Genomic DNA, 125,037 nt, shown 5'->3' with positions numbered 1-125,037 from the left:
AATGGCACTTTTGCCAGTGATTTTCATGCCTAACAAAGCTTCATGAAACAAAGTCTGGAACCTCATTTTGCCTCCAGTTTTACACTGAAGTTAATAAAATTGTCCTGTTAGAGAAAATCCAACAAATGTCTTTACAAATGTCCCTCTTCAGTATACAAACCCAGTGTCAGCACCCCCCTGTGGTATAACAACATTATTGTAAAGGACCACAAGTAGGCTGGATTATACTTGGGTAAATCTAGCCGCAGTTTCGAGATTCCAACGAATACACAAGGACCTTGAAATTAATTTCTTTCACCAAAAGATTTATTAGGAGGGTTTCACAGAGTGGTTCAAGTCAGTACATGTGAACTTGTGGCATGAGATGCAGCACTTATTCACCAAGTTATGGTCAAAAGAAAACATGACGGTGCAGAGAGGCTTGGTAAAATGCTACAGCTTTCGTCTGACCCTTCATTACAAGGCTGTAGTGACAAGTAAAAGAGTGCTGTTTGATTATGTTTGTTGCAGTATTGAGCACTAATCTGAGCTCTGATGCCTTTAGTCTTCATGCACCTTCAGTGTAGTTGAAAAGCTCACACAGACCTAGAAATGTAACTCCAGTGATCAGAAACAAATGCACTATTCAGCTGGTTTGAGGCCATGTATCACACACGGCAACACCCATTAGAGTGGAAGGAGAGATGTCACAGATAGGAAAAACCCCAATTTAAGGACAGAAGTGTTGGGGAAAAAATAAAGTCCCATGGACATCATGATGTATATCTCACACCATAGTCCATCCCCACATTAATGCATGGTATTAACACACTCCACAGAAAGACGTCAATGACTTTTCCATCAAAATATTGTTCTTGACAATGTGTCCTAACCCTAACCCTTTATGGATACCACTTTCTTTTTGCTCAACGCAGCAGTGTGTATTATCACACCACATTGCGAACAGTTATTGGGAGCCCTAAATTCATAGCTGACATTGATTGGATGAATTTCCAGAAATATGAATACATATGCACCTAACAGTAATTCATGGCACTCAGAGAATGCAAGTTCAATTGATACAAATATTCTAACAAGGAGTTGAATGGAAAATAAAATGAAGTTGTGTATCCAATATGGATATCACCTGAATGATCCCAGAGCATTTTTACCATTATATGTTTTCCACACAGTTAATTTAAAGCTAATGAGTCTTAATTGGGGCTTCTGAAGTTATGGTGATGCATTTTGACATGCTCAAGCCTGACAGTTTATAGGGAGATTAAGGGAGGGACTTTGCTATGTTGAACATGATCTGATTGAGATGATCTTTTTAGTGTTTCCATGGAATCCCTATCAAGTGAGGAGAATTACACAGTGAAAAATACATGCATTTTTCATTTCTAGTCCACATACAGTACTTTCAACATTCTTTAGAGTCAAATGCCTTTTGTTTGTCTTTTGTCACTTTGTGTGAGACTGGATTTTCTCTCCTAATACGGCTTCTTCAGCTCTCTTGTGTTTCTGGACAGTGACCTGCAGCTGCCAGTACTTGAGGTACACCCACATGAGGCTTCCATTCTTCCTCTTGTCCATGTTTAGCAGGTCCGCACAGTGCTTATCTCTCTTGAAAATATCCTTCAGATCAGACTCTAGATCCAGTTCTGCCCCGACAGGGTTTTTGACGACCTTAAGCAGCATGTTCTTCTCCATCTCCAGCCGCTGCTCTCGAGGTTGGATGAGGGAACAGTACGCATTCTGGCGCTCTACCAGCTGACCCTCTAGCTCCTTCAGAGTGGCAGTGGCACGATTGTACCAGTTATTCTCTCTTTCCAGGGCGTGGTGCAGCACAGCCCCTGCTGCGCCGGACTTCACCAGCCTTTGCTTCTCTTCCTCCAAGGCTACCCGCTCCTGGAATGGGAGATGACAGTTTGGTTTATGCAGGAGAGGCTACAGGTTAGAGGGGAAACATGCACAATAACACAAGATTTTACCTGCTGTAACTGTTTCCGCTCTTCCATCAGCTGCTGGCTCTGTGAGATCAGGGCCTGCTTGTAGCCTTTGACCCTCTGTCTCTCCTTCTCCAGCTCCAGCTCCAGTGTAGCAGCTGCCCTGCGCCTCTCTGTCAGTGTCTCCCGGTACTTTACCTCCATCTCGCTTTTGATTGTGGAGACATCCTTGTCATACTGGGCTTTGACCTTCTGGATCTCCCTCTGAGACTCCTTGGTCCAGATCCAACCTGAAGGCACAGTGGTATATCAAACAGAGGATGGAGAAGATCTTTATCTCATGAAGCCCGAACAGCTCCAGTAATGTACCTGCTTCCTTTCTCTCAAATTTAAAAGGATTAGAAAGCACCTTGAAACAAAAGTGTACATGCATTTAAGAAGGATTCAGAAGACATTGAAGACTAATAAAAATTCACTCTTTTCTATTTTAAAGAAAAGTGTAGGTGAATACATTATTAGATAGATATTACCAAAACATCTTTACAAACAATGAAATCTTAGATTTTTTATCCATATTTAGCTTACCTTATAGATGTACATCTCACAAAATACTCAATTTGCGTTGCACGTAATTTTCAATGACACACAAATGTTCCCCTGTGTCTGTTACCTCATCCACAAACACACCTAGACACATCACCTTGTGTAACTTACGAAATGCAGCCAATCCCAGCATGGGGACCAGCAGGGCGTAGTTCCATTGGTTCCCATCGCCGCCCCCCGCCCCTCTTCCTCTCGGGTCCGGTTGGATGTTCCATCTGGGGGGGTCATTCAAGTTGTTCATGGGGGCTGCTGTCACATACGTAAGGGCCAGGTAAATGTTAAAATGTAGCAACACAAACCGATAGTGCTCCTGAAGTTCAGTGTCTTTTGATTTGCACTTCTACCAATGACACTGCAGTAAACACAGGCATTTATTATTGAGTGACAGCAGCTATAGTTAAAGGTAAACGTCAAGAAAGTGTCCTAGTCGTAAACAAAACAACATGAGTATGAAGCTTTTGAGAAGCCTCTTATTTATGTGTCTTGATATTGAAGCTCATTGTAAGGGACTAGCTATATTTACCGCTTGACTCACCACTTAGCTAAAAACACACACGTTTGGACAGAAAGTGTGGCATTTAGAAATTGTGTTGCAAATTAGCGGTAGATGTGAAAGTTCGTTACAAAAACACTGCGACAGGCAGCGGCACAAACATCAGTCTGGCATGAACTTGCGAGTCTGACAGCCCAGCTAACAACAAACAAGGCTAGCTAGCTATAGAGCTAACATGCTAGCTAACGACTTGGCTTGCTGGCTCATGCTCGCTAGAGTATTTCATACAAACATAACACGGAGTATAATAGCTTTGTAAGTGCGACTACAAGTCGGCGTGTAAATATATGGTACTGTGTCTCACCTTGAATGAAAAGTCTAGGTCACTTATACATTAGTTCCTGCACACCCAGGTTACACAATTTTGCTGTAGCAGGTCAACCATATCGACGGAGGGTAAATCATGGAAGAACACTCATATGAAAGTCCTGAGATATGTACAAATAGAAATGTGTTTGTATTTATTTGGAATTTTTATAATCCTGAAAGTGGTTTTATGCTGTTAAAGACTTTATAATAAAGGTTTTTCACGGGATAACCATTAGGTTTATCAGAAGTGGTACCCCATTTTTGGAAAGTGGTTTGGCCCAGTGCAACAGAATATGTGAACCTCCGCCGAGCTGCTGAGTAGGTTCCTCTACTGACAACATGGCGAGTGTCCGTGCCGCGTCCCGTCTCCTCTCCAAGAGGGTACTATCTAAAACAAACGCAGTGAGTAGTAACAATGGAATATTAAATCTGTTTCACACAGATATGTGCTCTATTTATGTTTGCATATTGTCTTTCTAGCGCTGAAAGGAAGAATGTCGCTGCTGTTTCAGCTTTCGTAACCAGCAGAGTCTGCCTTGCGTAAGCTGCGTTATGTAGCTGAGGGTGTTTCAATGTGACTCCATGAAGAAAAGCTATCTTGCGAGTCCAAAATGTTATATTTACTGCAATATCTTTATTTGTTTCACGTTATACGTAGAGAGTTGTGTTTTCAGTAAACTGTCAACATTATTGAGGTATTCCAACGTGTTTATCATAGTTTCCTTAGTTGTCCTTGTGGCAAACAGTTTTAGCTTCTGAGTGATAGCTAGCTAAGCTGAATGGTGAAGGATACAATGCAAATGTATTTAAAGGCAATTTTAGACCAAAGTAAACCTACAGTGATTTAATAGGTTATTAAAAACGATCATCAACTACAAGGTGCTTCATAAAACTTGAACAGTTTTAAATGATAACCGATATTAATGCTTTATTATGGATTGTTATTGGAATAGTTAATAGCTATATGTATACAGCCTCTTACAAAATGTGAGTAAACGGATCACAGTCACTAGCAGAGGTTATTTTCTGTAAACAGCTACCAGTATGGTGAGTCTTGCCTATTTGGGCGCTGCCTTTGTTTGATTTCTCCATTGATGTATATTATTGTCTCCTGCCAGGTCCCTGCTGCTGCAGTTCAGGGTTCCAGGAACTTTCATTTCTCCATCTATGGGAAGAAGAAGAATGCCACCGTATCAGATGATGTGAGTTGCATTTGCTCTTTTGTATAGATCAGTGTTGATTATATTTGTTATTAGTATAGTTGCTTGACGGGATGCAGTACTGTAAATGGGTAGAAATGTCAAGCTGGTTTTGCAAATTCAAAGCACTCCCTGACTATACTGAGAGATTCATTTTCCACTACTGTGCAAGCTGCTATTTATTGATAATTTTACGGTAACTTTTCTTGTTCATTGGTTTCAGATCTCTACTCAGTACCCAGTTGTGGATCATGAGTTTGATGCTGTGGTGGTAGGAGCTGGAGGAGCAGGACTCAGGGCAGCTTTTGGCCTGTCGGAGGCTGGATTCAACACTGCTTGCATCACCAAGCTCTTCCCCACCAGATCTCACACTGTTGCTGCACAGGTATAACAACATGCTTCTAAATTTATATAAATATATTCGTCACTTGTGCCATCTCTTTTTAATTGTATTTAATTGTTGAATATTAACCTGGTTTACAGGGTGGGATCAATGCAGCTCTGGGGAACATGGAGGAGGATGACTGGAGGTGGCATTTCTACGACACAGTGAAGGGATCTGATTGGCTCGGAGACCAGGACGCTATCCATTACATGACAGAGCAGGCTCCTGCAGCCGTAGTGGAGGTAAGGTCTCACCCACATTCAATGGTCACTTTATATAAATTGTTCTGTAATGTGAATATGTATTACATACATCTGTATGTACTATTTAAGCCTCAGACAATGCTTCACTGAAGTTCAAATAGGTGAATTTAAAATGTACTTGACTAGTTTTAAAGGAGACTGCATTCCTCACCTTTTTTTATGTTTAGCAAATGATTTGCTTTGAGTGACATTCTTTAAATGGAAAAAAAGCTCTTTGAAAAGTACTTGAAAGTCTTTGAATGATTTTTTTTAATGTCAGTATGAACCCTGTGGAGTTTTTTTGGTTTTGTTAGGGAGATTTGGCAGGTGGTTAGATCTTATTTTGTGTGACTTTCTTTACTGCATGAATTTTCATTTTTGCATCACACCATCAGAATGTCTCTTCCCTCATACTACATATATGACACAACCTCAGATCCTGACCTCATGTTGCTGAATCTTTTTCCCAGCTGGAGAACTTTGGTATGCCGTTCAGCCGCACTGATGATGGTAAGATCTACCAGAGGGCCTTCGGAGGTCAGAGTCTCAAGTATGGAAAAGGAGGCCAGGCCCACCGCTGCTGCTGTGTAGCAGACAGGACAGGACACTCGCTACTGCATACGCTTTATGGAAGGGTAAGTCGACACACCTTTTCCCTATCTTTATGTTACTCAGTCCTTACTGAAAGAAAGTGGAGCCCCATTTAACCTAATTTGATGCATCTGTCTTCTGTTAAGTCACTTCGTTATGACACCAGCTACTTTGTTGAGTACTTTGCCCTGGATCTGTTGATGGAAAATGGAGAGTGTAAAGGAGTGATTGCTCTCTGCATGGAGGACGGATCTATTCATCGCTTCAGAGCCCAGAACACTGTCATCGCTACCGGGTAGGCTACTCACTCACTTTGTCTTCATTTATAGTTTCATCTTTTTAACAACCATGTTGTTCATGACAATTTATAAATGTGCTTTATCTTTCCTTCCAGGGGTTATGGAAGGACCTATTTCAGCTGCACATCTGCCCACACTAGTACCGGAGATGGAAATGCAATGGTGACCAGAGCAGGTCTGCCCTGCCAGGATTTGGAGTTTGTACAGTTTCATCCCACTGGTGAGAGAAAGTACAATATTAACTTATTAAACTGAAATCATGAAATAATAAGATGTAAAAGCAGAATCTTATTTTGAAAGATAGTCGCTCAAAAGCTCCACAGTAGCTGCATTCATACTTCAAAGACATGTCTAGATTTCATACAGGTATTTCTTTAGGGAAAGGTATTCTATCACTGACAGTTCAAAGTGCATTATTTTATTGTCTAGCTGCAAATGTGTGATAAGACAGTGTCATAAATAGTGTTCACTGTTAATGTGTCTAGTGGTTAATGCCATTTCATATTTCTGTCTGACTGTTTGCCCACTCATTCAGATCTATACACCTGCAGTCTTAGATTTTATGAATTTGGCTGGTGAACGAGTGTTTTTATTTATTTTTTTTACATGGAGCTCCAATAATAGACCTCACTCACATAAAGACAAGTGGTCATCTTTATTTTCGTTCCTGCTGGACATTCGACACCAGAGTTGAGGCGCACACATTTGACAAGCTGTTTAAGTCTCTAGTTACATAAATGCATTTGTATATATTTAAACATGTCTCAAGGGTAACTTTCTTATTTTTTCAACCTCATTCTTATTTTCCCATGTTTTAGTGTCTCTGTGACTAAATGGACAACCATTTTTTACGTTGGTCCAGTATTGAGCGAGACTGCCAGAGCAAGCAGCTCTGAAACATGTAAACCTTCTGGGCAATTTTGCACCATCAAAGTGCTTGTTTTTGCCACTGACAGGCTCATTGTTTTTTTTAAGTGTCTATCATGGAAAAGATCCCGACAGAGAAAAAACTTTGTTAGAGTTTAAAAAAAAAAAAAATCCTTTTTTCGTTTAACAAGAAACAAACGCTGTATCGCTTTTGCTTAAGCAACCAGACTGCATTTGTAGAAACGTCAATTTTTTAATCCTAAAACACACTTCATTCAAACCAGATAAACAAAATAAATTAAAACTTTCTTGGTTTTTCTCTCCGCTGTTCCAAGGACCAACTCTTGTTTGGTCAAAATAATCCACAACTGAACATGATGGATTTGAAAATGTCAAGAGAGGAGCAAGAGAAAGGGCAAACATCAGAGAGGGCATAGGGAAAACAGTATGTAGAGACAGAATATGTTTTTTCACATCTAATATAAAAGAACAGGAGCGGTAGGTTCAAAAGGATGAGAAAAAAAATGCTGTCATCATGTCAATTGTTTCATATTAGAAGGAACTTAATCACTAAAGTTAGTTTTCCTTGAATGAATATGTGCACCTGTGCACAATTTGAGGGTAAAACCAAAATCCTGGTAGGATTTCAGGAGTAATTACAGTGTAAATGCCACAGTAAACAGACTTATCACTTGTCAGTCAAAAAAGCACACCATTATAGTTTTTATTGATGCAGTATTGTGTCATGACATCAAATCTTTGGGGGTTTTATATTTACAAAGATTACCTTATGCTTCATTTGTCACTTGCTTTGATATATTTTACTGTATAACTTTTCTTGTACTCACTTATTTATTTAGCCTGAACAAAACTATAGATGTGTAATGTAAGTTACCACTATTGTGCAATTAAAAACCAGAATTAAGCTCAAAGTTGGCTCACTTCAATGCATCAATTTGGCATCAGCATTTGCATTATTTGTATTTATAAACAATAAGTGATTTGTTTTTCTTATACTCGAGTTAGAAAAGTTTTTCTCATTTATTGTGTGAATTGTTACAGGGATCTACGGAGCTGGATGTCTGATCACAGAGGGTTGCCGTGGTGAGGGAGGCATCTTGATCAACAGCGAGGGAGAGCGCTTTATGGAGCGCTACGCACCCAATGCCAAAGACCTGGCCTCCAGAGACGTGGTGTCCCGTTCCATGACCATAGAAATCAGAGAGGGCAGGTATGAACGGAATTTGTGTGTTGCAGCCGTGCATGCAAAAGTCACTTGTTTGTTTTCAGGGTTTCGGTCTTGAAACAACACAGTAAGCTGCTGCTGTTCTTATTTCAATGCCTTTCTTTATTGCTTCAGGGGTGTTGGACCAGAGAAGGATCACGTGTACCTGCAGCTTCACCACCTGCCTCCCCAGCAGCTGGCCACAAGGCTGCCTGGTATCTCTGAGACGGCTATGATCTTTGCTGGAGTCGACGTCACTAAAGAGCCTATTCCTGTCCTGCCCACCGTTCACTACAACATGGGTGGAGTGCCCACAAACTTCAAGGGACAGGTAGGTCACGTGTGCACAGCTGTCTGAATCGGCACATGGCCCCTCCTCATCCTCTTTTAAGTGCTTCACTGTGAGCATTCTCCCAACAAAGTGACACACCTTTTAATATTTTCCCGTCAGGTCATCACTCACACCGATGGAGCTGACAAGGTGGTTCCTGGACTGTATGCCTGTGGTGAGGCGGCATGTGCCAGTGTCCACGGTGCTAACCGGCTGGGCGCTAACTCTCTGCTGGACCTGGTGGTGTTTGGCAGAGCCTGCGCCCTCACCATCGCAGAGGAGCACAAACCTGGTGAGGACCTCTGTTCATGGGTTGGTGTAAAAAGTAGAGTTTCTTTTTTGCTATTTTAAATTTGAGCATTATGATGCAAAAACTCTGTGTTAGAAAAAAAAGATCAGGTGGTAAATGTGAATTCTCTTCTGTTTTGATATCAATTACACCTCTACTTTATCAATATTATGCTCTACAGGCAGGATAATATCTTGTTTTCTGACTCCGGTGTTTTGTTTTTCTCTTCAGGAGAGAAATTGTCCCCTCTGCAGGCCAGTGCAGGAGAGGAGTCTGTGGCCAACCTGGACAAACTGAGGTTTGCCAATGGAAGCCTGAGAACCTCTGAGATCAGGCTCAACATGCAGAAGGTACACACAAACAAGAATTATTTACAACTTTGTTTGACAAAAGTGTAGATAGAGGCAATCAAACATCACGGAAGCATGTATTTTGACTCTGTACATTAGATGCTTTGCAGTAATAAGCAGTCCTTTACTACGATTTTAAGTGTGTTTCCTTCATTAAGGCCTTCAGAACCTTCTATATAAAAACATAACCGATCTGTTTCTTCCTGAATTTCCTTACAGACCATGCAGGCCCATGCTGCTGTGTTCCGTACCGGCTCTGTTCTTAAGGAGGGATGTGACAAGATGGATGCCATTTACGGGACTCTGGAAGACATCAAGACCTTCGACAGAGGTACTCCACCACTTTGTCCAAAAAGAGAGGGTATAGTATTTTAGCACAAGTGGTACAATGATTCTCCTCTTCTCTTCTGCAGGTATTGTGTGGAACACAGACCTGGTGGAAACGTTGGAGCTGCAGAATCTGATGCTGAACGCCGTCCAGACCATCCACTCTGCTGAGCAGAGAAAGGAGAGCAGGGGTGCACATGCCAGAGAGGACTTTAAGGTCTGTTTTAACATACTGTGATCTGTGTACATGTGCTTATATATCCATTGTCCTTGCAGTGTTTATGCCACTTCTTCTCCATTTTTGTCGCTGCCAATGTTCTTCTTTTCTTTTGCCATTCTCTGCTTACCCTAGATTAGCTTAAATCAATCCGCTACTGGTTGAATTTCACTTTTTTTCCCATCTATTGAGTTATATTCTCTCTTGTTCTCTGATTTTATATTTATTTTTGTGTCTGTGAATAATTGCCTAAATAAGTCTCTCCTCTGACATTGTTTTTCTTGACCATATTCCAGGACCGTGTGGATGAGTACGACTACTCAAAGCCCCTGCAGGGTCAGAAAAAGACCCCCTACGATGAGCACTGGAGGAAACACACTCTGTCCTTCGTCGACCCTAAGACTGGAAAGGTACAATGCCCTTCAGTTTTGCTTACAGCAGCATATTAGGCAGCCCTGGTAACCATTATCAACTTTAAAGGCCAGCCGAGTCAGTAATGTATTGTTTATCTTTGTTTTCTGTCTAATCACAGGTGACTCTAGAGTACCGCCCGGTTATTGACCACTCTCTGGATGAGCAGGACTGTGCCCACGTCCCTCCTGCCATCCGCTCCTATTAAGAAGATCTCCTCTTCCACCCTGGAGGAATCCCCCTTTCCCTTTCCCTCTCCTCTTACCTCCAGTTCAGTCATTTATTTACTATTTATGGATATACTTTTCCCATAATAGGGATGGCATTTTGGGACAAAATATGTTTATGGTTGAACATGTGTATCCATTTAGAGTAGTTAAATACAAAACTGTCTTGTCTTCAAACTTCCCCCCCTCGTGTCACCTTACTCTTCCTCTCCTTCATGTGTGTTTTGCCTTTATTTAATCTGTTTGCAGCAGATCGATTTCAACATTGTTCTTGTGACCTTCACTCTGTGTGAGGTGGTCTTGTGTGTGCGTGTGTGTGTGTATATATGTGTATATATATACATATATATATATACATATATATATATATATATATATATATATATATATATATATATATATATATATATATATATATATATATATATATATATATATATACACACACACACACACCCATACACATACACTCAAGACAAGTGGAAAACTCCAGTCTCCAGCTGGACAAAAATAGAGAAAAGTTAACAAGTGTTTGATCACTAAGCTTGGCCTTCATGACGACGACGCACTCTCATTTCTTTGTCTTGCTTTGAATTAAATGCTTCTTCTCTCCTTTGGCTTTTTGAAGTCAGGCAATTGTGGAGACGACTGTAACTTGGGATGCACATGTCGCCATCAAGCCACAGAGGGAAGTTTTAAGTATGTAAATATTGCATAAATGTACAATAAACATGGCTAGCTATACTGTATGTACTTGTTGAAGTATGCGGTAGTTTCTGACTCACTATGGCCTTCAGTCTTGGATAGTATTTAGCTCCTGTGATACTTAATGCACATGGTCCAAATCATATCGTGCATCATCACCTAGCTTATGTTCGGTTATCATCTGATAGACGTATTTGAGTATAAGCTATCTGTAGTTCTTCACTCTAAATATTAACCAAACAAAGCAGATGGATGCATGTTTGTATTTAACCACATTACAGTTTCTCAACTGTTGTTACAGTGGCTTCAATCTTTATACAGTTTGGTGTTGCTGTTTGTTGCTTTCTCTGAACACTGAGGATATATGTCAGTAAAGCTCAGCAAAGTACACAGTTGTATGAGTTATTGTGCTTTTCAGGTTGCTGATGGTTTTTCCGGAAGTTATGAATTATTCCGAGCACTGACATCAGTGCCAGCTCTAAGTTCTTCAAGCGATAATAGTAGTTTCCATTAAAGAAAGAAGAAGAGCTGTGTGTGACGTAGATGTGATAGAAGTACCCATTGTCTGGAACTTCCCACATTTTTTGCCACTGCACAAATGACTTTGAAGGATGTAACCGGTGTTTTCATGTATTGAACAAATTCACATGCTGTGTTTCTTGTAATGAATCGTTAAAAGGGTGACTTAATTTATTTGCTTGTTTTCAAGAAAGTTTGAGTTAATTTTCTTCCGGTTTTACCATTTGTACTTATTTTCATATGTTGAATAAAGTGTAGACTATGCATAGAAACAAAAGCTCTTGGTTTGTCCTGGTCTAATGGGCAGGTTTTGGACACCTGCGTAGTGCAATGCAGTGCAGTAAAAGAGTTCTTTGTGAAATCATGTAAGTCACTATGTTGAGTTTTGTCCAGACCATTTTAGAGATGCATATACAATCTGGGGTCCTTTTTTGAGCCGTGATGACTTGCAGCTTTTATTGTGTCAAGTGCCTGTTTATGTCCACGAGGGGGCAGCAGAAGCACATTGTTGAAACAAGTTCTGCAGCAGGTTTATTAACAGTGTGTGTCCGCTTTCACTTGTACTGCCTGTTAGCAATCTTACCACAGCAAGGTAACAGTTTAATATGATTTTGCTGGAGGGAAGAAATGTGAGTGGCACAGTTATTATGTAACATTCCTGGTGTAAACAGTGACGCTGCTTTACTGGAAAGGTTGTAGGGAAATCAGTAATTCCTAAACAAACATTGATGTAAACTAAATCCTGTTTCCAATCCTGACCAGCCAACCAAACCCAGAAAGCTCAGAGCTGAAAGGAGTAGAGGTGTTTGGCATCCTGCCTATTGGCACAAACGAAAGGACGGTTATGATGAAAGAAGGGAAAAACAAACCTGGGTTTCCCTGTGTTGAATCAGCTGAACCTGTATTGAATAGATTCTAAAGCCTGATCCGAGAGAAATTATATGAAACTGTTGATCCCATTTGGAAAATCTTGCATTACAACACCACAGAGTAAGATACTCTCTTGATAAGAATTAAGCAAATGTATGAGTAAGAGTTGGCACACACCATTAAAGTCACTGCAATGTCACATTGAGGTTTAACACAACAAATGCAGGAACAGATAGTACACGTGCGCTTACACACACACACACACACACACACACACACACACACACACGTTGGAATAGCATTATTCACAAAGAAATAATACAAAACCGATGCACATTCAAAAACATTTGGATTAATCTAAGGTCCAGCCTCTCGCTTTGCAGATAGCCAATCACACTTTAAGATGATGGGTAGGCACTTGGGGTGGCCAATAAGATGTAAGGAGTGGCCAGCACACCTTAGGCCCCCTTCTGCACGTGTACCTCCAGATAAGAACGTGCTGGGAAAGATTGTATACGGTTGTTTGCTTCTTGAACATGGTCGGACGTAATGCATTTTGCAACAGTAATTATCTCATCTATTACTTTAATTGCTGTCCTTTCTACTTGAACACATTATTGTGTCATTACCATAGTGTTGATCCTGAGGTTTGACATGAGTAGTATAACCCCCACAGGAGGGAAAAAGCACTTTAAAGGAAGCTACAAGCTTCTTGACCAAATGCTGATGGCCAGTGTGTAACCACAGCCCTTCTTTACAAAGCAGTTCACACACAAATAAACAGGGCCTCGTGCATGCTTGGTAAGCCTGTGCTGGATCATTTAAGGTTTAATAGCAGATACTGGCTGTTAATGGCCTCCAGGGCAGATGACCTGGTCCTGCAGAGAATTATTAATCATAAATAAGTGCACTTTCACGAAAGCACTGAGTCAGAGTGAGAAGAGAACCATGTCCGTTTATAGCTAATTTGTTAAGCTTGTCCCTATGGGCTATAAAATAATAATAATAATATAATTATAAAGCTACATGAAATCAAAAGGAAAGCCCAGTTGCATTGCTTCATTATATCTACAAATCAGTCCAGAACCAACATTTTAAGGAGAATGTTAAACATGTATGAACAGTCAACAGGCCAAATACTCACGTGTGGTCTCAAAATGAAAAGTCTCATCATGGTTAGGATGTTGGACAGTGGTAAATCGGAGAAAAAAAGTAATTATGTCATTGAAATGTCAGAAGAATTCTTTGTAAATCTTTGTAAAGGGAAATCCTAGAGGAGGTATGCCAGCAACGGAGAAAATAATAAGACGAGGGGGAATAAAGTAAGATGTGGGGAAGGAGAAGAAAAAGGGAAGATGTAAGAGAGAGGGGAGGAAAAGACAGGGTGGGTAAGAAAGGAGTTAGAGCTTGACAACTGGAAGATAGGTGGTACGGTAAGGGAGTGAGACTATGGACATCTGACAGAGGAGGGAGGGAGCAGGATGGTGGAAAGGGCGAGAAGAAATGTGAAGGGAGTGGGAGGGAAAGTAAAAGGAGGAGTGAGGGTGCGGCTGAGAGAGCAGGAAAGATGGAAACAAATATTTCCCGTAACAGCCTTGGAACGCTGACAGAAAGGACTTAGGCCCACACATTTTTGACAGTGCTGTTACACCTGCACACCCGTTCTTTACTCCAAAGCCCGAGTGCTAGTATTGAAGTCATGTTGGTTCTTTCTCATTCTCATCTGACACAATGTGGGAAAACAATTCTGTTTTGACACTAAAATCCCTGAAGCAGTTAACATGTCTACACTTTAAATGTGAAACAAAAGGGACCAGGGTCATTTTGAAACTTTAATACCACATACTGTATTTTCTCCATTAGTGGCCTTGGCATTTATTTACAGTAACTACAGTTGATACTTGGCCTTTATTTGATGTGGGCCTATATTAAAGACAAGCACTGATCTCTTATTCCCTCTGTTTGAGGGAGTATACATGTCCTGTTGGTTATATTTTACTACAAAGCCTCATTATTTTGTGATTTTTCTCGTCTGCAGAATCCCTTAATTTCTTAACAAGGTTTTTATTTTGAAACATTTGCAGGACGTGTTGTGAAAAATTCAATGACTTAGTGGCTCCATTATGGTATTCAAAATGTAGCTACTAGCATCATTAATCATAAGTGGCCACTTTGAACTTATACTCCCAACAAATTCGGGCAGCATATGACCAGAGTAACAGCTAACTGTATACTTTTTATACATCCATGACTGAAGCTACTGTTAGCTTGTTATCTCAGTTAGCCATGCAGCTACCTGGACTACCAGGAGATTGTTGCTGTTTACACCACTAGCATGGGAGCTTTGTAATGCTGGGAGGAAGAGGTTTTAGCTGGTTACCAAGCTAACTTCAGTAGATATATCTTCACTTCAATACATAGTGTCTTCATATTCTGTCAACAGTTTAACTTAATTTTTGAATGTTTTAAATTAATGCATTTATTAATTATTACATATTGCACCTTCAACACACATACACACACAGTGACTGACATAGGATAATACAACTTTAGATGAGTAATCAAGAACAAAGTGCCTAGTTAAATAGAAAATAGATGAGACAGCACAAGCATTTTTTGTCTCAATTTTATTTGCCTTTATTAATAGAGACATTTGGTATATAGTAAAATCAGCTTCAGTTAACAAAAGAGCATACAGACATTACATAGCAAACAACACCCAGGCCACATAACACACCACAGCTTTCAAAATACATGAGCCAGAGTCACTGATTGAGGAACCCAGCTGTGTAGCCATACCCCCTCCACTGTTGCTAAGTTTCTACTGATTTTTCGTGAAACTCTGCATTCATGGAAAGCTGGAATAAAGAAGAGGACTTTGGTGCAAAAAGTAACCAAATACACTTTGATGGGAAACAAAGTCACCCTTTGTTTTTGTTACTTGTTCAGCATGAGCTAAACAAAGCCAAATCTGTCTCTCCTCTGAGTATTTTTTAAGTATTGTTGTTTCTTTTATATGTAATAATATGTTAGCATACTGTCAAGAGGGTTAGAGGATGTTAGTGCATATTTACAGCCAACAATTCTGTTTCAGGGCAGTAATATTCAACCCATCAGAAAAATCTCTTTCAACTGCAGAAATGACAAAACTCAACTCAACTCCACTCAAAATGAAATCTGAAACTCTGCCAACTGCACTGATAATCATCTGCTATTTAAACATGAAATGTCAAACTCTCTTTGGATAATACTTGAAGTTTGCATTTTGTGGTGAATGTCCTGATTTTTGATGTGTGATTACAGAATGCAAATGACAAGCACAAAACATGTCAATGAAATATTAATCTTTGGAAAGTTTAAGTGGCAGAAACAATGAATTACATTAAAGAGCTTCTGCAGTCTCTTCACAATTAATGGTCATCTACTGTGGATAATGAAATCAATAACTTTTATAAGGTCGTTTAGCAATTGGGTAACTTCAGGGTAACAAATTTAAATGAAAAACTCAGACCAGTAACGTTCTTGATGTGGTCTGGTTACATGATGTCAAATGAGAGTGGGGACTAGACATAGGAAAGATGTTGAAAAAGGTTTAACGAGATAAAATAACTGAATAGTAGACAATGGAGAGGATGAGGACCCCAATGCCGACTCCCAGGCCCACGTGGTTCAGTGTCCTGGCTGTCTTGCTGTTACGCTCCGCTCTAACCCGGTCCCCGACATGGTTGGCTTCACGGGCCTGATGGTGAGAAAAATATTTTATATTATAAATGAGTGAGGTTAAAAAACAAAAGATGCCAATAAATGTGACCTTGAAAAAGATCTTGTGACAGCAAAACTCAACCAGTTAGAGTAATCACTCCACTGTCTGTTCAGTAGGTGGTAGGGAGGGAGATCAGGATTATCCATAACTAATAAAATCTAGTTCAGTGCCCTCCTCTCCATTAAAACTGCAAAGGTGTCAGGTTTGCAATCAGTGGAGCCAGCCTCCTTCATCAGTTTGTTGAGTCATTTCGTGTCACTGGCTCCAATACCTGACCGCAGCAGACTGATACAAGAGGAGTTAGGAGGAGCTTACCAGACATACTAAGATGTAAGGTACTTCAGATGTTCACTACTCAACTTACTTATCCTTTCAAAGGTTACACAGTCTCACTTAAGACCTGCAGTACCATACCACCACCCTTTTTACGCCATCTGTGGGCAGCAGACACAAGTTGACATGGCAACCTTTGGCACACTTTGGCTTACAGCTCCTGAGGAATATGTCTGAATCTGAATCTTTAGTTGCTCAATGCTCCACTATGTTCACCAGCTAGTTGTTAACTTTGTCTGTAGTTTAGTGGTAGAAAGTGGTGAGAAAACAAAGACAAATAAGCTGCAAGATGCTAAAATGCTCCAAGGAACTAAGGGGGAACGGCAAAGTCAGGTGTTAACTCTTTTTTGGTTTGTCAATTTGACTGACATCTTAAAGGAGCAGTTATGTAAGTCATTATTACTGTGCAATATAACTGAAATGAAATGACTTCAAGAAAATTAGATAAATATTTGTTCGTCCTGTCAGTAAAAACAGGGGAAACAACAAGGTTGCCTAATATTTACAGCTTACAGCTTTAGCCAGCAGTGATATGATGCAATGTAAATGAGATGGTAGAGGGGAAAGAGGAATCCCTGCTTGACACTGTAGAATAACTGATTTAGATCCACAGTAAATGTTGACATGTAATTATATTGTTAACAATGTGGTATTAATATGGATACACTACACAAATTACTCTTTTTGTCTGATCTTCAGCCTTTCATTTCCACTCTGTTTTTCACTTTGAGAACAGTTGTTTGTTGAAAACTCTCCAGATGTAGAAAATTGAACTTTTAAAAAACAGTTGCTGAAACCAAACCGACTATCCAGCCATGTCTGTAAAAAGAGTCTGTGGTAACCACTCAACCCAAGTCACAAGCAACCTGTGGCTGTGACACACATGCATTTCCGCTGGTTCCCAACTGCTGTGGAGGAAGTGAAAGTAATCTTTCTGGTTATATGTTCCAGTAAACTGTAAGAATAAGTAAGTATGGTACAGGTTACATTAAATGCGGTCGATATTGAGCATATCTTCTCTTTTCAAACAATACAAACTCAAGCTCTATTTATTTCAGCTATTCAAATACCCTTCAGCTAATAAAAGACAGAGGAAGAAAAAGATTGAATGCAGATGTTTTCGGATAAACTGACACATGTTGTAACAATAAAAGTGCATTTCAATATTGGAAAAAAAAACCCTCTATAAAAGGGCATGAGAAGATTGTTGTTTTTACAAAGGAAATGATAAAGGTGGTTTCACTGTTGTTCAGTTTTATCAAAACATATCCTGCTGTGAGATCTGATGAAGCAAGGCACCATTTTAAAAAAGGATGAGCTGAGAATCAGGCAGCCTTGTGCCTTTAACAAGAGACCAGCCCACACCCTAATCTAATCAAACTCCAACTCTCAGTCCTACACCCCTATCATATCTGTGTGTGTATGTGATTGTGTCTGAGCGTATGTTTACCAGTGAATGTGCGTGTGTTTCGTATGTGTCGTGAGAAGGCCCAGGCAGCTGTAGTGCAGCTGGTCATGATTAACTGCAGTTGTCTGGCTTGATGGCTGTTCCCTGTTCCAGAAACTGAGGCTCTGTCCTCACAACCATGCACAATTTGTACAGGATAATGTCCCAGTAAGATTCGAATTATTCAATCATTACGCTGTATATATTTTGTCTTCTTTGTTGACTAGACAAGTAAATGTTTTCATCTTTAGATCGATTTATTTAACTTCAAGAATATTTATTACATCGTAAGCATCACATCATAAAGGTTAGCGTCCTGATATAAAAGCAGCTTTTGCATCATCTCAAATCTTACTTCGGGAAACACACTTTTTTGCTTTCTTGCTGGGAGCTAGATGAGAAGATCAACAGCACTCTTACATCTGTCCATTAAATATCAAGCTATAGCTAGAGGGTGGTTAGCGTAGCTTCACATAAAGACTTGAAGCAGGGGGAAACAGCTAGCCTGGCTCCGTCTGTTAATCTATCAGCACCTTGAGTCAGCCCCAATACATGCTTCTTACTTACTAACAGTAAGTGTAATCATTTGACAACAAACCCCTATAAGTGGATCACTTAGATGTTATTTCTCCTATTATCCTCCAACTACATTTATACATGGTACGACATCGTTTCAATATCATACCATGTAGTGAGTGATGATAATAGTAGAAAGTCCTAGATTAACCACCACCACTTGTACAAAAGTCTCAGACCACCGTGTGAGTTGTGTATCACTGCTAAGTGCAGTATGTTTATACAGTGAGGTTATGGAAATTCCCCAAATTGTCCTGATAGACTCCTCCATTCATAATGCAATGGAAAAACTTGAATTTCACAACAACTTGTTGAGTACAATCAACAACGGAAAGGTGGAAACATTTCAGTTAGCCAAATCTCACTTTTTACTGGCATTTAACTCTATTACAACTCAGATTAATGAAATAAAAATGCACTTGCAAAACAGTCTGTGGTCAGTTACCTTACTGAAACTATAATGGTTTTGCAGTTTGATTGCAGAAGGTAAAAAAACATTTTCAGCACACCGCTCTCTTCTCCAAAGCCACTGAAGTATTGAAGTCATGTTGGTTGTTTTTCAGACACAGAAGTAAATGTCGGCCTTTTTAATATCTTCCAAGGCCCTTTTCTTGGAGAAACTCAATGCCTAAACACCTAACATAAAGTATTTATTTTATATTAAGACTCACATCAGCCTTTTCCTTTTTTTCCATCTGACACATACAATCATGCAGTTCTTGGGAAATTCAACATAGTTAAGTGGTAACCCCTCCTGCTATAAGTGCAGGTCTTGTGGTTTTTCTGAGAATTCAGCACAGATCATCACTTTCCTGTCTCATTTCCAGTTTACCTTTCTGTGAAAACAACACAGGATAACAGACACATTGATCAAACTGACAGATAGAGACAGAAGTTGGATTGCAGATGTACTAGAAACATGTATAAATTAATTGATGGGGAAGTGAGTGGGCAAAAAGACAGAAGTCAGCCTAACACATTTTTAACAAATGTTTTACCAACATATTGAAAGTCCACTCTCAGCTTTGCAGCTGTAACATAAATGTCCTTATGTATGGTAACAAACCTTGTTACACTCTGCCACTGGTCAGATAAAAATAATACACAGATGAAACAGCACAAGTGTTTTTTTCTCTCAATAAACTTAAACTTTATTTATAAAGAAATTTGGCATACAGTAAAATCCTACTCATTCAGTTTTGGTCAAGAAAAGCGCATAAAGACATTACTAGCAAACAACACCCAGGCCACATAACACACCACAGCTTTCAAAATAGGTAAGCCAGAGTCAGTGATGGAGCAACTGGCTGTGTAGCCATATTGGCTCCACTGTTGCTAAGTTTCTGCTGATTTTGTGTGAAGCTTTGCAGTCTTCTACAGTTGGAATAAAGAAGAGGACTTTGGTGCAGAAATGAACCAGATCCTCTCACATCGTGCACTCTCACATCAGATACACTGTGATGGGAAACAGACTCACCCTTTGTTTTTGTTACTTGTTCAGCATGATCTAAACAAAGCCAAATCTGTCTCTCCCCTGAGTATTTTTTAAGTATTGTTGTTTCTTTTATATGTAATACTCTGTTGCATACTGTCAAGAGGGTTAGAGGATGTTAGTGCATATTTACAGCCAACAATTCTGTTTCAGGGCAGTAATATTCAACCCATCAGAAAAATCTCTTTCAACTGCAGAAATGACAAAACTCAACTCCACTCCACTCGAAATCAAATCTGAAACTCTGCAACCTGCACTGACAATCATCTGCTATTTAAACATGAAATGTCAAACTCTCTTTGGATAATACTTGAAGTTTGCATTTGTGGTAGAGCAACACTATACTGACACTCAACTCCCAAGGCATCAACATTGAAAAACATTTTATATGTCCTGATTTTTGATGTGTGATTACAGAATGCAAACGACAAAGCACAAAACATGTAGATGAAATATTAATCTTTGGAAAGTTTTAGTGGTTGTCTCTACAGTACAGGAGAGTAATGGGGACTAGAAATATGGGGAAGATGTTGAAACAGATTTAGACTTAGACTTTCTGTATTTGTCAGTCAAAGTCGTGGACCATAGATACGAAAACCACTACATAGACAATGGAGAGGATGAGGAACCCGATGCCGACTCCCACGCCCACGTGGTTTAGTGTCCTGGCTGTCTTGCTGTTCCGCTCCGCTCCTGCCCTGTCCCCCATGAAGTTGGCTTCACGGGCCTAAAAGGTGGGAAAAAACATTTTAAATGACAATTGAGTGAGGTTAAAAAACAGAAGATGCCAAAAAATGGAATGCAACAAATGTTTTAAGATAAGGTTAGATTGGTTTACTGAATCACAGTATGGGTGGGCCTGACCTGAGCTTTTAATTTGCTTTTTAAGATGTATCTGCATTTTACAGCAGTTTATAGAGATTAGTCGAAATGGCGTCTCTTGTTCATTCTTGCGTCTCAAGTTGTGAATGACTGGAATTTCTTGGCCCTCGATATCCTTATCCTTTTTTCCAGTGGCTGTAATAAGGTTGGGCTGATGGATGATGCCATCATAGAAGACAAGATAACATGAAGCTGCTGTTGCTGGTCAATACATTAAGTCACCGTCCTGTTAATTATTTTCTTATTAAACCCGACCAGTTAGCTAACCTGAGATGCTCGATTATATCGGTGACAGTGGTTGTTGTTTTCACTATTGTCTTCTTAGCTAAGTGCCCTCAGTATAGCTAGTCGGATGACTTTGTTTCAAGCTTAAGGGGCTGGATACAACTAACTCCCAGATCCCACACGGCACGTCTGTCTCGCGTTCCGGCCACAACAAAGCCATAGAATTATCACGGCCATTCTAGAAAAGGCTGGTGGTTCCACCAGGTGTACCACAGCGTGTTTCAGGAGCATCCCAGAAGTGGCTCTCCCCGCGGAAAATACGCGGCAAGTCTATTGTTGACAGAATAGAGCATAGAGCATCGTGTCAATTTTCAAAATAAAACACCCTGTGCCGACTCCACATCTACGGCACAACAAAGTCGGAAATATTAACAATAAACACAAAAAAGAAATGACAAAAATGAAATAATTTAACAACGTAGCCTACTCACCCATGGTGGAAACACAAAAATTGATGAAATAAAGACAATTTCATCAAGTCAACAGTATCAGGCACGACGCTGAGAGTTGTTCTGCATGCTCCTTTCGCTGGGTGAGACAGTTGGAGGTTGCAGGTTGCTGGAGAGGATTCCCCCTTACTCGCTTTTTGCAAGTAGAAAAGGATTTAATATTCAACTTAATTCTTTCAAAAAATACAGTCTCACTTCAAACCAGCAATACTGGTTTTATTCATCAACTGTAAGAAGCGGACACCAGTTGTACTGTGAACACAACTGTAACATATCATCAAGCTGATATGGAAAACTTGTTTTCAACCAGTTGTTTATTTACACTTTTAGAAGTAATGGATCAACATTATCATTCATTTGGAATTTCAATAGAATTGGATAAATACTTCTCTGTCCTGACAGTCAAAAAGGGTAAACATGCAGTTTTGACAGAAAAAACATCCAGGTAGCTCAATTCTTACAGCAAAGCTTTAGCCAGCATTGTTATGATGTAGTATGATGAGTGTTGGCACATGAAAGAGAAACACCTCGACTGATATGATAAGAAGAAAAATCTGTGTCTGGCGCGGTGTAATCAACATGACTTGGACCATGTCCACAGTAATGTTAGAGTTGACATGTATTGATATTTTTAACTATGCAGTAGTAATTTAGATCTACATCTTTTTTTTCTAAACTTCACCTTTCCATTTGTGCTGTGCTTTTCACTTTGAATACAGAGCTTTTAAAAAACTCTCCAGTCTCCAAAAACTACACTCAGTAACAAACACTCAGTATGTTGCTGAAACCAAGTCGACTATACAGCCAAGAGTGTATAAACAATCAGTGGTAACAACTCAACCCACATCGCAACTAACCTGTGGCTGTGACACACATCTCTGCTGTTTCCCAACTGCTGTGGCAGAAATGAAAGTAAATCTTGCGGGTTATATGTTCTAGTCAACTGTAATCTGTAAGATTAACAATATGGTGCCATCTACACTCAATGCAGTTCATATTGAGCATACCTTCTCTTTTCAGACGAGAGAAGGTATGTTAAGGAAGACAAAGATTGAATGCAGATGTTTTCAGATAAATTGACACATGTCGTGACAATAAAAATGTGTCTCAATATGGGAAAAAATCCTCCATAAAAGTGTATAAGAAGATTGTTTTTTTAAAAAGGAAATGATAAAGGTGGTTTCACTGTTGTTCAACATTTCCTAAACATATCCTGCTTTTAGGTCTGATGAAGCAAGGCGCCATTTTATAAGGATGATCTTAGTATCAGGCAGCTCTGTGTCTTTAACAAGAGACCAGCCCACAGTCTCACACTCCAACTCTCACTCCTACATCCCCATCACATCTCTGAGTGTATGTGATTGTGTCTGAGTGTGTGTGTACCAGTGAACGTGCATCGCAATATTGGAAAAATACCTCCACAAAAGTACATTTGAAGATTGTTTTCTTAAAAGGAAATGATTTCACTCTTTAATTGAATGGATTACAAAACTGAGACATAATGTATCAATTAGTGGGTGTTGAGCTGCTGGCAGACAGATTTGTTCACTTTGGTCACCACTTTTTAGCACTGCTTCCAGTGTTTATGCCAAGCAAAGCTAAGCTAAGCTAACAAACATAGCGGTTTCAGTTGTATCTTCCGAAAACCAAAAGAATTACTTTCAGACTCAAACACACTATTTCTCTCTAGTCTAGATTCCTGTTCGCTCACAAGCGTATTAAATATTTTTAGTAAAGGCAAAAAAACCCTTAAGCCAGCTTAAAAACTTTTCGTTTTGTGCAAAATTGAGAATTCGAATTATGCTGTTTTCATCAACCTTTTCTAATGTCATACTTGAAAATGTGCATAAAAGTATGTTAATGGAAACAACTATTGACTGTTATTTGCCTCAAAGAATGCACATGGTCTTACAAACAAGGGCATCTTTGAGGCCTGGGATATAGCTTAGGGTGACTGGATAACATCCTTGTAGTTTAACTGGATACTGAAGCTGTCTCTCTGGTCTCATTCTTCTCACAGCCCCAGTTGCTTTCAGTGAATTTATGCTGTCCACAACGAGGTTAGACAGCTCAATCAAAGAAAGCAAACAAGAGCAACTGTGACTCAAACCCTGAATCAGGTAAAGATGCTGTCTGAAGCTGTTCCCAGAGAGTGCAGTCTTGTAGTGCTGTCACATCTCTACAAGGTTTAATGTGTTGAATTCACATCAAAAATAAAAATAATTCCAATTAATAATTTCACTTGATATTTTCTGCTCTAGAAACAACAACTGATACTGTTTGAGATTTACATCTAGCTGGTTTACTTTATTCTGAGAAACAAAAGGGAAGAACGTTAGCTAATAAATAAGTACAATGATGTTTTATATGTTACGTGGTCAGTTATACTTTCAACAACTTGATTAAACCCTAATACATGCGTCTTAGTGACTATAATCAAATAACACCATCGCCTAAAAATGGGTCAATTAGATGCAATTTCCCCAATTATCCTCCACCTGCATTATTTTTTCGTTGTTTTAATATACTATTAAGGGACTGATGAGGAATTGCAGTAATGGGATTACAGCTGTGCCATTGCTGCTACTGCGGCGATCAGATCATCCAGTGTAGTCAATGGAAATTCCCCAAAAGGTCTTGCTACCCTGACAGAATCTCTACACTCAAAATCCCTTTAGTCTCACGTTCATCGATTCATAAAGCAATTGAAGGACTTGACTTTCGTAACAACACATTGCATAAAAAGGGAACATTTCAGTGAGTTTATCTCAGTTTTTACTGGCATTTTACTATCGCAACCTCGAATAATGACAAAAATAGTTGTGAAACAGTCTGTGGTGATTGACCTGTGAACACTTCCTCAAACTACAATTGTTTCACAGTTCAAATGTAGCTCTTTTTTTTTTTTTAACGGTCATCTGTGATATTCTACTTAACAGTGAATTTCTATAGCATAAAAAAGCTTCCTTTCTTTCTCAATCAACAGATGATTTCAGGAAGTGGGAGTGAATCTACAATAGTTGATAAACCCTCCTGTTAAGTTCCACTGAGTCACTTTCCCCTTAACAGCCATTATCACAAGTGAGTGAGTATGTGAGCATGTAGTAATTTCTCCTCTACACAGAAGCAGCTGATATGTGATATTAGTCAGAAACACTCTTGTACATGTTTGTAGCTCTAAGATGAATGAAGAATCACTGCCTCGCTGTTGTATGCTCTTGCCAACCAGTCGAGTTGCATTTTACATCCATTTCTGTCAAGACTCATACATGTTGTGAAGACTTTGAAGGAATCTGATCAAAGGTATTCTCATCGTATTTTTTGGTATAATTGACATGTATGATTCCAGTGAATAATTTCCACTGAGAAACATGGTATTTTCATTTGTTTTTTACCGAGGAGCACAGAGGACTGATTGAAAGATTCGTACTCATGGTGCAATGACAATCACCATGGATATTGCTGCAAAAAAATCTACGAACTGTAAAAGCTGATGATTCCTACACGTTCATCTGTACAGCACAGAAGATTTGTACAATCAGCACATTTTCAATGTGGGCACCCAAAATTACTGTGACCAATACAGTGCACGACCAAATGTCAAATATGGTCACCATCTCCCCTTCTGTTCCTGAGTCATGGCAAGTGTTTTTGCAGTGTTTTGCATTATGACATCGCAGTCAAGTGACAAAGGCATCTGTGTAATTTTTTCATAATTAGCGTATGATTTCTTGAGTTATGACCTTTCCCTTACTTCAACTACAACAACAAAAGTTAATGCTTTATACTTTGGGTCCATATTTTATTATGGTTTCCAATGCGGGAGAATGTAATTGGGTAATGAAACTGTTCAGTTAAACAAAAAATGGGAAATAGAACAAAAATGCAAATGTTTGAAATTTGTACACGAGCAAACGTACAATTCAACTATACCCAGTGAGCAAAAAGTGGTCTAGATCACGTTAATTAGACGTCATTTATGGACATCCAAGACGTCTAAAAGACGTCCTCTGGGGAGCCAGAATGAAAGTTTTTTATAAGTCTTTTCTGGACGTTGTATAGACATTTATACGTCGTTTGTTGACTAATTCTGACTGTCCGTGGACGTCCAGATCATAGCCAGTACGAACGTCTATTCTCAACTAATTCTGGATGTCAGTGGATGTCTAGATTATAGCCTGACTGGACGTCTTTTCTCAATGTTATTTATTGACTAATTATGGCTGTCAATGGACGTCCAGATCATGGCCTGGCCCGACGGACATATCCTGTTTTGGACGTCCACAGACGTTGCCTGCTCAGTGAGTATGGTCATTGATGACCATTGGTTTTTAAAATAAATAAATAAATAACAACAACAACAAAATAAAAGAATGCCTGCCGAAGCCTCTTGGAAAAATACTACATTTTCTAAAGTGCTATGTATTCTGTAGCAATTGCTATTGTGGCTGACGAATGAGAATATCTGCTTGGTTGCATCTTTATGTCCTGCAAGCCAATATCCTTCAATCATATTATACAGACTGGCGCACCGGTGCTTAAATTGCATTAGATGCTTTCTTGCAGATTGGCTCGGCTTTCCTGCTGCTTGCCGATTGGCTGCCTGTCTACCTTCATGTCTGCCCTTTCTGATTTATCCTGCAGTAATGTCTGTGTGTGAGTGCGTCTGCCTGGTTGTCAGTGGTTCTTTCTGTGGTTTGAGACATGCTTCCTCTGCATTAGAGCAGTCATAGTCGTTGTGAGCGACGATGGGGTAAGGAGAGCAGGGGGCTGATATTTGTGAGAAAATCTCCGAGAGCAGAACTGAATAGAGCTGAAGAAAAAGGATGGAACAGATTTCAAAAGCCTGCAGGGAATTTCCCACACACGTTAAGACAAAACCAAAGTCATCATGGCTGAAGAGTCAAGCCTGACATCACACGCTAACATTTCTGTCACGTGTTTTTGCATCTCCCACTCAGTCTGTCACCCCCTCCCACACTTTTAGTACCACTTTGACAATTAGCTGGTACATTTCACGACCAAACCTCCCCCACGGCCCTAACCTTCACTCAGACAGTTTGATCCTTTATTCAGCCCTGAGCCTTCATCTGATTGGCTTATGGCGAAGGAAATGCATTCCACTCTGTGACACACATGTACCCTTTTACATACTGAGCACAGTTACATACAGATGCAGAGACACAGGCTCTGTGTTCTGCAGGTATTTTTTAGGCTCATGTGGCTGCTAAATAGGCATAGCCTCGAGGCTGCGTCCTATTTCGGGGACGCCTGCTGCTTCAAAGTGAGCTCTGTGTGATTTTCAGCTTCAAAGGGTCCACTAGGTATGTGTTTAAAATCTCACATCTGGGATTTATTATAGTCCAGTTATCTGGGGTGAGGCCCACAACGGAAACAAGCCTGTGTCTGGTGCACCCCCGCCCCAAGAGAGAAAGGACACAACATGTTGCTATCAGGATGGGAAAAACACTGGATATATTTATAGTTAACCATAACTTGGCCAGGTCAGGCCAGGTTATCACAGTGATTCATAGATAGGATTAGTGGATTACTCATTTCACCTTAAAGGTGGACAAATCAATATTTAATGGCCAGCTGTTTTCAGTGGCAATAACTCTGACAAACCAACTGTACGCGATGAACCCTGGACGACGACGCACATTCAAATTTAGCTGGTGAATAGAGGGAGCATTTAGCTGCTATAAGATAATTTGACTGAGGAGTGCAGTGGACTTAAAATAATCAGGACACAAAAAAAGTCAATGTCTCAGGATGAATGCTGATATTGCTCTCTGTGTTGTCAACAGGCAACTGTTTCCAAACATTTTTCTCCAAAAAATAAAGTGATTAGTGTTTACAGTAGGCCTACGACTAATGATTATTTTCATTGTCACATTAGTGAATAATAGATTAGAAAATGTTGATCAGTGTGACCCAAAGCCCACAATAATTTCCACTTTGCTTTGTGCACAACCCAAAGATATTTAATTCACTGCTGTGGAGGAGTAAAGAAACCAGAAAATATTCACCTTTAAGAAGCTGAAATCTGAGAATTTTTTAAAAACTTTTTCCTTAACAAATTACTCAAAGCTATCAATTGATTATCAAAACAGTTTTTGATTAACTTAATAGTTGGCAACTAGTCGATTAACTGTTGCAGTTCTAGTTTACAGCTTTTGTTTCTTTGCCAAAAACATCAGTTGATGCAGCTTTAATAAGTAAGAATGTAAATAGATGGTCAATTTTAAATGGAAGTTATAACATAAACTGATGATTTTCAGTTCTTGAACAAAGTTTTCTGAGAATTTATAGACTTTCTTTTTTATTTGTAATATAATTTTAACAGAAAGTTGAGTGTGGAGTGTGAGTCAATGGCAGTAACCAAGTTTTCTTACATTTTAACAAGTGTTAGAAGTAATTCAAAAGCTACATTGGGAAATTAAGATTCTTAGATAAGTTGACCCCTTGTGAGAGGCTTCGATGTGGGTTGTTATCTTTGCCGCAATCACATGTTATCAAAGTCAACAGTGCCACCCTGCTGAACAAATATGTATATTAACTGTGGTCACAGCTATGTGTTTATTCAGTATATTACTATGCCTTCAACTGCAACACAGAATACATACACTTATATTTGAAATACATATTAGAGAAATGATAAATATTACTTCTCTGAAATATAAACTGAGCTGTCTTCAAGGTCTGTCAAGTTAAAGAGACTTTTCTATCACCTGCTGTGTTGTTGTGGTGTATTTTTATTTTATTTCAGTTTTCATCACTCAGCACTCTCTTGACTGGCAGGCAGCGGGTGTTTGCCTTCACGTTGTTCTCTGTAGCACTGTATTATATATAGCATAGCTATATATATATATATCATAGCTTCCTCCAGTGGGGCTTGAATCCCTGGCAACATAACAGCATGCAATACACAAGGAAAGCAACGCATATGTTAAATGTTATAATTTTTGGACTACATTTGATACTCGGCTAGGAATTTTTGGGTGGCTGTATTCATAAATGGGAAAGTAAGAATTCCTTTAACAGAAAAACAGACAACCTCCATTTCAAGTGTACTTAGTCTGGTCATTCAGCTCGAGGGAGCTCTCACACTGTTCACTTATTGTGTGCATATACAGCGTTTGTTACCATTAGTGTAACAAAGAGCAAGAGGAAATGATCTATTGTTGCAGCACGGGGAAATGAATCACTAAAACTGCAACAGTCATGTCTCTCATAATTTGTAGCTGCCTTCTACTCATATTTTGCTAAATTAGAATTTGAGTTGAAGGCTTGTTCAGACATTGGTCTAATTATCACTAATGCAATGTAACTAGAAAAAGAGGTGTATGCAGACAGTGAGTTTTAAATGGAAGTAATGTTCTTGGCAGTTGCAGAATCAAGTAAACTTGATGATAAATTGCACTGTTGTTGCAGGGATGTGGTTCTGCAGAGGTACAGGAAGTAAAAAATCATGGCTTCTCACGAAAGACCCCTGAAAGTTACTGTCCGGATGTTCATCTACTGTCAATAAGAGATAAGCTGGGAAGAGCTCATGGTTTGGTAAACAAAGAGCCGTTTGATGACGCTGTAACAGGAGCGAGGAGTGGCTTGGTGCTAGAGACACAGAGTGCTGATGTCTGATCCTGACAAAAGCATCGCTTGTCTGGACACTCCAGTGTTCAGCATTCCAAATCTCAATAGAAAATAATTCTCTTTTCTGGAAATTACAAAAAAAGTATTGTTTTTCTCAGCAGTAAAGCCTTTAAAGAGAAAAATGTGAGCGTGAATTTGGCATCAAGTCAGTTTTTCCAATTGTGTTTGTGTCAGTACTTCCTCACTTTGCTCTCTTGTCCATCGTGGTTGAAAATGTCGGAAAGAAAATGTGAAGTGAGACAGATTCCAGTGGCCAGCTCTGTATCTTACCACCATTCCCTCTCTTACTTCCACTATTGCTCCAATCTCATTTCCGTCTCTGCCTTCCTCTCTGTTTGGCCTTCCAGTAAAAACTCTCAAACTGACGCAAGAACACACATAGCTTCATACATACCACGGCCAAAATATGAGAGTCTCTCTGTCCCTTTCTTCCCTGTCTTGCATTTTATTCTTTTTCTTATATCTTTCTGCTGTAACTCTCTTGGCTTCATCTCCTCCCAGTTTGTTCAGCTCCCTCAGTATGTAGCCACGAAAGAGGAAAATGGAGACGTAATAAGCCATCCACTCCCACTAATGTATACTAAATAACTGGACAGGAGCACTATCGGGTGCTGCCTGATTTTATTTCTTTTTCAGTATTCAAGGGAAATCAAGGGAGAGTCCCAAATTTTGCCAGACTGATTAGATGACCGTAATACATGACCATGTGATGGCCACAATTTGTGCTTTTTCAAATGCTATTTACAGATCATTACAGAGGAGTACGTGTTTATAAGTAGAAAACTGGTATGATAACTCTCTAGTGGTCTGTCCCTTAAACAAAAGACGTAGTTTGATATTGTTAAGTAGCGTTGGGTCATGGGAGTTGTCATCATTGTTAAACGAATCACCATAGCCAATGAAAATCTATCTGATGTGATTCATAGATGAGGCAATGTATTAAAGTTTTTTTCACGTTACATTTACTGATCAGATAACATGATAACATGGTCAGTTGACTGAGAACATTGTCCCGACAAAGAGGAAGCAGTTTTGTCTGTATTCTTGTGTATTTGATTAGAGAACAAACTGGGGAAGTGTGTCTCTTCTATTGTTACGAGCAGACAGACAAGCCCTGGTAGAAAACATGAGAAAATAATCTCCAGGTTTTTTGAAGTACTATGGTAGTGGATGCGGTGTGGCCTACTGTAGGACCTGCCCACAGAGGATGTCGGATTTGCTTGATTCATTCACTCTGATCCCAGAGAAAAACACATAGACGCGATTAACTCTATCTGGGTAGTAGCAGTAACCAACACTGAACACACTTCAGGACACAGAAAATTGAACTTTCACATCTGAATATGTTCACTTAACCTATGAAAAAAACAGTGGGAACCCAGGATAAGTGAGTGTGTGTTTGTGTCTTTGTGCACCTGTGTGTCCACATACTGATGATAATCGTTCATACCAAAACAAATACAACTTCTCCAAACATCATTAATGCTACCACAAGACTACTGCGTAAGTCCCACCTAAAAATGCTGTTATTAAAGCAAATTATGTGGATCAACTTTTAATGCTAAAATAGCAGCTTACACTTCAGCTGTGGGGCCAAATATTTGAACACAACAAAATTCCTGGGTTGGTTGGACTTCCCTTTCCTCTCTACCTTATACAGTGATAACCCCAGGTTAGACGATAAATCTCGTCAGACACTCTCACGTGGCTATATTTAAGAGTCTGTGTTGTAAGAGGATCAAACAATTCAGTATTGTTGACTTTATGTTGTTAGCCTTGCTAGCAAGTAGCTCTGTCTGCAGTGTTGGTCTCTTAGCTTGTGCACCATTTTAGTCTGGACTGAAATATGTCAACTTTCAGATGGTTTGCCAAAAATTTTAGACGTTCACGATCCTCAGAGGATGACTTTGGTAATCACCTGAATTCACCTCTAGCACCTACATGAGGTTCACATTTCTGAATTTGTCACATTTCTGAATTTGGGTGAAATATCTCAACCACTACCGGATGGACTGTCATGAAATTTGCTACAGATATCCAAGGTAGTAATAAAATTCAATTAATTTTCGTGATCCCCTAATTTTTTCTCTAGTGCTATCACCAGGCCAACCTGTTATTTTTTTCCCAACACTTTGTTTAAAGACCAAAAACTTACAAAACTAATGGCATTCTCACCAAATTTGTCCTACTTAAACATGTTTACTGACTCCTAACCAGTTACCCAATCTGAACAGCTCTTTCAGTCACCCTTCTCAACGCTGAGAAAGATTAAATGTCACATTGTTAGTGTAAATGCGTCATGGAAACTGAAAATATGTTCCAGCTATGCACATAACAGCCAAATTATTACAGTATATACACAGCTTTGTACCGATGACTTTGTATTGTCCCAGACTGACAACTGCAGATCTAATTTAGTTAATTTGATTAATGCTGCACTGTACATTAAATAAATGAATGGACCCTGGCAGAGGCTGCTAAGGAAAAATATGATACAAATGAACTGCCAAGATACGCTTTTGATCACTTTTGTAACAAAAGACATTATATCTGTTCAGTTTAACAGCAATGTGCAGTATACATGAACCCATTCATTTCTAAATTTCACTGATTCTTTCAACTATGTATGTATATACAAGTCAATTCTATCTTATCTTCTTATTATATTGTTTATTTTTTTACTTTTTATTACTGTTTATTGTAATTACTGTCCTTTGGCTGCAGTGACAAAGAAATTCCCCCATTTGCGGGACAAATAAAGGAATTGTGATTCTGATTCTGAACAGGTTTATCAAGTATTTGAGGGCATGTCAGGCCAAATTACCTCAGAGATGGTGACTCCAGGAAACTCATGCATGTTTTGTCTCAACACCGCTCTGCTATTCATTCATGCAGCTAATGTACAATCTTACAAACAGGGTGTTCATGGAAAGGAACTGTGTTCTTCAGAAAGAATAATTTGATTTGGGAATGGTCTCCATGTGTTTTAGTCTCTTGCTCCAGTATCTGACTCTCCAAGCAGAGGAAAAGGAACTGCTGTCACGACATTTTGTGCTGGGGGTAAAGGTCTTTGTCATTTCAAAAATGTCAAGTTTCTTCATAAGATCAGACATAGAGAAAGTTGTGGATCATAAGTTTATAAATAGGCCTAAGTTCATGGGGAGGAAAGACGCAAGACAGATGTAGCAGGAGAAGAGGAAACAGGACTGCCTGGGTAGTAGGTGGAATCTAGGATTAAAAGTGTTACTGTTTAGAGAGAAACGAAACTTGGAAGATTGGGAAGGCACACTATAAAAGTAAACACAGCCACAAATGAAGTCATACTGGGGTTTTTCCACCAGGCTTATCTCAGACAAGCTGAAGCTGAATGTACACCAACACTTAAGTTCGGTTTTTCAACTCTTTCACAATCACACGTGTTCAACAGTAATGACTAAATGAGAGATTGATGATTTAGCCTATGCTGCAAAGGGTTACGCATCACATTATGTGGTAAAACTAGTGTCGAAATGTATGACTACATGACCAGTGATTTATCAGGGGAAGTGATAATGTGTTCCTGACAGGTACAAACCTGCTACCATTTAGGTCTCAAAATACGGGAGTTTTTTGACGAACGCAGGGGTGGGGAAAAGTATTTAGATTTTTTTGTTGACTAACAGCTATCATTACAACAAAGCTAAAGTTAAATTAGCAGCTGCGCCCACCCCTCTTATGCCCTTTAAATCGGGCTGTGGGTTGCCAGGTTGCAGTGATAGAGTGAAATTGTATGTTGGGTTTGATTGTGTGTATAGATAGTGTTTTAAAGACAACCGGGCAACTTGGGTGACATCAGACGGACAAAATGGATCAGTGTATGACGATTATTCGTAAAATAGTTCTTGTGTTTCTTGAGTTTCTTGTGCATAACAACAAAATGAGAGGTCTTTGAACTACAGTAGAAACCCTAGAAAAGGGGAGTGTTGGCAGGCATGTAGGTAAAGGTCATAGGAGAATTACATTCAAAACATTTTCCACATTACTTTGGGTAATGGAATAAACTGTTTTCATAGGGTTATTACTTTGACAGAAAGAAGCTCCAAGGGAAGCTTTTGACAGTGAGGTCTGAATTTTTTTTTGTAGTTTTCGCAAACCATCGTTCAGGAAGTTATTATTATATGGCTGGCTGATATCAGATATCTATTAAGCCCCCCCAAAAGGCACATATTTCATTAAAACAATATACCTATCCTTTTGTAGACTAGACCTTTCCAAATGCACTGTACTTTACACTGTTTGCAGTGGATGAGAAAAAGGAGGTGGACAGAGTCACAATCAGGTTAACAAGTCCATCTTTCCAGTGATAATGCTATCTCTACTGTCCATCTAGGATAAATGTAGGACATAATATAATTAAAGTGTTTGTTAAAACGTTAGCACTGTCATCATCATTTCCTAATTCAGACGTTTCCTTCAGTATCCACACTAATCCTGTGAATGTTGTCCATGGTAACGATGCAAACAGAACCTGCAAGCAGCTAAAACATTCACAAAAATGCAAACAACTTTTGGCATTACGGAAACTGACCAACATTAGATCATTTGGTTTTAACTGGTATAGACTGGACCAGCTGGTCAACATAAACATACTGAGTGAAGTTTGTTGACATGTACTTGCTTCACAGTCCCGGTGCTGAAGTTCATGTTTTCTAAACAGTAAGTCATTGCTCCCATTTGGGGCTGCAAAGCTGCCCTGCGTAGTTGCATTTTTGAAAAGGCTTTTTATAAAATCTACATCAACTAGAGTGGAGTGTGCTTACTGTGCAGATGTAACAATAACAATTCAGATTTGTACACTGCTTTGTGCTAATGTATTTGGTTTGGAATCACCTCTTATCTTAATATTTTATGACAGCAATTGCATTTACTTTACACTATAACTCAGACAAGAGATGTGTTATTTATTTATTGGCCATAAATAGTCTGGCCACAAAATAATAATATTTAAATGATTGATACTTCCATTTAGTCAATGTCTCTATTGTTGTAACCACTGTTGTAACCATTTTTCCCCAAATAACCATTGTTTTCAAAATGTGTCCTGCCGTTCAAAAATAGTAATGGAAGATTCACCTCAGTCGTCTGTCTCTACAGAACTAAACTTCTCGTTGGAGGAGATTCCAAACTTTTGAACAAATGTTTCATTAAGTACTGTGATAATACAGCTTTCTTCAAAAATATAGTGTCAATCTGTTGTTACTGAACCAAACTGTTTGTTATGTGAAAGTTTTCCAACATGTTCTCATATATAGTGCTGGGCAATATGTCAATATTAATATATTGTTATTGTGATATGAGACTATATATTGTCCTAGATTTTGGATATTGCTTCCTTGTGACATGGCATAAGTGTCGTCTTTTCCTGGTTTTAAAGGTTGCATTACACATTGCATACATTACATTGCATTAATATTTTGTTAAAGTACCAGCAGTCATTTTTACAATACTGTCACAATACCAATACTGAGGTATTTGTTCAAAAAAATTGTGATATTTGATTTTGTCACCCACTCCTAGCATTCATGAAGTACTTCTGAAGTACTTCTGAAGTACTTCAAAATATTGAGATACATATCGTATCACAATATTATTTTAAGGCCATATTGTCCAGCCCTAAGTACACACAAACAAAGTAGGCAATAACTGACGTTGGTTTACCTTTCACTACATAGTGGCTTACTCTACTCAGTCCTGTATCTTTAGGTCTCATACAGTATCTGTTCATTACTGTGACAGCTTTGGAGGGCCAAATTAGAGAAGGCTGCTGGCTGAGTGAATACTCTAAATTACAGTCACCGCAGTCAGTCTCATGACGCAGACAGGCACCAGTCAAATAACCTACTGGCCATAACTGAAGAATAGATGGCATTCCTAATGGACTTTTCTCTGCATGTATCTCTGTAACCAGAGCCTGCTTGACAAAGAGCAGGAGAGCTCTTATATACTGTAGGAGCAACAGAGACCCTCTGTGTCAGACGACAGAGACTGGTCTGGCTGTGGGACTCTTTTCTGTGTGTTGCTTTCAAGGTAAACACTGGATGCTAAATGTGGACTAAGTCTTAAAATAAACTTTACTACTATAGAAGGTATGCACCAGTCAGTAGTCTGCCACCAGCACACACACACACACACACACGCACACACATCAACTGTCATCTCACCTAGTTTTGCATGTTTCAAGGACAAGCAGCATTAACTGGCTTGGTGAGTTGAATGTTTTCTGCAGTATACGATACACTGCATACTTTTGAATTTAATATTTAAACACATTGTGCAGAAACAAGTCAAACCACATGGGAGATTTACCATATCAAAGACTTCTCATAGCACCCTTAAGACTTAAAAACGTCCACTCTCCATGTGTAAGTAAGACTCTCAGTTAGGGTACTTAAATGTTTTAGGGCCAAATAAATGTTAAATTTGGCTTTTAATCAGTTGAAGAAGGGTGTAGGAAGTCGCACAAGAGTTTTTCCACTCTGACGAGTAAACACCAACCACATGGAAACAATCGACCAACTCTTACTTTTAAAGAAGTGCGTACTTTCCTGCTACACCTCTCTAATGAGATACAGTGCAAAAACAAACTCATTAACTTTTTGAGTTACCTCAGACAACAAAAACACTACTGCATATAAACTAAAGAGTGAAGTAACATGATTTACTCGTATTAAAGGTTATAGTGATTCATGGTTCATATCTGGGGTTTCACAACACAGAGCAGAGTAATTTTTCATACACATCGTACATAATTCATTTTCCCCACAGTGGGAGTGGATGAAACTTGATACCTTAATGCCTGGAAGATGACATTTGACTTTTAAACCAGCAGGAGAGAATGAATTACTACTACATTTCAAAAAGACACGAGCGCTAAACAAGAAACACACGTAAACAGATGAAAACCAAGCGAAAACAATAACATTATAACAGATTTGAAAGAAAAAAGGAAGGTGAAAGTTTCTGTCACCATCTTGCTCTTGGAACAACAAGGAGGTGTGAGACAATGCAGTGAGTGTTTCTCAGCGAGTACAACATAGAGGAACAAAAACATTTCCTCCGTTTATTGTTCACATCCTCTCTGTTATCTCACAGACCTTCTGCCCTTCCTGATATCACATATACGTCCCTAAACTTGGCAATTGCTGTTGAATTCATTAAGTGCTGAAAATTGGAACTGAACACCACTTATGTCTCAATTCATGAGGCCAAAATATTTACTTTCCAGGCTCTTTAAAGGTTAAATATATGAGATGCTGAGCATTAATAAAGCAGCAAACAACTATTTGCTATGTAAAGATTTAGTGGCATCCTGAACAGAGATTGACGTCACACTCTCTCTCTGTGTTTCTGAAAACATTTTGACACAGAATCTTGATTCATATTTGATCAGCACTGCCTAGTTTTACAGTTTGATTTAGGTTTTCGTGAGCAGTTTGTGTTCAGGTGGCTCTTTCTTTTATTTCCAAATGAACTGAGTGAATGACGCACACATTGTCCTGGTTGGAGATGCTGGTGCTCTAATGCAATATACCATAATCTGGTCTGCAGCTATAATGCATTTTGTGACAGCATCCTTGCTACTGGAATTATAACACATCTCTATATCCCTGCAATAATTCATTAAGGGCAGTTTTTAATTTGAAAAGTGACCTACAGAAAATATTTGGAATATTTTGACTTTTGGGTTAGTGCTTGTGTCATAGATATGCCTTGTTCAGCTGGAGGATGGACTCTTTATTGGCATGTACTCAAAATGAAATGACTTGGATCTGAGTTGGGAGAAAAGTGCATCCATGGCTGTGCACCAGCCCATAAAGAATATAAATGCGTGTGAATCAAACTCACTGAGACGGAGTAGATGAGGGCAGCAATTCCAAGTGGCATGCAGCAGCACAGCAAGGTGAAGATGGAGTAGCACAAGTAGTCGTTGACAGGGTGAGCCAGAGGGCCCTGAGTGACGTACACTGTGGGCTGGACAGCAACGGCGACTGGCTGTCCTGGGTACTGCTGACCCGCGGGGTATGGCTGCTGCCCATATGGCTGCTGTCCATATGGCTGTTGCCCATATGGGGCACCTCCATATTGTGGTGGGGATCCATAGCCCTGCAGGACGCACACGTTAAATACAATTCAGAGTCATTATCAGGTCAAAGGAAACAGGCGTGGTGAAGTCAAACCCAGCTGATGCCAGAAGTCTAGCGTGAGAGACATGTACAGCTACAGGTGAGGCTTCATGTGAAACGAAACTGCAATTTAGCCACAGGCCAAGGGGAAGTGGTGGCATCGGACTTGGCACAAACAAGTCTTTGTGGGCAATGTATGCTTGAGCATGAAAGAAGTGAAAATGAATAGTATTTTAGGGTGGGGTGAACACAGTGGTGACTCTGGCTTCCTTTCCCATCAGAATAACATTTAAGAGGTCACCTTATCACAGTTACAGGAATTCCTGCTGATTTCTTTATCAAGTGTGAAAAAACAAACTTAATTTCACTTAAAATTGGATATTTAGATCCTACAGTCATATACACATGACAAAACATATCGTGCTAAACATTTACTGAGTTTTACTGATTTATCTTAATGAGATCGAAGTTCACACGTCGAATTAATAATTAAATAATGTGTCCACGCTCTTACAGTATCTGCCAAGGAAGGTTAGTTAATAATACATTTCAAAATCCCCTGCAAGACTAACACGTCAACTACTTAGTTTATAAAAAAATATAACGTTACCATAGAACAAATAGAGTTGAATTTTTATTTTATTTTTTTAAAAGGGTGGAGTCGGCAATAATTAAGCTGATAAATGAATGTGATGCGGTTTAAACTGCTTTAAGAAATCTTTCATTATGAAGATAAATTAAGAACACTCTTCAGAGAAATTTGCATTGTCATTACCTCGCTTTCACATTTCACAATTTAATGAAAATAACAAAGTCTGAACTGCACAGCTTCTCCTTATCTGCTATAAAACTAATACATTTGTTTTAAGTTTTGAGGCCCGGTGTTGGGCAGCTTACCTGCCCCTGTGGTGGGTATGCTTGGCCGGACGGAGGGTACACTGGGTTGTCGTGGTAGGGCGGCGGAGGGGGCGACTGGCCCATGGAGGACTTCTCACCGGACCAGTCGGTCGGAGGAGCGCTCGCAGACTTGTTGGGGTCCATAATTCAACAAAAATAATTCAACAAAAATATCCCCCTTTTTTTTTTTGAACGGATGTCTCACGTATTTTCTTCCAAAGCGTTTAATGTGAAATGTCCACAGACTTTTCTACGTTGTGGCCCTGCTGCTACAATGCGAATTGTCCAAGTGCGTTGGATTCATCAAATGTTCTCATTAGTGTCGAGTGACGCAGAATGAATAGTGAGGTTCCGGCGATGGATTTCAAATTAAAAGCACGTTGGACCATGAACTCGGTTTTCTGATGGCATTGGAAAATTGGTGAGCATTGTACTGGAGCAACAGTCTTTCCTAATCTAATAAATAGAACACACGTATACCGATAACTATACATACAAAATAATTTGGATGGAGGCTATATTCATTTATCCTTTTAGACATGAAGTCAATAGTTTTTTGGGATGGGACACTGGGTTAGTGCCTTGGCTTTTACAGGATGAGGTAGGCTTGCGTTGCCACCTTTTAATCTTTTAAAGTAAAAGTACCAACACTACAGTGTAGAAATACATTCTGCATTCAAAACCTTTAAGAAGAAGTACAAAAGTATAAAGCATAAAAATATACTGAAAGCTACCAAAAATGTAGAGTGCTAGAAGTATACCTACTCATTGTACAGGATGGCTCATTTCAGAATTATATCTTTATTACTGGATTATGATAATTGATGCATTCATGTGTTCATCACTTAATTGTGCAGCCGGCAGCTGGAGATAAACTTAATTACTTCATATACAGCCAGGTATCTTGTGAGTTTACCTCTAGGGATCAACAATGTCCTACATTTATCCATATTCATACATAATTATAAAAATTACTAAATTACTACTACTGCTACTACTACTACCAATAGTAATAATAACAATAATGATAAATTTAAATTATTATGTTTTAAATTTGTAATCTGAATTTGAAAAGTAAGCAGTAACTAAATATATGTACTAAATGTTAAATATTGGCGTCTGAAATGTAGTGGCATAGAATATAAAGTTGCAGAAAATGTACCTCAAACCCAAATACATACTTGAGTTATGTATGTGTGCACTGTTACAAGAACATTTCAGAGTTCAGTAGTCAGTAGCCTTGTTGCCAGGATCAACTTCAGGGAGGTCTGTGAAACAGTTCTTCTTCATCCTCAGCCCCCACACATATAACTAAACCAAAGACACCTTATTACTATGAAATAAAGACAAAATATACAGACAATCAACAGATAGGAAATAATTACATATCTGGAGAAAATTATCTTAAGCATTTGCTACATGTAAATAATGCTGCTGTTGCAAGGCTTGTTTCTGTAAAGCGCTCCCATCTACTGCAGGCAGTAAAAGATTTTAAATGTAAAAGTCAACTTATTATCTTTGAAATACACTTTCAAAGTTATATCAACACCATGCACATGATCATCAATGTTAAATATTTTATTCTTTTATTTTTTAGTGCGAATTCGTCTAATTTCCGGTCAATTCTGGCTACCAATGGCTGGCTTGATGCTGCCGTCGCCCTCGTTATAGTGAGCCAATAAAATGAAGAGGGTGGGGCCAAAGGAGGCGAGGCTGGGCCCTTCAGAACATTCAGACTCACATAAGAAAACACGAGCATAAACATAAAAAACACTCTTTGGGGCTGTTATTGTAATGTGGGTTACTCCAGTGCCAGGATCCTCTTGGACGAGCCATCAGTCAAGTCATGCTGCTCTCTGCACACGTCATAAAGTGCATTACTGCCAACCTCCTCCCACTCTATTTAATTAAATCAATATACATCTGCTGAGAAAGAAAGAGTGATCGTAATTGCAGGGCTCACTGACTTAGTATGGAACTAGAATACATAATAGATACATTAGACAATGTCCACTAGAGGGAGCCAGAGCCTTTCTCAGGCACAGAAATGGCTCTCATGGTGGACAGGGGTATCATAACAGAGAGCACAAGATGGTTTATGATGAAAAGCTTTCAGCTAGCGCTCCACAGCCGGCCCATGCCGCTGCTATACTCCACCTCCGACCTCCATGCTCTAAACCACCACCTCCCCCCGGACTGCATGGACACTATCATCGAAACTGGACTACTACACAGCGGCCGGCCTCCACACAGAGGCTCTGGCCGTATGTTCACCTACAACTCTTCATCCGCAAACTCCATCCCATCCATCTTGTCCTGCCGCACCACCACTTCCTCGTTACGTCATCACAACAACAAACGACACGCGAACCCATCGAATCTCCGCCCACTTCATAAAGCAACGTCGCCTGAAACTGGCTTTGCTCAACACCCCCTCACTCAGCAATAAAAGCCACAATCTGTATGAATTCATCACTGACAATAACCTGGACATATTCTGCATGACTGAAACCTGGCACAAGCCCCTGGACTACTTCTCCCTTAATCAGACCACACCCACCTCTTTCACTTACATTGACAAACCTCGACCTGAGGGGCGGGGAGGTGGTATTGCTGCCATCCACAGAAAGGACATTAAAACATCCACAATCCCCATTCCGACTGCCCATTCGTTTGAACACATCGCTTTCAAACTCTCTGGTCCTACTCCTCTGGTCACTGCCATCATCTACCGCCCCCCCCCCCAAGCCAAATCCCTCCTTTATCTCAGATTTCTCAGATTTTCTGACCCACCTGTTTACCATCTCTCCTTCAATTCTCCTCCTGGGTGATTTTAACATCCACTTGGACACAGACTGCAAATCTGCCACTGACTTTCTGGACTTATTACACTGCTTCGACTTCACCCAACACGTCAACTTTCCCAGCCACAGCCTTGGTCACATCCTGCATCTGGTCTGCTCCACTGGTCTCACGATACATCAACTCTCCAGTCTCAACCGCAACATCTCCGACCACCTGGCAATTACCATGGACATCGTCATCCCCCTCCCCACCCCAAAAGACAAACGCAAAATATCCTACAGAAACCTCAAATCCATCTCCCCCTCAGCCCTCTCAACCTCTGCTGACAGTCAAATATCTGCCTCTCTCCGCCCGCTGTCCAACAACCCCTCCGACCTCGTCAACTACTACAATGAAATGTTTCTCCTCCTTCCTTGACCAACTGGCTCCCATCAAAACCAAAATAGTCTCATTTACTCACTCTGCTCCCTGGTACACTCCTGAACGCTGTCAGATGAAATCCAACAAACGTCAGATTGTCTAAGACTTGCCAAGAAAACTGGTTTAACTGTCCATCTCCTAGCACATACTGACTATCTGCAGCAATACAAGGATGCTCTCATCAAAACCTGCTTCACCTACTACTCCCACCTCATTCACACTGGCTCCTCCAACCCCCTCCTTAAAGTCACTAACGACCTACTCCTCTCTGCACACTCCAGCCACCTCAGCATCCTCATCCTCCTGGACTGGACACTGCAGCTTTTGACATCATCAACCACTCCATTCTTCTCTCCCGCCTCGAATCCTCCCTCAAGATCAACGGCACTGCCCTCTCCTGGTTAAAATCATATCTCACAAACAGACAACAGTTCGTCGACATCAACAACTGCACCTCCTCCACTGCTTTTCTGTTCCAAGGTGTCCCCCAGGGTTAGGTGCTCAGTCCACTCCTCTTCATCCTATACATGCTCCCCCTTGGCAACATCATACACCGTCATGGTCTCCGTTTCCACTGCTACGCTGACGACGTCCAAATCTACATCTCCACAAAATCCCTCACCACCGCCACCCACTCCACACACACCAACTGCCTCACTGAAATCAAATCCTGGATGCAAACAAACTTCCTCCAACTAAATTTCGACAAATCGGACATGATCATCATCGGCCCCAAATCCCTCATCAAAACCGTTCACAACTTCTGCCTTACCCTGGACAACTCCACCCTCTCTCCCTCCCAACACAGTCGCAACCTTTCATGGTTGTCATCTTTGACAACAACCTCTCCTTTCAAAAGCACATAAACACCCTAATCCTAACCCTAACCCAAAACCGCCTTCTTCCACCTCAAAAACATAGCCCGTCTCCGCCCATCACTCTCCTTCTCTGCTGCAGAAACCCTGATTCACGCCTTCATCAGCTCCAGACTTGACTACTGCAACAGCATCCTCTATGGCACACCAACCAAACTCCTATATAAACTCCAATACGTCCAGAACTCTGCTGCTCGCCTGCTCACCCACACCCACACCCGTAACCACATCACCCCCGTCCTCCAGAAACTCCACTGGCTCCCTGTCCCACAACGGATTCAATTCAAAATACTCCTGCTCACTCACAAAGCCCTCCACAACCAGGCCCCACCCTACCTCACCGACCTGCTCCACTGCCCCAACCCTCCCTCTGGAACTCCCTCCCCACACAACTCAGAGACTGTACAGACCTCATTACCTCCAAAACACTTACCAAAACTCACCTTTTCAGAACTGTTTTTAATGTATAACTTGTCTCTTTTTGTGTTTTTATTGTGTTGTTTTTATTATTCTGCTTTTTAACCTGTAAAGTGTCTTTGTGTACCTTGAAAAGTGCTATACAAAATAAAGGTATTATTATTATTATTATGATAACACCTGAGCGTTTCCTGTTAAGACACCTCATCTTCATGTAGTTTATATGCCATGTTTATATTTATATCTTCTTATTTTTTTTCTGCTTTCTTTTATTGCCCCCAGGCTTTCACACACTCAAGATGTTTTATGTTTTTGACTTTTGAAATGACAAACAAAAACTTGAACTTAATAAAAGACCTATTAGTGTTTTCACTTGTTGTGCCTGGTTAGACTTGAAAGAAACAGTTTTTTCAAACTGTCAAAAGAAAGTTATAGGTTGCTCACACTCATCCCTAGAGACAGTAGGTCAATTTCCATTCTAATTATATAGTTTGGTGATATCACATCATTTGCAGTATTGTTTATTAAGCTGAGCAAAGGTCTAATCAGCTCTTCAGTGAACACACCTTTGCTTTTTATAACACAAAGCCAGGATTTCTAAATTACTTAACATCTATATAATCCATTTAATAATAATAATAATAATAAAAAAAAGATGTTCTTGTGATTTATTTGCAAGAGTTCAACTTAAAGATGTGTCGAGGTCAGAGTTGCTAGTGACACATGACATTAACATGTAATTTCATCCAGTTGTAGTGCCTGTTGAAAGCCTACTTTGCTGTAATATGCCTGTGCTGGTAACTTTAGTGCAAGGCACTGAATTTAAACTTATAAAATAGCCCATTTATATTGCCAAAAAAAAAAAAGAAAAGCCACTTACATAAAATAACCCAGTTTTTAAGAGTTCAACTTAAACACTTGAACTACCACATTCAAGATTTAAGGTCTGTTTGACAGATACACAATATTCAATATGTGAGGTGAAATGCTGGGGTGGCAAACTCAACTGGATGTGCTAAAATGAAATACTAATAACTACAATTAAAAATAAGGATTAGAAACAGGAAATACACATAAATATATATATAGATGAGAAATTATGTATATATATATAATGTAAAAATGAAAAAGTTAAAGAGCATTTTTGGCATATTTCATACTCTCTTGCTGTTAAAATCTCATAAAAACTAGATATTGCACACACGCACACACAAAAATGAAACTCCGTAACTCGTAGTTTGTTTCAATAATTATTTTATAGAAACATGACAAATTCTTTCTGTATCTCTGAACAGTGCAATCCACTACTTTCCTCCATAAAGCTAAACATGGGTATTAACAGATTATCATGAATCATCAATGCCACTCTAAACACTCATGACTATGTGGATTTCATATACATGACATGAAAGCAAAGACTGCGGGTTAGATTGGACACAGTAAGCAACTAACATCTACATGAATACAGTACAGACAGCAGAAGTAGTGCGAGGCATCGACACAACCTACAGTATGTGGACACTTCAGGAAGTTTTTGGTAATAGGTTTGTGTTACCGTTGTGTGAAGTCACTTTCAGCTCAATCAAACAAAACTATCAACAATTAATGACAAAGCATTCATGCCCAGTTATAGAAGGAATTCTCGATTGAATACGTCTGTTTCTTCAAGTCAAATCCTTTTTAACTTCCAAATACGAAAAAAGTTTAATTGACTGACATGAAAGTGACTGAAATTGTGTGTAAAAGTGTGTGTGGGTCCGAGTCTGTGAATGTGTGCAGGCTGCAGATCAGTAGCTCAGTTATCAGGCAGAAAGCATCACACCTCACAGCAGGTACACACGGACTACTCTCTGTTGATGTCTAACAATAAAACAAAAGCCTCTTGTTGGATGTATCAAATCCCGCTGCTGCTCCTCCGTGTTATCTGCTGGCCGCAGGTTTGGGAAGTCAGCGTGCGCTCTGGTTGACATCTAGCAGTCACAGGAACGACCTGTGGATGAAAAGACACAGGGACTTGAGTTTACAAATTCAGATTGTTAACAGTGACAGTACATTCATCACCAGGTAATTTAACTGACTTTTCCTTTACATCACTATTTCTTCAGTAAATCCACATTATTTAATTGTTTGTGTTTCGTACACAGACCACTACAACCTCATTAGAATATTTATTTTTTCTAGTTTAGAACTGACATTATACTTTATTATTTGCATTCCCAATCCATGGATACAGAATTTTCTGAAAGGCACCATCGTGAGAAAATGGACATCAGATGTTATATTAGGCTTTGACAACAACTAAACTATTAGCAGCTGAATTCTGTCATGAGAAGTGCGGCTCATATTTAAAATCACTGTAATGCAATGACTGCCACTGTAATATAACAATCATTTTCTGTATTTGGAGAATTAACAAACTAATGCTCTTTCTCAGATAATGAGAAAGAAATTGGATATGTATTAGTGTGTAAGTACCAACGCAAGTGGAAACTGCCTTTCAGTGCAGCATGTCCCTGTGGGCCCCTGCTGAGTTGCCACACACAGTGTTTTTCCATATGGGCCTCCTGTGTATTTTGTGTACATCATAGCTGTTGTAATCAAACTAGCTTTGTCTTCCAGTAACACCCGAAACCATCAGTGTCATCAGAGCTTGAGCTCTGAAACTACAAATTCATAAGAGAAAGTTTACATTGTAGGCGTTCCCCATGCACGAAGAGTCTAATAAAAAAAAGTCTTCTTCAAATTCTGACTACTTCTCATGGTATTAGCAAACACTGTTGATGCATGCATGTATGTCCTTTATCTACTTCTTCACATATCTTACTATAGCTGTACCAGGTTTGGTTTGTGTTTAATTTTCAGACACAAGAGAGCACCTTTAATGGCTGCGCAGCGACATGAAATAGGAGTTGCCTGTAAAACCACCCTTCACTCCCTCCTTCTCTGCCTGCCTGCCACCCAGAGTCCCACCACCTGTTGAACAGCAAGGTCCATGGTGTCTGAGTCCAGCACTATGGGAGCTTTCCATACAGTGTTAGTATGTGTGTGACAGTGAAACAGATGGACAGAGTAAATATAACTTAAGACCTTGGCAGGACGACAACTTGGTGATGAAATCTTAATATTTGAAGCCGTGTATCCTGCTAGGTAGGGTTAGATACATACGATGTGTCTAGTACACATGCAATATTGTTGACAGGTGTATTTGTTTAGAATACGTAGCGTGTAGTAATCTGAAAAGGAAAGCCCCTCTGCTTGTTTTAGCTGCCGTCCTTGCTGCTTTTGTCATGTGTCTGTGGTCATCTGTTCTGTTGACATTTAAAGTAAAACCCACAAACCCAGCTTCCTTTGTGGGTTAATAGAAATGTTAGTAGAACGAAGTTACAGTGAACTGATTTGAAATTGGCCCATAACTTTTATTTATCCAGCTGTTTCAATCTTCACTACTGGAGCATGTTCTCCATACAGTTTTTAGATAGGATCTCACACCAGTGACAGTTGGTGGGTGAACTACCATTACCTTGGTCGGAGAGCATCTGCTGAGCATTGCTTCCTGTCCTCCTCCTGCAAAGACGACAAAGGAGAAGGGAAACAGTCAATAAATGGAAACCCATTTTAAATTTTTACATACCATTATTTTGATAACAAAAGCTACACCAGCTTTAGAACTAGAGTTGTTCTGATTCTGATACCAGTATCAGAAATGCCACCGATACTGCTGAAAATGCAGGTATCAGTATCAGCAAGTACGTGAGTTTATGCACCGATCCGATACCATGCAAATTAGAAACGGGACCCTGCTACTTCCCAGTGAGTTCCTTTAGAAATCAATTCTTCTTTGCTGTTTTAAAAGCCAACACAGTTAGTTGCGCTGTGCTGCCCCTGGTAACTACTGTTTTTAGAGTGGCAGAAGAAGAAGTTGATTTCACATGAGCCAAATGGAGCTTGCAACAATATTTTACTCTGGATAACCCTGCCAGTAAAACAGTGACATGTTCAGTATGCAAGGCTGTAATTTCGAGGGGCGGCACGAGTGTTGCCAGTTAGTTTTTTTTTTTTTTTAACATGCACTGGTATCAGATTGGTACTCTGTATCAGCCCATACCCAAAGCCCAGGTATCAGAATCGGTATTGGGAAAGTAAAAATGGTATCGGACCATCTCTATTTAGAGCTTGCTAATAAATACTGATTTTACAATATAGTATTAAATGTGAAGTGTTCCTGGTTTGGAGTTTCCAGTGCAACTATGCATGCATGTGTAACTGTATGAGGAATCACCTCTTGTCCTGGTTGAACTTGCACCTGCAGTGGCCACCTGGAATAAGAGAAAACAAGCATTGACTGTCTTTATGATGCCTGCATGTAATCGAGCATTGTCTGAGTCTTTTTATGACTGTGTGCATAAGGGTGTGTGTGCGTGTAATTTGCATCTTACTGAACAGGATGGTGATGCCGATGAGACAGAGGACAGCAGCTAGAATCAGACCTCCGACACGCAGTCTGTGGTAGTCTGCACAAAGAAGTCATTGTTACCACTTGAAAATAAATAAATAAACAAACTGTATTTTAAGTCAATGATACAGATCATCTTCCTAGTTACATGAACTTATAATTAATAGTAAAAATAAGTTATAAAAGGAGGAATTACCAAAGGTAAATGGGTCATCTTCAGCTGGAGGAACAGAAATGAAGAGCGTCAGTTGAAACAGCAGATAAATAAGGGTTTACAGACACATCCACATCTCAAACAGTGACATAATAAAGTCAACAGTACGAAGTGGGATGAGCAAACACAATGGCCTAGTTTGATTCTCTTGCTAATGATTTACATACCTGACCATCATCAGATCAATACTTTTCAAAGATTACAACTGATTTTAAGTAAAATAATAAAGATGACTCTTACAGCTTTATGGTTCTCCTTTCTTATTAGATCAGATCAAGTCTTTTACCATATTATTCAAATATTCACAGTAGAGTACTTACAGTTCTGTTCTTCTGCAAACACCAGCGACACAACTGCAAGAGTTCAGACAGAGAGACAAACTTAACAACAGTGCAACACAGCCTGAGGCATTTCATTTTGTTTATTGTTAGGGATCATGAGGGTGGAAAAGTAAAGAAAATATTTTATTGCTTTTGGTTCAGGAAGAGCAGATTGATGTGGTCTGAGCTGTTAAAATACCCCAAATAATTTAAAAGCAATGGAAAATTTAATTTTTTTTATTCAGGCTGCCCCTGTGGACAAAAAAATTCCAAGTACAACCACCTCCTGTCTAACAGATCTTGATCTGACTAGCTTGCTAGATGTGCTTTGTTTTTAAAGCAAGTGAAGGAGAGAAGCATGGTATTTATCTTTTGTAAAGCATGTTGTTAGCAGGATACAAAGCAATGAGGTTAATGTATATCCATGTGTATTTGTAGCTATGTAAGATTATTAATTGTGATAAGATGATGCTGAAATCTTAAGTAAACTTTGTTTTAGTGCCAAACTACCAGAGTAAAGATCAGCTTCTTTCCTTTGGCTTTGAAACCCCTGAATTTACCCTCAGTATTTACCCAACCCAGATAAGTCAAATTCTAATTAAATGTATAGAAATAGCCAATTAAACAGACTTTTTCATAGCCAGTTTTAAACTTAGTACATTACATTTATATTAGTTTTGTGCACTTAATATTGTAGTAGCTTTCTATTGTTTTTATTTGAAGGAAAGACAAATTAAATGTCTGTTATGTAGAACGGTTTACAAAAGAAACTATCAATGATTAAAACACCTATTAAAAAGTTCTTAAATCTTTCCTATGTTTGTTGGAAATCCAGAGCTGTTTAAAAATGTGACATAAAACTGTTTCATCTCTCTCCTCCTTATTCCTCACATCTTTTCTCTATTATACCTCCTGAAAGAGCTGTGGATACCCTTACCCTCACCTTGTCAGCACTGTGATTACAGAGCACCTCATTTGCCATCATCTGCCGTACTCACAGTGTTTGTGATTTTCTTTCTTACAGTATATTTCTACAAGACACTCGATCACATCCGACGTCCTGACAGTTTAAAATTTAAAGTGAATGGGCACCAAGACAGCCAGAGACAGGATGATCTCTCTAACCACTCATCTATCCCTGCTGTCTTCTGTCTAGCTTCAGACATGTTACCAAGCGTCAAAACAATAGAAATACTTGAGCAATGTGGTGATGAAAGACAGAGCTTCAGGCAGAATTTCCTCTGAGAAGAGGAAGTGGAGCTAAGAGGTCCTGAGTCCTTACTGACGTGACATTAATAACGCTTAGTGACGCTTAGTGGACTTTCTGACTTTTAAAAAGAGGAAGTTACTAATTTAGTTGAGTTCTTGACGATTTTTTTTTTTAAAGAAAGCTGTAATGAAATGAAAAAAACTTTAAAGAGTTTAACTTACGTGTCATTAACACCAAAGCAGAGATCTTTGACATCTTCAGGCTTGAGCTTGTTCACCTGCAGAGATAAAAACAGACACAGATATCAACAACAATATCACTGACAATTAAGATTAAGACAATTAAGACTGACAAAACATTTTCTATGCAGCTTTACATTCTATTTAGTTAGTAAAGCAAAAGAAATAAACATTAAAATGCTTGCTTGTGGGCTGACTACATTACCTACTAACTGCGGTGCATTAACAGTCCATTTGAACAAGGCTCTAGTTGTAGTCACAAAGGGTAAATAACATTATCTCAAGTCCCAAAGGCACAAATAATCAAATTTTAAATGGGTGTGTTCATGTCAGAAAGCTGATTACTGTACTCCAAACTGGCTCGTACCAGCTGACAGAGTCAACAGATACAACATGATGCAACGTTCAACCTTTCTGTGTTTTCTGAGGGGCACTCTGAGGACGTAAAGGCACAGAAAAGAACTCATCACTCCTACAGCACATGCATCCGCAACCACAGAGAAATGTGATCGTATTTAGACAGACATAAAGTGGTCTCTGTCATTCTCTTTCATACTCAGACACACACAGACACTTGATCTGATGTTGATGGGTACAAAGTGCTCTAATGGAGCCTCAACAGGAGAGCTTGTTCTCTCTGGGTAATGCATTACACTGTTGCTAAGTCAAAGAGTCAAAGCTTCGATCTTCTTTTTCCTTGTTTTAATATTATCTTTTGTTTCTCTACATGCTTATTTCAACATATATAATGTATTGTATGTATAGTATGCATCCATGTACACATGCTGCAACTGTCCAGATTTTCTATTTTTTTTAAATTAGATTTCAAGTGGCAAAAAAATCCATGAGAATTTTATCAAAGGGCACTCACCGTTTCAAAGCTATTCCTGTCTGTGATGTCACTGTAATCTCATTTCTAGTATACATTAGTGCATAAAGGGTTAGCTTTTGAAGTTTCATCAGTCAATGGAGATATTTGTATTTTTCCAGTGCCTTCTAATTATTAAAAATGGACAAAATGCTCTTGTGTCCTAAATACTTTCAGTCAGAGATCCCTACTGAGTCAGAATTCATCCTCACTCATGCCAATAAACCTGTCAATTAACTGATGGCAGCAATTACATCCCACAAACTGTCTGAGTTCCTGTGTGTCCACATTGTTAGCTGCCATGTTGAAGCAGCAGCAGAGGTAACATGTGCACTGGCAGGAGACACACCTTAAATCACACAGCAGTGATTTTCCACTTACTTCACTTTTCCACTCTCAACGTTCCACAGTGAAGAGCAAACACACTGTGCACATGTCAAACTGGCATTTACACACAGTGAGTTAAAGCTCGCACAAAAATCCATGCAGCATTTGGATGACATCAAATTCAGGTTGTGTTTGACAGTATCTAAGAAGAGATCTGAGCACAGCAGCAGCATGAGAGTGTCTAGTCAAATTAGTTTGCCCATTGCACTGTACTGTACTGAATTTGTGTTGAAGCTGCAGTTTAGCCTGTACAGCAGTATTATCTGTGCTCTCTGTTTGCTCCAACCTGAGGTTTATTGCAATTTTGGGGGGAAAATTTTCTCACTTTTTATCAAAAGCTTTTCCTATTTGAGAACAATGGTAGTGGTGGGAAATAATTTTATGTAGGTGAAAGGTGGAAGTTTTGACCACTAGTAGCACTAAAGCTCTTCCCTGTTTGGTTTGTACATGAAGATACACATACATGTGATAAACAGTCCAGCAAAGGCAGTAAAACATCATGATACACAGCAATCCACACACAAAAGCAGTGAAAAAGAAGACTGCTATCAAATGAACATGGATGCAAGGTTCAGATTTTGTCTTTGCAAACACTTTATATGCAAAAAAAATGCAATGAGGAGACAAACAATGCTTTGTGGTAAGCAACACAGAATATAGCTTAGGAATTAATCAAAATAATATTGAAATCGCAATATGGTCGATTGCAATTTCCTAATAGCAGGAGCTGCAATATTTGTCAAAATAATTGTGAAATTATTATTTTTTTTCCTTATTGTTCAGGCCTAACACTGACTGTAAACATAACTTTTGTTTATTTATATGGAAACACTGGTCAGCTTCAAGCTCTGACAACAAGACTGACAAGATGAAATCTAGCATTAAGTAGTTTTTGATAGTTTGGTTTGTAAAGTATCTAAGGACATGCAAACAACTGTGACCTTTGATTCTTGGAGATCCCAATAAAGGAGGATGTAAGTGAAACAATGTGTCTCCCTCCTCTGCTGTTGGTATTTGGAGTTTGGCAGAGAGAGAGAAAGAGAAGAGCAGGATGAGTGCTTCTCTCCTGGTGCCTCTCCACAGCAACCCCAGGCGAGGCAGGGGGAATGTGGAGGATGGGAACCAGGCCAACAACCACTAGAGAACGGTTTACCTCAGGAGAGAGACACACTGTGAGGAGAGTGAGGAGGAGGAGACGTAGGGCAAAGACAGAAACAGGAGAGAGGAGGACAGGGAAAGAGAAGAACACACTGAGGGTGAGACAGAGGAGAGAGAAAGGGGAGGCAGAGGAGAGAAAGAGAGTGAGGGGGTTAAGAGACAAAGAGGTGGTGCCTCCCTCCTCCTATTTGAAGATCATTTTCTAAAGCAAATGTTAGTGTAAGGTGGAGCCATGAGGTGAGTGCTGGAGGTGTGTCTGACAAAGTCACAGCACCCTGTGGAAGAGTAAAGTACAGCGTATATTGTATGCTTGAAAAGCTGACACCATTTAATCTCAAATATCAATGGCTCTTTGACCCTTATGTAGTCTTGGCCCGCTACTAATGATTTTTTCCGTTGTTTGTCCGTTAATGATGAATCTGCAGATTAGCCTAACCCCAAAACCAGCGCCCAGGGTAACATATTTACACAGTGGGTTTTGTCAAACTAATACTCATTTGCAGATTATTTTCAAAATTAATCATTTATCAAATGTTAAAAAATAAGGAAAAGGGCTCATCACAAAATTGCTTCTTTCTTCCTTTTTTGTCTAAAACCCAAAGACTCTTCTTTTTCTATCACAGATGACAAGGAAAACATTTAAGAAGCTGGAGCTGGACATTTTAGCTTGATAAAGGACTGAAATGATTGGTCAATTATCGAAAAAATGTGGCAATTTATTTTCTAATGGACTAGTCGTTGCAGCTCTACTTTAGTATAGTGACATTAGACAAATCAAAGCCAACACATCCTCACATTGGAGAGGCTAGAACCTGCAAATGTTTGATATTTTGGCTTTATAAGTATTTAAGAATTTAGTAGATTATCAAAATAGTTGTAGATTAATTTTTTATCAATCAAATAATGTTGTTATAGTTTCACTCTCCACATGCAACTTTTCAACTTTTGAATCAGATTCAGTTGTAGCAAAGTCTGATATGAGCTGATACGAAAGAAAGCATTACTACAAATATAGCCAAAGAATTTCTGAGACTTTAATCACGTAACGAGTAGTTTATTATTGCCTCAGTACAAATTCCCTGTGGAGCCTCTTCTCCAGCTCCGCCTGGTCCAGGGATAAAGACTTTTCTGTTCTGGCTCTGTCACGCTATTCTGCCTGTCTCCGACTGTCCCTCGTTTTTTGTTTCCAGCTCTTCTTGCATCTCTTTTTCTTCCTCTCTTCCTGTCTTTAAGACTCTCTTACTGAGAGTCTCTTACTGTGTCTCGACGCTCTCTGCTTCTTTCAAGCTATCTTCTCTGTCTCATACTCATATACTCATACATATGTCCCGCTTATGTGAAAAGCTTTCAGGATCGCCTGTTTGTTTAAAGCTACTGTTTCACACCGCTCTTCTGCCTATGCTGAGCTGCTGTCTCCTCTCCAGTCTCCTTTAAACCTCTCCCCTACTACTTCTTTTTTCTGACACACTTCTGCACGTCCTTGCTCCTTCACCCGTCCCCTGTCCTCTCCTTTTGTTGATTTTTTTCCACTCACTTATCCCTTCTCTTACAAACTCTCTGGAACACAGGCTTTCTAGGCTCTTCGCCCATCCCATGAGTCTCACGCTCATTCATTATTATCGTTTACCATCCCACTCTTCTTCTTCACATCAATAGGGTTACACAATAGGCTGCAGGGCTGTCAAAAGAGTCCGAACTCTTAAATGTAGCTGTGTAGAGGTCAATCAGGGACCTAAAACTTACTCACTCAGTTTAAATATTTAAATTTTTCTATGAAAAAGCTTTAATAGATACTATTTCTTCTATCACACAGAAATCTGTGTATCAGGGATGTGACAAATTTATATTTATTACTTACTGTGGCAAGCACCACAAAAGAAATTCAATTTACCTCCATTGAACTGTATCAGAGACACTTATTTCAAATGTGGAGTAAGACAAAACTATCTGTATGACAAATGGCCACCCAAGAGTCCTACTTTTAACTCCCACAACTGGCAGATTAAAAAAATATTGTAAGTGATAATTGTGAGCAAAATATAAGTGAACAAAAGAGTCTCCATCAATCTGTATTTCTGACTGTGACACACTGACTCCAACATGTCAGCCAACAGTGCACAAAGGCCACCAGTTGGCTTTGAATGTGATACAAGTGTTGACTCCCTTGTGACTACTTTTGGTGACACACACATACAGGCGGCGCGTACGTGCACACATACACAAGCACGCAGCGTTGAGTCCTTCGGCCCCTCAAAAAAAGGCAAAGCGTTCTACCACAACAGCCAAATAATACTCAATTCAATCTTAAACCTGCTTATCCTGTTCAGATAACCTAGTGTTATAAAATACGAGGTGTACGTGTGTATTGAAAACATACACAACTTATTAATTACAGTATTTAAAAAAAAGTGTGTTTGTATAACTGCATATTCTATGTCTCCTTAATGTATCTTAACGCTACCTTTTTCCCAAAAAAACAGAATCAATTTCCTCTATTTTGTTACCAAAAGGCTGTGTGTGTTGTGGGATGTGGTATGCACTGCATATATGTGTGACTTAGTCCCTGTTTCTATTTTACCAACCCCCCTCCAAACACACACACCCACCCGTTTGAATGCTGGACCCCGGTGTGTGTTTGTGTGTGTTCCCGTACTGCACTTCAAAGACAGCTGCCTATTCTCAGTGGCATTTTTTATTCCTAAATTAGCAGCACTGGATTCCAGCGTGCAGCACATCCTTTATGACGCACACACACACACACACACACACACACACACACACACACACACACACACACACACACACACACACAGGAAAGCCTTGGATATCCAGGACTATACAATAAAAGTTTTAACCTGCTTTGCACTCTGTGATGACTAATTTTCTTTTATCTCAGATGGACTTGTGGTGTTTCTCTAAAAAATGTGATCGCTAAATCACATGACCTCAGATGGGTTTTTAAATCAATTAAAAGAAAACGTCTTTGTCTCTGCGGCTGCTCAATAGTGAGGTGTAACAGCTAACAGCTTCTGACCAAAGATGAGTTTCAACAGATGTTAGTGAAACGTTTACTCCACTAATGCAAAAAAGAAAAAAAAAAAGATAAAACGGAAGAGGGTGGGGAATCAGTGGAGGCAGTTCTCTCATGACGAAAGGGAAAGAGAAAGGGAAAAAAGGCAAAAACCCAAACAAGACATAAAGTTTGGAAATAAGAGAGAGCAAGAGAGCCAGGAAGAAGAATTCAAGCCTGGGGAAATGAGAGAGGGAGACAGGAAGAGGGGAGAGTGTGGTTGGGAAAGAGAGGGAATGAGAAGAAGGGATACAAAGAGGCAGATAGACGGAGGGTGAGAGAGGGAGTGGAGCATACTAGAGCCATGAGTCACTCATGGTAACCACAAGGCTAGCAGTGAGCGGCTAGCAACAAGCTGCTCGCTCCTCACCCTGCAGTCATAATCTCTTCTCATCTCACCTTTCATATATTAATCTTGCACATATTTTATAGAAGCTGCTTTAACAAACATTGTAAAAGACCTGGTGTTTTGTATTAAACTGTTATAACATTTCTATAAACTGTAAATATATCTGCCCTAAATGATCAGCTGTGTCTCTGCTGAGCTTTGTGGTTTTCGTAGAGAACGCACTGAAGGTCACAGTCACATCCCCTGGTATAAAATCAATGTCTTCTCGTTGAGGTTTCTAAATTTGTGTTTGCCAGCCACCAAAGTGATGAGAAGAAAGATGAGGAGAAAGTGCTCTCTCCCTTTCTCCCCTCCACCCCTCTCTTCTGTGTTCTCCTCACCCGCTCTCGTTATCTTTTTTAAGAATCGTGGTCATGTGACGAGAGGTGAGGATAGCGAGCTAAGTCTGTTTCACCTGAGAAAGGAGCGACAACTCTGTCTGTCACCTGCTTCGTTCATCGTCTCTCCATCTCTGTCTCTCACCCTGTAACCCTCTCATCTCTCTCTGCCTCACCTGACCCTCTGTGAAAGCCTGTGCTCCATATGAGAGACTTTAAGGTGAATTTAAATTCATTCAACATACAGTTAATAATATGCAGTAGGCAAATGTCAGTTGGATGTTTCCCTCTCCGTGCATTTGTTTGAAATTTCCATATTTGTTAGTCTTAGCTGAAATCATTCTCACAGTATGTCAGAGTACTAAAATATCCAGAAATTTATTGGGGACTGTTTGGACATAATATCACATCAAATCTTTGTTGCAAAGAAAGCATATTCATGTGTCGTAGAGCTGCAACAATTAGTAGATTAATCGATTGAAAAGTAAATGCCTACTATTTTAGTAATCTATTAATCGTTTCAGTCATTTTTCAAGCAAAAATGTCAAATACTGGCTGGTTCCAGCCTCTGAAACATAAGGATTTGCTGCTATTCTTTGTTATTTATGATAGTAAATGAAGACTTTTGGGGGTTTTGGGCTGCTGGTTGGACAAAACAATCAAGTTTGAGACAGTAATATTCGGGCCCTGTTAAATGATGATGACCATTGTTTTATAGACTAAACAATTTATCAGCAGATTAATCAATAATAGAAATAATCATTGGTTACAGCCTTACTGTATTGCAGGGCAGAAATATTGATCTTTTCAGAAATGTTAGTGATCCACATGGGGGGATTTGTGCTGACAAATTTATACATGAACCAATGATGCAAACAAGACTGAACAGTACAGTATGTCCTATTAAACTGCTAAGTATAATCTAATTATGAAATATATTTGTATTCAGAATACGAATATCTATTATACTGTTATTATTAGTGTTGGTCTTCCTTGATCTCTCACATTTGAACTCTCACAAAACACATAAGGGACACCAACTTGTTGCAAGACAGACAGTTTAGAGGACTGCCTGCCAAAGAGTGGGTTAGTTAGCTTTGTGGCATGTCTATGGTCATCGCAAAACCTGTGAAACCTCAACATATTTTACAACTGCAGTGCACTCTGGCCGGTGGTCATTCGGTGCCTCTTGCACAATTGACTTCTCTCTGTACAAGGGTCTCATTTTGGTGTGAAATTCCCATTTGCTGTGAAGCAGACACTAAAGCCTGATGTTTACCTCAGACTTCTTGTGCCTAGTCTGTATAAGTCACAGAAACACATCGATAATGTAAAATTAAAAAAGAAAAACACAGCCATTTTGAATTGTTTATACATCTCTATCACGTTATAATCAGTTAATTACTCAAGACCATTTTTCCAGCCACCAAAAACAGTGCAAACATGTTTAGAAACCTGAAGAGCACTGAATGACTTAGTCAATGACAAATCAATAGAAAATTGATGGATGGCAATTTGATAACAGTTAATAAATGGCTGACATTACTTCACAAGTCAGACCAGACTATTTTGATTGAGACTTATCCTACAAATTATCAATATTTCAGTATCTGCTTTGCATTTTGCAGCAGAATTTGGCGACTCCAGTATCTGTCCTTGTCCCAAATCTGTCCTTGTGCTGCATGACAAACTGTTACCACCTCTACACTTATCAGCTGGCCCTTTCTCACACACACAGCTCACAAAGGTGAGTTCACTACAGCATGTAACAGTTTGATAATAGCTATCTCCAGGTGCTTTTTCGTGGGTTTGAATAATTTGACCTGTGACACTTACATTGATTTATTACATCTCTACTCTCTTTAATTTAGTGCTATTAGAGCGGACAGTTAGCATCAATCATGAACACATACAGGCTGCAAAGGACTGAACGTGCAAAGAGTGCCATATTTCTCTTTAGCGTCAGGTGAGCCTACAGGTTGCTTTTTTCATAACACGTGTGATCAAGGCGCGTGAAGGAAGACTATCCTCGGCCTTTACGCACGTTGGCCCGGGGGCGCGTGCCGTCCCATTGTCCTGGCACCGGCGAGCGCGAGGAGAAATACCAGCCAGATAACATTATTGGCTCGTGGCGGATTGTGTGTCGTACTTTACTTTCACATTTTAGCGAAAATGTTACTTTTCTCGGGAAAAATGAACGTTTATAGATTTTTTTGAAGCTTCTTTGAGTTTTTAAGATAACTGTGTGAGTGAGTTAATGAGACACACAGTGATACAAAACAGTTTTCCATTTAAAAAAAAAGCTAACTTGTTTAGATGCTAGCATTAAGTGCGTCCTTATATTCGGCTAACGATAGCTAAACTGAGCTGCAGTTGCCTTAAAAGATGCTCCACGAGCCTATTTGGAAAACTTAAACGCCACAAACAAACGTCCTCACATGAAGAAAACACTTCAGGCGATAAACTTCCGTGAAGTATCAGTTTCTTTTGTTCAACACTTACCTCTTGAGACGTTGAGTTTAGCAGCGGCAACAAAAACGAGGAAATTTCTCACAAGCAGGCGGATATCTGACTCAGAACTGGCGACTTTTCTCCACACAGTGCGCCAACACCCTGCCTACACCACTGTGACACTCAACAGGTTGGCTTGGTTTTGGAAAAAGGGGGCTGAGTTAAAGGGGCTGGAGTCTTGTGTGAATCCTGATCCCGGGTCGGTTTCTGCTGTCGGGGCTGGCGGCTGAAGAGTGGACGGCTGGAGGCGAGCGGGGCGTGGAAGCTGATCCAGAGTCAGGACGGGGAGCCGGGAGGAGGAGTGGAGCATTAATGTTTGTTTGTCGTGAACGAAGATGTCAAAGAGTGTCGAGTTAGCCAGATTTACTTCCACACTTTGAGGTAAGTTGTGTGGTGTTAACTCTTAGAGGCATAACACAACAAGGCTACAATTAAGATGCAAAGTAATACAAATATAATAATGTGACTTATGGTACATATAAGAATTAAAGTGTTTTAAACTGAATGGGAACTCCAGATGGTATAATAACTGCCCTTTTCAGTAGTAGAGTTTGAGGTCATTAAAGGTCATAGAGTGAAACCAGTGTGAAGAAAAGCACTGACATGTTAAAATTTGGTTTAGCATGGTGACTTTTATTTTAATGTTGGATGTGCACACCAAAGGTTTCTAACTTTCTTTAAACTTGTCAGTATTGAAATGGTTGACCACATGGATCATCTAAATCTACAGTTATTCGTACAGTAAAACATGCAAAAAACACACAACATTATGTTCCCAATGATGCAACATGATGGTGATAGCTAAACTAAGCAACATGTGTGAGACAGAGGGACAACCCTGATTTACATATATTTGGATACAGTTTTAAAACAGAAACACATGACGGGGGCTTCATTTATTTCGTCATACTCATGACATGTTCACGACAATTTCAGCAGCGCTTTGCTCTTATTTTGAAAAAATGGTATTTCTTTCCACAGGTCTGTACAGGTATAATCACCTGGGCTGGTGTGTTTACTCCAAACCCCCCACAACGCGCCCAGTCTCTCCACCCCCTTTGCATGTCAGCTCTTCTTCCTGGGTCAAACCGGATTGTCAGGTACGATATCAGATTTCACTGCTGTCATCTTCCCCCTTTCTAAAAGGTGAGAGAGGAGGGCGGGATGGCAGTTAGACAAGAAAGCAAGAAAGACAATTAAAGGGAGGAGCAAGGTGGATGTTAAAATTCAGACAAAGACGCACACACATTTTCACTAGTGAGTTATAAGAGAGAACTTACTTCTCCTTCCTGGAGCACTTGTTGTCTGTGAAGGCAAAGTAGGATGTGTTACTGGGGTTATATACACTTCACTACTCTACTATATACTATGTATGTCTTTATTACTGCTCTTATTGGCAGCTCTGAGATTTTAATCTGGGATTAAAAAAAAAAAATTATGCACACAAAATCTTTTACTCATCCGCATGACTCAATATGAATAGCTAATGTCTTTTATTTCAATCTCAACTCACTTCATGGATTTACCATTCTGGCTAATTCATCCGTGTGGATTCAGTACTTACAAAGTATAACGCTGATGCCTCCAGCCACCAACAAGCAGGCACAGATCAGGCCTCCGATTCGTAGCCTGTCATAGTCTGTTAGACAATAATGTCAGAGGTTAAGAGTGTCCTGGTACACTTGACAAAAATGAAGTTTTAAACCAAATTTATCCTAAAATTAATTAGAGAATCATCAAATATTTGACTAATGCTTAATTTAAAAATGCTTATGTCACATTGCTATTTTACAGTCACATTTGCAGTGGTTGCTTTTGCCATCAGGCATATGCAGTTTGCAATAATCTAGGTGAACGCATGATCATCTGCACTAATCTTTTTATAATCTGTACAAACGAGTGAGATGATAGATTGTATACAGTAGATTATACGAATTAGGGGATAAGAGTGTCTTTACTTACTGTACACAAAAGGATCTGCAGACCAAACACAAGAAGAGGAGACATGAAAAAAGGAAAAGAAAAATTAGTGGCAAACTTCAAACTGTTATACAGTCTCACTTCAGCTTGCTCAGAAAAAATGGATGATCCAAGAAATGAGTTAGAAATTAGCAGTCTTATGAGAGATGTATTCAAATTCATCAGCCTCGTTCAGCAAACAACTTACTGCTGCAAAGACATTCAGAAGTCTGCTGTTTTGTTTAAGAAGTGGCTTTATCAGGCCATTGTTATGGAGACAAAAGACATTAATGTGTTGGAATTCTTCCTTAACCAGTTTCTCAACAAAGCAGTATCAGACCAAGATGAGGTGAAAGTAGAGTTTGGGCCTTACTTGCTTCAGTTTCCATGAACAGGGTGAAGAGCACTGCAAGAAAGTCAGGCAAATTAAATTAAGTTTAATCAGAGTTGTTCAGTCATTCAGTCATTTTTTTCTGAATGAGATGACATGAAATGATATATGTACATTTGTGCAAAAGTATTTCTTTTCTCTTTTATTTACCTGCCATAACAGTCACAACAGTGAGATGTCCCATCTTGAACACAACTAAGAGTCCGACAGAAAGTGTAACAGATAAAGACAGAAGAGAGAAAACATGACCCTGAGAGAGAATAAAAGATCACACACACATGCAAACACACAACGAAGCACACACTTCTGCCTCTCCTCAGGCAGAATGTTCTTGTTGTGTGAGAGGTCAGTGTCTCGTCAGCAGGGATGCATTCTGGGTGTTTATAGAGTAAACAGCAGATCATTTCTTTCTTGGGGCAAAACACAGCAGGTTTCCAGACAACTTTCCTTCAACTCCACTCAGACTCCAGAAGACTTCCTCGCACTGGGCTAAACACTGTCATGTGTTTTACAGTATCTAAAGATCAGACTGTGGTTGTGCTTCTCTGACTTTTAACTTCATTTGCACTTTTTATGTCTTATGTAGCAATGAGGGAAAAAACTGTGTCTTGTATATATTCACGAGTTCTATAATATGCATTTCAAAATAGATACATATGTAGAGCCATGAAATAAGCATTAATGTTTTTGTAAATTGGCAGATGTATTAGTATTATATAAATGCCAACAGTCTGTTCCCTAACCCTTTTTTAAAAGGCATAAAAAACATTTAAATCATTATAATATTTAGTTGACTTACTGTACCATCCTCCTAATGCTAGAAACTAACTGCATGACTGAAAATGTGTTTTCAAATTACATACAAAGTTACTTTTTGCCGTCCTCAATGTCACCTCTAACTGGCCTTGGACACCCTTGAGCCTCCATGAAGGTAAGAGTCACTGCTCTTTGTAAATTCAGTGCTTTTCCTCTTTGTCACTCTGCTTCTCTCTGGCTCAAACTAGTTTTCCATTCATGAGTACTTTTTTAAACATCTCTGCCTTGTATTTAAACCCAGTATAGCAAAAGCAAAGTGAACTTATCAATAGATGAAACAAGTTTGATGTTTTTTGTGCATGTTTAATTCATTTGACAAGAAAATCAAACATTGGATTGATAACTTTTTCAGTATCTTCATGTAACTTGTTGCAGAGATATAAAGTTTGCACGGCCTTTTCAAGAAATAGACATCAAATGAAAACAAAGATAACACAGAGACTCCGAATCATGCAGTTTTTCTTCACTTATCTTCAATCATGGTGTCTGTCCTCTGTCAAAAAATGTCATTGCAGCTATCAGTTAGCATGACATTAGTCAAGGTCAAACTGTGGACAAGCCTCTGTCTTTAAAATCATGTCTTTAAATTAGCCCCACTTCTCAGATGACACTGCAGCAACAGATAGAAGTGAGAAGAATAGACTTTTTCTGCTTGGGTTTAAATTGATTTTACAAAATAATTTCAACCACTCTAGTAAGTGTCCTTCACATTGTACTGTTCAGTCGACTTGCCCTGCATTCTTTACTCTCTTATTATGTGAATCACTGCAGTGCTGGGCTTTTTAAATGTTTTCAATACAGCCCCAAGAAAGAAATGAAATAAAATTCACTTATCATCAAAAGCATAATTAAAAGCTCATCTTTCAGTAAATTCCACTACCTGCCACATGTATTTCCTTCAGTCTCCAATAGTGCAAAAACATTTTACTCTTACACTAAAACCTTCAGCACAACCTTTTACAAACCCTTACAATCAACATTTTCACAGAAAGGTAACCTTGACCTCTAACCCAGACTCCCATCCTGCCTTGCTCCAACATACAGTACCTGTTCTTACCTGAGCTGACGGTTCAGGAGTAGAGGAGTGTGTGTGAATGTTCCAAGACACTGCCTGGTCAAAAGTGTGTATTTTCTATTTTACCTGAATAAGTAGCTCCTGCTCCTCCTATTTGTTTGGGATATAAACTTTGGTGTGTGGAAGTGACCAATGGAAATGTATGATGGCTGCAGGGGTGACGCGCTTACGTACGTGTCGGAGAACAGCAGCAATGTTATTTCATAAACATCAGCGTGTGTGCATGATGGCGTGAAAGCCATTTGTAATTTACCTTTGTGAAGCCATTTTCACCTGAAGTTAATACAACTACTATACTCTACTAGAGACAGAGACTATATACTACTAGAGACAGATTCAAATGTTCACACTGCTTGTGATCCACCATCAAACTGCTTTTACACAACAGTAAAATGAAAAGTCTTTTAAACAACTTATCAGAGCAGCAAAATCCGATTGGTCATGGAAAAAAGGAAGAGAGGAAAAAGTATGATGTCAAAGATGAAATCATGTCAACTTTACAGATACAGCAAAATAAACAGCAGTTTTTCTTCTTTGTAAAGTGTATTCGTAGATTTTAGATGAGACAAAGAAGGAGGAGGAGTGAATGTGTTGTACAGAGCTTTATTACTGTCCTTCCACTGACTTCACTGTTGACCCTCTGCTCTCTGTGGCTCTGTCAGGTACCTCAGGTGTCTCCCAATGCTCCTCTCCCTGTGGAACAGATTGTACTCTGTTGGTCTTATGGTTGTCATGCACTTTCCTTTTTTTTACACAGTATGGGCAGGAGGGAGGGATTTTACTTGACTATAAAACTTTGCTTCAAAGGAACAACTTTTCGATTTGAGTTTATTACTTGTTTTTGCTTATATGAATTTAATTCATTGTAATGAAATGTCTATCTTTCTTACCAAGGTTACGAGGTGCTTGTGCAATTAAAAAAAGTAGAATACAGATAGAATAAAGTAAAAATAAAAAATAAAAAAATCAAAACAACATAATGTAAATACACAACACCAATGACTAATGATACCAGAACAAAGAGAAAATAATTATATGAAGCAATAGGTGCAGATAAACTGGAATTGCACCTAAACTATATACATGTGCACTGAGCTGCTACCTTGAGAAATTACAAGAGCCTTATGAAAACTAAAAATGTTTTTTAAAGTGATTTAAAAGTGGTTACTGAGCAAACTAACCTGAGGTCCTCAGGCAAGCTGTTCCAGAGTCTGGGGCAGGGATGCTGGAAGTCAGTCACAGTTGGGGTGCTGAGGGGTCAGTCTATGTAATGACGTCGTAGTAAATTGTGTGCTACATTCATGTTTTTTGTATTATTTTGAATGGCCAGCGTAACTTATATCTAATAGTTATTGACAAAAATGTTCTGCCACAGCAGACAGCAAACATGAACACGGACATACCATAGGTTCAAAGAGCCACAACACCTGAAGTCAACATGAGCAAGGAGATGAAGAGGAGAAATTCCCCAGACTCCCTGATAAAATCTCTCAATTTTGTAATTTGTTGAGTAATGAGAAACTTGATGAAACACTGTCTATGAAAACATTCTTTATTATTCAGGCCTTCTTGTAAATTCAGCAAATGTAATAAGTTAAGTTATTTAAACATTGTGTCTGATACAGATGTTTCATAGATCAGAGAAGCATATATCACAGATCTGCCTGTTTGTCACTGTAAACGGAGACTCCAGTTTCTGGTAGCTATTGAAGTGAGGCTAATACCAGCGTGATGTTTTCAAAGCTTTTAGTACCAGTCTAGCTGTGGCATTCTGCACCAGCTACAGGATATGTAGTGAGCTTTGGCTAAGACAGGAGTAAAGATGAGGGCATTAACAACTCTACTGGGAGCTTGACTAGATAAGAAGGATCATATTTTGGAAACAGTCTTAGTGTAGAAATAATTTTAGTGTAACAGCACAGTCTCTATGTATGTTTGACTACCCCTAGATTTGTCAGCTTTACCCCTATATATACACAATACATGTGTGCAGAAATATGTGAGTGCATGTGTCCCAGTGGTGATCTGGGACTATTTATACTTTTTCCTGTCACACACCGACAAAGCTGAGGCATGCATCAGCCTCTTAACAAATGATAATACTGTGAGAACACAGGAGATAGAGAAACACACACACACACACACACACACACACACACACACACACACACACACACACACACACACACACACACACACACATACACTGTAGTTCAAGGTGTGTGTGTGTGTGTGTGTGTGTGTGTGTGTGTGTGTGTGTGTGTGTGAGCTATAATACAATAATTTGACAGCAGATAGAGTGGCAACTGGTGATGACAAGGCAGAGATAGAAAGGGAAGAGAGATAAAATGTACTACCTTTATTTTTTCAGATTAAGGTGTGTGGACTTTAATTTAATGACATCAATCCTCACATACTATCTAACAATGCCAAAATCTAAATGCATATCTACCTCATTTATTGTTAGGGGCTCTATCACAGCACTATATCCATATATTGTTGCTGGTGTCTGTCTGCATAAAGCACCAGTTGCCAGTAACATTGTCTCTGTGAGGTTAAATAAAGGTCACTTTGTTCCATGTCAATGGCACGTCACTGATAGAATTAGAGAAGCGAGGGAATATAGAGGGCGGATACTGTGTGAGGTATGTCTTTCAGTATATGGATCTGGCTAGGCAGTGCTTGAAGTGGGAAAAAGGGCCCCATATTCACATGTTGGCGTGTGTATCAGCCAGTATCAGCAAATTATTATGTATTAAAGTCTGAATGACTACAGCAAATGACAGATGGTAATGCTAATGTTCACAACAAATATTTTCTAACCAAGGGGACAATCATTTCAGTCATCAGAGTAAAGAATAGTTGACTATGTACACTAGCTTCAGTGTGGGGTGCTGGGATGCCCATAGTTCATTTTAGTGTTCATTGTTTGTTTTCTCTTTGTGCCCCTTTTGGAGCCAGGCCAACATTGTTGTAAGGTTCATGTCACAAAGAAAAGCAGACAGGTGAGAAGTGGGACAGGTGAGCGTCACATAGTGCCCCCTGGGTATTGCAGTTTATTAAGGGCTATTATGAATTGCCCAGAGAACCTGATGTGGAGAGGGCAGAAAAGAGTACGAGTAGTTTCTGCGGAGAAAAGAGAGCATTTTCATGACAACATTATTGGGCACAATACAACATTATTGTTTAAATATATATATCTAAAATTGTCCAACAAAACTATTGACTATTCTATGTCACTTGAGGAGCTCAGGCTGACCTTTCCCTTTAAAAACTTAAAGAAGTGAAAGCTAAACATTCAACAATGGGGTCGAATCTTGTTTAAAATGCAACAAAACAATAGACCTTATTCACACGTCGGCCATTTTCTCTGACGTCATGCAAAGGGTGGGAAACTCAAATGCTGGGATGATGTTATGCTGCTGTGTTCCAGGTTGCAAGTCCTATAAATGTAAATGATGATGGACAGTGAAAATCTGGAGGGACTTCGGGCCATATTTCAAGTCACTAGCTAACGTTAGCATTTAACTCCATCCTAGTTAACATTAACATTTGATTACATCCAACGTATTTCACTGCCAGGCTTAAATAAATGTGTCCAAGACGTGTGTTGATATTTTAGAATTAATGTAATCGTAATGTATAATGCTATCGAGCAGTAGCGTCAGGCAGGAAGTTGCTGAATAAACGTCACCTGTTGTCTGACAGAAGCCAACAGGTTAGCAAATATGTTGTTGTCTTACCTTGAAATATGGCCCAATGTCCCAACATCCAAAATGTTCACTATCCATTGCCTTTTCAGTTACTGATCAATCAGGAATCGATCAAACTATCTATTACATTGGCTTTTAAAGAAATACAAAGGTGACATAAAACCTTCATAGCAGGGTGACAAGCTGCTGGTATTTTAGCTGTTGTTTTACGTCAGTGCACTCAGGCTTTTTTGTCTTTGTCTTTTTGTCTTGAAAAAATCATCCTTGATAAGGATCAGGTCTCACAGGAAGGGACTCCCTATGGCTCTGTCTGTATCAGATCAGATCAGTACTGCAGAGCATAAAACCAGTTTGCTGATGTTCATCTAGTTTTTGCCTCATTGGTCCACCATGAATGTGGAAAAAATAGAGGTTGTAGGTCAGTTAAAACGTTTCCAAAAGTTGTAAAATCTGTTGTTGGCTTGACTCAATATGATCAACTTGTCACTATTTAACTTTAAGTGTAATAGTTTAACCTGTGTTTCTTCAGGTACTGATAGGCGTAGCAAGATGAACTGAGCCATTGTCAGTTAAAGGTCATCTTGAGAACACACACTGAACAATGTAGGTTATCAGTGGACACACATATGGTGACACACTCGCCTCTGTTATGATGGTATTCAGTGTGTTTGTCCATAAACAGTCAAACTAAAGGTCTGAGAACAGGTTAGCTAACATAGCAGTGAGTGACATCCTGTCAGTCTGCAGATAAGAGAGCTTCACTCAGACCTGAAAAAATCCTATGGAAAGATTTTTAATGTCTGCCTTCTTGCAAAGTCATGTTGAGCCTTGACAGTCAGTGGTGGGTCCTCACGTGACAAGAGTGTGTATTTAGACGGGGTTACAAGATGGAGCTTTTTTCCCAACCAGAGCTAAGAAGTGACGAAGGGCACTAGAGAAAACGTGACCTGACTGACTCCTACTGTATGCTGATCACTGTAAGACTGGAGAGAATATAAAGAAATCAGATGCTGGAGTATGACAGGAACCTATCATGAAGTGAACCGAGGTGTAGCTGAGCAGCTGAGTCAACACATTGCTCCATACTGCCTCTGTTGTATCAACTAAAAGACGAGGCAGAATTCTCTCCTGCTGATGCCCTGAGTGTGTGTGTGTGTGTGTGTGTGTGTGTCTTGCTGGCTCTCCATGGTGCTCAATCAGGTGTCACAACACACAGTCAGAGGAGTGAAGACGATAGTCAGAAAAAGTTAATTACCAAAATAGCAGTTGTCATATTACATTTTCTAGTGCACATTTAATTGAGTTCAAATGTAAAGAGGAGACTGAAGAACAGAGAAGCCTTTGTGTTACAGATAATCAAGAGAACTCATGCAAATGGACAAAACACAAGAAAATTAAAGGATACGTTTGCCCCATCATTATCTACTCACCCCACATACACTTTTGTTTTTAAAAAAAAAAAGTATACCCTTATTTAAACTAGACACTTCACTGTAGCTGCTAAGCTAAAAGTGTTAGCACACACCCATCAGAAGCAGTAGCAGAAGCTTGACTTTGCTTCAAGGGGGTAAATATTGTCTTTTTAAATCAGCTGGGATCTCAGGGACTGAGACTAGGATTACACTAGATGAGCTGCATGGAGTCTTTTTTTTGTTTAAAGGTGCAATATGTAAGACTTTTAGTGGAAACATGCTACATTTAATTAAAATGATCAACAGAGTGTGAATAAATAACAGTTTTGACATTATGACTTCTATGTATTGTGTTGCAGAAATATCTATTGAAGTTAGCATGCTAACCAGCTAGGCCACGGCCTGTACTGATTCATAGCTCCTGTACACAACAAGATCATTTCCTAACCCGAACAAAGTAATGTGGTACCTAAATCTAACCATTTCAAGAGTGTATCGTGTAGCAGGTGTGTCGTGTTGCCACTATGAATTCGCAGATGGACCTACTTCTAAGCAAAAAAGACACTCTTTTTTTACATTTCCGTGTGTTTTGTCTATCTGCATGTGTTTTCTCTGATTCCATTGCTCTCATGGCCACTGTCAAAAAGGTCATTTCCTCCCACTTATATTTTGATTTACATTTTGAAGTACCCACAGTTGATAATTTCTCCTATTGTTTCCGGTCCTTTGTGGCATATTCCGCCATTAAATCAACATAAAGACAGAAGTACAAAGGACAGCAACACCAATAAGACTGGAAGCAATGTTTTTGAAACTAGCAGACATGTAATGAGTTCCCCACCAGGGGGCAGCAGGAGACACTCATAAGTTCTCAATCTATGCTGTCACCAGTGCATTTCTGCTCTATGTGTCCCTGTTACAGTCTTAGCTATTGTTTTCCATGGTAGTGCACATTTTTGCAGCAAGTCCATCTAAGGAATCAGGGACTATGTAAAATTACTAAACTATTTTTTGTATAATTCTTTACAGTAGCAGCACCAGTGCAAAATCATTCTGCTGCAGCACAATGTTGAGGGGATACATACAAAAATAACTGATGATGTTTATTTCATCTTTTGCTCTCCTGTAGCCACCAGTCATCTAAGATTGTACAGAGTGATCTAAACAGCACACCCAAAGGGAGACACGCTCGGGAGAGGAGTCCATAGCTGATATAATCGTAACTGTCACAAATGTTATGCACACTCAATTTCTATTTTGACATCATGTAACTTTAATTTTATTCAAGGGCCATACACTGGCAGCAAGCTCTGATTAGCAAGCCTCAAAAATGAGAATGAACAATAAACAAGAGCAACGTACATAATCATAACTAAGAGATATCCGAAGAAATTTAAGGACGGAATAGAGCGCACAAACAACAAATATAACAGCATGAAAACACAAACATCCCTGAGTTTACCTTTGGTAACAGTTAAACTAAAAGCTACTGTACTTTGCCTTTATGCAAAGACCATGTGACTGTACAACCACATCAAAAGCATCAGGACAATTTACTTCAGAATGCAAATCCGTAAAAACACTTAGCATGACAACATAATGACATCTACCTCGCCTCATCCCAAATAAAAGAATAGCAATCCTTTCAGTTTTAATTTAATATTTTTTTACTGTCTGATTTTTTTAATCCAGTGAATATTTGTCTCTGTAATGTTACAACAACTGAATTGCTTATTATCTGTGGAGTAAGTGCTTCCCTCAAGTGGACAAGCTGTGAAAGTGTAGCTGACTAACAGGCTAAACAAGCACAACTGGGACCTCCGTCAGTGAGTGTATGACCTTCAATAGTTTGTTGGTATCCAGCTGTAAAGCGTGTACTAGCACAAAGAACAGACAGTCCTAATTTATCTGTCTGCAGGCAATGTTTCTGTGATCCCTTAGTCAGCACTTCTGTAACCTATCTGTGAACACAGCCAGGGCTGTAACCAGGACTTTAGAAAAACCCCAGAAAAAATACCAGGGACATGACCTCTGTGTCCTCACTGGTAGCTCTGTCCCTGACTGCAGCAGGCCATTATTAACTTTTTTTACTACATGTGGCTAAAAACTAATGAGCATTTAAATAATTCACTAACACCAATCATTTAAAAAGTTCTGTTAGCCACATTAGAGAGCACAACAAATTTTACGTATAATTTATAAACAATAAAGGCAGTGCATATTGATGTTTGACCCTGCACGAGTGGGGAGACAGACCTGACTTAATAATTCTATGGTGAATCATTTGTAGTGCTTGATATATTATACAATCTGAGGCTATGAGTAATGTGTGCAGGGTCTTGAGGGCAGAAGGATGAATGAATGTGTCGGGGGTTAGACTGGATCCCTCCTCAAACATTTCAGACTTAGATTCAATCCAGTTTTCACCTCACTTAGGTCAGTCAAAGGGCTTAAAAATAGGGACAAGCTAATTTCCGTTTCTATTCCCAGTTAGGAGGTGAATGGAGCCCAACTCTAGATATGTTTAACAAAGCAGCATCAAGCAAAAACACCCTTCCTCCGCTTTCTGTCTCCTTTTACTCCTTTGTTACAATTGTGGTCAAATCATCTTCTGTTTCTCCATCCCCTGAAAACACAAAGACATCACACATTACTTATCAATTGTCATTATGTAAATGAAAATGTGCATTTTACATCTGTAAACTGAAGCAGTGTACTTACAGAAGCACTTCTGGAGGGTCTCAGATCTCTGCAGCATGAGATATGATAAACAAGCCACCAACAGCATGCCGAAGAAGCCCCCAATGACGCAGCCAATGAGAGTTGCATAGCTGGTGCCGTTATCTAGGGGCAAAGGTAACAGTGAGGGAGAAGACAAAATAAAACAACAACAGGGGAACACCTAAAGTAATGTTTTACTTGTAATTATAGGACTTGTCTAGATTTGTTGGAAGTGAGAGGAGGACTGAAAGGTCCTATGAGCATTTGTACAAACATGTGAACAGGTGAATCAAAGGAATAACAATATTTGATGTATAAGTATTATTTTCCTCCACATTTTATATTGGCAAATACACATCATCTTCAAAACCCTGCCTGGATGTAGGGTTACTAAATTTATCAAAGGGATTGGGCAATATTACTGTGTGATGAACCTTTACCATAAACATGTAGGACGGCAGCAGATGCATCAGGATTGTTTGACTGCTGACAAATGACTCGTGCTCCATTGTCAGAGAATGAAGTTCCCTTGAGGGTCCACACAGCCAGAGACTCTTCTTCCGTCATATCACAACTGCCATAGAGAGCCTGAGGAGAGAGAAGGCAAGGAGTGGATGGATGGATGGATGGATGGGCGGATGGATAGATGGATGGATGGAGTGGCTGAGACACCATTCACCCTATTACAAGACACTATAACATCAAAATGATTCTTAAGATGTTATTTTAAAAGGGGCAATATGTAAGAACTGGACACCTGCTAAATCCAGTTATTTAAAAACAAACTAGGGGGCATCACATCACCAGAGTAATAATTAACTGCTGCTAACTCTAGCTGCCATTAGCTATTAGCTTGTTTAGCCTTGCATCTAGTGGTCCAGACAGGGAGCTTGGAGCACCAGAGGAATATCGGTGTTTACACTACTAGGACACAGGACATTGGACCGGAATGGTCAGGGCTAGCTGGTTAGCATGCTAACTTCAGTCAATATCTCTGCAACACAATATATCAACATCATAACATCAAAAATGTTAGTTCCTCAGATTATGATGTTGATTTTTTAATTTTCAACTAAAATTCTTACATATTGCACCTTTAAGGTAAAAGCACAAGTTCCTTTACCCATTTTATTTTACAGCTGGTATGAAATGTTGTTCACTTCCTTAGCTTTGTGTCTTTGCGTGTACTGTACTATGATATGAGTTTTACTGAAGGGAAGAGGAAAGACAGTTTAGCATTAGAGTAAATACAGAGCCAGAGCGCGACCACCTCACCTGGGGGATATCTTCCAAGTGGCCATAAGGGCAGGTGAGGCTGTAGTTGCCGTGACTCCCATAGATGGTGAATGTGATGTTTGGAGAAGCCTTAGGCACTCCACAGCGAAACACTGCAGGTTTTCCCAAAGCCACTGTGAGGTCAGCTGGACGTGTGCTATAACTGAGAGCAGCCGGGTTCGGTGCTGAAGCAGTGGTGTTGTTTTGAGCTGTGACAGTGATTAAGTGTTGCCAATGTGTGTGTTCATATGTGAGAGAAATGAGGAAAGAGCAAAAAATGGGTATTATTGGATTGCATCGCCAAAAACTATAACAATGAAGACATTTACAAATAATGAAAAGCATATTTACTAGCTGGTATAAAAGCTGCCATTAACCCACTTTCCAATTGTCAAAACTGAATTAGAATCGGGTTCATTATCTGTGTTTCAACAACACCCAATCTCACCAGGAAACACTGAAATACACCTTGTTTAATATACAATGGATCTTGAGAAACGGATAATGTAACAGTGGCCACGGGTCTGATCTTACAAAACACGCTGCACAACATTACTGAGGTAATTGTTGAGTTGGATTGTTATTATTTGTACTGATATCGACCCATCCTTGTCATGTAGTGTTCATCAGGAAGTGAAATCTACGTGTAACTAATATCTGACCGTAGGCAAACTCCCTCCACTGCCTTCATAAACATTTGAATATTCTAATGACTTGAAACTCATCTTTCACTGGAAGATCTTTTCTCTGTTCTTTCCACTGAAAGTCTTACAAACTTCAAAAATGTAGACATTCAGGGTGAAGCCTTCCTGCCTGCTGCAGTGACCAGTTTGACTAGTTCATTTCCTGCTATGACTTCTTTATTTATGGCAGTCTATGGATGTAGTATTTCAACGTGAGTAAGTGGAAACATGTCTTGAATAAATCTAATATCTTGAGATGATAGATGTGGTTAATTACCAGAGGAGGGTGTGGTTATTTTGAGCAGAACCAGCAGCAGCAAAAAGATCTGTGAAACCTTCCTCGTCTTCCTCATCTCTACTTTCCTCCCCGTCTCCATTTTTGCCTCCACTCAGTCTTCTTTATTCCAAAGGTTTATCTGTAGAGCGTTGTAACTTTATTTTTCAGACAACATAAATAAATAGAAGCGTACAAGAGTCCTTGTGGCTCTGCTTCCTTCAGATTAAAAAATAGATCATTTTTACATTCAAAGATGGAATGTGTCACTGCTACACATGAAAAAATATGGCAGTATTTTGGGAGATATCAAACTGAAAGCATCACACCATCAGTATGAAATAAAGGCATTTATAAGATGTAAAATTGATTAGATTGTTAATGAAAAATTTACCTTGAAATGTTAAGAAAGACAAACTTGTTGATTATTGACACGGACCGCAAAATGTCGTGGAAACTCCCCGACAGCTCTGCAGGCAGCTTCCTTATTCGAAGATTATGATGTTGCTCCTTTAAAAATAGACCTTATCCTCCGTCAGATGCCTTGACACCTTGTCTAAACTGTCTGACCTAATATTTCTGCTGACAGTGTCTCAATAAACAGTGAAGAGGCTGTCTCCACACTATGCTGACTCTCACCTCTCTGTCTCACTTCATCCTTCGTACTTTAATCAGGCAGAAAGTTGAGAAAAAACACGGCACATGAAGGAGATGGATATCTCTGAATAAGAAACAAACAGGTTGAGCAGGCCTGGTCTGAACCAATAATAGCCTCTGGGAAAAAACGTCAGCTCATCACGCAAGGCTTTTCTTGCCGCCCCATTTACTTTCACTCTCTCTCACTCACATACACAAATCTGTTATCCCTCCCTCCCTCACCCCTCTCCAGTCGCCCTCACTTTTCCTACAGTGTCCCGGCCTTTGAAAAATAAGCTTTAAATACTTGAGTAACAGAATTTTACTGTCAAATAAGTTCCCTCTTTCTGAAGGACAAGCAGCTTGACCCGCTGTCATCACAGCAGAAATGTCCTCACCTCTCGCCACTTACTCCTGCACTTGTTCTTATTGAATGCCCAGTGCCATTTGGTTATGTTTTATGTTTTTATCATTTCGAAATTTAAGTTCTAGCAATTTTTTCCCTTCCTCTGTCTTTATTAACAGAAAACCATCTGATCCTCCTTGTTGGTACTGGAGTCAAAGCCATCATTGTGCTGTTACTTACATTGGTTACTTTATGGGCTTGGACACAACATTGCACATGCTTCATTTTATTATAATTGTCATGAAATGGTGAATGGCTCAATGTCAAATTTCCCCTGTTTCATGGTTAAAGGAGGACAAGACGTAGTTCTGCTGTGGACAAACATGTAGGAAGGACGCGGCTCTGTTTAAATACATTTAAGGCAGTTTCTCACAAAATCTTTAATGTTGCCCTGTTATGTTTCAGGAGAACAGCCAGGATTATGAAAATCCGCACTGCCCAAACAGATCAAAGACACGTGGTTGCCCAGAAGGAAATGTCTGAAAGAAACAAGAGAGGCGGGATGACGTTTCATGACATTAGATACATGTCTTGGCACTTAACACAAGGATGTGCAGTTTGAGTTGAGGAGCAAGTCTGCCAGCATGAAAAATGCGGCATGACTTCCTGATGCGCCTTCCCTCTCATGACTTTCTGCAACAATGCAGACAGATGAGTAATGGATTGTTACACTATAAAGAAAACATTACTGATGTTTATTTAATCGACACAAAATCAAAACAAAACAAAAACCCCTCAACAAACACAAAATTACTAAATTAAGCTATCTTCAAGTTGTAGTTCTCCTGAAAGTTTTGTTGTTGAACATTTTTTAAGTGGTGTAAATGGTTCACTACTCAAACCAGGCAATGCTGCCCCCTTGAGTTTGAAATACGCATGTACATTATGCTATTTTATACTTGTCCATACTTTAACCTCAGTCAACCAATTTGTTAGTATTTACATTATTAACTATAGCCATTTCAAGGTTAGGGTTGAAGTTTTTTAAGTTTTAACAATAATGTTAAGTGTTTTTAATTGCAACAGAAACAACATACAACATTATATTCTAAAGCCTTTTTGTTTAACACTGTAAACTGCTCTGCCTCACACAGATAGACAGCAGTTGCCCATGCACCTCTAATGATCTCTATTTCCCATTAAAACAGCATTTAAATGTTAAAACTGTACAGTAACAACAAAACAAAACCGCTAACGAAGTGATACACACAAACGAAACAGTGTACTTCCTTGTTTACTTAATTAGCATTTATAAATACAAGATATGTGCACCTCTTTACTCAGCTACATGTGATACATCAGGCAAAAGCAGGATTCTAAAAATAGACAAACGGGATGAGGAGATGATATCTAAGTACATTTTGTAAATGGATGTCCTGGTGTCAGAGTCACTGTCCGGCTGGTTTTCATCCTCTTCCACTTCTCCTCAGGCTCTGGTCAGTATCTGTTCCAGTCTTATCACACTGAAGAGTTTACTTGAAACCACACAGAGCCAGTCCTTAATTAGATCATTATGGCTGTATTTTCTATCCTCGTCTTCATACTCGTCATCATCACAAACGGGCTACTTCAGTGTTTTCTGTTTGTGGACATCACATGACATATACAGTACTTATATACAGGACTTAGCGCACTCTGTGATGTGCCGTTAAACTCCAGTAAAAGTATCAGTGCCAACAGTTCAACTGACTTGCACAAAAGTAAAAGGTAAGTCCTGACAGCTGCTTTTTACCTATAGTTGTAATGAAACGAGCCACGTGCCAACAGAATAAAGATTTCGATAATTTTTTCCTTTGCTTTCCTAAACTAAGCAGTTAGTCAAGTCGGCCAAGTTCGTCCTCATTCAGCTCGCTGCATTAAAATCCAAAATGAAGGGTTTCAGTCTCGTGTCCTGCTTGCTTGGACTGTACAGTAACATCTATCATATGATCTTCAGGTTCTTGCAGTCTTTGTGACTTGGAGCGACCGTCAACAGTCTTGGGCACAGCTTTTCTTCTGTTTACATGATTTCAGTCATGGCTCAAGCATGTGATGCAGTACTAACATCTTCAATAGGTTTACTTTGCAAGATGAGTTGGGAAGGTTAATGCACAAGCGAGGGTATTTAGAAAAAAAAAGTCTGACTATCTTAAGTTACTTGAATACGTTAAAAAGGTCACTTGTGTTTTTGGTGGTTGCACAATGAGTCCTAGTCTTGCTGAATCCTTAAGGTGCTGAAGCAGTTGTCTCTGTGAGGACATAAGACTGTTGTCTGGAGGATTTCCGTCTCCTGAAAGGACAAAAGGGATTCATCAGAAAACACCGACATTTATTAATCACTTTTTTAAAGATTCATTTTTAGCATGGTTTGTTTTTCTTGAGTTTGAATACATCATTTTTTCATGTATGGAACACTGTCATTTAAGTATGTGATGCTGTATGTAGCCCAAACCCAGTCACTGAAGATCTTTGGATAATATTCATACTACTGTTGGCATCACCTCAACCTTTGGATGACACACGATAGTCATTTAAGGGGTTCCCAAATAAACAAAGCTTCCTCCCTAGAAAGATGTGGGCAGCCAAGACAGTCCAATTGGGCCTAAACAGACCAGAGTTTCTGGCTGGCAATGTAAGGGGAATTACGTTCTCAATGGGTCAGGGACAGATTCAGATTGAGGGTGAGAGCCACCTCTCTTAAGCCTTTACAAAAAAGGGTGTCATCACACCATGATTGGCTGGGAGGGAAATGCCCCAAGCTGCTTCCACTCCTCAATCAGGAGTCAGTCTCCCCACCTGTGCACAGGTGATCTGAATCTGCTGCAATTAGTCATGAGGGATTTTGGAAAATCAGCCCAAAACAAAGAAAAATAGCAAGTCTCAAACAATTGGACTGCTTCAATTTGATCTCTGACATCTAGACAGGATTATTCAAATAGTTTAAGCAGCAAACAGTGAATGCATACCGTTTTGAATGATGTATAGCTTCGAACACAGTTACACTCCTTATCAGGCTGTATGTCACATACTGGATTACATTATTTTACTTTTATTATCAACCAGTTCAACCGTAGTACCTATTAAACAAGGGTGTCACTTTGTGTTGACTTTGTGGGGATATAACGACTCAGATGAAAAAAAACATTTTTTTTAAAGGAGAGATACAGTATTATGATGCTTTTCAGGTTCAAACATTTATTTTGGTTTCCTACTACAATAGGTTTACATGCTTTAATGCTCAAATAACCTAGCTAACCAGTCCATTTAAAGTATGTATTCTCTGATTTTACAGTATGCTGACAACATATTTTATTTAATGCACATGTTGTCGGCTGTTGCTAAGCCTTAGTATAATGTACTGTGCATTTTTGGTCCTGGGTTAAAATGTTGTCAGCAGCAGCTAGCTTCATTTGCAGGTGCTGATAAAGTGTTTGTTAGTTAACATTTCTCTGCGCAAGCTATTTTGCTGAAGTTTTTTTTTTTTTGTTTCTAAAAAGTGATGGGGGACAAAGCCAGCCATTTTAAAAAGTGGTGGGGATACGTTCCCAGTGTCCCCAGTTTAAAGGACACCTATGTTCTCTGATTCTTGATACTGCAAAGCATATAATAATAACACTGTAAGAGGAGAACTCACCTTGTCACGATAATAGCCACTATGGCTATAATCGCCAGTAGAACAACGATGGTGACTCCGACTAGCACCATTTTGCCTCCTGAAGAGTTAGGGGGAGACGGGGTCACTGCTGTGGTGGACAAATAATGGATGAGAGCTTACTGATGGTCAAATGATGCTCAGGAAGTATATTTTTATATGTCAAATGACTTGACCATGGAACATCCTGTTACAATGTAAAGATATTTAAAAAATGTTGGACTTCATGGCAACAGAGCCTGCAGGTGTGGACCTGGGTCATCTGTTTACAGTTTGCTCATTTGAATTTAATACAATGCAGAAACATCTGGGATGATTTGCATTTTATAAGTGAAGGAAATGTAAATATTTAAATTAAATAATGACTGGACAGTCACATGTTTGTCTACATATCAAAATGTTATTGAGAAAGACAATGAAGCCCCAAATTTCTCTCTGTTTATACCATGGGACTGATAACGTTAAACTCTGACAGACTTCATTCACCCACCTCTGGAATCTCTGAGCATTACACTGCTCGTCTGTGAGCCATGTCTGTTTCGTGACACACAGCAGTGCAGTCCATATTCCTCAGCAGTGATGCTAGCACTGCTGAGTGTCGGGCCTCTTCCTGTGGGTGTAGCTGGAGATAGTCTCGCTGGATGAAAGCTTTTGTCTGCTGTAGGGAGACACGCTGCCCCCTGGTACCAGGTGTATGTGTGGACCGGTGGGTTTGCATCACTGCTGCAGGTCAGAGTCACAGGAAGTGTGTCCTGCAGCTCTCCAGAAGCTGAGACAGCTGTGTTTCGAGGAGAGTCTAGAGGAGAAGGATATCAAAGGTCAGTTACAAGTCTTATGAGTTATCAAACTTAGTTATTAAACATTATAGGTAAAATGTCTTTATACATTTCTGAAGAAACTCTCTGAAATGCTCTGTCAGCAGCACCTTGCTCAACTTATGTCCTTGTCAAGCACAGTAATGGGCTAAATGACTGATTTCTTATTTCTTCTTTTACTCAGAATTGAGAGAATAAATGAACAAATGAGTGAATGACTTTGTAGACGTTTCTTCATCCTATCTTAAGGACTGTAGATTTGCAAACAGTACATTACTTTACATGACATATTATGAATCCACATCAGGATTAATCTTCACTTACACTCTACATCAATGTTCAGCATTGTAGAGTTCTGCACTTTGTCTCCAGTTCGCATCTGACAGTAGTAGCTGCCGGAGTCATCAGCTGTAGCCTCACTGATGCTCCACACCTGTCCAGTGTGTCTCGGACTGGTGCTCGTGCTCTTGTACCATCTGAAGCTGGCCTGTGGACCGGCCGCAGGGCTGCAGCAGGCCAGACGCAAGGCCGAGCCATCAGTGATGTCACTAGAGGGACTCGCTGACACTTTGACTGCACTGGATGAGTCTGGAGAAAACAAGGGTTAGAAAAGAAAGTATATATTTTTTTATATTATATTCATTTGATGTGCATATCATTCATTTTATCTTAATTATTTTGTTTATTTTTATTTATCCTGCATTCACTCCTTCCCTTACTTTTAACTCTTGAGCTGCTGTAAAAAGGTATGTTTTCCCTGTTATGAGCTGAAGGATGTTTATCTTATCTACATATTGTGGTAAGATTACTTATAGATTCTCAACATTCATCCTTTGACTGGTACATGTAGGTCAATACCTGTGGGTATTTTAGCAGGGCAAAACATATTCTGTATTACTAAAAACACAAAAAGTTGTTGGTTTTAATAATGTGTAATGGTTCAAAGCTGCTTTTGGAATTGCAAAGCCAAACACTGACTCTCTGGCCTTCTGACCTATCAGTGGGTTTAACTAACTGGACTTGGTATTTTATTTTACAGCTGTCATGAACAATGTGATATGACAATTTATACCCAAAATGATTTAACTTTGTACAAATATCCAACTTTTCTCTGATAATTCATTTCTACTCTACCGTATTCTACCATTTTTGGTAGTTTTACTCATCCTACAGATTACAAGTACTTAATTGGCTTCTGACACTGACACAGCACGCCTTGCAACAGAGAGGACGAACAAGAAAACATGACTGTGGCTTCACACAGACGTTTCTCAATCGTTTCTTAAGACTTAAGACACTTTGTGGTGGAGCGACACACCCACCACCCTACACACACACGCAGACACACACACACACACACACACACACACACACACACACACACACACAGGATTGCTTGTTAACTTGCTCTAATACCTGTAATTGCACTAAATCTCCCTTTTTAAAAAGTTGTTGCAATGTCAAGTTACAGTTTGTCCCTACATGTTTGGCAGCGAGTTTGCTTTCACATTACTGAACTAAATACTATGTCAAGCTGGGTATTTAAATGCAGTCACTGGTCAGTTTCAGTTCAACTTCTCATAAATAGCACAAAGTGTCAAACAGACGCTTGCATAAAGGAAGTGGTTAACACTTAAAACGCTGGTGCTGAAACATGATTACTTGTTAACCAAGCTTTAAAGTGATACAATTTAGTAAGGTGAAATATTCTCAGTATTGTTGATTTACCATTCAATCAATAATGTTATTATAACTGGGCAGTTACTCCTAGACAGGCAAGGAGCACCAGGCAGGCTGTAAGTGAGAGTGCACCAGTGACTGAGACGCATGAAGACGGTCAAAAACAGCCACAATGTAGAGGAAGGACAAATAGATGAACTTTGCGGTGTGTCTACTGTTGTTTGTCACATTGCACATTGACTCAAGCCTGTCTGGTTTTTCTTTCAGATTCTGATGTAACTGTGAACTGTGGGTGTAAAGATCAGAGCTACATTGTATTAAAGATAATAACAACAACAACTGAGATTCTGCCAGAATTCTGCTTTGTTTATATTTTCTTGAATATTTAGCAACTCTACAAATCATGAATAATTGATTGATGATTGTGCTAAAGTGGACGATGCTTGTTATGATGATGGTGGAGATCAGCTGTAATACATTACTTGTAAGTGAAATATTCCCACCTGCCACCAGCAGCTGTATACCGATCTGCTCTGGCATCTTCTGTGTCGGGTGGCTGGTGATGACGTAGAACACATATGCTCCGCTGTCCGACTGTCTCACATCAGAAATCGTCAGTGAACAGTTTTTACTTCCTGGTTGTCCGAGGAACTCCACCCTGTTCTCGTAGGATGGATCCTGCAAGACACCGGCACTGTGGAAGACATATCTGAGACGGACAGACAAACACACAGACAGACTTAGATAGTTTGTCTAAGCTGTGCAGTGAGTACTTTGCTAAAATGAGTCACAGGTGTGGGTGGGTGTGTGTTTCTGTGTGTCTTAAACAATACCTTGGTGTGATACAGCGGCTGTCTTCGAGACACCACATCTCAGACAAAACTCTGTACTGATGTACTTCTCCTCCTCCTCCACCCTAATAGAGAAAAAATAAACAAGAAGCTGACTTTAGATGCTCAAAGCACTCCCAATACTTTAACTGAAAATTGTTAAATCAGTTAATTCGAACTAAACCCCTTTAAGCTGCATGTTTCAGGTCGTTCTGACAACAGTAGCAGAGGGGTCCTCTAGTTAAAGACACACTGCAGGATATATTGCAACTGCTAACAATGCCCTCTTTATTGAGTTACCTGAGCAGGAGGTCGTCCCTTCTCCTGGGTTTCATTAGAACTTTGGGGGTAGTCATAGGAACAAGGGAGAACCACTGAGGAGCCAATCACAGCACAGATAGGACCGGAGGGGAGATGAACTGACCAATCACCAGCAAGAATACCTGAAGGGCAGAGGAAAATATACAGTAGCAAGTTACTATATTGTCACCAACACAAGTTACATTAAAACGGCACAATACCTGCTGAAGAATTAGTTGATTTTATAACTTTAAAACGTTAATACATCATCATCAATACATCATCTTATTTTCAGTATTAAAATAATATTATCCAGATTAAAAACATGACTTTTAAATACCTGAAAATAAATAATCAAATGTGTCCCCTCAGAAAGACTGTACTTGGTCTCAACTCACTGGATGGGTCTGACAGTGTAAACACTAGGAAAATGCAACTTAAAGCCTTTCTTGTTCATAATAAGAAAAAATTGGGAATCAACACTTTCAGATAATTCTGTTCAATCAGTGTTGAAATTACAGACAGATGTTGGGTCAGGGCTAAATGTGAATCCCACTATCAACACCGCTGGCGCTCTCATATGAGCTCTTACCTTTCAAAGAGAGTGTGAGCAGCAGCCAGCAGCTCTGTGCAGCTCCTCCACCCATCTTCATCTCTTCCTGCTGTGGCTGTTGCCTGTTGTGTTGTTAGCCACCTGACCACCTTCTTTTGCTTCACCTCCTCACCCCTCTCTGTGACTCTTAGATCTTCGTCAAACAGTCTGCCCTCCTCAGCTTTTAAGTTAAGTCAGTGATGTGCGTGTCTCTCTTCTTCCAGAATGAACACTTATAGGTCAGATTGTCCAACTTCCTCTTTTTATCTGCCCACAAGGAACTGGGGTGTTGACTTGTCTTTCATGTCAGCAAAGGAAACTGTACATAAAAACAAAGAAACATTGTGTTGTCATATGTTGTGCTAATGCTCATGCTGATTCTGACGACACTGCTGCCGCTGGATGGTTTCATGGATGTATTTCAAATCCAGAGTATTACGCTGATCAAACTGTATTTAGAGCGATGGCAGGATGGTCATCACTGTATTGATTTCATTGCTGTCCTGATGATTATGCCTGATCATTGATGCAGCTGCTGAGCCTATGTTATTTTATGTTTTTTCTTTTTATGCTGCAAAATAAAATGAACAAATAAAGTTGGATTTGAACTTGAGCTTGGTACGTGTCTACAGTACAGTATGTGTGGGATATAAGGGAAATGAGACATAAGATAAGATAAGACATCTCACATGCTCGACACACCAACACAGTAGCTGACTTCCTTAAATCAGTTTAATTCCATATGAGGTTGTGTGTCATGGTGAGGCTTGTGCGACAGTGTGTTCACCTGTTGCAGTTATGCATGGTCAGACATGATGTTTGAGAGCTCTCGTGCCCCTTTTGTCCACTCAGGGACGTGCTGCTGACGTCACTCGTGCCCCTCTCGTCTGCGCAGCTGGCCGCTCACTGAACGACCACACAGCCCGACAAACTTCAGAGAAACTATCAGCAACGTCGTTTCAAAAAGTCCAGTTTTCCAAATGTTTCTCTCTTTTCTGCTAGAAGCAGGCGCCGGTGGTTTTGGTTGATAGAAACGGTCGCTGAGAAGCTTTCTGCCCTTTTTAAAAAAAACTTTCTTTGGGGTCAGTAACCTGTGAAGAGAGCAAAAAAAGGATTTACTGAAAGCTGGGATTTATCTGTGGTGTTGTCGCCTGACCTCGAGGCAGAAGTTTTATGCTTTTTGTATTTTTTTAAAGAATAAAAAGAAAAAAAACACAACATTTGTCACAAAAGGAGAAGGCCAGGGCTCCACCTGCTGCAAGAAACGACAGGTGAGTCACTTTCTGGAAGGCGAATTAAGTTTAGGGTGTTTAGCCCTGTTGTTTTACGCTAATTATTAGCTAGCTTAATTATGTTGTCATTAAATTAGTCTATTATAACACTGCAGTAGGCTGTATAGCTTTATAGGTTTCGTTTTTAGTTTTTCTTTTAGTAAATTAGAGCAGGCCTAGACCATTTATATAATTTCAACAGCAGCCTACAGTTTGAAACTTTTTTATTGCCCTTTGATCTGTTTAGCCTTATCTAAGCCAACATGTCTGCAGCCTGACGGGGCTTATAATTGGCCTGTTAACAGTGATATAAATATCACAGCAATTAATTTTATAGGTATTTTAAATATTGTAAACCGCAGCCTATAATGATACAATGTGGGATAAAACCTAGTTTTTATCTCAACCTAGTCTAAAATATCTTTACATATTTGTGCTCCCTGTGGTCCTATATGACTTCATGTCCTCTAGTTTGCAGGGTAATTATTACTGTAACTGGTTTAACCTTTGGTGATGGTTAATAAAGACAGAAGTCTTTTCTACAGAGTGGCACAAGAAGCTTGTTCACATGGAAAGTATACCAATATTAGAAAAAGCAGCTCAGTTAGTAAACAAAGTCATTTTTCAGTTTTTCGAAATAATTAGTTTAACAAAGAGAATCTTTTAAGTAGACCTGGATGAGTTGGCTCTTAACAGGGTGGGTCCTGAGTATAAATATGCCTGGGTGTGAGAGAGAATCACCTAAACACAAAGTGAAAACTGCTGTGAAACCAACGTGATGTAACCTACGGTACTTTACATTATAAAATTAAAAAATATTTTAAGTTTAACTTAAGTTTTTAAGTTAAACTGTAGTGAGCACATATAGTATTATGAATAGGGCCGACCTACCTTTTGGGGCCGATGCTCATACTAATATTAGGAGGGGGGAGAAATTTTGATTTGGATATATTGGCCAATACACACATTTTTTGCAATGATATCTGAATCAAACACTTAAGACAAAGACATGTTATGAAGGCAGGATAATAACAAACTTTATTGTCTAAAAGGACACAGCTGCACTGAAACAACATACTTCACTGGGAATTTAATAATTCAAAATTAACTCAAGCTTTTTTATCGTCGTTATAATGTCCTATAACAATAAGCTTCTATATCAGCGCATATCGGAAAACATACGATGATATGATATACCTGCGATAGACCATTATTAGCCGATAATATCGGCAAATTGATAATCTGTCGGGCTTTGATTATGGGATAGAATTTGTCTCACTTTAATATCACTTTTCAAACATGATCTCATACTTCTGTTTATCAAGCTATGTCTTAAGCAAATGTTTATGAAAAAAAATGCATTACCTACAATATGGTGTTTGTTTGTCACTTAAGAGCCTCAATATTATATTACCAGGCAAAGGTGACGACCAAGGGTTTGGACCACCTGCCCTGAGGAGTCAAGGAGAAGAGGAAGGAAGGAAGGAAGGAAGGAAGGAAGGAAGGAGGAAGATCATTGTCTATCGTTGCCCTCTGCCTTCTACTGTACAGATGTATGCTGAGAAAGTTGTGACAGAGGGGAAGATGGGTGAGTGCACATATTACATACACTGTTGTTCTTGCTCTCATTCTCCTCACCCATCCCTCTTCCTTTACACCCCCTTCACACACACATGCACAGATTAAAATGCTGTGCTGGTCATACTTCCGCTCACGCTGCCTGTTTTCTGTGTTTGGGACCAGACATCAGTCCACTTGACAGTTAAACATTAACTGGTTTGTTTAAAACTGGCAGGCTGTATCTCTTATGTTCTCTTATTATGAGGTTTGGCTCTCAGCTTGGAAAACATACACTTAGATTGTTTGTGATATTTTTTTCATCCAACAAGATTAAGTGCTTACTCAAATAGAAGTGTGATAGTGATGTTGATAACTGGGGCCAGAGATAACCACTGCCCTTTACACCAAATTACTCTTATTTCCAACACATAACATAACAATAACAGCACACTGTCCTGGTGGTCATAAACAAACAGCTCACTGTACCCTCATTACTGTCAACATGAAGCTCTCCTACCTTATTCCAGCACACACACTGAGTGAAGCCAGTATTCAAAGGGAGAGCAGAGAATCCACATCTGTCCTCCTGTGACTTGGTATCAGCTGTAAGGCGGTGCTGTTGTGTTGACTTTTTATGGCTCCTAATGAGTTAACTGCTGCACTCATATGATGTTGGTAAAGACAAGATTACTTGCTGTGTTTTACTGTTGCTAGGAAGTGTTTCTGTCCATATGAACTGTCCATATGCTGTGTTTTTTGTTTTTTTTTCTTTTTACAAAAATTTTAATCTTAATCTCTTTAGAGAGACAATACATTCACTCTCTATATGTTTGTACCTCATAACCCTGCTAGACATCATTATAAGTACTTACCTTACATTGCAGGGACAAAGTGAGTTCCAGTATAATGAAGCCAGTAGTCTCGCATTAAGTGAAGTCTTTAGTTGAAAACCAACATTGTCTCCACATCTTCTGCTGCTCTCATCGACGGGTCTTCTCCGTCATTGTGTCCTTGTTGTGCGGTAACTTATTTTCTGTGTCTGAATGTTGTCAGCTTGCGTTTGGTTTTGTTGTTTCTGCTGCCTGACTGAAGGGAGTCCACCCATGTGCAATCAATCAGGCAGTGTCTTTAGTGTGTGTAATTACACAGAAACACAGTCTAGTCAAGGAGTGGCACATGTGGTGGAGCTTTGTGCATGATTGAGCTTAAATTAGGTAGGACATCTATTTTCTGTTCCAGGCAGTGTTTACCTTAGACATGACATGCTTATACACCGTACATGTGTGGACAAGTTTAGAAACACAAATATGAACGTTCATACGCAAACACTCCGGTCACACAGGGCAGGGTGCCTTTCTAACTAGGCTAGTATTTACTACACAGTGTGATTGTGTTTATTTTTACTTTTCCGCCATGACAACCACTATAAGTATGAGTCATAGCTTCTGTTTTGTCTTCATCTATGTGTGTGTGAGGTCTCCCTGATTCTTTGCTTTGTTCAACTCTTACCACACCTACGATCACTTCAGGTTGTATCAGGAAAGGGATATCCTTCAGTACTGAAAACTCTTGAAACCTCTTTTCCTATTTAAATTGGAGTGAATGTATGTTGAGTTAAGCTCAGCCTTGTTTTTAATGGACCAGCTATATAACAATCTGATCTTCCTGTTTTGACAGTAGTTTGGGAATCTGTTTCCCCAAAGTCCAAATGTCACTGACTCTAGGAGGACGAAGGATAATACAGATGATGCTGACTCTGCAGTCATCCAGTAAACTAGTACATGGACCTTGAGTTGGGATTATTGTGTCAAACAGCTATTTTCAAGGTCAGGAATTACTTTTTGTAAGTTTGACTTTAACCTAAAACGATACTAGATGATAGAGGTGTCACTATTTTGAGTCTAAATGGAAACTATTTTCAGTTTTTTTAGGCTTTTGGAAATTTTTTTTACAAAAAATTTACAAATAACACTTTTTGGGGAGTTCTCTCTAGAAATTAATCAGTCTAGAAAAACTTCTTCACCTTAAACAAAGGAAAATTAGATGCCTAAAAAATACCTGAGGTTGTATAACTGTCATTTAGTAGAAAACCTGGCTGATGTGGACAATGTGGAGAACAATGAACAAAGCTTTGGCACTCTCAGAGAACAGATATTATCTTTTAAGGCTTCAGCACTAAGCTTTAATCAGCCACTGTGGAGAACAAAAATCAGAATCAGATTTGGCTTTATTGGTCAAGTACGTGTACACTTACGTGTACACGTACTTGACATTTTTTACATTACCCTGTCTGTACATTTTTCATGTTATTCTCTCAATGTTGGTTTGGGGAGGGCGTGGACAACCACATATCTCATCTGGTACACAGCTGCTGCTTTTTACCCAGCAGTGAGGCATTACAGTGGGAGGGCATAATGTGGGCAAATTTAAGGGTATTCCTCCCAACATCCAAGAGAATGAGTAATGACACTGTAAACCTTTTCCATCGTGCTGCCCCTGGCTGGTCGTGTGACACATGGATGAGGACAGAAATAACCCCAAATAAAATTTATCAGCATGTTTGTGTGGATGGGTCACACAGAGTATGTGATGATTCATTCTTACCTCTCGTGCCAGCCTTATATACCACAGTGGCACCAAACCATGGAAACAAACTATTCAGTCACGTACTGTGAAATTTTCATGTACAATAGCAGTGATGCATTGTACCAGTTTTATCAAACATTTTTTGTGGGGCTAACTAAAAAAAAGTAATGGAGAACTGAGTGGAGAACTCTGTTTAAATCTCTGAACATTACACAAGACAGTTCTGCTGTAATCATATTATTATGACATATGAACCATCTAGCAGCGTACTCGTGAGCACATATGGTAATACCACAGTGATTTCAGAAAAGCCTGCCTCATAACACACACAGTAGAAGGTGGTCTCAGGTAGAAGTGGACACAATAGAGTGCTTGTTCTGTCCTGCAGTGTGATGAAGAGTGCTGTTCTGCAGGGAAGAGAGCAGGAAAGTTGGGGTATTTCCTGGAAAACATAGTCACAAGCCTGGAATTTCCCTCTGATAATAAAGTACAGTATGTCTGGTGGCATTGATCAGATACTAATTTTTTTCACCAAATATACGACCCAAGAAACAACAACACTATTATTGTACTGACTGGGTGTTGGAGGGGAAGCCTGAGGAGGGGAGCGGGGAGAGACGACAGGTAAGGAAGGGGAGGAGGAACAGACATGAGGCACAAAGAGGGAAAGAGAGGAAGGAGAGAGATGGTTACAGAGAGCGGTGAGGAAAGGTAAGGGGGGAGGTGCCTTTGGAGTGGATCAAGCGGAGGTTGTAGTATTGAGGGAGGGAGCAGATGTGAGGAGATAGCCGAGAAGGAGGTTAAGGTCACTGGATCACCAGGTCTACACAGCTATCACCTTTCTTGATAGTAACACAGAAATTCGGCAACTGTGGGACCAAGTAGTGTAAGTACAACACTTGTCCTTGAGTTCAACACATCAAGACACAAGAGTTTATATGTAAGTGGAGGAAATTGACTTTAGGTAGGTAACTGTGTAGGGTCAATGTGGTTCTACATCCAGATGCAGCTTCCCAATGGGCTCTTCAATGTCCTGACAACAAATTATAAATACCTATTTTCAAAGTGATGTGGGTGCGATCCAGACTTATTGTCCAGCAGCACACCTTCCCATGAGTATTAACATTTGAAAGAATTTAAATTTTTAGCAATTTGGTGAACCTACAGCAACCTATCATAACTACAGACAATTATACACATGCATTTGTTATGATTGAATTTTGTAAGATCAAAAACTATGTATGACGTAAGATTGACAACCAGCACAACCAAACATCAAGGAAGTTTTAACAATAAAAGTCATAGCAAACAAGCTACTATGACTTAATAATCCAGCAGCAAGGAGGCCAGTTAGGCACCTGTTTGCAGCCTTTTATGTAGCATAGCTCTCACCAACAACTTAAAGCCAGTCCAAGATTTACTCTTGTCTGACCTCCAGCTTGGTCACTCCATCTCTTCTTAACTTCCTCTGTCAGTGTCCTTTGGTCTCCTTACCTCTGTCATGATGTCCAATGAGGCTGTTGATCCTGGCTCTGATGCCCACTCTGGTACTCATTCTGGGCTTCCCACCAACAATCCCCACTCGGGGTATTTGACGTAGTGCCACTAGCTTTGGGAGATCGTACCTACCCACTCATGTTACAAAGTGCAAGAACGGGGGTTTAAAAATAAAAAAACAAACAAACACAAAAATAGTCATTTTGTGGGAATGACAGAGGCACCATTCTCCTTTTTCAAGTCAATGTACCATTAAAAATGATAATATTGCTTGTGATTACTTTGTGAGAAAGCTGGAGATGTGAGAAAGTAGGGAACATGAGACAGTGACAGGAAGGAAACTAGGCATGTAGAATGTTTTCTCTGATTTGATAGGAAGCACTCATATGCTTACAGTATCTCCAGTGGTTTCCTGGCACATTGATGGACAAGTATTACGATCACAGTCCAGATTGTCTCATACAATGTCATGAACAGATAATCCACTTAATAACAGCTCACTGTTATTGTCTTCTGTTTAAAAACAAATAACAACCAACACAGGCTCTTAATGTACTTGAGTTACACTTTTTATTTGTATTTTCTCCAGTTATTACCTTTACTACTGATAAACAGACAAAATTACTTTCAAATATGATAGAAATGACAGGTATTTGAGTCTACTTTTAAAGTGATTCCTAGAAATCTCATGTCTACCAGGTTTATTTTGTCACTCCAGCAGGTCTTTTTACAGTAGACATATGACATGTCATAGCTGGAGACTCACAGGTGTAATTAATAACATAATGATGGCTGCTTTCGGTTTACCAAGTCGAGGACTAACTATTTTGTATCACGTTCATTGTCATGGCTTAAATGATGTGCGGCCATTTTTAATAATATGAGCAACATCTGCTTTTCCCACTAGGAAAAGTTAAACTTGTGTTGTGAAGAATGACTTGTCTTACACTGATACATGGAGAAAATATTATATATTTTAGTAGCTCTACAGATGTGTTGATAATATAATTAATGGTGGCTGGATTTCCTTTAGCTGCTTCAGTTTTAGGGTCATGTTATTGTGCATGCCGGTTCACTGTCTCACTGTCATGGCTTACTGCGACTTTTGATTTGAATATGACGAAGCAATGGGTGTGAAATATCATCAATATATTGCACTGTGAGCTTTTTTCATTCATTTATTGTTGTGGACGGTGACCACATTAAGTTTTTAATCATAAACAATTTAAAGCATCGGATAACATGGTGTGACGTTTCCTTTAGTTAAGATTGAATACTTTGCAGACTGATTTAATGTGTCTGTGTCGCGAGGTGTAACCCTACCGTCCTGCTTTTGTCTGCACTGTTGATCTAACTTTGATGATGACAATGATGATGACCGTGGGTGTTAAATGGTTGATGGTGGGAAGTGAAATGAGCTGGGCTCTGTTTTATGATTACGGAAATCCATGGCAGACGGCCAATCGACATAAAGAGAGGATTTTTGTATGTTCAGTAATATTTGCAGTTTTTGTGAACATCTTCTCCTCTCCTCCACATAAAGACAAAACAAAGAAAACAAAGAAAACAGAGACAGCAGAATTAAATACAAGCAGACTTTTTTTTTTTTTTGCCCGAGCAGGAACAGGACAGGTGGAAGTAATATTACAAATATAAATACGTCTCTGTAACAGTAAGTGTTCTGACAATGAATAAGCATGCACAGTATCAGGACCCTGGAACTGGCACAGCTTAATTAATTTAGTAATGTTAATAATTACACAACTGAAAATTGTGTATTAAGGGTCAAGCTGACAAAATCTGTTCAGAGCGTAGCTGGTATGTGCATGACATGGCATCACAACCAAGCTTAAGAGTTTGCTCTTGCTTTGTGGAGAAATGCTAGACTTTAGACTATTGATCTAATCAGTGTCATTTGTACTTTTCAGTCTTTGCCAGGAAATGTGCTGTATGTCCCTTCACATTGGGACAGTCAGCTGGAACCAGTCATTTTGCTCATGTTTGTTATAGGGTGGCTGACGAGTCCATAAAAGAGCCCAAATTAAACAATAGCAGTCTGAACATTTGCTATGTGTTATTTAGTCAAATATGCATATGTATATATATTAGTATATATAGTATATAAAGGTCGGCAATCTGGCCTGAAAATAATATCTCAAACTATTTAATCACAATCACAATTTGCCATCTAAATTGTGATCTATTTTTTCAGTTTTTAAATGCCCTGTAGACTATAGCTAGATTTGAAAAAGCCTATGAATTTCTTCATTTGCACCTCTTAAACACAATATTGCATAAAGAAAGTTCTTTTTGGGACAAGACCTGCTCATCCACCAAGCTGCTAGCTATACATTATATTATTTACAATATGTAACCGGAGGAGAAGCCACACAAAGTAATTTGTCCAAGTAGCACTGGCATTTAGTTGGCTACAGCACTCTATTGTCATGCTCACAAAGCACGAGCTGCTATTCAATAAGGTTATGTGAACTGTGGAAACTGAAGCAAGAGGAAACTAAATACCGCAATTTCTACAATTCATCTGAAAAGTAGATCATGGACATCATCAAGATGTCGGCTTGATGATTAATGCTTGATTGGATTGACATCTGGAGGACATCAGGTTGACACCTTGAGTTCTTTGTCATGTTCCTTGGGTCATTCCTGAGCAGTGGCAAGGTGAATTGTCCTGCTGGGGGGGTCACTGCTGTGAAGGGATGTACTTGAACTACAACGGTGTTTGGGTGGGTGGTGTGTGTCGTAGAAAACCCACATAAATACAGTACCAGGACCCAAGGTTTGCCAGCAGAACATTGCATTTAAACTTGATTATCAATGGTTTTTACTTCACATTTTAGTCTTTCTATAGTAATTTGATAGCTGATTGGTGTAGATTTTATAAAATGTATTTATCAGCAACAACACAGTAAACTTCAGCCACCTGTATCTGTGGCAGTGTTATGTAATGTTAAAGGCTGCTGCTGCCATGTGCTTTGCCATGTATACATACATGTGTGTGTCTCTGTGTATACTGTACTGCCAAATGAGTACTGTACACTCATGTATTTGTGTGTGTGTGTGTCTGCAGGGAGCAGGGGGATCTCTCTCACCTGTGTGTTGACCCCTTGCCGTGTGATAGGGGTGTGTGTTATGCTGATGACCTTGGGAGCCATTGGAGCAGCCGTCTGGGCCGTAGGTCAGGCCACATACTTTTGACACATAGACATGTAGACACATATTTTGGTAAAACATAAGATAACTGTAATCTGTTGTTGTTGATTTCAATGTGTTTATATACATTGCATTAACTTAACAAATGGCCTGATGTTTTTTTTATTACTGTTTTGTAGTTACGTATTGCACAATGGAAGAAGACACAGGACTATATGATGGTGAGTAAGTCAAGTCTCAAGTCTCTTCTGGTTGTAATGAGCGTTCTATCATCTGCTGCATCCCATCCGGGCTGCTTACAACACTGCATAGTTATATCTGAGGAATTCAAAGCATGTACTGTATTATCATCACTCCTTAACTATTTTGGTATATGATCACTTTAAACAGGCTATTGCAATGCAATATGAAAGAAACACAATGAGCGTTCCTTTAAAATTAATAACTGTATTTTGCTTTGCAATATAAATACACAGCTACAGTAGCTAAATGCAAAACACTATTGCTGCCAAATTATCTGAAATATACTGCAAGTCCATACACTGGTGATATTAAAACATGAACAGTTTTGTCACTGAGTGTGCAACTTAAGTGCAAGTCACAAACACGAGTCTTCATCTCTGGTGAACATCAGATATCACTGGGACCTCAGTGCATTCCTGTTGTCCACAGAAGAACTCCACTTTCTGATTATTATATCAGGAAGATACTACCTGAACTTGAATTACATACTTTGACTTTGTTTTTGTCCCTTTTTTTTTAACATTGTTATACTGTAATTACTTGAGTGACAAAAAATATTGCTGATGTTTGTCTTTTTCCATAGTATTTGTATTTTGGTGTTGCACGATTTAGCAGCTGCACAGCCAATAAGAACAGGCTCAACTCAAAGAGGAGAAAGCAACATTTGTGGTTTTCTAGGCCACATGAAGGTCAATAGGATCAGAATATTCACAGACAAGCAAACCAACAATCTCTGGGCTCATAAAAAGATTAACACATGATCATCACAATCACAGCAAGAAGAGAAACAATAAATATATGTCACAGGTAGGCAGAACTATTTTAAAAAGTAACCCCATATCCTTCCTTGCAGTCCAGGTGAATTCTCCTGACCAACGACTCAGAGTCTTTGACTCCACCCAGAGGAGGTGGCGACAGGTGTGTTCCTCCTCAGCCAATGAGCTCCTAGCTAGCATCAGCTGTGAAGAAGTGGGTTTCGTCAGGTGAGTTATTTCTACAGTTATATATCAATGTTTTCATGCAGCATACGATGATACAGAACTAAAGTGTGTGTGTGTGTTTGTTTTAGTGTGGTGAATTACTCGGTCACAGCGGTACCAGAGGCCAGTGGTGATGGAGGGGAGTTCTTCTGTGTCAGACCGGAAGAGCTCAGCTTCAGCAAGAAAATCAAAGACTCATTGTTTCCATGGTAACAAATACCTGTCTGTCTGTCTGTTTGATCATGCACCTGTCTCACTGCAGTCTAACCTTCTCCTACACTGTCCTCTCTGTTGCTCTTCCTGCCTTTTCTTTCACTCATCTACTCTGTTAACATAGAGGAAGCTGAACAGTCACTTGGATGTTTTCTCTGACGTGTTCTCTGTCGCGCGGGTACTAACTCTGTCTGTCTTTGTTGCAGTGACTGTGAGAGCAGGGAGGTTCTCACACTGTTGTGCCAAGGTAAGATGTGACTCATTCTGTCTGACACACTGGCACACTTTATACCCTGATACCTTACACCCACCTCTCATCCTTTTCACATGCTGGGCTCGTCATCCTCCTATATCGGTTGAGTCTGTTTACACTTGGCATTAACATGAGTCTTGGGTGATCCAATCACAAGTGGACAGCTCCAAGTATGTCAGTTCACACCCAGCATTACAATGCATCTCAGTATCCTTTTTGTGGGATTACTTCCTCTCTCACTCTCCTGCTGTATATGCAATTAAACACGTACATTGCTGGGACAAACAGACACGATGTTTGTCAAACAAAGAAAGAAACAGCTTAATGTACTGCAGTGTATGTCGAATTTTAGAGAAGGCACAAAGAGATTAAGAATTTGTCATAGACAGCATTTCACAAAGTTTATAAAGTTTCTCCTAACTCAACAACTCATAAAATTGGGGATTTTTTTTCACCAATTTCACATTTTTAGGGAGTCTGATTATATATGATATCAGTTATGATATGAAACAGACAGTGTGTTCACAAACATCTGCAGGTAAGAGAGCCCATATATTTGCATTACAAATGGAAACAGACTGTGTTTTGTGTGTAGACTACTCACAGAGGATGTCGAAAAGGTGGTCCTTCAGTGTGACACACTGATGCACACACTGCAAAAAGAATGTGGCGATTTGTGGCGCAGACCACCTCAAAATGTGGTCTGAACGATCTGATCTCAGTGTGTCTTGGGTGCATTGTAACTTGTACTTAGAGCTGTCCACTAGTGATCAGATCACCCAAGATGAATGTTAATGGCAGGTTTGTGCAGGACCCTTGTTATTCGTGCTTCTTACTCTATCTGACATTTTGTAGCTCTTTATAGTCTTTCATTGTTTCTTTCCTTTTTGCTTGAATTTACACTACATCACCCACCCATTCTCTCTCTTGTCTTGCCTTTGCTCTGTTTCTCCTGTATATGTTCTCCACAGTAAACAGTAAACATGTTTTCTCTCCTTGTGTGTCAACCTCTCTCTCCACGGCAGACTGTGGCAGGCGTAGTTTTGCAGCAGATCGTATAGTGGGTGGTGTGGACGCCAGGCAGGGCAGCTGGCCTTGGCAAGTCAGCTTGCAGTACGATGGAGTTCATCAGTGTGGAGGATCCATCATCTCAAACCGCTGGATTGTCTCCGCAGCTCACTGCTTCCCAGAGTGAGTAATCAAACCTCAATTTATACAGAAATCATATTTTAAGAAATCATGCCCAGAATTACTGGCATTTTTAGGTTCTTTTTATTTTGTCATTCTTGTGTGACTATTACAAACTCAAAACACGGCTACAATGATTAACTATTCGATTGAGACACAAGCAGAATCATATGACTGTGTATGTAGTCATATACAGTCAGCTCTACACACATCACATGTTTGTGTGATCACAGTCACGTATGAATCCAGGAAGTCTGATCATCAGATTGTTTTACTTGTTTTCCACCTAGGCGATATCGTTTCGTCAACCGCTGGCGTGTGCTGCTGGGCTCCATCTACAATAAACCAGTCAACGCCAACGTGGCGGAGGTGAAGACCATTGTTTACCACAGCAGCTACCTGCCCTTTGTAGATGCTAACATCGATGACAACAGCAGGGACATCGCTGTTCTGGCACTCGCCCAGCCCCTCACTTTCAATGGTAGGACACACAAGGTCATACACACATATTCATCAAACACACTCTTGTACACACATGTGAGTATTTGATTGCATGATGACAGTGATGATGGAGTTCGGCAAAGAAATGGAGAGAGTCAAAGAGACACAGAGAGTCAGTCATTATGATAATTTGCCTGCTTTGGGTAACAGTATCAGCACTGAAGGTGATGTAACCCCTCTTGTGCCTGATCCTCTCTTTCTGTCCTGCCATGCCATGACTCCTTTAGTAAAATAATCACACATTCATAATATGAAAGAGTCATCTGTCTTCTACTGTAAGACGATGAGGAGGAATACAAGTGTAACTTACACTGGCATTATATGTTTGAGAAGACAGAGGTTAGCCTTCTGTATTAAAATCTGTGCTATAAGAGAATACAAAATAATAAAGACGTGTAGAGACATAGATGTAGAGGAACAAAGCTCACATTGGAAAATGTGGTGAAATATTGTTCAATTATTAAACCATTGATGGTGATTAATATCAAGTTCTATAATAAAGTAGAAGAAACTTGTAGAAACTCTGAAAACAAAAGCTGTTTCAGTAGGTCATGTCTGACATCTAGTGTTTGGTATTCATAACTACAACTAGAGCTTTAAGTCTACTTAGTTTAAGATTAAGTGCCTCTCTGTACGGTGTTTTTTTATGTTCTGGATGTTAAATTACCTGTTATTCCCTCCTTTCATGTAGTATCCTGTATAATTTTTCATGCTCCATCCCTTAGAGTCGCTTGCTTGCTCGCTGTATCTTCGGAAGAGGAGTTAGACAACATGATCCCATGAGAATTGTTCTGTTTCACCCCGTCAACAGCTGACAATTAAACCAGAAATGTTACATATTGAGATTGAGAACAGGACAGGAGCAAACGTAAAAAATGAAACCACCTAAATCGACAGTTTCAGCTCATTAATACTGTATAGAGGTCTGTATTGCTCCAGGCATCAATATACAAAGAATAGATATATAAAGCTGGAACTCATTTATTTGTTCTCATTTTCTCATTAGTTTCACTGATTTCACTACTTGTTCTCTCTGAGTCCTCACACATGCTTCAGTGGTTTCTTATGATTAAACTTTGGATGATTGTGCGTGTTTGCTTTAAAGTGAAGTATTATTATGTACATGTTTTAACTTATAACTTGATGCATGTGCTTGTAGAGTACATCCAGCCTGTTTGCCTGCCAGCATATGGTCAAAGACTGATAGACGGCCAGATGGGAACAGTAACAGGCTGGGGAAATGTAGGATACTACGGTGAGTCGACTTTTCATTACAGGTGTTGTGTAATGTAATACACTGCAGAAAATTACATGTTGGATTCCTTGAGATCTGATTCAGAGTGTTTTCTTTTTTCTTTTTTTTTAAATGACAGATAACAATAGATACATCTTGATATATAACTGCTTCTTTCTTTGCAGGTCATCTTGCAGATGTTCTCCAGGAAGCAAATGTCCCCATCATTAGTGACGCTGTCTGTAACGCTCCTGATTACTATGACAATCAGATCACCACCAGTATGTTCTGTGCTGGCTTTGAGAAAGGAGGCACTGATGCCTGCCAGGTCAGTGTGTGCCTGTGTTGATGTGATCAAAGCTGGTGTGTTTAAGTGTGTGGCATTCTAATTATGGACCTCTGTTCTCTGATATGTCCTTGTGTGTGTGTGTGTGTCGACTTTGTTTAATGTGATGCTTGTTTTTCTGCCTATAATCTGAGTGCCTCTGTGTGCCTGGTGCATATAGCTGCTTGTTTGATGTTTTTGCATTCCTGTTTACTTGAATTTCTGTTTATGCTTTACTAAAATGGATGGTTGTTATGTGTGTATGAACTGCTTTAATCGTCTGTGGTTTCAGGGAGACAGCGGTGGTCCTTTTGTGGCAGACGACTGCCTGTCTAAGACCAGTCGATATCGTCTGCTGGGGGTGGTGAGCTGGGGAACAGGCTGTGCCATGGCAAAGAAGCCTGGCGTCTACACCAGAGTCTCCAGATTTCTACCCTGGATATCGACGGCCATGAGGGTGAGAGACTGGATACTTTTTATTTGTATTTCTCAGAAGTTGTTGTGTTGTCTTTGTGCCATAATGCGAACCAAGAAAATAAAAGTATCAGTGCCTCTGTCATCAAATGTGAGTGCCAGTAAATACAAAAACAGAACAGCAACTCATCTATAAACCACTCACCGCCTTTATATGGACACTGGCCACATGCCCACATACAACGTAAGCAGTCTGTATTCATGTTTAGGCTTTGAGGAATTTCCAAAGCAGTGACTTTATAGTCAACAATTTCTGCTCTCATCTGTCTTCTCCAGAACTATCACAACTCACCAGGGGTTCATAAAATGGCCCGGACATGAGATTCCTGCTCCTATGTTTCTTCTTTTTCTACTCTTGGATGAAAATATTAAAGGACCTCGTAGACGTCAGCGAGGACTGTTCAACACGGGGATGAAAGGCTGTGATGTTCACCTCATCTCAACGTTCCAGATTCAACTTCTTACCTAAAACTTTTTTAGTGAGGATATAACCACTTCCTGAACCTTCCCACATTGTTTAATATCTTTCAACACCATATTTGCTAATAGATACCCAGTATCTGTGCAGAGATTCACAGGCAGGGCTCTTTAAGAGATGTGCAGTTTTAAACTTAGCCGTTAAGAGGTACTGAACTCGACTAGCTTTGTTATTATGAAGTTAGATATTGATAAAAGGGAAAAAGTGAAATAATGCACAAATCACTGTACTGGATTTAAGAAGCTAGTTTTGTAAATTATAATGAGATTATTTTTCTGAGATGAATTTTTCTTCTTCTCTTGTATTTTTTAGCTGCATGCTGCTACTACTACTACTGCAATGTCACCAGAAATCAAGTTAGAGATAACCAATGTAACTTATGAGCTTATCAGCAATACATTTAATTAAACATAAAGGCTCAGGTTCATCTTCAGCGTGGATGAACCATGCTGGACTTCCTCCAGCCAGTATGCACAGCGGGCCACAATGTGCGCAGACTGAATCCTTTATTTGTAATAAAGATCACTAAAGATGTTGTACATACTCAACTTCATTAAATATCATTAATTTGTCAATAATGCTAATTAATAACTTAAATATTCTCACGCAGTAAACATATAATTTTATCATTAAACTCAACTTGTGTGATACATGTCATGTGTGTTATATGCATTAGCCTGACTTTTGTATGAAAAATAATCATTCGTACAAGTTTTGTCTTTATTCTCACATGAACTGATGAAGAAAATGCTTTTATTGAACAGTATTTTGTTGTTGTCTTGTAAATATTAGTCACTGTCTTGTTTATGTAGATGTTTATTTGAGACGTTACAGATGTCGTCATGATCCACTGATCTTAATGCCAAGAGTGCAATAACAACCTAAGTCATCTAGTCAGAAAATATATCTATTATTGTTGCACATACTGATTTCCAGATTCTACATATAATGACGTCTCATCACATTAAATGACGTGAGTGTGTAGTATTATATATTCATATGCCTGTTATGCTCCTACAGTCATTTTAACATAAACAGCAAACATTTTTCAGCACAAGTTTTGAATGTTGATTACAGTGGCATCAGGAAACAGAGGATGTTATACCAGTGTATATTGCTTTTACAAGAAAATGTACTTGCATATAAACAAGAGTGTTTTTTCCCCCATCATATTAAGTAAATATTAAAAAATAAATATTTCTTTAAGGACAGATGGAGAGCATCCTAGATTAAAGCTTTCAAGATTGTTCTGGACTGTAGAAGAACATGTTTATGTTCTTCAGTCAAATGGCCAACATGACAAACAATAAGCAAATGCAGTATATACATATACAATATGACCATCAAGACACATTATTAAAATATAATGTAGAATCACTGTAGATATCACTGAATCTGTATCGCGCACATGGCCTAAATGAAGGATGAACGCAACTAACTGTAATGTGCATTCATAAAGGCCCATATTACTCGGCATCATTTCCTTTCTAAAATAAAATTAATGTATGTACATTTATAGCAGTTATGATGTGAAAAAGAGAAATAAATATTGTAAAAACAATTTGCCCAGTCATTGTGTAACTATCACATTTATTTTTGACTGCAATCAAGAATAATTATACCGTAGTATACAGCATATAGGCACAGCAGAAAGAAAGACTTTTCCCAACAATCCCTGTAGTTTATCAAAAATATGAAAGTCAAAATAAAGTGCCTACATTGGTATTCAGTAAGAGAAATGTACAAAACTAAATATAAAAACAAAAAGACACAATACTATATTTTAACAATAAATACAAAGATAAGAAAAAATAAAAATGTTGAACACTTATGGAAGAAGATTGTTTTAACACTATTGTACCTGTTGTATGATTCTAGTACCTTGAGAGGAACGTGCCACATGACATTCAGCAGACTGAATGACTCATGAAGACGCTCAAAGACTAAAAGGTTTCCATCACCTGGATTTCGCCACTGTAGCGTAGATCACAGACTCGTCGTTCTCTCTGGTTTTAGACCTAAGGGGTAAATTATAGTATTTGTTCAATTTAATCAAACTGCAGTCTAAGCATTGTCAGCATCCTCTTGGGTTCCTGCATCAGGTTTACCTCCTGTGACCTCCCTGCTGGTGTCATGGTGACAGTGGCATTGATGCTTTACTCCAAATACAGAAGCTTCAGCCAATGAATCTTTTTTTGTTAAAAACTCTTTTAAAACAACATTATTTAGCTTTTTTACCTTAAAATAACAGCTTTAAAATATTTTTGGATGGTACAGTGTCTTGTTATAAGGTGAATGGTGTCTCTGTCACAGCCACTCTGCCCCCCATCACTTGTTCCTTCACTATGTAACTTCAGTGAGAAGGTAAGATCACAGCGTTACATACATGTTTACTGTAGGAAACAAGTTTTCCAGACATTTGTGATATTTTAAACTTGATCAGATACTTATGTTGTTGGAAGATATACATTTACAGACAATAAGTGAAAAATGTACTAATTAATGAATTTTGCTTGAATTTTATTTTTTATTTTTGGAAAAATTCAGAGCAATTTGTATGTTTTTTCACGCTGAAGGTGACACAAATTCAGTCTGATTCAAAGATGATGTTATTGCATAGTCAAAGCAAAGATGTGGGCTCTGGGCAAAAACAAAACTTATGAAAGAAAGAAAGAAAGAAATTGCATTTGTTAGGACAGATCAGAGATTTCTCAAGATCTAGGTCACAGGTAATCAGAAACTATTGGGTGCACCCGTGGTGCTCTACCTCAGCGGGCTGCAATCAGTCAGCTGGGAGACTATATACTGGGGTTGCAGTTCCCCCTGTTCAGGTGGTTGTGTGTTTCAGGGAGTCAACACCTTCAGTTGGCTCTCTGCATTTTCTGTTTGGGGTGAAAATCTGGGTCGAGTGTTTGAGAATTATTTCTTTTGGCCAGCTTCTATACATTTTGGTTTCCCCCCCTGATCAGACTCCCACTTCACCATTGGGTTTTGGGTCTGATGTTTTTTTGTTCGTCTATCATTTTGATAGAATTAGTGGGTGGCTGTGGGTTTTATTCCCACTGCCACCTGTTACACACCAAGGGACCAGTTTGTTTTGACCCTTTTGTGTTTTGTGCAGTGCCTTGTTAGTTTCCCAACCTGAGCCCCCTGTCATTCAGGTTCTGTTTCCTGGGGAAACGTAACACATTAATCAATGCATAAATAAAAAGTGAAATATGAAAGTCTTCACACACCTTCAGAGTTGTTAGAGGCCAGTCAAAAACATCTGTTGTGGTTTAGGTCATGGTATAAGGAATTTGCAAACATGACCTCACTAACTGTAAAATCCTGTCTGTACAGCTGTCGTTATCATCAATGGGAGTTTTCATGTAACTTGGTGAAGGTCAATGATCCTGAAGTGTTTTTTTTTGTACATCATACTCTTACATTATTTTGTAACTTGAATATTTACAGTAACAAAGACTATAGTTGTGAAGTAACGTGCAGTGACACTATGGTGCTGTGATCAGGTCAACGTTTGGACAGTGAACCTACCGGGAGTCCTGTAGTGCTCTGTTGTTGTCTCTGTGATGTGGAGGACGGGGGTTTCTGGGTTTGATGGTCACTGTTGAGTAGGTAACCTCATCTTCATAAGACATTGGAGCCTGAGGAGAGAAAGGAGGAGTCTGTTTGTTCAAAATCTGCAGATATTTGATTGCTATGAGTGGAGATGATAAATATTCATGTGTGTGCACCATATTTACATTGTGGGGAGTGATGTCAGTAGCAGGTGGAGGAGATATTTGGAATGTGTGGATGTTGATGTAAGTACTGTTGGATAGATCTTCAGTGGCTGAAGAGCTCGAGCCTATCTCACTCAGCCTGGATTCAGACACAGTCTGCTGGAGGTGACACAACAAAAGTCAGATTAGGTTTTGTGCTTCACAGTTTATTTATTTGTTTTTTTGTTTTGTTTTTTTACTGTATGTGTCCATTGGGATCTTCATGTTAGAAAGAACAAGTCCTCACATGAGAAGACCACAGGAAAACCAATATGAGTTATTCATTTACTTAATAAATTATTGTCGGGACTTGTTTATAGAAACTTTATAAACTCATTCCCCCCAATCTTTATCACGGAAACAGAGTTTAATCAGATTCATGAGTTATTAATAACTGACAAAAGAAGTACTTACTTTCTTCTCTGCATTGGTTCTCTGTTTTCTCCTGCCATGACAGCAGAAACCAAAATAAATCATCAGAAAATCTTACACAAACATTATTGCTTAATCTTTGAAATCACATTTTAGAGAAGTTATTCTGTAATAATGGGAAACACAGCAGCTTGACACTTCTGTAAACTGCTGCTCAGTACACTCAGATTTTCTCTTATATTCATTTGTTTCACCATGTTAGAGTTGAGCTGTAGAAAATATTAAGAGTAAGAGAAAAAAGAGCTTTTAAGCCAACATAACTCAATTAAAATATTGCAGAATATGTAGAATTCTGTAGTCTTTTGAACAGATGCTAATGATGCTAACGTGAAAAACAAAAAAAAACACGACAACTTTTAAGAGTGATCAACATATTCAATATATGAAATGGCCGCAGAATGGAAATTAAGATGACGCACACATACACACCATGACAACACAACAAAGAAGGTCACACAACATGTGAAAAAACACACGCAAATGCAATTTAAAAATGCACATGCTGAGTCATTCAGTCACATGCACTCTCTCCATCATTCATTGACTCACCAGAGCAAAAGAAGAGCTAACACAAGTGTCACAAAAAGAGCGACTCCAATTCCAGCTGTGATTGGGAGGGACTGGCTGCCTGAGGACAAACACACTGTATGTTTAGACTGGGAAAATAAGCACTTTAAATACAAAATGAAGATGATAGATTAAATGTTCTAGATGAACAAAGTAGATGAAGATGACTGATTAACCCTACTCTTGTTGAATATTATGATTAATGTAGGAATATTTGTCCATGATTTTAAATGATTGTTTTTGACAGTAAAGTGTCACAAACCATGCTGTTCCTCCTTCATGGCTAGCAGCACCTCAGTTGAGTTGTTTTCTCCCAGTCGGTTTCTGGCCTGGCAGTAGTAGAGTCCAGTGTGGGACGCCTCCACAGAGGGGATAGACAGCACCTGTCCTGAGCCCACCTCAAGCATGGATCTGGAAGAAGCTGTTCTCCTGTACCAGATGTAGTTGTCTGCTGCAGGGTTAGCATCACTACTGCAGGTCAGATTCACACTGCTGCCTGCAACAACATCCGGTGGACTCATTGAGACAGAGATGTTCACTGGCTGGTCTGGAAAAAAAGGGAAAAAAAGAAAATGCACATGTTAACAGTTTTATTCCAAAATGAAAGAGGGTCCCTCATGGACTTTGGACTTTTCCTTGAAAAAAGAGGAAAAATCAGTTTTGTTATACACTAATTTGCCTTCTGGCTTTTGTCTTATTTTTGCTTTTATCTAATCTAATCCTAATCTAAATTGTTACTTGACCAACTTTTTGACCCCTCTTGAACGTAGCATGAAAACCTGCTAACTCCTGTCTGAACAGTGTGCTTGTGTCCTGTAACAATTCAAAACACAGACGCAGACTTGTCAGTGTGACATGTCAACATACTTACACTGGACATCAAGGTGAACCTCAGCAGACTTAATGAAGTCGTCGCCCCTCCTGCTGATATTGTTCCAGGCCTGACAGTAGTACAGTCCACTGTGGCTGGGCTGGACGTCAGAGATGGTGTGACTCTGTCCTGACCTGATGAAGTGTCCGTCTTTATACAGACTGTATCCACTTTGCGTCACAGGTGGGCTGGCATAACTGCTGCAGGAGAGAGTCATCGAACTTCCTGTGACGATGTCTCCTGATGGACTTATTGACAGTGTGACTTTCTCTGGAGCGTCTGATCGAGAGACGATTTAGATGTTTAGCCTCACAGAGTTCAATCATCGATCATTTGAGCAGATAGGAGCTTCTTTGCCCGCCTTAGAGCCCACAACAGCTAATAAGTTATTGTGTCAACAAGTGACCCACTCTCTTCTTTCTCCTCTCTCCTGAGCCACTGCCTTCAGATGACTGAAGCATCATGGAGTCAAGGACATTTCAAATCCAGTAATATATAGTTTATATCTGTTTTTAAAGCCCTAAACTTGGAAATAATTCAAGTGTACGTAGTTGTATGCGTTTTGCTCTTTGAATAGGTTTTCTTGTTGAATAGCAGGTTTTTGCCCCGTAACTCTCAAGCAGAAATATTTTGAGGTCACAAAAAGCACCTTTTTTTAAGTGCAAAGTGTTTATTTTCAGTGATATTGTTATCTAATTTAAACTTATATAGATTTATACAGGAAGCACGTAAAGATGTTCTGACAGCTTGGGGGAAAAAATCAGCTTATAACTTTTAAAAACAGCCAAAAACCATGCCTGTACTCAAAGTGGTTGGACAACAGCTTTTAATTTACTTTGGGCTAAACTGGGATAAGAACAGGTTAAAGGCTTTGAGATAGTTGAGACAGGAAAATTGCATAATAAGTTGAGCTTTATAAAGTTTTGTAAGTGTTATTCATGTACTTACATTGAACATTCAGAGCCACAGAGGCAGATCTGACACTCTCTTGCCCCAGAACGGCACAGTGGTACCGCCCAGCATCCTCTCTCCTGGCCTTGAAGACTGGATTTAGTACAGGTAAACCATCTTTCAACCAGACTATGTTTACAGGCGTATCACAACCTGACTCACAGGTCAGACTGACATCATCCCCCTCTGTCACAGTGCCTGGCTGCACATAAGCGGTCAACTCTGAATCAGAAACAGACGCAGAAAATAAGGACATACATTTCACTAAAATGTCATTCATTATTATTCATAATTGAGTGATTACATTTTGTTTTTGTTCTTACTTTTTACAGACAAGTGAGAAGATGTTCTACTCATCCATCTGTTGAACGTTGTCCTAAATCCAAAGTAGTACTGTCCTTCATCAGAGTGTTGTACATCGTTGATCTCCAGACTGCAGTCGCTCCAGTAGTTGCCCGCATATTTAAAGTGGTCTGGGGATGAAGGTTGGTTTGACACGGGATACAACGTCCCCCTGCCAGACACATACCGGGCTTTATACCAGCCAACTGAAGTGACAAGATGGCCGCCGGGATAATCATACTCGCACTTTAAAACCACTGATGTCCCTTTTAAAGCACACTGACTTTTGAAGGTCACCTTCCAGTCTCCACTCCAGACCCCTTTGGGCAAAAATAAAAAAAGATGCAGTGATTAAAATGTTGTTGTACTTGTTTTCCCCTCAGAAACATCCAACATATAGATAAATTAAACTCACCCTCTGAGATCCACATTAAGATCTTTCCATTTCTACATTCTTTTGTGTTTTGCCTTAGAAAATTGCCATTTTTTACAGTATCACCAAATTTTACATAATAATTATAATAATAATTTGATAAGACTAACCATATTTGCCAAACATTAATTCAAAGAACGTGTTGCCTTACCTGGCATTATGACCAGGATGATCAGCATCAAACTTTCCATGTTTACAATCAACCTGCGACATCATGACACAGAATACAGATTAAAATACAGGCTTTGCGCATTAAAGCCCCGAGAAAACTGAGTATCAAAGCAAGTTGTACTCACCAACTCAAGCAAGCTGACTTATTGCTTCAAAAATCCCTGGAGATGATTTTGTGCAGTGAAAAGCAGAAGTGAGAGGATGTCGCCTCCCTGCTTCCTCTCATCACGTCGTCACACATTCAGAGTGCTGGTTAAGTAAAGTGAGGAAGCATCTCATAATGTGATCTGAGTCTGAACTCGCACACACAGATAGACACACAGACAGGAAGAGTTTCTGGGGTGTGGGGAGACAAGATTAGTACAGTATATCCATGGATCATACAGTACACCACAACAATCAACACAGTACAGTGTCTGTTCAGTATCCTGCAGTGTTTTCATCATGCAAAGGAGCACTTACTCAAGCTGTAGGTGTAACTTCACTGCAGAGTTTCCTGACAGTTTACTCTCAGTTTCTCCCGCCATGTGTTTCAAAATGTCATGTTGAAATGTTACAATATGATGGACCTCAAACATTTTGTACCAGCGTGTGTCACTGCCAGACAAATAGAGCGATGGTGCAATGAAACACGCAGTACAATGGATAAATGATTTCAACCTGTGTCATCTGAGGTGTGGTTGGTACCAAAAACTTCCACAGGAAACCTGACCGACTGAATATCCATAGGTGAGAGAGAGCGTGTGAAATTGATTAATGAATTAACTTAATAAATGACATATGATTTATATTTCTCATATCTTGCAACAGAGATTTATAAACTCAAGATGGCCCCTGTGGTGATTTAGGAACATTATTTTGTGTGAGATTGTCCTTATATAAAAACCACATTGAATCTGAACAAGAGGTCACAGCAGTACAAAAAATAGAAGAAGCCAACATGTAAAAAAAAAAGTGTTCTTACTTTGTCATTTGCTTAAATAACTTTATTAAATTTACTCAAGTACTGTACACAAGTACAATTTTGAGATACTTCAAGACACTTTAATTCAGGGCAAATTTAGTACTCTTTTCTTCAATATATTTACTTGACTTTAAGGTTACTAGTTACTTTTCAGATTTAGTTAAAAGCAAAATATAAATAACAAATAAATTATGATGTGACATTAAAGATAAAGATAAAACTTGATTGCTGAGGTGAAAATCACAAGCTACCCAGCAGATCAACTGTTCACAGCTTCAACATTAAAGTGATGACCACACTCCCGCAGCAATTATTATAATCCAATAATAAAATATACATTATTCTGAAATATGTCATTTTGCATTTTTTTTTTGTAGAAAAAAACAATGCATTTCATTTTTATTACTTTCAAGACCTCAGTACGTCTTCCACCTCTGGGCCCAGTAATGTGATCTATCCTTGTCCACAGAGTGGCGTAACTGCACCATGCAACCAGTGAAGGCAAAGCAAATCACTGGTGGGTGACAATAATACAACTGTGTCTAAAACACCCAAACTTTTAACTGTAGTTAACATCAATGACTGTATACTGGTGTGCATGAACCATCATGCTGTGGAGGTTTGCTTTTGATGAGACCAAATGAAGTGTCCCACACAGCACTGCACTTTCTTCTTCCCTCTGCTCCATTCATGTCCTCATCAGTACCTGATATAAGGTTACTGACGATGACAAACATCATAAATCATTATGACTATGTGCCTTTACACTGTTGTCTTATCATAACTTTAAGCACATTGCCCCATCAAATATTTCCACTGCAGCTCCACATGAAGGGAGAAAATGTCACAATAAGAGCACGATAATGACGCATTTATTGCACCAAACTTTTCCTCCACACCACGTGTCTTAGGCAGGAAAAGTTTTACAAGAACAGAGTGGTTTTTTGTTTTTGCAATACAAACAGTACAATTTGTAGAGTCATTGTGTGGTTGTTTTTTAACCAGCAGGTTTGTAGCCCTATTTGATGTCATAACAAAAAATCCAAAATGTAGCGGTGACATTTGGTTTCCTCACATTTTGTTAGATCATGTCTGTGGCTCCAGATGGCATAACTGAAAAATGGACACACCAACAATGTAGCAACACCCTCGTGTGCTGATCAGTGTCATTGTGCTCAAAAAATATTTCACTATCATTTGTACATTAGGAAAACAAAGAGAACATTGAATCAAGCTATAAAAGCTAAAATAACATGAGTCTGGTTAATTTCACTGATTGTATTATGTCTTTACAAAGTCTGGAACAACTTTTACTACTGTGAGAGAAAATCAACTTTTATTTCTGATCTAAATTAATCAAAAATCAGTCACTGAATCCCTCTAAATTCACAGCTGACATACTTTTTCCTCACTCTCAATACACTTTTAATAGTACAGTGTGTCCATGCGGGAAAAAAATGCAACATACAGTCAAGTTACAATTTGAGTTTTATTTTTCATAATGTAGCAAACACATGTACCACATCATGTGATTTTGCATTTTTGCTGGCTTGGCTTAAGACTGATTTAATGCAAGCAAGCTACGTCAACTGAATAAATGCTGCAGCGTTTGTAATCAAAATAATCCCGTTAACAATTAAGAAGATTGCTGAATACAGTAAGATGCATATTCTTTATAGATGTCAAACAATTCTCTATATGTTTTTCCACTAATATGTTTAAGTACAAATAATTGTCACCTATCAGTGGTCAGAGGATACAAATGATGCAACCAGTCATACTGTGTCATCTACATTAACATGTCAGCTATTAACTAAAAAGCAGCAGTAGCTATGACCTGTACTGTGGATATGAATGTAAGCAAAATGACAACCAACGTGACAATCAATGTTACTTTTTCATTTTTTGATTCAGGCAGCACACAGGGGTAAGATGCATAGAAAACCAAGAGAGAGACATGCAACACAGTTTAGGAGCTGAACTCGCAGTCAGGACCAGGACCACGTGTCGTCCTCATGGTGAAGAAGCCATAACGACATGTCTAACCCAGAGCAGCGTAAGGCTTCAACAGAGTTCACAAGGAGTCGTTTCCCATCCCACAGTCCTCTCTGGGTGAATGTATGTAGAGCGAGGAAGGCTGGTGTGTTGTTCAGCAGAAAGAATAACAGAGAATTACAGGAGCAAAAACATGAGTACACTTGGAAGAGAACAAAACACAACAAAATGTGAAATCATGAGATTACCGAACATCATTTCATTCATCATTAAATGCACGACAAGGAGTTTTTAAAGGTAGGGAAGGTGATTCTGGATAAAGGTAGTTGATTGTTGAGTCTCATTCCTCGGTTTTGGGTCAGAATTTCTGGCAGAATACGGATATTGTATCTTTCTCCAGAATTGCCTTTCCTACCATTAATTGGTTATGAAACCGACCTGAATCAATACTAATGCTTCTACATGACCTTCAGCGAGAAGATTGGCTGTTCCTGTATAATGTTATAGTTACTGCCTGTTATGCCTGTCAACGAGTCCAGAGTACCAGATTTATGTGGGTCGGGTAAGTCATGAAATTAAAACTATTTGAAATGGCAGATTGCTGAGGATGAACTGAGGGTTCTCACAGCATGAGCAAAGAAGCTGTGGTGGAACGATACAACACCAAAAGAAATATAATTTTGTTTCACAATCTTCATATTACAGTCATTGATATTGCATAGTCATAAACAGACACATTACCTTATGACTATGCATCCTTCAAATGGCTGAGTTTACAAAATAGTTTCAATTACGTACATACGGCGCTATTGGCCGCTGCCTGTTTTTACAGGAAACATGTACCTATGCTGAGGCAAATAGCATTCGATTAGCTGTTCAAGATCTTCAAGAAGGGGGTGGTGCTGCTCATACCACTTTTGTCCACAGGGGCCGCCACACTCAACTAAAAATTTTAATTCATTGTCACAGTTTTAAGATTTGAGTCTGTGAATGACGACTGAGAGTTTAAAGAGTCAAACCTGATCTGCCCTGTTCCCTCCCGGTCAGTGGCGAGGCTGCTGCAGTAACGTGTAAACAACTTTGGAGGAATCCTTCGGCTTTTTTTCACCACCCAGTGGCAGATTGTGGACCTGCACCTGGTCCACACTGAACCAACATCAACAACAAACAGAAACCATATGAGATCATGTGGACATCTGACTCAGATCAAAAACCACTGAAATGTTTTTAAAGTCCAAAACTGGGATGAGAAATTTATTGTCCTCTCATAAACTGGAGAAGGTGTTGGATATCACAGAAGACAGAGGAGTGTAAAGTGTAGAAAGGGTGATGACAGGAAGATAAAGAAGAAAGCAAGAGAGCCAGTGCAGTTGTAAAATAAAATCCGTGACACACAAGACATGAAACAGTAGACTGCTGCTGTGGTCAACAGCTCTGTAGGGAGACAGATGGTGAAGATGGGAGACAGAAAATGACAGAATGGGAGGAAGAAAGCGACTAAGACAGAGAGAGGGATGGAGTTCAACACACAGCATGTCATTTCTGCCACTAGGGGTCTCTCAATCAAAACAAAAGAGATAAGTAGCGTGGGATGATGGGGATTGTTGTCTTCGGGCATTTCACCACTACTGGTGACAATCAGACTGTACGACGAAATGTTCATGGACGAGGTAATGTTTTTGGGGTTTAATTCATGTTATGTTTAGTCTCATTTGCCAAATCCTTTGTCACTCTGACATTCTCTCAGGAGTTTTAGCGACATGCGACCTAATGCAACGTGTCTTTACATTGAGAAAATGTACAGATTTCTGTGGGTTTGAACTTTGAGGGAAACATCTAGTTGTTTTTAAACATTTTAATGTTGAAATGTAACGTATTAAATCTCTCAGAGGAGAAAGTCATAGAGATGAAGTTAGATGGTACCTGGATAATTTGGAGTAGTGGACAGTGATGTAGTTGGGCGCGGGGCTGTGACTTTCAACCTCTGTGATTGGTGGAGCATCCTTCAGAGGAACGATGGCGGGGTGGGAACTGTCACTCAAGTCCTCTGACTCCTCCTACACACACACACACACAGGCAGAGATACATCAGACTCTCAGATAATTTGTAATTTATTGTCATTCATTTCCAGAGTTACATCAGACTCTAATGGTGGACTGAGTTGTGTACCGGTATGTCGGACATCTTGCCCTTTCTCACTGGAAAGGTCTGTTGGGCTGACTCATAGAACATGGTGTCAGCTGTCACTGACGGGCGCTGGTGTCACACACACACACACACACACACACACACACACACACACACACACGTAAAGTAAAACTGAGGGTCATTTTTAATTAACAGACATTAGCGGAGAAAATTGCAAAAGCACATCATTAAAAACTACCCTGAATTTAAAGGTGCACTGTGCAGTTTTGGGGAAGAAATTTTAATCAGAAGACAAAGACAACAAACTATAATAAACAAACTCTCTTCTTTTTCATGACTGAATAATCTGAATAAACAAAGTGACCTTAAAGGACAACACAGTTTCATACTGTTTTACTGAATGCTTCGGTGACCCTGCCACCTTCTAGCTTCAAACAGTGTTCTGTGGACCTTATTTTCTTATGAGATCAGCTCATTTATTCAGTTATGGAAAAAAAATAACTATTTCTGTTTGTGGTTGAGTTTGATTTTCTTCACCAAAACTATAGTGGCCCTTTAATGTGGGATGTTGCGTCATTAAAAGCATGATTTTGAACTGGCCACCACTAATAAAAGAAAAACTGAGGATGTTGAGTCATTTAAGACAAATTAAAAGTACTGTACCTTGTTTGCTAATTCTCCTGACTCCATGTCTACTCTGTGCATGTTCTTACTGTGAAGACACAGGGACAGTATTATCAACCATAACTAAGTGACAACTCCTACCACAAAAATAATGAAAATAAGCCATTAAACGAGCTTTATGATGCTCAACCTTCTAAAAAAAAATCATAAAATAATTGATAACTGATGTTGAACTCTAAAATAAGCTACAGTAGACACAGAAATGTTGTCCTAGAATCAAAACACAACCTGTTTTTATTATGTATTTCATTATTAAATAGTCCATCTAGCAGTTAGTGACAGTGTCACCTGATCATGATGGCCACCGTGAGAGTGATGAGTCCAGCAGACACACCTACTGCTGATGCCAAGGCAATGACCTTAAGACGACCTGCCAGTGGGAGGACAATAAAGATCATCAGCATGACAAGAAATAGGAAGAAAGGAGCGGTAATAAGGGTTAACATGAGGCGAATAAAAATAGAAGTGGAACAAACTAAAAAAAACAGAACAACAGACAAAAATAGAAAGAGAGAAAGTGAGGAATGGGGAAAGTGCCGTGCATCATCTCTCAGGCGTCTAGACTCGAGACTTGTGTTTCCAGTTCTGATTTCCAAACCTAACTCCACTTCTTCAGCTGTCTAGACTCAAATAGTAGTTTTCCACAACACCTCATCACCCCGTCCTCTCCCCTCATAGCGAGAGGGCTTTACATGACTCACCATGACTCATAGAAAAACAGTCAGAAACCATGAAGCTATACAAAACGAAGACCAGGGCCCGGACCTCATGCTGCGATAGTGACAGGGGAGGTTTCATCACTCATCAGTTCAAAACCTATCCAAACATCCCCTCGTGCTATAAGCTCAGGGAGACATTTTTTTATGGTCCATTGTCTGAGATAATGAGAAACATAGATGTTTAACATGGCAGGGGTGTTTTATTAAACTTATCAGTGACACCTCATCTTTTCCATTGCACCTTTTAAAGTGACAAAAGCAGCACAGTGATTCAGAAACAAGAAGTCACAACCCTCTGCAGTGAGCACAGGGGAGCGTCAGGGAACAGTTGTCAGCAGAGATGACACCTTCACAACTCATGAAAATCACCACATCAAAAATTCCATTGAAACATTTATTTGTCTCAAAGGTTGTTATAATGATAAACAGCAGAGAGCCTGAAGCCTCCTTATTCTTCTTGCAAGGGTCAAAACTTGAACTATTAAGAAATTTACCGCATTTTCATCGAAATAGTTTCCAGTTTTGCTTTTTTTTTTTTTTTTACTGCCAGTTCATAAATAATTTTTTTCATGTATGCTACTTTTGATAGATAGTGTTAAGAAAGTGTTTTCATAACAACACAAACACAACACAAGCAACGCCGCAACACTAGGGCCGTAACAAAGATCTTCCAGTAAAAAAGTCTGTAGGTTTGCCAGGGGTTCTGTGAGGCTGTATTTTGTGTTTAGGCCCAGTTTGGGAACAAACAGAAAATAGTTTCTCTTCCACACAGACACGCAGTGTGAAAAATAAAGTGTCCATGCATGACTCATTATGTACCTCTGACTCGTACAGTGAGGACAGGAGAGCTGTGGGCTCCGATTCGATTCCTGGCCTCACAGTAGTACTGACCGCTCTCTCCAGGGCCGACCTCTGAGAAGGTGAAGACGGGGCCGGACTTGGTGCCCCACGCTGCACAGAAAGGGAAAAGATCCACTTAGAGTTTCAGAGAGTTGAGTGGAGGATACACACCAACAGACCATCCTGAGGCACACAGAGCATGACACCTTACTGACTGCAGACATTAACCACAGGTTAGAGCGTTAGGTATTGATGATTTTGTAATGTTAACCTTGAGTGGAACCACATTTTTACGATGCTAACATTGTACAGAGCCCCCGTCCAGAGTCAAGCGGTGCCACGTGAAGTTATCCACCGCTGGGTTGGCCTGACTGCTGCAGGTCAAGGTCAATGGTCGGCCAGCGTCCACCACGCTGGAGGGACGAGCCAGAACTGAGGTGTTCTTAGGAGGGTCTGGAGAGAGAGGGAGAGAAAGATAGAAGCAGATAGAAGCAGAGGGTTAAGGAAGGAACTCATGATTAAATATTGAATACAACATGTATGTGTTAGATTAATGTTTAACTTAGAGAACAGTAACATAGGGAAAGCTTTGATCATTTGTGGAAGAAAATATCTCCATGATAGAGGCAGGACAAAAGTGGAGACTGAGAAGAGGTGGCTGGAAAGACAGATAGGGGGAGAAGGAGAGAAACTTTAGAGGTATTGATGAGGAGAGGAGAGGAGAGGAGAGGAGAGGAGAGGACTGTCACAGAGTAGCATGTACTATACAATAAATAAATAAAATCCCCACCCAGAAGAAACCCAAACATCAAGTCCTGCACACACAAACAACACGCCCACTACTTACAAAGTATAGTGAGTGTAGCAACAGGGGAGGTTTGGTATCCTGACCGGCTTGACGCTGTACAGTAGTACTGACCAGCGTGGTGAGCACGCGCCGCGGGGAGCGTCAGGTTCTGGACGGTTCCTTTAGCCAACACTTGGTCCCCGAGGATACGATACCAAGTATACCTGCAGGAGAGAGGATGGCGAAGATGATGATGATGAATATGATTGTGGGACTGGGCAGTTTGAGATACCATATTCTCTGGTCCTTAATAATTAGATTATTGGATGTTCTAAAGGTAAATATTTACCCTTATTACAATGTTTTTTTTGTTTTATTTGTACTACCCAGTCCTTTTTTTCACCTTGAAGCAAAATGAAAGTCTGAATTAAATGTCAATGACAAATGCAGTGATGAAAATGGAGATAAAATCACCTGTGAGGAGCGTGATATGAAGGAACAGCATTATATATTATACTCCCAGTTCAGCATCAGCATCATTTAATACTTGTTAGAAAGCTGCTAATGTTGATAACCCTGGAGGGCACATATTCCTCATACCTGTTGGCAGGAGGGTTGGCTTGGCTGACACAGCTCAGGTTCACAGATGAGCCTTCTCTGATGTCACCTCGAGGACTCACCAGCACACGAGTGTTCTTTGGAGAGTCTGAACACACAAACACAGAGAGAAAAACAGGAGCATCATTCCTTAGATGTTCATGGTTTTATTTTAAAGTTCAGTCCGTGTCAACATCGATACCTTAAACGGCTTTAATAGAGGCAGCACTGGTGCCCACCAAACATACACTGACATATACTGTAGATACAACCTGCAGATCTTTTAGTTTAGGGTCTGAAAGAAAGCAGACCAGAGTAAAAAAAACCCAGTTAATTGTGAAAATCAAAACAGATTAATTATCTGTTGACTTACTAATCGACTAACTCACGAGTCCCTTCAGTTCTCCTGCTTTTTGAGGCATTCTTAGAAACAAAAGTAAAGTTTCAAAATGAAAAATCAGCAGTTTGTATCACTTCCTCCTGAATCCACATGATAGACTACTGTCATTAGGACTAAAGTTTTACATAAAGTTGCTGCCCAATCAGTTTAACCCAGACTAACCTTTGGCAGATTTACACAACAGGACTGAAGATATGAATACACATCCAGAAGTGAGACGGGTGTTCAAGGGGTAATAGCTCTCAATATTATATCTGATTTAAGCATGCATGTTTTTTTTATTTTGTCTGACATCCTAAAAACTTACAAGTGACATTGAGTAGAAGTGGTTTGGAGCGGTCTGTCCCCAGTGAGTTACGAGCTACACAGAAGTACTCTCCTCTGTCCGTATATTTAAGGTGGGACAGCTGTAGCTGAGGCCTAAAACTGTCAGGGATGCTGCCAATGTCCATGTCTGGAGAGCACACAAACACACATGAATTCACATCAAGAGCCAAATCTAAAGACTATGCATGAATAGGTTTACAGACAGTGTCATCATGTGCTGTCCTTTACCTTTGAACCATGCAAAGCTCTCTACAGGTGGAGCTGCGTCACTAATGCAGGTCAGGGTGACCGACGCCCCCTCTGACACCTCCCCTGCTGGGAAGACTGATATGGAGGTGGAGTGAGGCGTGTCTGGACGGGAGAGGAAATGATAGATATGAGGAAGAAATGGGTACAAAGGGAACAGAAAAAAACAGGAGTGGAGATGAAATATTGCAAAATGTAAATGCAGTTTATTTACTATTAACTTTTTTCAATAATAAGTATTCTTCTTCTTGAATATCTCTGTTTATATCTCTGTTTGAGCAACTAATCCAAAAAGTAAAGAAATCAACATATTTGTATTCAGCTCGTTACAGATGCACAACCTGAAGGCAAAAACTTCCTGTTTTCCTCAGCTTGATTGGTTAATTGTACTCACGTCCCAGAGCCAGGGAGAGCGATGGTGACTGGACATTCTGTGGAGGGATCGGTCGACAGGTGTACGCTCCAACATGCTGCTGGTCAAAGCGGTTGATGATCATCCACTGCTCATAGGAGCCGAGGTTCAGTCCATTCCTGTGTGCAGAGCATCATATCACCTCTACAGTCTAAGAGACAGCATGCCTTTTGAATATTAATCACAATATAGGCTCTGAACTGCCCTCTGGGTGACCAATAGTACACCCACATGTACAGTAAACACACCTGTACAGTGCAAGGCTCCTTCCTGGAGCAGCACATCCTCTGGCCTGACAACCTACAAACACAGTCTCTCCAAAGCCAAACATGTTGGCGGGTCTTGCTGGATGCACCTGCACCTGGAGGTCTGAACACACACACACACACACACACACACACACACACACACACACACACACACACACACACACACACACACACACACACACACACACATTCACACATACACAAAAATACTGGCTGCATGAGTCTACTGCAGAACTCAACACATATCTTTCATGTCTGAGATGCTACAGCAGTTTTAGTTTATGTGAACCTACCTGTTACATCAAGTTTGATGGTGTTCGGGGAGGTCCACCTGCCCAGTGGTTGATCTGTCTCAAACCTGAAGTGGTACTCGCCTGCATCACTCAGCTTCACAACCCGAATCTGGACCGAACAGCTGGAATAGCTGCCTCCAATGTAGCTGGAACAATTCAACAACAATCAATGATTCCTTTCTCAGCGATTATGCATGACTTCAAGTACAGTATGCCACATTTAAAAAATCACTGTATCTTTCTCCTACCGTGTGCGTCCACGGTATGACAGGCTGATCTGGTTGGGGTCAGTGTGGTGAGTGAACTCCCTGCGGCCGTCTGCAGACACACGGAACCACATGACCCGCTTCACAGTGTGACCTGTGAACCACAGCGATAACTCTAACCTTAATTGATCTAAACTTGGTCACACGCAAATCCACTTTATGGCATTATGTATCGTTACAGATATTTGACTTTATTTTCAAGTTACAGGAATGAAATGACAACATATAATAGAGAAGGCCTGGATATTGATTTAATACCTGATGGGTAGTCATAACGGCAGGGCAGAGTGACAGTTGTTCCTGCCCATACACAGATCTCCCTCCTAGAAAATGACACACTCCACCTGCTCTGGATCCCTGCAGCACAGTTTAAAGGCACATGTACCAATGTACCAATGCAAAAATCATAAATACCAAGAAATAGCAATGCAACAAGTTCATTCACAGTTGCAAAGTAAAAGCAAAACAAACAACTTTTTAACCCCCCCCTCCTGGTGTTTGCATGTGGTATCACTGTTAGCACTGCAGTTGCAAAGACAGCATTAGCAACATGGCTACCACTAATGTCCTGGCTACTGTCGGAGGCAAAAAAACAACTGTAAGAACCACAATTTGACCTAGAAACCCCGATCTCAGTGGCAGAGTAAAATACCTGGTTGTATTAACAAGTAGGTAATAGCAACCAGGGAAAACAATGCCTCTTCCTGTTTTGGTTGCACAATGGCGGACGCGCATCCTTTGTGCCGTAATTCATCCTTCATTTTTGAGGGAAAAATGAATCCCAGTGGCAGACCAAATAGCAAAGTCAACTACATGCAGATGGTGTCATTTTATTACAGCCATTACAATCTGCAACTAGTATTCACTCCAGAATGATAACTTAAAAAAAGGTTGTCTTTTGCCAGATTATAAAAAAAGGCAATTAAAACACACACACAACCAATCATCACAACCACCAAAACCATCCCTACGCTCTCTGTCACTCACTCTGTCTTTTTACACCATTTGTTCTCGTGTTTTTATCAAGAACCAGTTCAGTGTTAGAAACAAGTAAGCATCCATTGCTGCTGACTGTCACACCCACATATGCCCTGCCTTATAAAACAGGCTACCAAAGGCCTAGGGAATACATACTTAACGGCTGAAATAGTTATAAATTTCAATCGACCACAAGTCAAAGTTTTCCTCCAATGTGGCTCCTCAGAGAAAAACTTGCTAAACCACAGCTCTGATCAGCTCACAGAGTGACACAGAGAACTGAAGCAGGGAGAATGAGCCCTGATGTGCAGCCGTGGTGTCGTCCTGTGCTGCTAACTGCCTGCCTGGCTGACTACCTTGCACAAAAGGCAATCAATACTTATAAATAACTTCAGCGTAAAGGCAAGGGCACCTGGCTGCAAGACCTTACTGTATGTTCATAATGGATCCGATAAGTCTGTCATTAATTATTTTCACAGTTGTTTTGCAGTATGATTGACACATTTATGATATATCTGAAATACAATAATAATATCTAACCATGAAGGAGCATGCCAGTTCATCACACCCCCTAATAAATAGTATGAATATCCTTAATAAAACCTTGTTTGGTTAAGTTTTACACCTCATGATGGAAAAAAGCTATCATTTCTGTTGTACTTTTGTGTTTTTTTCACTTACCTGGTAAAGCTGTAAGGATGGTGCCCAGAACTAACGCACCTGCCAACATCTCCGCTGACACGAGCTCTATAATGTCACCGGAGGAGGAGAAAAGCACAGAGACAGAGAGGTGAAGAAAACATTCAGGATAGGATCAACAACATCCAGCTGAATAAATGTGAAGCACTCACCCTTTAAAATATCTTCATTCAGCTCAGTCAGTCAGACAGAACAGGGTTAGAGGGATGTGTGCGACCCAAACAGTGACGGAGGAGATTTTTTTAGAGCGGTGAGAGTTGTGGGGTGATCAGAATCGGGAGGTAGGAGATGGGAGGAGGAGTGGAAGGGGCAGAAGGAGGAGGATGAGGAAGAGGAAGTGTATGTGCTTTTTTAAAGTAACTTCTGCTGCCTTCTTATATTCTATGTTTTAAACTCTTAACGGTTTCTATTTTCACTTGTTCCACCTCCCCCCGTGAAACTGTCTTTAAGGTCAATGATGTGATGTGTCTGGTTTCCTACTTTATTGTTGTGAAAATGTGACAGCCTTGTGATTGTGTCACATTCACACTGGTCTTTTCTAACTGAAGGTCATTAACCTGCAGCTAAGTTAAATACATCATCAACCAATCTGACATTACAGCAAAGAAGCATTAAAGGTGCACTATGTAGTTTTGAAAAAAATAAATAAATTCAAACTCAGATTATTTACTATATTAATAAGGTATTAATACAAACGCTGAAATATATTTGTATGTTTGATATATTTCCATAACTACATAAACAAGCCATCCTCAGTGAATACATAAGTGTATGCATAAAGTATGAAATTGTGTTGTCCTTTTGAAACAGTTTGTTTATTCAGTTATGAAAAGCAATAAATGGAGATAGCACAACATTTCTTTCCCTAAACTATAATTAGGGGGTTAGGAGTTATGGTGTCAACCAATACCATCATCTCTTTCCTGTCCACTCTGTAATAAAGGCATGAAATGGCCCCATAATAATAATAACCAGCAATTAAACAGCTGTTGGTTCTTGATTGTTTATTAGAGCAGAAGCATTAAAAAAGTAGTCTGGGTAACACTTAGTATTACAGCCCACATTTTACAGGCAAAAACTCTGGAGTTACGGTGTAATCTTTTGTATTAACACTGTGCCTGTACAGTATGTACCAATACATATGTGTCAGTACTGGGGAACAAGATATGAAATAAGGGATTTAGAGGGAATAACAATTTGGGATTTTACAAATAATTTATACTGTAGTCATTTCTTAAACTACTGGGTATCTGATCTATTATTACCGGGACATTAATCTGAAATCGTGGTCGACAGCAGTACAGCTCCTCACAGCCAGAGCTTGCCTTGTTTCAGCTCCGTGCACATCCTCTGTTCATCTCAGAAACTGAAAACACATAAGGCACAAGGCATAACACTCGATATTGTTATTGTTATGGTCATTTTGTACTCAGTGCCAGTGGCAACACTTTACAATGAGGTTCACAAAAATGTCAGTAGTTATTGAGTAGTTTCTCATTACCTACAGTACTTCATGTTTATGTAACAGGCTACCGAGTGATGCAGAAGTCATCACTCCATCTTCCCTGAAATGTCTAGATTAGGTTCCCAAGACTTAAAGAATAACTAAAGTATAAATTGTCTGTATATTAATCCCACACGTTCAGATTATTGCTCAGTAGTCATACATATCATGTATTTATAGAATAAGTACCAAAGTTAAAACGATACATTATTTTTCAATAGGTAATACAGATGATTGAGTTAATATAGCACATATTTGTCAACACAGTGGTCCACATGCACTGAAAAACAACTATTCAGCTGGACCTTCTTCCATTATAAACACAACCTCCAGTTTTTAAAGAAAATTGTAATATGGCCCAGTGAACTTTGTATCCTCTGACTTGTATTTTACCACTAGCTGAAACCTGATGTTTCATTTAGTCCACCCTGACCAGCTCTTATTTAGAATGTAAAATTCCTTTTATTTCTTTCTATGGAGGTTTGGAGTAATGTAGATCAAGCTCTATTATTTATTTAATGTAGGTATAATGCTCCAATATTGTGTTATTTTGTTTATTTTGTGAGCAGCTAAACTCATGCAGAGAGTATAAATAGGATTACACTGCAACAACTTGCAGTGAATGCACTTCAATACTATTTCAACTATAAGAAGAAGAAACACATATTCTGGTTGTTGCTACAAACTGTAGCAGCTCTGCTATATTGAAAAGAAACAGAGACAGAAACAAATAGTTAAAAATTAAATACATACGCAACACATACATTCTGTTGGAGAACTTCAAAGGTTTTTTCTACTGAAAAGCGGATCCACAAAACAAAACTACTGATTCACTCAACTATTGAGGAAAACCAGCGCGCCTGAAGATGGCCCTGAGCAGACCTCTGGTCACCGATGGACACCTGTGGATGGGAGTCGCCCCTGAGCCTGACAAACATCCTGCAGGTATGACAACTTTCATCATTTTAATTATGACCGTTTCATTGATTTATCTTTCTAAACCTCTCACAGTCTTTATTAGTACAGAAATCAGTGTAACGTTTTGAATATAAACAATGATGCACTGTATCATTAGGCCTGTCACAAAAACAGATTTGGTGAAAACAGGCAATAGCTGTGTCCAAATTCAGGGGCTACATCCTTCGAAGGGCCGTATATATATATATATATATATGGTTTTCCCTCCGTAAAAAAGTTGTGAGAAGTCAAAACATCAATTAACTGGTTGAGGATCACAGTGATCAGACAGTAGGAAAGTTTTAAAAAAGAGGGACGCAGACGGAAACATCAACTACTTGATTCATCTACTTGATCTACCATTTAGTCCAAAGCACTTTCTAATGCGTCTCTCTTTCACACATTCTGACGGCGAGCCACTGTGATCGTTCTTTGATTTTTTAAAAACTAAACTGTAGATTTCTATACCAGAGGGAAGTGAATTAAGAAACAGTAAAACTAATCCTTAATAATAAGATAATCCTTTATTAGTTCCACAAATTTGGGGAAATTTGCATTGTTATAGCAGAAAAGGTGATGGCAAAGTAGTGATTAGCATCAATAAAAAATACAATAAATAATAATAACTGTAGGAAAAGCAAGATATGAACAAGAGGAAAATAAAACAGCAAGAACAATATAAACAAGAAACAAACTCAACAATCAATTTTTTTACCATTGCTCATAGGAATATTGAAACTATCCAGTTGATAAATATTACACTGAGTGAAATATCGATATTGCAAGTTTGCTACTTATTTAATAGTTCAGAAATGATCGATCTCACTGTTATTCTTTTAAGTATTTTTCTTTAGAGAGTGTAGATGGTTAAACCAGACAAAGGTAAGTAAAAACTCAATGAACATCTTAATCTTATTAACCAGTAATTTAAAGATTTTTTATTTTACTCACTCTGTTACATTTCTGTCTTTATAGGCACTGCATCAACCTGAGACGCCCAAGAGAAGCAATGATGTGGATGGATGATGCCAGGACCAGCTGGCGGTGGTCAGCTTTATTCAATGGACTAAGTGAGTGATCCTCAAACATACATGTGCATTTTATATTATAGAAACTTTCTTGGATGATATTCTGTTGTTTATAGCATCAACACAAAGTCAAAAAGTTAGCTACCAGCAATGCAAAGCTTCTACAGTTGTGTGCAAAATCTATTCCTGACTTATTTTTCTGTTTCACATGGCAGGAGTCCTCAGTCTTGGTGTTCCTCGAGCAGCAAAGAGTGGATGTGAACCAACCCAACGACTCAGATGACCCAGCAGACCACTGAACCACTCTCAGCACCCTACTTGCTACCAGGCAACTAAACACTGTCTGAAGACCCAGTGAGTACAAGTACGACCCCGTCAGCAGAGATTGAAAGCTTGTTTATTTTACTCACTCTGATGTTATATCTATCTTTCTGGGTTCTGCATCAACCTCCCCACAAGAAGCGATTATGTGGAAGACCAAGGCTCTACGTTAGTGATGACAGAGAAGATCCGGACCAGATGAGAAGGACTGGTGACTGCTGGGCCAGCTGGTGGTGCTCAACCTTCTTAGAGTGGGCTAAGTAAGTCATCCTCATACATACATACATACAGTACATATCTGCATTATAGGAATCTTCTCGGATGTTATTATGTTGTTAATAATCTTTATACAAATTCAACAATATACCCACCAGCAATGTAAAGGTGGTATGAGTTTGTCCTACACGTATTCACTACTTATTTTTCTGTTTCACAGGGCAGGACGACTCTGCGTTTATGATACCTGCTTCCAGGCACCTGAACACTGTCTGAAGGCCCAGTGAATGCATTACAACACTCCTGCCCCTCCTCCCCAACCGCCCACACCACCTTCTTCACCCACCACCCGAGACCATGAGGAGCACCCCGGCTCGACCAGCACAGAGGACATTGTTGTTACCATCTGCTCCTCCTGTGCTGGTGGGTTCGGGACGCTCCTCACACGCGTACACACGGGAAGCTGTCACCACCTCTTTGCCTCTTTGTATACTGTATGTACAGTATATATACTGTTTATCCCCTGATTATTACGATTCAATAAATATGACAAACAGAATTCAAGCTGTGACAATGTCTGAGAGCCCTGATTGCAAGGTAACAGCTGACACACTACTATGTCTGTGCAGGTAGACGACATGGCTGCACTTGTAAAACAGGAAAGTGTACATCTTTGGGTACAGTTGAGTTTATAATAAAATGCAAAAGTACTTAGAATATTGTACATGGAGTATATCTAATATTGTTATTGGCACATAGAAAATTTGAAATTCAGTATTAAAAAGGATGTAAGCCACGAGTCAGTGCTGTCGAAGGTTGAGTGAAGCAATTCACTTCAGTTATATTTTGATAGTAGTGTGATACCTACCACATTAACCATAGTTATTTGATCCATTGCTCTTTGACTTAATATTCATCCTGATCAACCAACAGAATATTCAGTGATCAAATCTATTGTACAGTAAAAGGAAGTTGGCCTTCACTCTAATCTGACATTTCACAATGTTGTTGTAAACTTTAACCGCCATGATTGACTGATTGTTAAAAAGTCAGAGGTATGGTTCATTTGTAAAATGAATTCAGGCCTGTTGGCGTACATTAACATACATAAGTCAAGCAGACATTGACTCGGCAGCCCAGATGTCCTCTCATCCACTGCTCTAATTGAGAATTGTTGGCACAGAAAACTACCCACAACCAGACGTGCGGAGGTTCGAGACCTCTCAGTCAACTGTGTCCACTTAGCCTGATGAGTCTAAATGACTTTAACATCCTACCCTGCCACAACTTGGCCAATAGATGTCAGTTTAGCGTCACGACTTGGCCAATTGGCTACTTACCCCAGCTTTGACCCAGGAGTAATGATGATGTACAGTTTAACATTTCAGTCAATCTCTATTCAAAGACATCCAAGTCACAGAATGAAGGGGAAGTTAAGATGGTATCTTGATCTACATCTGGAAATACATGCTGACGTTTTACTTATTAGCCGTCAAATATGATGAAGGGGGGTTGGCGGAGGGCGCTGGGGGGGCAAATATAAGGCAACATAAGAGATCAGTGCTGACGTGGAAACATGGATGTATATCTGATTTTTAGCCTCTCTGATATTCATCAACAGGCCTCTTCTTTGTTTGTCTTCACATAAATACATTTTAGTGACATTAATGAGTACTAGGTAAATAAGGAAGACTCAATATGCGGATATTAAAACATTTCTGTTTGCTTTTAAATATTTTTTGGCTGGTTTTGAATATGTTAGATCATTGGTTCTCAACCTGGTCGACTGATTGTTATGGAAAACAACATATACTACACATAACCTGAACCAGTAATATAATTTGCTGTGAGAAAAAGGTTGAGATCCACTGCGTTATATCAGCGTCGAGGTAGACAGGGAACAAGGGTAGAGAAAGGTGTATGACAGGCAACATAGATCCATGTCAAGTGAGGAAACCGCAACGCACACCCAAACAACTGAACAGGACGATTGTCAGCATCTCGCAAAAACGACATACAGAACATCACAGCTCTCATAAACATCACGATCTCTACAGCGTGACAGCAACAGCTGTACCAGACCGTCATTGTATGGTCACACTTAGGTTAATGGAAGCATTGTGGTTTAGGTTAAAATCACTATGTTATGTCTGTAACTTCCCTTACAAATGTAACTGTGATACCGCAGTAACTTACATTATGTTATGTGTGTGACGTGAGTTCACTGTGTTGGTAGAAGTTACCTTAAACTTGTGGTTTCATACTGGAGATGAACAGCAGTGCTGTCCTTGTTTAACCCGACCCTCCAACCCCGGCCTCCTCCCTATACGGACTTTTCACTCTTTATACTAATTCTCCTCACTTCCTCCTTTGCAGCTGTAATAATTCTTACAGCCACTAGAGGATGCTGCCTTATAACAAAAGTCAAGTGGGTCAAGACGGGTCATAATAAGGACCGGCTCTGAAACCGTGGATGTTGCAGTTATGTAAGAACATAGTATCACAACATTTCCATGAAATTGTTTTCATGCTTCTTTGAGAGAATGAAATATTACATTTACGAACCACTCTGCATCCAATTTGTGGTTAGGTTTACACAACAAACCTGATTAAAGTTGCTTCAACGTTATTTTCCTATTAAATTAAGTGTTAAATAGCTCTGTATTCCAACAGTTGTCTCTGTGATAGCGTGTTTGGTCAGTAATTTATAGTTTTCCTGCCCCCTCTCATGCAGTTAAAGAGAAAATACTTTTTTTTGTATCCCTGTTCACTTTATCCAATTAGGACAGAGAACTCGACAAATGGGTGGTCTGTCTGCTGGGGAAGCAGGGAGAGAGCTGGATCCTCCTGTTCTGGTACTGTAACTACACCAGCAACAGTGACGGCTCTGACTACCAAACAGGCCAAGTGATGAAAAACGGTTGAAGAAAAGAAAGAGGCAAAGAGTGCTACCTCGGAAAAAAACACGCAGTCCTGCAAGTATGGTGACGTGAAGAGGAAGGAGGGGATTGCTAACTGCAAAACAAACAGGAAGTTATCTGAAATGATGAGCTTTAAGATTAGGAAACATATTTTCAGTCCATGAAACATGAAATTTAATCGATGAGATTCACTTTGGTAAAAGTTTGGGAAAGATTGTCATAATTGTAACAAAAATCAGTTCATGAAATACGGATGAAATGTAACCTTCAGGATGTGTGTATATGGAAACAAATTTTCCATTTTTAACTGCCCATGTTTATGAGTCCAACAGATTACATCCATCACTATTTCACAAACTGCTGAGATACTGGTTGTGCAGTATGTGGTATGTGCTTTAACCATTAGGCTATCAGGACGCACTCTAAAAAAACATAATTTTGATCAAGAAGTCTGCACTATGTTTAGTGGGAAATCTGAACTCGACTTGAAACAGCGACCCTAATAAGAAACAGAAATTTTCTGGTTGGGAAAGTTACCTTCAAAATATAATCGAAATCCTCAGGATATGAGGTTAAATGAACAATATATTCCAGCTCACAGATTGCTAGGTTGGATTATGGGTTGGGACCCAAAATGGGTCACAGGCCCTCCTATAGCGGGTCTCCACATGACAAGAACGCTCGTATGATTT

At 39.5% G+C, this 125,037-nt stretch overlaps 9 protein-coding genes and 2 long non-coding RNA genes across 16 annotated transcripts; 3 read left to right on the top strand and 8 right to left on the bottom strand.

The window, feature by feature from the left end:
- Positions 1 to 284: 284 nt before the first annotated feature.
- Positions 285 to 3,486, bottom strand: LOC311259655 (coiled-coil domain-containing protein 127-like). Of its 2 annotated transcripts, none has more exons than XM_084356928.1 (4): positions 3,389 to 3,486; positions 2,643 to 2,780; positions 1,974 to 2,218; positions 285 to 1,890 (listed from the first exon to the last, which is right to left on the bottom strand). In XM_084356928.1, exons 2-4 carry the CDS (start codon positions 2,770 to 2,772, stop codon positions 1,444 to 1,446), a joined length of 822 nt encoding a protein of 273 aa, XP_084213054.1. In that variant the 5' UTR covers positions 2,773 to 2,780; positions 3,389 to 3,486; the 3' UTR covers positions 285 to 1,443. The 2 variants fall into 2 exon arrangements, with proteins under 2 accessions (XP_084213054.1, XP_084213055.1); XM_084356929.1 differs by having other exon boundaries at positions 2,643 to 2,777; positions 3,389 to 3,482.
- A 179-nt stretch (positions 3,487 to 3,665) lies between these two features.
- Positions 3,666 to 10,700, top strand: sdha (succinate dehydrogenase complex, subunit A, flavoprotein (Fp)). The gene is made up of 15 exons (XM_084356927.1): positions 3,666 to 3,795; positions 4,512 to 4,595; positions 4,816 to 4,977; positions 5,076 to 5,219; positions 5,690 to 5,854; positions 5,957 to 6,105; positions 6,205 to 6,329; positions 8,039 to 8,207; positions 8,337 to 8,532; positions 8,653 to 8,824; positions 9,053 to 9,171; positions 9,391 to 9,502; positions 9,585 to 9,715; positions 10,012 to 10,125; positions 10,248 to 10,700. Exons 1-15 carry the CDS (start codon positions 3,733 to 3,735, stop codon positions 10,332 to 10,334), a joined length of 1,992 nt encoding a protein of 663 aa, XP_084213053.1. The 5' UTR covers positions 3,666 to 3,732; the 3' UTR covers positions 10,335 to 10,700.
- A 4,357-nt stretch (positions 10,701 to 15,057) lies between these two features.
- On the bottom strand, positions 15,058 to 38,693 carry LOC311259649 (uncharacterized protein). Of its 2 annotated transcripts, none has more exons than XM_084356919.1 (3): positions 38,387 to 38,693; positions 37,212 to 37,469; positions 15,058 to 16,186 (listed from the first exon to the last, which is right to left on the bottom strand). In XM_084356919.1, exons 1-3 carry the CDS (start codon positions 38,528 to 38,530, stop codon positions 16,040 to 16,042), a joined length of 549 nt encoding a protein of 182 aa, XP_084213045.1. In that variant the 5' UTR covers positions 38,531 to 38,693; the 3' UTR covers positions 15,058 to 16,039. The 2 variants fall into 2 exon arrangements, with proteins under 2 accessions (XP_084213045.1, XP_084213044.1); XM_084356918.1 differs by lacking the exon at positions 15,058 to 16,186 and adding an exon at positions 18,753 to 20,785.
- A 5,447-nt stretch (positions 38,694 to 44,140) lies between these two features.
- On the bottom strand, positions 44,141 to 58,247 carry fxyd3 (FXYD domain containing ion transport regulator 3). Its single transcript, XM_084356938.1, has 8 exons — positions 58,051 to 58,247; positions 49,322 to 49,377; positions 47,891 to 47,923; positions 47,553 to 47,576; positions 47,340 to 47,414; positions 47,183 to 47,219; positions 46,424 to 46,467; positions 44,141 to 44,893 (listed from the first exon to the last, which is right to left on the bottom strand). Exons 2-8 carry the CDS (start codon positions 49,353 to 49,355, stop codon positions 44,874 to 44,876), a joined length of 267 nt encoding a protein of 88 aa, XP_084213064.1. The 5' UTR covers positions 49,356 to 49,377; positions 58,051 to 58,247; the 3' UTR covers positions 44,141 to 44,873.
- A 430-nt stretch (positions 58,248 to 58,677) lies between these two features.
- Positions 58,678 to 62,336, bottom strand: LOC311259289. Of its 2 annotated transcripts, none has more exons than XR_014622848.1 (7): positions 62,283 to 62,336; positions 60,560 to 60,604; positions 60,392 to 60,424; positions 60,022 to 60,036; positions 59,624 to 59,698; positions 59,340 to 59,364; positions 58,678 to 59,198 (listed from the first exon to the last, which is right to left on the bottom strand). It is a non-coding gene; the product is annotated as an uncharacterized lncRNA (long non-coding RNA). The 2 variants fall into 2 exon arrangements; XR_014622849.1 differs by having other exon boundaries at positions 62,273 to 62,329.
- A 7,065-nt stretch (positions 62,337 to 69,401) lies between these two features.
- On the bottom strand, positions 69,402 to 73,096 carry LOC311259532 (uncharacterized protein). Its single transcript, XM_084356755.1, has 6 exons — positions 72,773 to 73,096; positions 72,382 to 72,520; positions 71,422 to 71,630; positions 70,587 to 70,734; positions 70,147 to 70,269; positions 69,402 to 70,051 (listed from the first exon to the last, which is right to left on the bottom strand). The coding sequence occupies exons 2-6, from the start codon at positions 72,479 to 72,481 to the stop codon at positions 70,002 to 70,004; spliced, it is 630 nt and encodes a 209-aa protein (XP_084212881.1). The 5' UTR covers positions 72,482 to 72,520; positions 72,773 to 73,096; the 3' UTR covers positions 69,402 to 70,001.
- Positions 73,097 to 74,636: 1,540 nt separating this feature from the next.
- Positions 74,637 to 81,521, bottom strand: LOC311259795 (cell adhesion molecule 4). The gene is made up of 8 exons (XM_084357127.1): positions 81,269 to 81,521; positions 80,677 to 80,819; positions 80,380 to 80,462; positions 80,050 to 80,255; positions 78,191 to 78,454; positions 77,542 to 77,847; positions 77,034 to 77,142; positions 74,637 to 75,689 (listed from the first exon to the last, which is right to left on the bottom strand). The coding sequence occupies exons 1-8, from the start codon at positions 81,327 to 81,329 to the stop codon at positions 75,626 to 75,628; spliced, it is 1,236 nt and encodes a 411-aa protein (XP_084213253.1). The 5' UTR covers positions 81,330 to 81,521; the 3' UTR covers positions 74,637 to 75,625.
- Positions 81,522 to 82,220: 699 nt separating this feature from the next.
- Positions 82,221 to 97,784, top strand: hpn (hepsin). The gene is made up of 13 exons (XM_084358321.1): positions 82,221 to 82,539; positions 83,957 to 84,127; positions 91,271 to 91,378; positions 91,533 to 91,574; positions 92,450 to 92,579; positions 92,666 to 92,785; positions 92,996 to 93,036; positions 94,068 to 94,233; positions 94,521 to 94,711; positions 95,891 to 95,986; positions 96,151 to 96,293; positions 96,583 to 96,747; positions 97,041 to 97,784. Exons 2-13 carry the CDS (start codon positions 84,091 to 84,093, stop codon positions 97,083 to 97,085), a joined length of 1,284 nt encoding a protein of 427 aa, XP_084214447.1. The 5' UTR covers positions 82,221 to 82,539; positions 83,957 to 84,090; the 3' UTR covers positions 97,086 to 97,784.
- A 167-nt stretch (positions 97,785 to 97,951) lies between these two features.
- LOC311260478 (B-cell receptor CD22-like) lies at positions 97,952 to 104,781 on the bottom strand (the record flags this gene model as incomplete). 2 transcript variants are annotated; one of them, XM_084358319.1, is made up of 10 exons in its annotated part: positions 97,952 to 99,260; positions 100,780 to 100,889; positions 100,989 to 101,126; positions 101,421 to 101,451; positions 101,988 to 102,066; positions 102,268 to 102,552; positions 102,877 to 103,155; positions 103,825 to 104,049; positions 104,151 to 104,489; positions 104,754 to 104,781. In XM_084358319.1, the coding sequence occupies 10 exons, from the start codon at positions 104,779 to 104,781 to the stop codon at positions 99,200 to 99,202; spliced, it is 1,575 nt and encodes a 524-aa protein (XP_084214445.1). In that variant the 3' UTR covers positions 97,952 to 99,199. The 2 variants fall into 2 exon arrangements, with proteins under 2 accessions (XP_084214445.1, XP_084214446.1); XM_084358320.1 differs by having other exon boundaries at positions 100,989 to 101,123.
- A 2,426-nt stretch (positions 104,782 to 107,207) lies between these two features.
- LOC311259452 (B-cell receptor CD22) lies at positions 107,208 to 117,640 on the bottom strand. The gene is made up of 19 exons (XM_084356599.1): positions 117,551 to 117,640; positions 117,381 to 117,446; positions 115,980 to 116,078; positions 115,704 to 115,815; positions 115,456 to 115,601; positions 115,142 to 115,262; positions 114,876 to 115,012; positions 114,464 to 114,586; positions 114,216 to 114,362; positions 113,512 to 113,617; positions 112,972 to 113,135; positions 112,428 to 112,577; positions 112,104 to 112,235; positions 110,854 to 110,935; positions 110,545 to 110,593; positions 109,903 to 109,989; positions 109,656 to 109,789; positions 108,752 to 108,878; positions 107,208 to 107,874 (listed from the first exon to the last, which is right to left on the bottom strand). The coding sequence occupies exons 2-18, from the start codon at positions 117,427 to 117,429 to the stop codon at positions 108,776 to 108,778; spliced, it is 1,941 nt and encodes a 646-aa protein (XP_084212725.1). The 5' UTR covers positions 117,430 to 117,446; positions 117,551 to 117,640; the 3' UTR covers positions 107,208 to 107,874; positions 108,752 to 108,775.
- Positions 117,641 to 120,859: 3,219 nt separating this feature from the next.
- On the top strand, positions 120,860 to 121,977 carry LOC311259714. Of its 2 annotated transcripts, none has more exons than XR_014622933.1 (4): positions 120,860 to 120,929; positions 121,103 to 121,241; positions 121,350 to 121,468; positions 121,645 to 121,977. It is a non-coding gene; the product is annotated as an uncharacterized lncRNA (long non-coding RNA). The 2 variants fall into 2 exon arrangements; XR_014622934.1 differs by having other exon boundaries at positions 121,347 to 121,468.
- Positions 121,978 to 125,037: the final 3,060 nt, after the last annotated feature.

The sequence above is a fragment of the Pagrus pagrus genome (assembly GCF_965226575.1).
Source record: "Pagrus pagrus genome assembly, chromosome: 7".
NCBI classification, from domain to species: Eukaryota; Metazoa; Chordata; class Actinopteri; order Spariformes; family Sparidae; genus Pagrus; species Pagrus pagrus.
The sequence above is the reverse complement of the archived record's forward strand: the minus strand, read 5'-3'. Positions and strand labels throughout refer to the sequence as shown.

What these genes read in the sequence shown, in the direction of transcription:
- LOC311259655 (XM_084356928.1), bottom strand. Translation starts at nt 2,772, where the DNA reads ATGAACAACTTGAATGACCCCCCCAGATGGAACATCCAACCGGACCCG. An exon ending in GCTGGGATTGGCTGCATTTC is followed by an intron (nt 2,219 to 2,642) that starts GTAAGTTACACA and finishes CTGTGCCTTCAG; the next exon opens with GTTGGATCTGGACCAAGGAG. An exon ending in AGCGGAAACAGTTACAGCAG is followed by an intron (nt 1,891 to 1,973) that starts GTAAAATCTTGT and finishes CTCCCATTCCAG; the next exon opens with GAGCGGGTAGCCTTGGAGGA.
- sdha (XM_084356927.1), top strand. Translation starts at nt 3,733, where the DNA reads ATGGCGAGTGTCCGTGCCGCGTCCCGTCTCCTCTCCAAGAGGGTACTA. An exon ending in TGTACAGTTTCATCCCACTG is followed by an intron (nt 6,330 to 8,038) that starts GTGAGAGAAAGT and finishes GAATTGTTACAG; the next exon opens with GGATCTACGGAGCTGGATGT. An exon ending in CGCAGAGGAGCACAAACCTG is followed by an intron (nt 8,825 to 9,052) that starts GTGAGGACCTCT and finishes TTTTCTCTTCAG; the next exon opens with GAGAGAAATTGTCCCCTCTG.
- LOC311259649 (XM_084356918.1), bottom strand. Translation starts at nt 38,530, where the DNA reads ATGGACCCCAACAAGTCTGCGAGCGCTCCTCCGACCGACTGGTCCGGT. An exon ending in CATACCCACCACAGGGGCAG is followed by an intron (nt 37,470 to 38,386) that starts GTAAGCTGCCCA and finishes TGCGTCCTGCAG; the next exon opens with GGCTATGGATCCCCACCACA. An exon ending in CCCTCATCTACTCCGTCTCA is followed by an intron (nt 20,786 to 37,211) that starts GTGAGTTTGATT and finishes CCCACCTTTTAG; the next exon opens with GCCCGTGAAGCCAACTTCAT.
- fxyd3 (XM_084356938.1), bottom strand. Translation starts at nt 49,355, where the DNA reads ATGTCAAAGATCTCTGCTTTGGTGTTAATGACAC. An exon ending in GTTTGCAGAAGAACAGAACT is followed by an intron (nt 47,577 to 47,890) that starts GTAAGTACTCTA and finishes CTGTTCCTCCAG; the next exon opens with CTGAAGATGACCCATTTACC. An exon ending in AGATGACCCATTTACCTTTG is followed by an intron (nt 47,415 to 47,552) that starts GTAATTCCTCCT and finishes TTCTTTGTGCAG; the next exon opens with ACTACCACAGACTGCGTGTC.
- LOC311259532 (XM_084356755.1), bottom strand. Translation starts at nt 72,481, where the DNA reads ATGGAGACGGGGAGGAAAGTAGAGATGAGGAAGACGAGGAAGGTTTCA. An exon ending in AATAACCACACCCTCCTCTG is followed by an intron (nt 71,631 to 72,381) that starts GTAATTAACCAC and finishes TCACTGTCACAG; the next exon opens with CTCAAAACAACACCACTGCT. An exon ending in ACTTGGAAGATATCCCCCAG is followed by an intron (nt 70,735 to 71,421) that starts GTGAGGTGGTCG and finishes CTCTCTCCTCAG; the next exon opens with GCTCTCTATGGCAGTTGTGA.
- LOC311259795 (XM_084357127.1), bottom strand. Translation starts at nt 81,329, where the DNA reads ATGAAGATGGGTGGAGGAGCTGCACAGAGCTGCTGGCTGCTGCTCACA. An exon ending in GCTCACACTCTCTTTGAAAG is followed by an intron (nt 80,820 to 81,268) that starts GTAAGAGCTCAT and finishes TCTGCCCTTCAG; the next exon opens with GTATTCTTGCTGGTGATTGG. An exon ending in AGCCGCTGTATCACACCAAG is followed by an intron (nt 80,256 to 80,379) that starts GTATTGTTTAAG and finishes TGTCCGTCTCAG; the next exon opens with ATATGTCTTCCACAGTGCCG.
- hpn (XM_084358321.1), top strand. Translation starts at nt 84,091, where the DNA reads ATGTATGCTGAGAAAGTTGTGACAGAGGGGAAGATGG. An exon ending in GAAGAAGTGGGTTTCGTCAG is followed by an intron (nt 92,580 to 92,665) that starts GTGAGTTATTTC and finishes TGTTTGTTTTAG; the next exon opens with TGTGGTGAATTACTCGGTCA. An exon ending in GCAGCTCACTGCTTCCCAGA is followed by an intron (nt 94,234 to 94,520) that starts GTGAGTAATCAA and finishes TTTTCCACCTAG; the next exon opens with GCGATATCGTTTCGTCAACC.
- LOC311259452 (XM_084356599.1), bottom strand. Translation starts at nt 117,429, where the DNA reads ATGTTGGCAGGTGCGTTAGTTCTGGGCACCATCCTTACAGCTTTACCA. An exon ending in CATCAAACTTGATGTAACAG is followed by an intron (nt 115,263 to 115,455) that starts GTAGGTTCACAT and finishes GTGTGTGTTCAG; the next exon opens with ACCTCCAGGTGCAGGTGCAT. An exon ending in TGCTACACTCACTATACTTT is followed by an intron (nt 112,578 to 112,971) that starts GTAAGTAGTGGG and finishes CTCTCTCTCCAG; the next exon opens with ACCCTCCTAAGAACACCTCA.